At 37.3% G+C, this 144,179-nt stretch overlaps 2 protein-coding genes across 6 annotated transcripts in view; both read left to right on the top strand.

The window, feature by feature from the left end:
• Positions 1-9,119: 9,119 nt before the first annotated feature.
• Positions 9,120-72,068, top strand: CAPRIN2 (caprin family member 2). Of its 4 annotated transcripts, none has more exons than XM_043968316.1 (20): positions 9,120-9,357; positions 10,457-10,722; positions 15,807-15,869; positions 21,097-21,183; positions 23,771-24,009; positions 25,452-25,534; positions 27,075-27,239; positions 32,733-32,776; positions 47,221-47,901; positions 50,323-50,445; positions 51,619-51,700; positions 54,620-54,675; positions 55,159-55,245; positions 57,604-57,624; positions 58,677-58,787; positions 60,198-60,369; positions 62,198-62,380; positions 63,981-64,081; positions 67,040-67,106; positions 68,504-72,068. In XM_043968316.1, the coding sequence occupies exons 2-20, from the start codon at positions 10,471-10,473 to the stop codon at positions 69,070-69,072; spliced, it is 3,186 nt and encodes a 1,061-aa protein (XP_043824251.1). In that variant the 5' UTR covers positions 9,120-9,357; positions 10,457-10,470; the 3' UTR covers positions 69,073-72,068. The 4 variants fall into 4 exon arrangements, with proteins under 4 accessions (XP_043824251.1, XP_043824253.1, XP_043824250.1 ...); XM_043968315.1 differs by having other exon boundaries at positions 9,223-9,357; positions 10,503-10,722; XM_043968314.1 differs by having other exon boundaries at positions 9,226-9,357; positions 68,507-72,068.
• Positions 72,069-100,688: 28,620 nt separating this feature from the next.
• Positions 100,689-144,179, top strand: part of IPO8 (importin 8) — a 164,565-nt gene continuing 121,074 nt past the window's right edge. Inside the window, exons 1-3 of one of the 2 annotated variants that reach the window (XM_043968290.1) lie at positions 100,689-101,128; positions 129,662-129,743; positions 142,439-142,595. In XM_043968290.1, coding sequence (XP_043824225.1) covers positions 101,045-101,128; positions 129,662-129,743; positions 142,439-142,595 — 323 coding nt within the window. In that variant the 5' untranslated portion in view covers positions 100,689-101,044. Of the gene's footprint in view, positions 101,129-129,661; positions 129,744-142,419; positions 142,596-144,179 lie in introns of those variants that run through there. The other variant, XM_043968291.1, reaches the window with a different exon arrangement.

Below are 144,179 nucleotides of genomic sequence, written 5' to 3' on the forward strand. Positions count from 1 at the left end.
TACTTGTGTAGTGGAATGATTCCTTATTGGTTACACTTACTTGAATAGTGATATTGAGATAAAAGACAAGCAGTTCCCTGGCATGAATCAGCTAGATTTCACATTGAGTGTCCTGTTGATGTTCTGGTAATAGACCTTCAATTAGCAAGGCTAGCAACCTGCACCTTTGATTTAATCCATTAAATTAGTGACCATTGTCCTTCCAAATAAGTCCATTAATTTTGAGTAGTTTAGGATACAATTAAATACCAGGAACAACAAATCTCCTGAAGAGATTTCATTATTTGAATTAGCATTACAGATTTCCATTAGGCTGCAGCCAATTACCATATTTTACATAATTATAACTTTGAATAGTTCAAATTTAAATTCATGAAACTACCTCAGGAGATTCACATTAATTGGGACCCAGCTGTAGATGAAATTTGTTATGTTAGCTAACTAGGCCCTCACTGCAACAAGGCAACTTGATACTTCCCCAATTGATTGGCTGTACCACTCACGAAGCAGCTATTCCAAGCTTTTCTCTCTTCCTTAAATTGCCATTCATGGTACCCTCTTGCCCCACCCTCTTAGCTAGGGACTTTGCCTCATACTTCTCTGGAATAATTGAGGCCAGCGGCCAGTCCTCAAGTCTCCTGTGTTATGGTAATACTATAGCAATGTCTGCTAGTTGTTTAGCACTACTTTATGGGTATAGACTCCAGGCCGAGTGCTCTATCCACTGCATCACTTAGCACACAGGTTATAGAGCTGTTCCGCAGGAAAACTGCCTAAACTGAATCGGGCATAGGTGCTGTATTCTTCTCCTAGGCCAAAAATTTTTGCAGTCTCTTGCAAAAAAAAAAAAAAAATCAGCTGGATTAAGCTTAAAATCTGTAGCTCTACAGCACAAACACAAATATCTACACTTTAAAATAAGAGCAATTTAGGGGCGGCTAGGTGGCGCAGTGGATAAAGCACCGGCCCTGGATTCAGGAGGACCTGAGTTCAAATCCGCCCTCAGACACTTGACACTTACTAGCTGTGTGACCCTGGGCAAGTCACTTAACCCTCATTGCCCTGAAAAAAAAAAGAAAAAAAAAGATTTAAAATAAGAGCAATTTTCCTAGTTTCCTAGGTAAGCAACTTACAGCACCAATGAAAGCAAGGGAAACAAATGCACAATAAATTACATGGAATAGACATGGTGCTATACAAAGCATTTTGTTGTTGTTGAGTCTTTTTAGTTGTATCTGACTTCATGATTCCATTTGGGATTTTCTTGGCAGAGATATTTGAGTGGTTTGCTATTTCCTTTTCTAGCTCATTTTACAGACTAGGAACTGAGGCACACAGGGTCAAGTGACTTGTCCAAGGTCACACAGATAGTAACTATCTGAGACACTTTATCAAGTGTCAGGCCTGAAGTCAGGAAAACTCATTTTCCTAGTTCCAGTCTAGTCTCAGACATTTACTATCTGTCTGACCCTGGACAAGTCACTTCACCCTGTTTGCCTCAATTTCTTCATCTATAAAATGAGCTAGAGAAGGAAAGGAAAGGACAAGCCACTCAAGTATCTCTGCCAAGAAAACCCCAAATAGGATCACAAAGAGTCAGACATGACAGAAATGACTCAGTAACAAAATCCTTTTCTTTTTGGTGGGGGGGGGGGGGCAATGAGTGACTTGCCCAGGATCACACAGCTAGTAAGTGTCAAGTGTCTAAGGCTGGATTTAAACTCAGGTCCTCCTGAATCCAGGGCCAGTGCTTTATCCACTGTACCACCTAGTTGCCCCCAACAAAATATTTTGTAAAACACCATGTCTATTCCATGTATTTTTATTGTGCATTTGTTTCCCTTGTCTTCATTGGTACTGTAGGTTGCTTACTTAAGATGCTAGGAAAATCACCCTTGTTTTAAAGTACAGATATTTGTGTTTATGCAGGAGAGTTACAGGTTTTAAGCTTATTCCAGCTGATTTTTTTTTTTTTGGAAGGGACTACAGAAAGTTATGGCCTAAGAAAAGAATGAAATATGTATGCCCATTCAGGTTAGGTAGTTTTCCTGATAAACAGCCCTGTGTACTGTATATATGGAGGAAGACATGACTTCTGAATGGATGAGAGAATGCTGAGCTGCAACATTTTGTACCTGCATGACTGGAGGAGAGATTTCTTGAGATGTAGGAGGATTTTGAGAGAGGTAAATACAGATTTTAAAATTGCTACTGGAGGGGGCAGCTAGATGGCGCAGTGGTAAAGCACTGGCCCTGGATTCAAGAGGACCTGAGTTCAAATCCAGCCTCAGACACTTGGCACTTACTAGCTGTGTGACCCTGGGCAAGTCACTTAACCCTCATTGCCCTGCCCCCCCCCCAAAAAAAATTGCTACTGGAATGCTTTGAAGCCACAAGAATGTAAAAGAAGCCACCCTCCCAAAATGTCCTTAAACATCTAGAACTTCCAGTCCTAGAAACGGCTAAGAGCAGAAACATCCCCCTCTTTCTCCCATTGTTCTCTTCTTGGTGGAGCTGAAATCATATCTTGTTCCTAGAGTGAGAGTTCATTTATTCTTGTGTATTATTTGGTCTGTGCTCTGATTTCTATTTTAATTTTTATAAAGAAGTTTAATAATTATTTCTAATGGTCATTTCTTATAAACTCAGAACAGTAAGCTATTATCCTCCCTTTGAGAACAATCAGTTATGTGACCCTAGGCAAGTTACTTAATCTGCCTCAATTTTCTCAACTATAAAATGGAGATAATAATAATAGCATCTACTTACCAGGTTTGTTGCAAGGTTCAAATGAGATAATATAAAGTGTTTAGCCCAATGTAGACAATAAGTGCTTATTCCCTTTCCTTCCCCTTTTCCCCTTGAGAGCACTCAGGAAAGTGGTATTTATTCTGGATCCAATACCTGTAGACTATTAATACTTGAGTCGTAGTGGACATAATATTGTCAGAATCCCCATGCCAAGACCATCCCTCTCTTTTTATTCCTCTTTTTACTATTAGAAAACACCCTGTTTTCCAGAGCTAAGGCCCAAGAAGCAATCTATGCCCTGAGCTTGGCGTAACAACAATCCTTTGTGTTCACCCTCTGGATGAACTCAGCCACAGTGAAATCCCAGAAATGTTTCACACCAGCACCAGGTGTTCCCTGAGCGCCGGCAAGCACCTATGGGACCCATATTCTGATCATGAAGCCCTGCTATGAACCAAACTTGTCTCATTGTTGCTGTTACACTTCATTTTCAGGGCTACTGCTCATTGTGTAGCCACTACTATACGTGCTGAGATTTGTCCACTCTAATGTGGATCTCCTACTAGAGAAGACCTTGGCACATGTCTAGTCTCTCTCCTCCAATGGAATAAAGAAAGTTTTTTGCTTGTGACAACTGTTATTTCTTTCTTTGGCTTTATTTATTTATTTCCTGAATTAACTGTGGTTGTGATAACCTGTGTGAGCTCTTCAGTATGTTTAGAGTTAACAGCAGTTGCAAAATCTCTATGACCTGTCTGGTCAGTTTTTTTCAGGGTTGACAATATTTTGGCCTAATACCTTCTTTAGAGATAGGGCAGGGCAGGTAACAAAACTGCCAACTTTTCTCTACAAAAGCCAATTACTGAGGGCAGAAAATATATTCTTCCCAGGGAATCTGGTGAAAATGGAATAAGCCTGTTTTTTCAAATGTTCATTGAGCACAGAAAATTTGTTTTTATTCTGAATAAGCATTATTTGCAAGTAAATAACCTATCTGTACATCAAGTCCAACAAGAATTTCTGGAAGAGCTTTAAAAAAACTTTAAAAAATCAATTGAGGGGGCAGCTAGGTGGCGCAGTGGATAAAGCACTGACCCTGGTTTCAGGAGGACCTGAGTTCAAATCTGGCCTCAGACACTTGACACTGACTAGCTGTGTGACCCTGGGTAAGTCATTTAACCCTCATTGCCCTGCAAAAAAAACAAAACAACAACAAAAAAGCCAGTTACTCCTTATAAAGGCAAAAATCATAGCCTCCTTTAGAAGAAGTTGGGCCAGATCCCAGAAATGATAATCTATCTACACACAAAACAAGCTGTTTTTATAGTTAAGAGAAATCACACATATATCCTTTGCTTGTATTTATTGCTCTTTGGCCTGTCCTGAGCTTAACCAGTGAACAAATTATCTGGGCTTTGGGAAACATGTGATGGTTCAGTCTGTAGAGACTTGGTTATCAGTGATAGCTCAATAAACCCCTTTTCTCACTCTGCTTACAATTCCTGATATTATTATTAGCATGTGTTTACTTTATCTTACATGGACACATTCAAATTTTTATCCTAATATGACCCTGCTTCACTCAATAGAAGGTATTGAGTAAATTCTTCCTACTTTAGTTCAGCTCCTACATCATTGTGATCCAGAAGTTATGGCAGATACCTGTTGTGCCATTTTCTACCTCATGGAAGTCTACTGGCTAGATTGAAGTGGTTGTGAAAATGGGAGTTGACACCATGAATAGTGAGTGAAGCTTGTAGGATCCACTGAATTGTTAGTAGTTACTCCTTCCTTAATGGCTATAGGAAAATTATTTTGGGGACATATGAACAAACTCAGACTTTAATGGACTTCTCTCCAAAACGAATGTCCAGAAGGAGGCTGCATGAACGATATCAAACATAATGTCTGGCCATCAGAACCAACCAAGTTGTTTATTATTATAGACAATTTTCTTACCTGGTTGGAAAGTGAGTCTCAGTCACAGAAAGGAGTTTTATGGGTGGTTACAAAATATCCTAGTGGGGGAACAATTGAATACATTTTATCTTTTGTCCAAAATGACGTTCTGAAACCTATAATCAACCTTTTAGTAGAAAATTTGTTCTGGTTATTCTGGATACAATTTCAGACATTTTTCTGGTTCCTGAAAAATTTAATGAATCTGAAAAACTGTATATCTTAAGTTCCATGAGAATGAAATATATAAGGCTTCCTCAATTTTATTTTATTTTATATGTTTGATTTGATATATTTTCCAATAACTGATCAATTCAATGATGAAATATATATTCATCTAACCTTTGGGGGGAAAATAACAGCATCACTTTATTATAGTAGACAATTTATCTTGTAAATTTTACATGACTAATGTGAAAATTTGCCTAACATGATTGTACAGTACAACCTATATAAGATTACTTATCATCTTGGGGAGGAGGGGAGGGAGAAAAACCTGGAACCCCAAGTCCCATGAAAATGAATGTTGAAAACCATCTCCATGTACAATTGGAAAAAATGAAATACTGTTTACTAGAGAAAAAACATACATTTGCCCCCCAAGGAATATATAAGTACAAATGAACACAAAAATTCCCATGAATAATATGCTACATACACAATATAAAATTCAACTTTACAAGAAGACAGCAAATATGAGAATTTTATTTTTGGACTGTGCAGATATTGCTCAGCTTGCTACCTTTAAGGCAAAATGGAATTTCTTATTCAGAGCCCCAAAATGTAGGAAGACCCTAAATATGTAGCAGAAGCACTTCTGCACACTGGTTTCCGTCTATCTTGTACAAAAATGTTTCCACTAGATTCATAGTGTGCTTTAGGAGGAGATACTCATTTAGTCAACTGTTTGACAATCTTCAGCTTCTTCAACAGGTTTGTGAAAAGTTTTTGAAGCTCATAAGGATTCATGTTTTCCCATGGTTCTGGATTTTTCTTTCTGTTAATGATTACATCAATTACATGTAAACAAAATTTGTAATGTTCTTTTAAAATATTTTTCTGAGTTTCATATTTTCTCCTTCCCTCCCTCCCCTCTCCTCTCCCTGAGAAGGTAAATAATTCAATATAGACTATATATGTAGTTATACAAAACTTATTTCCATATTAATCATGTTGCAAAAGAAAACACAGAACACAGACCCCAAAACCCAAGAATAATAAAGGGAGTAAAAAAAGTATGCTTCAATTTGCATTTACACTATCAGTTCTTTCTGTGGAGGTGGATAGCATTTTTCATCATAAGTCCTTCAGAATACCTAAATCCTTCACAGTTGATTGTCATACAGTATTGGATTACTGTTTTCCTGATTCTGCTCATTTTACTTTGCATCAGGTCATATAAGTCTTCTCAGGTTTTTCTGAAAGCATCCTGCTCATCATTTCTTATAGCACAATAGTATTCCATCATAATCATATACTACTCTTTGTTTAGCCATTTCCCAATTGATGGACATTTCAATTTCCAATTCTTTGCCTCTAAAAAAAAGAACTTCTACAACTATTTTTGTACATAGAGGTTCTTTCCCTTTTTCTTTGATCTCTTTGGGATCAAATCTAGTACTGCTTGATCAGTGGGAATGTATGGTTTTATAGCCTTTGGGGCATAGTTCCAAATTGCTCTCCAGAATGTTTGGATCAGTTTACCACTCTACCAATTGTGCAGTAGTGCCCCTACTTTACATATCCCCTCCAATATCAGTCATTTTCCTTTTCTGTCATTTTAGCCAATCCAATAGATGTAAGGTGATAACTCAAAGTCATTTTAATTTACATTTCTCTAATAAGGTAATTTAGAGCATTTTCTTACATGACTATAGATAACTTTGATTTCTTCTGAAAACTGCCTGTTCATATCATTTGACCATTTATCAGTTGGGGAATGACTTGTATTCTTATAAATTTGGGTCAGTTCTTTCTATATTTGAGAAATGAGGCCTTTATCAGAGATACTTGCTGTAAATTTTTTCCCCAGTTTTTTGCTGTCATTTTAATCTTGGTTTCATTGGTCTTGTTTGTGCAAAACTTTTTAAATATGATGTAATATTAATTTTCCATGCCATACTGCTCTCTATATTTTGTTTTGTTATTAATTCTCCTCTTACCCATAAACCTGATATTTTCTCCCTCCCTCTCTCCCTTCCATGCTCTTCTATTTTGTTTATATTACCCTTTATGTCTAAATCATGTACCAGTTTTGACCTTATCTTTGTATACAGTGTGAGATGTTGGCCTATACCTAGTTTCTGCCAAATTGCTTTCCAGTTTTCTCTCAGCAATTTTTGTAAAATAGTGAGTTCTTGTTTCAACAACTTGGATCTTTGAGGACTCATTTTTAATTTTGATTTTTGTTTTTGTGTCCCCAATGACTGAGCTTATTGTATTGAATTTTTGGATTAAAATATTATATTTGTCTAGTGGAATATAAGATACTTGAGAATTAGGCTGCTCTCATTTTTTGTGTTTGTTATCTTCAGCATTTCACAGTGCCTTGTACATGCTAGACACTTAATGAATGTTTGTTGAATTGAATTGAATATAGTTCAAGAAAAAACTATGGGGCCTCTATTTATAGAAATCCTGCCAAATCCAGGCCAGCCTACTGAACAAAAGGAGTCATGTTCATTGTTTCTCTTTTTATGGCCCCTGTTTATTGTGCAGTCATGGAAAACAGCACAGTGTTCTTCTCTCACATTCTGCAGCATCTGTTTATCTTGCTCTGCTTGTGAGTGATGATGAAAATGAATAATCTAGGGTCTGTCCCTCCATTAAGTCACTCAGGGACTTGCTACTGAAATGAAACATTAGTGTAAATTATTAAGGCTGCAAAACAGCCTTAAACCTTAACAGAAGTAAGGTTATTAATGGCAAAACATAACATTCTCTGTATTTTTGGACAAGATTTTAAAACTGATTATTATTCCCTGATTTTATTCCTGAACTTTCTCTATGTCTTTTATCTAAAATTGTTTTACTTAGTTCTTCAGTCCAGGACTCACAATTAATCTTATTTGTAAAGCATTTAAAAGTACAGGAGTAGCTGCTAACCATGTTAAATAAAAATTGGCAAGTGGAATTATTAAATGTAGTTAACATTTTTCTTATTTCCAGATTCGATTTTTTTAAAAAATGGTACATACTGCATGAACTTTTTTACTTTTTTGTTTCACTATTTGTGAAAATATATTTTTTAAGACTCTTGCGGGCTTATCATACATTTATTTGATTACAGTAATAATCCATAAATTAATTCACCATAGCCTGAATAAGAACTCTAATGTTGTGGGTAAGTCACCCATTAAATTTTAATTGACATTTTCTTTCAGGAAGGTCACAGGCCTGAGGACCTATGAATAAGTTAATTTCCAAACTTCTTTTAAGATATATACTCATGGGGGCAGCTAGGTGGCGCAGTGGATAGAGCACCGGCCCTGGAGTCAGGACGACCTGAGTTCAAATGCGACCTCAGACACTCAACACTTACTACTAGCTGTGTGACCTTGGGCAAGTCACTTAACCCCAATTGCCTCACCAAAAAAAAGATATATACTCATGGGGATACATAATGTTTAAGTAGTTCATACATTGCAGTGTAGTGGAGGGAAAAGGGGAATAATGATCATACAGCTTCTAGTACCCCCAAAATGGAATAGAGAAACATTAGGGACCTCTGATGGGGTGCAAGGATAGTGTCCCAAAGGAAATTCCTTTCTCGAAGTGCAGATCAGCAACTGTACTGCAGTCCTAGAGAATACCTAATATGAAGTGACCTGAGTCACACGGCCAGGATGTTTCAGAAGTGGAACTGGAAGGTAGCTTCTTTAGTACACTTGATAAATGCTCGATGATGGATGCCATGGATGGATGTTAAAACTTGGAAGGGTTTGAGAGTTCTTCAGGCTATCCGGGCCCCACAAAATCCCTGCTCTGAAGGGCAGTAGTTAAAGGGCCAGTCTATATGGGTGTCCTTCTCCAGTGGAATGCAGTCACTTCTTGAACGCGTCCTCTCCAGCCGGATTGACTCCAGATTTTTTTCTTTACCCTTTCCCTCCCTTTCCAGTTCTATCCTTGAGAATAACCTATAGCCGAGCAGAAGGTCTCCTGCAGAGAGGAGAGCAGGGGTGGGATCCACAGTCTGAGAATAGCCTAATGGCCACTCTAAGCCCTTCCGCAGAGAAACTGGCCTAGACCAGGGCTTCGGAAAGGGTGCAAGACCGCCGGGGTGGGAATCTGGACGCAGGAGAAGGGCGGGGTTTCGGCGGTTGGGCCGAGGGGCGGAGCGACTGTCGGCGCTTGGCGAGGCAGCGCGGGGTGGGGGAGGAGGGGGGCGGGAACTCTATAAAAGCTTTGCCACTGAAGAGGGCGGGCCTGAGCCTTCGCTTGGGCTTGGTTTGGAAGGCTTGGCGGCCCTGCCTCCGCCGCGCCCCCGAAGCTGGGAGAAAGAGAGGGGCGAGAGGGGGAGAGGAGGTGTTAGGGCATCTCGGCACCTCCGGAGCAGCCCGAGCGGTGTCGGCGGCCACCGCAGGGGAAGCCCGGGAGCCAGAGCTTCAGCCTCTGGCGCTGCAGCTGGCTCGGATTGGGGGTGCGGAGGTGAGGGCATCCCGTGGTTGCGGCGGAGGCGGCAGCGACTGCAGCTGCGGCTGCGGCTTTCACACCTCGGTCGGGGTCTGGGGAGCCGCGACGCAGGGGCGGGCGAAGGCCTCGTGGCGGGAGGAGGTCAAGGACAGGGTTTTTTTGTTTTTCCCTTTCTCCTGGTACTGGAAAAACCCCAGGCTACTCTGCCCCGCTCTGCTAGGTGGGAACGTTTGCAGAGATGGAAGGGCGCTGGGGCGTTGCCGGCTCGTTCCCCTATCCGTGTACCCAAAGCTTTTAGCTTGGGGGATCGAGTTACCTACTGCACTTGGTTGGGGTGGGGGAGAGGCTTTTCAGGGAGTGGGAGAGTTAGTGAAGGGAAAAGAAAACTCACCTTGGCAGAACTATTAACAAGGGGAAAAAGGATGGGCAGCTGATGGCTGTTAACTAAAGATGGATGTGTCAGCCTGTGAAAGTTTGTGAGCGGATTAAAAAGGAAACCGCCTAGTCCTGGGCCGGTCTGTGGAGACGAAGGTGAAGCATCCTAGGGCTGGCTGGAAAGGTGCTGCTGCTTCCGTTAATTACGGAAAATTGAGGTGAAGGTGCAAACCGGTGGTCTAGGGTTGGTCCTGTTGATGTTTTAATCTTAGATCTAGTTTGAAAGTTGCGTGGGAAGCATTTTGGTTAGAGAATTAAAATGGTCCCTAAGTGTCTGACAAGGATGAGTCCTGAAAATCTCGGCGTGTGAAATCTTTGTCTATGTCAAATCAATGGCCCGATTTGCAGTTCTGCCTGCCCGGCTATAGGGAAAAGCTCAATTTTCTGGAATCGTCGCCAGTGTGGACATTTGTCCTTTTTACATGAATAATATCTAGTGTTGGACTGGAGCTTGGCACTGGGTACTATGGTAAGGAGTAGTGGGAGGAGACTCAGCAATGGGCATTTCACTGGCTTTGAACCTGGGGAGAGGGGACATTGGCAATAATGGAGAATTTTGAGAGAATAGGGTTAGATATTTGTTCTGTGGTATGATTTTTTTTCTTTAGTTCTAATTTGTGCTTATCCTATGTCTATTTGTGCTAATGCTTATCTCTCTTCCCTCACTCCCTTATTTTAGCTACATCTGTTTCAATGGTGCTGCTTTCTTCGTTCTCTTTATGTAGCCACTTACCTTCAGGCCATTCAGAGGAGAGCAAAGTGGGGAATATGAAATCAGCCAAGCAGCAAGTGAATCACAGCCAATGTGGGGAGAACCAGCCTCCCCTGAGCCCCCTGCGGTCTGCTCTGAATTCAGTGGTAACTTCTTCCCAGGCCTATGAGACCTACATTGATAATGGACTCATATGTCTCAAACACAAGATTAGAAATATTGAAAAAAAGAAGGTAACTTTTTTTGAGTTTTTTATGTGGGATGTTTCAAAACAAAACAAAAATCATGTTTGACTTGGGTACCTCCCCTTCTAAGAATAGAATCAAGATCTAGTGTGCATGCAAAACAAAATTTAGATTTATTATCAGTTTAGCTGAAGAGCTTCTTTTTCACTATTACTTTGCATGCTGTTGTCTAAATGCTTTGAGATTTATTAAAGCATTCATTGCTCAGAGAGAGAGAATACTAATAACTTGAAAACCCCATCTCTTGTTTGCTTGTGTTCTTTCTGCAGTAGTTAATGCAGTATAGCTGCAGCAATGGTGGGAAGCTTGAGTAATCATACTCTGGAATACTGTTCTAGCAGTATATAGTTTATAGTTTAAAGATGACATAGTCAGGAAGTGAATCTTTTTAGAAATGCTTATCAAAAGTGAAAGGATTAATATTGGCCTAGTACAAAGGTTGATGCAAAAATTCCAAATTCTTGCCATAACTTAATTTCTTTGAGTCATGGGACTACTATTAAAATTATTTCATGTATTACATTTTATTTAATTATTTTAATGTAATATATAGTTTTCTTTATGAAATAATTATTGGTGATTCCCTTTTGGTATTCTAAATGGCAGTACCCACTGGGTGGGTTAATGGCCCTGAATTTCAAATAATGAAATATAAATATGAAACCAAGTCCTACTGAAAACTTTTGGAGTTGTTTTTATGGGAGGTATATGTGTGTTATTCAAATGGCAAGTCTGTGGTTGGGTTAATGTGGAGCTAGTTTCTGAGGTCATAGGTTTAAGTACTTCGAAGGACCAGTTACTTGTTGCTTCCCTGTTCACACTGGGCCTGATCTGACTAGTAGTCTATACAATGTATATACAATGAATGGATCAGCACAAATTCATCAACTTTAGTGGATACACAAAGCTTAAGCCATATTGATGATAGGTCAGTTGTATGGTCTATGCAAATGAGCTACCATGTCTGCTGTGTATTAGAAACTGAAGAGTTTGAGCATAAACTACATAGTTTTAACTGGATTTAACTAGATTTGTATGTAAACCAAGACAGGACTACCATCAAGTGCTTTGAGACAGTGGTTATCATTATGATAGCATGTGCTTATCATTGTACCAATGTATACAGTAACACTAAAGATTTGTCATTTCTCACATTATAGTAGGTTTAGCGTGAGTTATGTTCATCTATTACTTGTCTTAAATTTAGTATGAAAGTTATTACTCTTGGACTTGGCACATCAAAAAAAGGTACAATTGAAGCAAACAACAAAATGAAACAAAGAATAGGGCTAATATAAGCATAGGACTAGATGCCCTCCATGCTGAACAGTGGGCTGTTCCAAATTTTGCTTCTAAGTGCCTGACTAAATTACTCTCAACAGACAATTTTCCCCTTTTGAGGTAATATATAGTATGATGTGAGTGCCCCCATTTCCCCTATTTCTCTGAAACACTTTTCTCACTGTCATCTGCTTTTCCCCCCCCTTCCTTTTGATATTAAAGGATGAGGTGAACCTCCCTGCCAAGGTTAACCCCTATACCTGTATTTCTGACGACCTTTTTTCATTATGACCTTGTTCCATCAATCAGCCATTTTCTCTAATGGCTCTTCAATCTCTCCATTCCCTTCAGTTCACAAACATGTACTCAGACTTGCCCTGCATTTGTCCTTTCCCACTGCTTTGGCCTTCATTATCACAAAAGATAACTGGAAAAGTCAATTTTCCCTTTCACCAAAAAAATTTGTAGAAAAAATAGGTTATACTCATTACATCCACTTTACCTTTAATCCATTTTCAATTTGACACATCCCCATCATTTTACTGAAACGATTCTCTTTAGGGTTAATCCCTTGTGACCTTCTTGTGTAACCTTTTATCATCTTCTTTGACCTCAACAAAGTATAAGGCAGTGTGGGATACCACTTCTTTCTTAATAACCATTCCTTCTAAATACCTTCATCCATGGTTATATTTATACTTCTATAACCATTCCTTCTTTCTCTTCTGTGCTGGTTCCGTTTCCTTTTCCTGTCCCTTATGTGGATATCCTCTTAAACTTTTGCCTTAGGGCCTGTTTTCTAGTGTGCCATTAATTGCTGTAGCTTCAGTTACCATCTCTAGGTTCTTAAATCCCCCAAATTTTTATCTCCAGCCCTGATTTCTCCCCAGGATTATAGTTCCCTATTTCTAAAAATCTACTAGATTTCTATATCTGGATGTTCTGCTGGCATTGCAAATTATGTTTACAAAACTGAAGAACTTATTTGTACTCTCTGCCCTTACACCAACTTCTTCTTCTTTTGTTTTTTTTGGTGGGCAATGGGGGTTAAGTGACTTGGCCAGGGTCACACAGCTAATAAGTGTCAAGTGTCTGAGGCCAGATTTGAACTCACGTACTCCTGAATCTAGGGCCGGTGCTTTATCCACTGTGCCACCTAGGTGCCCCCAACTTCTTTTTCTTATGGAAGACTCTGTCTTTCCAGTCACCCAAAAAAGGAGATATCCTCTTTGACTGTTTTTTCTCTGTCACTTTTCTCATTCAGTCATTTGCTAGTTCTTGTTGAATTGATTCTGCCTTCCATGATATAGCATCTATTTCTTTCTTTCCATTTTGATTGCAACAATCCTACTTTAGGACCTCACTACTTTTTGCTTGAACTATTCTAATAACCTCTTATCTGGTCTCCCATTGCTCTTTCTCCCTAATTCAGCCTTTGCTTAGCTGCCAAAGTAATCTTCTTAATGCAGTGTTTTGAGCACATCACTCCTTCTAATTAAAAAAAAAATTAGTGACTCCCCATTACCTTGCAGATATAGTATAAACTCTTTCTGGTGCTTGAAGCCCTCTGACATCCCAATACTATTCCCTTGAAGTGGGAAGGCATAATGGATTGACTACTGGATTAAGAGTTAGGAATCCTCAAATTTGAATCTTACCTCAGAACTTAATTAGCTGTGTGATCCTGGACAAGTAGCTTGGCTTCTCTCCTTTTCTGCAAAATGGAGATAATAATTCCACTCACTTACAAGGGTTATTGTGGGAAACAAATTAGATCATATACATAAAGCCCTTTGCAAGCCTTAAAGCATGATAAGCTATTATTTGGTTCAGACCAAGCTGACTTCTCCTCTACCCTATTCTAGATGACTTCTTTGTGCTGTTCTCTTTGCCTGGTATGACCTCTCCTCTTCTCTGCCCTTGTTCTCTCACCCCCAACTCTGACCTTTTTAAGATACCTTTTTTCTGTCAAATGTCAACTTAGGTGCCCTACTTCTGTGAAACTTCCCTGATCCATTTCTGTGCTGACTCTTTACCTAATTGAAAGGGATCTTCATCTTCTGATTACTCATAGCATTTTGGACCTCTTTTTTGTACCACTTCAACTTCGTATTGTTGTATGTTCTGACCATTATAATTCTTCTCCCTAGCCTTTGCCTCCCTCCAGACTTGGCACATAAAACCAAAGTGTCCTCTATAATCATTTTTTTCAGCATATGTTTAATTTTTTCCTTCTTTCAAAGATCTGATTTTAGGAATCTAGTCCTTTAATATGTACTAATACTGAAAGTATCTTATACTACTAAATCATAGTCTTTTTTGTTTGGGGGGGTTTTGTTTTTTTTTTCAGGCAATGGGGGTTAAGTGACTTGCCCAGGGTCACACAGCTAGTAAGTGTCAAGCGTCTGAGGCCGGATTTGAACTCAGGTACTCCTGAATCCAGGGCCGGTGCTTTAATCACTGTGCCATCTAGCTGCCCCTTAAATCATAGTCTTAATTTAAGAGTAGATTTTTTTTTCATTTTATAATAGGTATTTAATTTACCCAATTTGATTAAACAGACTTTTTGTGTTTTCTTCTCCCCTTCTCCACTTCTTGGTGTCAGTATAAATGCTTTGAAAAAGTAGCATTTCTGAAGTTCTCAGTATTAAGTTTGTTTTTTTAAATAAATTCTTCATCTAGCAAACTTCTTAGTTTGCTTACCTTAATCAAATGCTAATCTTACAGATAGGCAATTTAAATTTAACTTGAGTTTTATGGGGAGTTTTCAGGAATGTTTCCATGGCTAGATATTATTCTAAATAGAGGTTGCTCAAATCTGTGTCTATACTAAAATCTTTCCCTCCTAAGATCAATTCTGTTCCCTTCAACTGCCTTCTAGACATACCTGGGTGTCCTGTCAGCTCATCAAAAACAATGTATCTAAAACTGGACTTGATTCTGATCACTACTCAATCTTATTCATCTTTGCCTTTTCCCTTTCTTTTCTCTCTCCTCTATTCCCCATATTTATTTCCTTACCAAGTCAATTCTGCCTCTACAGTATTTCTTACCTTCATCCTTTCCATTCAACTTCCATTTCAACTGCTTTTGTTCAGGCTCCTCTTGCCTCTTGCCCAGACTATTGTGTTAATCTCTTAATCTGTCTTTTTTAATTGCCTTCTACAATATTCCTAATGCTCAGGTCTGATCATGTCACTTCCTTGCTAAAAATCTTCCTTGGATTCTTGTTGCTTCCCAGATAAAATGCAAATTCTTCAGCCTGTCACTTAAAACCTGCCATGATCTGTCTCTGACACACTTTTGTAGCCTTATTTCACGTGATTTCCCTTCACACTTTGTGTTCTAACCAAACTGAAAGACTAGCTCCTTAACCAGCCTCATCCTACTATGCATTTCCCAAGGCTCTGAACCTTTTCCATTTTTCTCCCTTTTTCCTTTCTCTGCCCCTCCCAGCTAAACCCAAACCTAATACATGTTACTGTTTATATTTGCTTGTTAATCCTTCCTTTAAGGAACATATTAGGTATTATTTCTTCAAATCTTAGAGAACACTTTTTCTTAATCTTTACTCCACGCCCTATACCCTAATTATCTGTGTATGTGTGTAAGCCATCATACTTCCTGGCCCATGTTCAATTAGATGTTGAAGCACAGGGACAGTTGTCTTTCATTTGTTTTCCCAGAATTTATCAAAATGTCTTGTCCATAGCAGGCAAGCAGAATTTATTTAGAAAAATTTAATCTTCATATTTAACTTTTTGTCAAACTAAAAGTTTTTCTATTTGTAGCTCAAACTAGAAGATTATAAGGATCGTCTGAAAAATGGGGAGCCACTCAATTCAGACCAGTTGGTAAGTAGATAGCCATTCTCTAGAGAACTTGCTGCTTCAATTTTTAAGGGGGAAAAGCCTTTTAGATTTGATAAGGCTAAAGACTTTGTAAAATGGGGGAGATAAATGAAGATAAAGTGAATAGAGTGAAGGTCTCATTGAATCTTCACGTCTCTGAAATTTCTTAAGTATACTTGCTGTTAGTTCCTATCAATAACTTACAGTCTTTTTGGGGTGCTGAATATGTGAGGTAAGTGCTTCAAGGTAATTCTTATTCTTCCTCTCCTTTCAGTTTGGGAGAATAGCCAACTTTCCCCACATGTTCTTAAAGTGTTGAATGGATTTTGTCTTTTAATTTGAAGCTCAACCACCCAATCTCAGTTGAAATAAAGTTTCTCTCTCCTTTCCTTCTTCAGCTCTTCTTATCAAAAAGGTAGGAACACAAGGAAACAAATCCAGGGCAGCCCCCAAAGAGGATTCCTTGGCAGTTTTTGCTGAGTAATTTTTTTCTTTCCTCTTCCCATCATCACCAGAGCAAGTGAGGGAAGAACAATGACTTAGCTTCGGATGACTTTCATTGTCCTTGTACTGTACAGTATTAGCTAGCACCTATTGAGATTCTTTTATGAAGACTTCTTTCCTAGGGGAGGAATTTTGGAGTATGTGTGATCCATTTGTGTACTTTTCATTTAACTTAGTCTTGATAATTTGTACCAAGGTGCACTAAGTAAAGAAAAGGCACTGCTCACTTTCTCAGGTCACTGGCAGACCTAGGTAGGCTTTTATTTGCCTTTCTTTCTGCCACAGTAATTTCTCTCTGCTTTTTTGCTTCAATGCCAGGTTCTCTCCACCTCGATTTATACTCTGCATCAGATTACGCCCCCCCACCACCTCCCTGCTCCCCACTAGAAGCTGGTGAACTAGCTTTGCAGTTTGCCTGAATTATGTACTGGGTGAATGTCTTCATTAATTGGTTTCCCTAGAAACAGGCTTATAGAAAGATTGGAGGCAGTCATCTATGAGGTGTAACTTATTGGACCTTAGAATCAGTGTTGCAAGGAACCATGGGAGATTAACGAGGCCAGCTCCTTACTTGGTATAATTCTCTCTGTAACCTTGTTTTGTTTTTTTTGTTTGTTTGTTTGTTTGTTTGTTTTTGGCAGTGGGGGTTAAGTGACTTGCCCAGGGTCACACAGCTAGTAAGTGTCAAGTGTCTGAGGCCGGATTTGAACTCAGGTACTCCTGAATCCAGGGCCAGTGCTTTAACCACTGCGCCATCTAGCTGCCCCCTGTAACCTTGTTGACACAGGTTGTTATCTAAGCCCTTCTTCAGGGGTTCTTAACCTTATTTGTGTTATGAGCCCCTTTGGCAGTCTATTTAGGTCTATGGGCCCATTCTTAGAATGTTTTTAAATGCATAAAGTATAGGATAACAAAACATTTATATTGATAGTTACAAAAATGTATTTTTTTTTTAAATTACAGACCCCAGGTTAAGAAGCCTTGCACTATTTGGATGGAGAATATACTGTTTTACATTTTTAAAAAGTTGATGTCATTTCCTTTCCCTAGTAAGAGCTCATTACTTTGAGGCAACATGTTCTATTGTTCGTAGACACTAACTATTGAGATTTTTTTTTAATACTGAACCCAAAACTACTATTCTATAACATTGTTGGACCTAGTGCTTTTTGGGGTGGGGCGTTTGGGGATCGGGAGCTCAGATTGTGGGAAGCTGTATCACATTTACTCATGTTGAGATTGAAGTCAACTTTTTAGAGCATCCTCCAAAGCCTCCTGCCTCTATAATTACAGACTTTGTAGAATTAGAGTTAAGAGTTCAACTCCTGGCTCTACTCTTTCCTGCATGATGTGGACAAATTACTTTGCTTTTTTTTTTCTGGACCTGTTTTTCTAACTGCAGAATTAGTGAGTTGCATCAACTTTAAAGCCTCTTTAAATTCTAACCCTTTGGTCTTTGAAGGTGAGAAAAGATTCCAGATAGCTTGGAGATGCATCGAGCTCTCAGCTGTAGACCATTTAGTTTGTGTGACATGAAATTTTTAATTTGGACCAGATGGCCCCTCTGCTTTGTGAAATATATTCTTGGGTGAAAAAATTACTAATAGTAGCTAACATTTTTATAGTGCCTACTTTGTGCCAAGCACTGTGCTAAATGCTTTACAAATATTTCATCTTGTTAGCTTTAACTTAGTATGAATTTATTGTGTTATTTTGATTAGACTTTGATAAGGGAAATATACTTAATGTATAGTAAAGGAAAGGGTTAGGGTAGGACTTGAGTCTTTCTGTTCCAAGCATAATACTCCTATACTCTCTTTTTTAATCTAAAGCTTCCCCCCCCCTAAATTGGCTATTCATTCTAGCCTTTATACCTCTCTCAACTTGTGTTTCTTTAATCTGCTTCTCATGTCTTTTTTCCAACTACTCTTACATTGCTTAGAAACTACAGAACCTTGAGTGGAAAAGAACCTCAGAAGCCTAATTTAATTAAATCCTAAACAATTATTCCCTCTACATTGTATATAACAGTGGCCATCTACAGTTTGTCTCAAGACCTCTGGTGAAAGAGAACCTACTACAACCCAAGGCAGCTCCTTCAACTTTGGAATAGTTTTAATCATTAGGAAACTTTTATTCCTGCTTTATGCAAAAATCTACCTCTATCATTTCTATCTATTGTTCCTTGTTTTGAACTGTGGAACAACGTGGAGCAAGGGCAAACCTGCTTAAACTTCATAGCTCTTCAAATACTTGAAGACTAATTACTGTGGCACTGACCACATCTATTGTCTTCAGGTTTCTTCAGGATTCATTTGCCATGAATCCTTTCCCTCAAGCAGCTAGGTGGTGTTATAGATGGTGTTAGACGTGTAGTCAGGAAGATCTTAGTTCAAATCCTGCCTCAAACACAGTAGCTGTGTGACCCTGGACAAGTCACTTAACCTCTGCCTCAATTTCTCATCTGTAAAATGGGAGTAATTATAGCACCTACTTCTGGATTTTTTTTTCAAAGATCAAATGAGATAACATGTAAAGAACTTTGTAAAACCTTAAAGCACTTTATAAATGTGATGACAATTGACAACTATTACTAACATTCTGCTTCTCTTTACACACATACACACACACACCCCTACCTACCTACCTACCCCTGGGTACTTCTCAAAATCACCAGTGCCCTTCCTGCACCCAGGACTGAGCTTTATATTTTGGATATGAGGATACAATAAAAGCATGACCTCATATTTTTAAAGCACTATATGTGTGTTTACCTTTGTGTGTGTGTGTGTGTGTGTGTGTGTGTGTGTGTGTGTGTGTGTACTTTCTCCAGCAAATAGTATCAGTTCATGTTCTCAAAGGAATTATAGTACTTAACTGTTATAAAAATCCTAAATCTGTCCTTAAACACAGATAGTTCTTCACAAACCAGGTATTATGGAATGAAACTCAGCAGATATAGTTTAGGTGGCCTCATAACGTTCATTTAAGTTAAAGTAAGTTAATAAATAAGTTAAAAATACAAAATAAGGCTTCATGAATCAACCTGATGTTTGTCTTTTGATATGGTCAGGTATCATCTTCCTAATCGATATCCTGTTTTTCATGTCTTGTACATAGCAGGTACTCAAATCTTACTGAATAGAGTATTGTAACTAGCAAATATAAAATTTTCTTTCCTCTGCTGATATACTTTGAATAATTTAAAATCTTTGAAGGGAGCTACTGTGATCATGCACACTGTAGAAACAACATTGAATGCAGTCAGAAAACTTGAATTTCTCCTACCATTGTCATTTGTAATGTTAAGCTATGGATCTTGGACAAATTATTTAATATGCCTGAGCCTGCCCCAAGTTTTTCAGCTGTAAAATGAGGGTAGTAATGTCTGCCCTACTTGTCTAATGGGGGTTATTTGTTGTTTGAAAAGTGTGCTTTCTGACTTACAACATTAAAGTGGCCTATTCAAGAGAACGTAATAGCTAAACTAAATCTCACTTGCATTTGGAATAACCTATCTAAGTAATGTAAATAAATAGCCTATTGCATCAGACCCCCTTCTATCCACATCTCTAAATTATTTTAGCAACCTTCTGATTGGTTTCCCTACTTCAAGTTTCTCCCCACTCCATTCCATCCTGCACATTGTTGCCAAGGTAATTTTCTAAAGCACAGATCTGACTGTATGACTCTTCCACTCAACAAGTAACCGTGGCTTCCTATTGCCTCTTAAGATGAAATATCAAGTCCTCTGTTTAGCTTTTAAGAACCTGTTGCCAGCCTATTATTCCACTCTCCTTAGACATTATTCCCTTCCCCCACTCTATGATTTCTGCCAAACTGGCCTCTCTGTTCCTCATACAACTCCATTTCCTGTCTTTGCCTTTGCACTAGCCATCCTCTGTGATTGGAATGTAGTCCCTCTTTACTTCCACTTCTGAGTCCCTTGCTTTTAAGATGCAGCTCAAGCACCATCTTATGCATGAAACATAGAATCTATTCAGATTCCCTCCCCAAGTCAGCTACTAGTGTCCTCTCTCCCTTCTATTGTGTCTTCTAACTACTTTGTATATAATCCCTTTATATTTACCCTGTATGACTTTATATGTGTGCTTCTCATCTCCCTCATTAGAATATAAATTCCCTTTCCAGTATGGATTGTTGCATCTTTGTACCTGTATCCCATCTGTCCTCATACAGTGCCTTAATTGGCACTTGTTGGTACTTAATAAATTTTCATTAATGACCCTCGTGTGTTTTCTCTTAGCAATGGTGTGAGATTTTGCTTATAAAATGGTTGGAATATTGAATATTAATTTTTCTGATTCAGATTTGGATCAAGAACAGAAAATTTTTTCCTAAATTTTTTTTAATGCTACTATATTTTGAAATGAGACAGCTATTGAACTGAAAGAGAGAATACTATGAACCAGTTTGACCACATGTTTAGTAAGAAGTGTCAAAGACTCAGATTTCAAACAAGTAAACTGACTAGTATTCCATTCAAGGTACTAGCCCAACTAAAATATCCATGAATGAGTACCTCTTCTTTGAATTTTGAATTGCTGACCAGTACACACACACACACACACACACACACACACACACACACACACACACACACACACACATACACTCATCCCCACTTTCCCTTCTCTAATTGTAGAGTACTCTTATTTTCACAGACATATGCATGTCAAATGTTTTCTTTTTAATTGTTTTACAGGAAGCAGTAGAAAAGTATGAAGAAGTATTACATAATTTGGAATTTGCCAAGGAGCTTCAAAAAACTTTTTCTGGACTCAGCCAAGATGTAAGTAGTTTTAGGAAAAACAATACAATTTGAATAGGGTAACTGAAAATCAGTGGTATATGCAATATTGCATAGCCTTTAATCCTCACCTCTACAAAAATGTTGCATTTTCTCAACTCTTCCCTAAGGGAAAGCCTGATATAGTTGAATAGTTTGGTTGAATTGAGTTTAACTATTATTCTTTCTATTTTATATTGTTGTAGTAGTTGTATGTATTTTGCTGGATCTTTTTACTTCACTCGGCATCATTTCATATGAATCTTCTCTAAATTCTTCGTGTTCATCTCTTGTGGCACAGTCATCTTCCATTTTGTTCATGGATTGCAACCATGATTTTGTCGAGCTATTTCTCAATCAGTGGGCATCTATTTAATTTTCACTTCCTACAGCAAGATCTTCATTTGTTTGCTACTAAGTTTTGGTCGTTTTGGATAATGATGGATGCTGTAGCCCACTTGTAAGATAACTATACGATAATTTTCACCTATTGTTTTACACTTTTTACATGTCAGTATCTTTGAAAGTATTTCAGTTAGGCATATTTTTATTTATGGTTTAAAAATTAGCTATGTATTAATAACCTTATAGTTTTTTGAAAACATTGATAAACCCTGTATCCACACATATGGGTGGATATATGCAAACTAGAAATTGTCATTGTTTGTTCTACCAGATATTTGGGTTTTAGACCCTAAACTAGTAACATCAGTGCTTTAATTTTATTGTCACATTCTTCTGAACATTGTTTCTTTAAACTTGCAACTTGCTGGGGTTTTTTCTACTGTGTCCTATAATGGTATTTTGGCAGAAGTCACAACATGATTATTTTAAATATAGTATATGTTGAATGGCATGGTGGATAGAGAATTGGCCTCAAAGTCAACAAGACCTGGATTCTGATTTCTGACATATACTGGCAGCTTGAGCCCAGGCAAGTCGCCTAACTTCTCAGTGCTCTAGGCAACCTTTTAAAGCTAGAGGTAGAGGTAGTCAATTTGCCTGGAAGCTTCCTAGATGAACAAAATCACCAGTACAATTTCTATCACTGTATACTGAGACAAATTGATCGTTTTATATGTTATCATGCCCATCCAGTGACCAAAAAGTTGGTGGGTTAAAATACAATGTCTGGGGGCAGCTAGGTGGCGCAGTGGATAGAGCACTGGCCCTGGAGTCAGGAGGACCTGAGTTCAAATCTGGCCTCAGACACTTAACACTTACTAGCTGTGTAACCCTGGGCAAGTCACTTAACCCCAAGTGCCTCACAAAAACAAAACAAAGCAAAACAAAAAAACCAATGTCTGGCCAATCTTAACTTTGGTCTTCTCCATTAGACATTGTTGAGTAACCAACCAAGATAGTAAAGTAAAACTATAATTTTGTGTGATTTGCTTGTTTGATATGACGGTTCCAGGGGAGCAGAATTCTAGGGAATGCTGCCTTAGGATACAAATTCATATAGGTCTTGTAAAATAAGTCATCTGATTAGTTGGAACTGACCATTTTTATAGCTTGCCTTGATCCTTTTTCTCTGTGCAACTGCCTGTTAGCCTTTTTTGGGTTATGGGACATGGGAAGCAAAATATATATTGAGAATTAATAACACATACATATACATACACATATATAGAGAGATATCTATACACACACACACGCACACGTATATACATATACAGAGAAAGAGAGAGCGAGCAAGAGAATAATTTTGCTTTCAAGTTACTCTGATAAAAGTTGGTCACCTTTCAAGGATTAATTGTATTTCATTGATTTTCCTCATGGTAGATGATAGAATAATAGTAGAGTGTTGGCTGACAGGAGACAGGGTTCAAATCCTAACACTGCCACTAACCAGGTAACCTTAGGTAATTTGACTTCTTTTTGTCTCAGTTTTTTCCTACATTTTTATATCTATCTTTCATATTTGTATCAAAAATGTAGTAGTAGAACATTTATCTGTTCTCCCTCCTAACTTCTATCCCTTAGAGTCTTTGGCTTCCTTTAAGATTTTGGCTTTGAGTTTCCCCTCCCCTAAAACATTAGTACCTTCCCATCTAAGCCTACCTTCCACTTACGCTATGTTTACCTCATATAGTCCACTTTATCTTCTTCCCAATTAGATTATAAATTCCTTAAATACAGACTGTTTTTGCTTTTTCTTTAGTTCTCCAGCACCTTGCAAAGTATCTGCTTTGTAGGAAGTACGTAATAAGTGCTTATTTGGTAGATTTAAAAGCACTTAGTTGTAAATTGGTATAATTAGAATTGGCTACATATTCTATCTTGTTAGCTTTTTTTAATTGTCATGTGAGATTTGAGAATCTTTAGCTTTTCAGGGTTAAATGTTCTAAGAGCATGATTTCAGTAGCTTATAGGATAAAGCATGTAGGAAAAGCACCAGATTTGCAGTCAAAGGACATGATTTTGAATCCTAGCTCTGTGAGTACAGGTCTTCATCTCCTGGCCTGTAAAATGAGGGAATAGACTAGGTCTCTGAAGTCCTTTTTAGCTCTAAATCTTACAAGCCTAGTTTTCTGTATGTAGAATTGCTAATGGGAGGTGGAGGTTAATAAGATTTTGTTTTTAATAGCTCCTGAAAGCCCAGAAGAAGGCTCAGAGAAGAGAGCACATGATAAAACTTGAGGCTGAAAAAAAGAAGCTCCGGACTATATTTCAAGTTCAGTATGTCTTACAGAACTTCACACAAGAACATGTACAAGAAGACTTCAAAGGTGGCTTGAATGGTGCAGTGTATTTGCCTTCAAGAGAACTAGACTACCTCATTAAGTTTTCAAAACTCACATGCCCTGAGAGAAACGAGAGTTTGAGGTACAATAGTGAAAAGGTTCTCCTAAAATAGGACACACATTTCATTTTAATTTGTTGATATTTTGGAATTGATCAGGAAAAGCTTTGAAGAACAGAAAATCCTGTGATTAAGAGCCATAGTATTTTGAAGGGTTAAATTTGGGATGAGGAACTAGTTCTTTCTTTACTATTCATGTATTCTAATATTGTAGCACTGATTCTTTTTTTATTTTTATTTTTTTAGTGAGGCAATTGGGGTTAAGTGACTTGCCCAGGGTCACACAGCTAGTTAAGTGTTAAGTGTCTGAGGCCAGACTTGAACTCTGGTACTCCTGACTCCAGGGCCGGTGGCCCTGTGCCATCTAGCTGCCCCCTGTAGCACTGATTCTTAAAAAGGTTATCCAAGAATCAGTCTAACCTTAATGTAAGACTGCTATATTTGAGGATATTAGAAAAATTTTTTGTTATCCAAGAATCAGTCTAACCTTAATGTAAGACTGCTATATTTGAGGATATTAGAAAAATTTTTTGTTAAGGTAAAAACATGGTCTTTTTATTATCCCAGAGTTTTGGCATCCTTATTTCTCTCCTCTTGAAAAAAGAGTAAGCACAATTCAGCTTGTTCCAATGTAATTGAACCTTCAAAAAGGACTAGTATTTGGTATTCTGCTATCATCCCAACAGGTAAAAATTGAATAAGTTAACTCAATAGCAAAACACAAACACCAGATTTATATAAATTGGACTCTTTGAATATCTTTTTATTTCTTTTCCCCCCTAGTACATCATTCCTTCCAATTATCCATATTTGCCATCTTGTTTTGAACAAATAATTTTTATACATTTTTTTCTTTCTAAGAAAGTTTGGTGGTGTTTTTGTTTTATTCTGTTAAAATGGGTTTGAAATTCATGTGTATGAGACCTGATTTCTAAGAAATTTAAATTTCTATAGGAAAGCTATAAACTTCAGTCAACTCTTTTCTTCTTGCAGTTAGACACATTGGCTTCCCATGCCATCACTAATAAATGTCCATTTCCCTCCCTACTGAATGTGTGCTCAGGCAATGTGTAAATGTATATTTACTTTAGACTAAACAAAACTTATCTGCCTAAATATCATGTAAAGGGCTCTTAAGTAATCCATGATGGAACTCATAATTCCCCATATTTGACAACAGTAATCTTGAATTGACAATACTACATCTATAAATGATCATTTTAAACTTCTGTTCCCTAAACCATAAGTCTCTAGCCTAAAGGTTTGTTTTTTTAAGTTAGGTTGTTTCAGATATTAACTTGAATTAGGAATCTAAGTGGCTAATCAGCTTTAGCAGTTCTAGTTTAATTTTTCCTTTTGGTTGGAAACAAAATTACTTTGACTATATATGGACAGGAATTTATAATGTGTCAATGCCAAAACATACTTCTAAAGTTGCTTTATTTTTGCTGCTTTTCATTGTCAGTATTGAAGACCAGATGGAACAGTCATCTCTCTACTTCTGGGACCTCTTGGAAGGTAGTGAGAAAGCAGTGGTAGGAACAACATGTGAGTTTCTTGTTCTTGATGAATGCCTACAAACTTTATTTTGTGAAGTTTAGATCAGAACTCCCATCACAGTACAGTATAATTTAATTAGAGCATTTGCCTTGTGTAGTAATGTTAAACAAAAATATTTAGTTATATTCAATTGGGATAATATTTTGGAGAGCTGTGAAGTGGTAAGCCAGTATAGTCTAGTGGAAAAAAATACCAGACTGGAAATTTGCTAGCCTAGTTGCAGTCCTATGACCTTGGGTTTAACTTCTGTGTATCAGTTTACTGTCCTGTGAACTGGCGATGTCTACCTTAAAGAGTAGTTGAAGTGCTTTGAAAATTAAACAATATGCTGATATCATACCTTATGAGAGATGCACATGAATTGGCATATTTCATGTTTTGACCAGAGATTACCAAGGGAAGAAAAGTCCTTTGACATTCTGAAAATGTTAAATTCAACAAACCAAATAGCTGCTCTGTGTTAGGTACCAGTGATGGAGGTGAATAGCATTTTTCATCATAAGTCCTTCAGAATTGTATTGGATTATTATATTGCTGAGAAAAGCTGTCATTCTCAATTGATTATTGTACAATATTGATTATTGTACAATATTGTACAATATTCTCCTGGTTCTGCTCACTTCACTTTGCATCAGTCTTTCCCAGTTTTTCTGAAACCATCTTGCTCATCATTTCTTACAGCACAACAGTATTCTGTCACAATCATATACCACTCTCCTCTCACATGGCTATCACTCTAGTTTAGGCACCATTCACCTTTTTTACCAGATTACTCAAGTAGCTTTCTAATTGGTCCCTCTGCTTCAATCCTTTCCCTACTTCATTCCATCTTTCACTAGTTACTACCATCTGCTTCATGAAGCCTTTCTGGGTTTCCTATTTCCTTCCTCTCTTAGTTTACCCCACTTGTGAAAGCATATACATATGTGTGTTCTTGTATTTACTTATATATTTGCATGCTGTCTCTTTCTATTTGAATATAAGTTCTTTGAGGGAGAGCCTGTTGTGTTTTTGTCTTTGTATTTCCATTACCTGGCCCATAGTTAGATGCTTATCTAATAAATGCTTCATTCATGACTTTGGGTAAGGGTTTATAGGGAAAAATTGTGTTGGCTGTGCCTCATAAGAGATTCCAATTTCATAATGGACCAAGCAGAAACTCTTAATCTAGTCCATCATTTTATAGGAGCCTGGGTTAAATGACTTGCCACATCAGTCTGCATTCTGTTTTTGTGCATAGGTATAGAAATGGACTAGTTTTTAGGTAACTACCAGTTTGTTCTAATGCATACCTCTTCTTATAGAAGAAAAAAGGGCTTCTGTAGTGTATGAGGATAAACTATGTTTTTTTCTTAATTAAAAAATTGCTGTGCCCACATCTTATGAGTGAGTGAGTGAGTGTGTGTGTGTGTGTGTGTGTGTGTGTGTGTGTGTGTGTGTGTGTGTGGTGGGGAGAGTTGTATGGTTATGTATTTTCAAAGTGTTAATGCTTGCAAGGTACCTAATTCTTAATGTTCCTCTTTCTTAGACAAACACATGAAGGATCTGTTGTCTAAACTGCTTACCTCTGGCTATTTTGAAAGTATTCCTGTTCCCCGAAACAACATTATAAAGCAAAAAGAATTGGATGAAAAAATCGGAGGAAAATCAGAGAAGAAACAGTTGTTACAGACAGAATCTGTTAAGGAATCAGGTTTGATATGAATGGTAGAATTTTTGATTCTGTGTTAGCAATTGTTTGTTTAATAGTGCTCAATGTGATTCATCTAGCTCTTCCCAAGCTACTTGTCTTAATGCTATACTGATGCTATTTAAGATGTGAAATTCTAGGTTATGCTTAATTATGTTGTTTTTGGAAAACATTCATTAAAATAAGTTTTTAAAACTATTGGTAGGATAATTCTATTTTAGACGTTTGTCCAAATTTAAGTACAGTAGAACCTGGAAAAAGTTGACTGGGAACAGATATCCTCAAAATATTACTTGCTTAAAATCCTATCTCCTGAAAAGTAGTAAAACACACCTCCCTTAATTAAAAATAAAACAAAACACAAAGCAAGTCTTTAATAAAACATAAAATAACACAAACTTTCCAATCCAATTTTAGAATAATGATGTATTTCTTTTTATAAAAAATGTTTTCTATGTTAGGTCCCAAGTTGTATTCAGATTTTTTTCAAAAATATTCTTAATTTTCAGATTACATATACATAATTACCACTATAACTGTTTAAAGCAGTCTAGCAAAATTAAACATAATTGATGTTAATCATTGTAATGTGTGTACTTTCATTCACACTTATGAGTTACAATTCATCCTACAACTTCTTTTTGACTATTCATATTTCTCATAGGAGTAGTGTGACATTCCTGAGTTCTGGAAAGCAAAGAGCATTTTAATAACACTCTAATTGCTTCAAATATGCAGCATTTCATTACTTTGTTCCTAAGAAAAATGAGTTTGGAAAACATCAAATTAGTTATATTATAATTGTCACTTTTTAAATAATTTTTCTTTCCCATACCATATAGGCAATAGGATCGACTGTCTTTTTGCTTTGTTTCCTTATTGCTTTTTATTTCTTTGGGAATAGTGTAGATCATACCTATGAAAATTATTTTGGTACTTAAAAAAAAATTCATTGTTATTTCTTTTCTTTGTCAGTCATTTCCCACTACCTGTTCCAGATTGAACCTTTCCTTGTGACAAAGGAAAACAAGCAAAAACATCTAATACAGAAATTTTGTCTGACCATGTATATAAATATTCTGCTTTAGTTATTCCTGTCCCTCTACCTACAAGGGAGCTTTTTAAAAAAAAAAAATTCTGTTTTCCAGGACCTTATTTCCCTCTGTATCATTTCATAAAGATCTTTCCATATGTTGATTATTGTCACACATATTTCATTCATATACTGTAGTGTTTTTTTTATCCATTACCCACTTCACAGGCACTTATTTGTTTCTAGTGATTGGCTACCACAAAGTGTGCTGCTATGAATATTTTGGTGTACATATATATGTTCATTTATTTCAGTTGTGTCTTACTCTTTGTGACTTCATTTGGGGTTTTCTTGGTAAAGATACTGGAGTGGTTTCCTACATCCTTCTCCACCTGATTTTACAGATGAGGAACTGAGGCAAACAAGGTTTAGTGACTTACCTAAAGTCACATCACCAACATGGCTCCATCTGTGTGCCTGCTCCCACATACATATTTAAGTAAAAGCCTAAAGTTCTCACCAGATGGCATAAAAACAAAGAAATCCAGTAAGAGATTATAGCAAATGCCTTCTTCTACCCCAGCACTGCCAAAAAGTCAGTCAGAAGATCACAGGCAATAGGAAAAGAGGCATCTCCAGCAAAGTGAGTACCAACATGACCAGAAACAGGACACATAGCCTTTAAGACACTTGTGTTCAGAGAGAGCAAGGTAAAAAGTAGTCCTGAGAGCACCTGGGTGAGAATATTAAAGTTCAGAATTAATTTTTAAAAATATATTCTCAGGGGCAGCTAGGTGGCACAATGGATAGAGCACCGGCCCTGGAATCAGGAGGACCTTAGTTCAAATGCAGCCTCAGACACTTAACACTTACTAGCTATGTGACCCTGGGCAAGTCACTTAACCCCAATTGCTTCACCAAAAAAACAAAACAAAACAAAATATATTCTTCACAAAAAAAACTGCTACAAAAAAAAATATATATATATATTCCATGTTAATTTGGGTATGCTACTAAATCTGTATTATAGTTAGTACTGACAATTATTATATTGATAAAGCCCAACTATGCTCTGTGAAATCTAATTGTTTACCTCCTTTATTTCTGTGAAGTATGGTATAGTTATATTCATATAAATTTTATATATCTTAATTTCTTAACTCCCAGATATCTGTGGTATTTTGTAATTGTTTTCTGTGGAATTTATCTTATTTCTCCCTTGTTTTTGTTAGTACTGTATAGAAGTGCTGATGATTCTTGTGGATTTATGCTGTATCCTTCTACCTTGTAACTATTAATCATCTCAGTTTCACTGATGATTCTCTGGCCCTTCCTTCCTTTTTTATTTTTAGCTCTAAATTCTCTCTTTCCTTTCACCCCCTTCCCCATTCAATACTCATTATGCATATGAAGTCATGCAAAACATATTTCCACATTATCCTTGTTTCAAAAAAGAAAAGGAGGAAGAAAATATGCTGCAGCCTGTACTCTGAGCCCATCAGTTCTCTATTTGAAGTTAGAATTTTTGTGGTTGTTCATTGTGTTGCTCAGTTACTCTTTCACAGTTGATTGTAATATTGCTATTACTGTGTAAATTATTCTGCTGATTCTGCTCACTTTGTATAAGTTCATGTAAGTCTTTCAGGTTTTTCCTGAAATGATCCCCTTCATCTTTTCTTACAGCACAAATAGTATTCCATCACATTCATGTGGCCATAAGTTGTTCAGCCATCCCTTCATTTTTTTCAATACTTTTTTCAATACTTTTCCACTACAAAAGGAACCACTATAAATATTTTTCTACATGTGTCCATTCCTTTTTCTTTTATCTTTTTGAGGTACAGACTAAGGAGTGGTATTTCTGGGTCAAAGGGTATACACAGTTCTCTTTAGAATGATTAGACTAGTTCACAGCTCCACCAATTATGCATTAGTGTACCTATTTTCTGCATATATCCCCCAGCATTTGTCATTTTCCTTTTTTGTCATCTTAGCCCATCTGTTGGGTGTGAGGTAGTACCTCAGAATTTAAAAAATTTTATTTTTTAGGGGCAGCTAGGTGGCGCAGTGGATAAAGCACCGGCCCTGGATTCAGGAGGACCTGAGTTCAAATCCAGCCTCTGACACTTGACACTTACTAGCTGTGTGACCCTGGGCAAGTCACTTAACCCTCATTGCCCTGCAAAAACAAACGAACAAACGAACAAAAAACTAAATTTTATTTTTTATTCAATAGTGATTTAGAGTATTTTTCCATATGACCATTGTTAGCTTTGGTTTCTTCCTCAGAAAACTGTTCCTTTACCCTTGTACATCTTTGATCAGTGGAGAATGGCTCTTATTCTTAAACTTGGCTCGGTTCCCTATATATTTATGTAATGAGACCTTTATCTGAGAAACTGGGGTTTTCTAAGGTAATTAGCTTATATGCAGATAGGGATAGTTTTGTTGCTTTTTTGTCAAACCTCATGTTGTTCATGTGTTCAGTCATGTCTGACTCTTTGTGACTCCATGGACCATGGCATACTGGGCCTTTCTATTTTCCACTATCTTCTGAACTCTGTTCAAACTCATGCTCACTACTTTCATGACACTATCTATCCCTCTTATCCTCTGCTGTCCCCATCTCCTTTTGTTCCCCAGGAAGCAAGTAAGATGATCTGGTACTCCCATCTCTTTGAGGACTTGCCATGTTTTATTGTTGTCCACACAGTCAAAGGCTTTAGTATAGCCAATGAAGCAGAAGTAGATTTTTTTTTTCTGGCACTCTGTTGCTTTCTCCATAATCCAGTAAATGTTGGTAGCTTAGTCTCCAACACCTTTATCTCTTCAAAATCAGCCTGTGCTTCTGATAATTCTTGGTTTATATGTTGTTGAAGCCTTGCTTGCAGAATCTTAAGCATAATTTTGCTGGCATGTGAAATGAAAGCAATTGTTCAGTAATTTGAAAATTATTTGGCATTGCTCTTCTTTAGGATTGGGATGTAAACTGATCTTTTCTAATCCAGTGGCCACTGTTGAGTTTTTCAAATCTGTTGGCATTTTGAGTATAATACTTTAATAGCATCATCTTATAGGATTTTAAATAGCTCGGCAAAGACTCTTTGGCATCTGTAATTAGAGCATAGACATATATTACTGTGATGTTGAATGGCTAAAAATCAATTATTGCAAGAATGAAGCTTTTACCTTTTAATATTTGTTCCTTCTTGCTATGACTAGTGTTCATAGAACTTTTGTCAAATAATTCTAAGTAGAGGTTAGTCCCATGCTTTATCTCACCTTATATTAAGAAAATTTCTGTTGTTTCTCTGCTATAAACAGCACTAGCTCTTGCTTTTAAATAAATGCTTTTGATTGTATCAAAATGGAGCCCTTCCATGCCCGTGCTGGTTAGGGTTTTTAACATAAATGAATGTTGTATTTTGTCAGAGGTATTTTTATGCATCTATTGAAATAATCTTACTCTATTTGTATATGATCAAATTACAAACACAATTCTTATTTGACACAGATAATAAACTTTTTATTGAAAGGGTGAATTCCCTTTTAATCCAAGGAGCTACTTGTGTTCCTTATTCCTTTTATTATTAGCATCCAAACTCAGTGCTATACTTTTCCTTGGCCCCCCAGTTGGGTTTGGGAGAGGCTACTGGTGCTTCTGTCTGGGCTTGGGTCATAGGAGTTATTAACTTGGAATTAACCTATGAGTGTGCTAAGTAAATATTTAATAACTGACTCAAAAAATTACACACAATGCACTTTTTCTTTCTTTTCTTTTTCTTTTTCTTTTCTTTTTTTTTTTTTTGCGGGGCAAAGAGGGTTAAGTGACTTGCCCAGGGTCACACAGCTAGTAAGTGTCAAGTGTCTGAGGCTGGATTTGAACTCAGGTCCTTCTGAATCTAGGGCCGGTGCTTTATCCACTGTGCCACCTAGCTGCCTCACACAATGCACTTTTAAGTTTAATCTGCATTACTAATATTTTCTTTACCAATTTATTAAGTCTGGTGTAGACAGTACGACAATAAATGGAATCCTGATTTGTAGTGTTTGTTGATTTTTAAGGTAAAAATGCTCCCATTAAAAATTTAATAATTGACTTTTGCAAACCAAATGATCTGGTTCAGGACACCGTCCAAGTACCTACTGATACTTGTGGGACCTGTGCTATCACTTCCTATAGTGGGTATTTGAAGGTACATAGGGCTTAATGAGGAGATTCAACTTTTAATTGGAGGGAATGTGCCTTAGACCTTGTCTTAATGAAAACTGTCAAGTTAGGTTCATCATAAAATTTGTACTGTAAAGAATAAAGGCTACTAGCAGACCACTTTGCAGTTTTAGATCATGTACTGTGACAAGTTAAAAATTTAGGTATACTTGGGGTACAAGAAATAGTTATTAACAATCCAGTTTAGAATCTTTGCCTGAATTTCACCTAACATGCTTTCCTCTCTTCCTAGAATCTCTTATGGAATGTACGCAGCCTGAGATACAACCACAAGAGGTAAGAGATACTGAAAATAACTTTGCTGATGTTGGGTATCTTTCTCACTATAGCATCAATGATGAGCATTTAAAAGTGGGACAGAGTTCTAACTAGACCCTCATTTATTTATTTTTTAATTCATATGTTTTCTAATTCTAGTTGCATTTGTGTAAAAGCCTTTTAGTTAATGTGATTCCAGAGAACCAGTGATGAAGCGTGCTACCCACCTGTTGACAGAGAGGTGATGGACCCAGATTCTAGAATAACACCTATATTTTCTGGACATGACCAGTATAGGAATTTGTTTGCTTAACTTTACATTTTTGTTACAAGAGGTTGTTTGTTTGTTTTTTTTAACTTGGGTGGGGAGGTGGCAGGGAAAGAATATTAATAGATTTTTGTTAGTTGGGGAAAAATAAAATTTAGAGATTCTGTCTTGTATAATCTCTTCTCACCCATGTCTGATTATGGTATTAGCTATCTTTTAGCCCTTTTGAGAGGGCAGTTAAATGGCTCAGTAGATAAAGCTCTGGGCCTGGAGTCAGATTCATCTTCTTGAGTTCAAATTCAGCTTCAAAACACTTAGTAGATATGTGAACTTGGGTAAGTCACTTAACCTTGTTTGCCTTAGTTTCCTCATATGTAAAATGAGCTGGAAAGGAAATAGCAAACCACTCTGTTATCTTTGTCAAGAAAACCCCAGATAAGGGTCACAAAAAGACAGGTGAAAACCGACCAAACAACAAAAAAACACTTTGAGGTTTGCAAAGTGTTTTATATATGTCATCTCATTTGATCTTCACAACAACCTTGTGAGCTTATAAGTGCTGTTATCCCCATTTTATAGATGAGGAATCTGGGTTTGAAAGACATTGACTTGTCCAGGGTAAATTGTGAACCTTAAGTCTTCTTGACACTAACGGGTTTTTTTTTAGCCTTTGGGCTATCCACAATTTTATTTTATTTTTAAATATAATAGAATTTTATTTCCCGAAACATATGCAAAAACAAATTTTGACATCAATTTTTTAAAAACTTTATGTTCCAACTTCTCTTCCTCCCTCTCTTCCCACCCCACCCACCCACATTGACACTAACATTTTATCCACTATGGTTTGTAGTTGTCTTTTGTTTTCTTACTATATAAAATTTGTGCAACTTTTCTTGTGTAGATCACTTATTCACTTAGGATTTATTATGACATATATGTTGTAAGATACTGGCTTAAAACTTTCAATCAGATTGCTTTCCAGCTTTCCCAATAGCGCTTATCCATTAAAGCCTTCTCCAGGGTAGTTTGTGTTCTTAGGTTTGTTGGAAAAACTACATTCTGTCTGCATTTTTGTCTTCCTTTTTTCTTTTATTTAGTCCTATTTTGTTTTGTAGTTTGTAATTTAGTAGCACTAAGCCCCTTCTTTCCTTCTTTTTTCATCATTCTATAAAAGTTTCCCTTTATAATTTTGTTATGGCACTAAATCTTGAGTAATTTGAGTATTATAATTTTTACTGTATTTTCATAGTCCAATTGTAAATAAAAATAGATGTTGTGGGCATAAGTTAATTTTGATGTAATGATATTAAAAAAACTTAAGGGGTGACAAAAAGGATTATACTGGAAGAAGAGGAAAGGGAAGGCAGAATGGGATAAATCACATCACATGAAGAGGCACAAAAGACAATAGAGGGAAAGAAGGGAGGGAGGAGTGAGCATTGTTTCAACCTTCCTCTCATCTGATTTGGCTCAAAGAGAGAATAATATACACACTCAATTGGGTATAGATTTTTATGTTACCCTATAGAGAAGTAAGAAGGAAAAGGGGAAAGAAGAGGGTGGGGTACTGGTAGAGGGGAGGGCAAAATTAGGAGGCAAAAGGGGAAAGGGTAAAAGGGAGGTGGGAGTTATAGAAGGGAGGGTAGATTGGGGGAGGTGGTGGTCAGAAACAAAACACCGGTGAGAGGGGACAGGGGGAAAGGAAAGAAAAAAGACAAGGAGAAAAATAGGATGCAAGAAAATACACAGTAATCATAACTGTAAATGTGAATGTGATGAGCTCTCCCATAAAACACAAGCAGGTAGCAGTGTGGATTAAAAACCAGCATCCTAGAATATGTTGTTTACAAGAAACATATTTGGGTTTTTAAAGAATCTTTTTTTGGGGAGTGGGGCAGGGCAATGAGGGTTAAGTGACTTGCTCAGTGTCACACAGCTAGTAAGTGTCTGAGGCCAGATTTGAACTCAGGTCTTCCTAAATCCAAGGCCAGTGCTTTATCTACTGTGCCACCTAGCTGCCCCACAAGAAACATATTTGAAGCAGAGAGATACACACAGAGTAAAGATAAAAGGCTGGAGCAGAATATATTATGCTTCAGCTGAAATTAAAAAAACAAAAAGCAGGGGGAGCAGTCCTTATCTCAGACAAAGCAAAAGAAAAAATAGATCTAATTAAAAGAGATAAGGAAGGGAGCAGCTGGGTGGTACAGTGGATAAAGCACCAGCCCTGGATTCAGGAGGACCTGAGTTCAAATCCATCCTCAGACACTTGACACTAGCTGTATGATCCTGGGCAAATTGCTTAACCCTCATCGCCGCACAAACAAACAAACAAAAAGAGATAAGGAAGGAAACTACATCTTGCTAAAAGGTACCATAGGCAATGAAGTAATATTAATACTAAACATATATGTACCAAGTGGTATATAGCATCCAGATTCTTAGAGAAGGTTAAGTGAGTGAATAGGAAGAAATAGAGAGCAAAATTATATTAGTGGGGGACCTCAACCTCCCCCTCTCAGAACTAGATAAATATAACCACAAAATAAATAAGAAAGAAGTTAAGGAGGCGAATAGAATTTTAGAAAAATTAAGTATGATAGACTTCTGGAGAAAACTGAATAGGGATAGAAAGGAATATGCCCTTTTCTCTGCAGCACATGGCTCCTACACAAAAATTGACCATGTATTAGGGCATAAAAACTTCACAGTCAAATGCAAAAAGGCAGAAATAGTAAATGCCTCCTTTTCAGATCATGATGCAATAAAAATTATGTGTAATAAAGGGCCATGGAAAGATAGACCAAAAATTAATTGGAAACCAAATAATCTCATCCTAAAGCATGAGTAGGTCAAACAACAGATCATAGAAACAAACATTAATTTCATCAGAGAATGACAATAATGAGACAACACACCAAAACATATTTTACAGGAAATTTTATATCTTTAAATGCCTCCCTGAATAAAATAGAGAAAGAGGAGATCAATGAATTGGTCATGCAACTAAAAATAGAATGTCCAACTTAGGTCTGTCTTATTTCCATAAATTGTCTTCGAGTTGCATTTATGTACATTTTGGTAGGTAACTGTCAAGTATTCTCATACATTTTATTATCTTAAATGGAACTCTTTCCCACCCATTTTTTGTTGGTTCTCTAAGTAAATATCATAACTCCAAATCAAAATCATTTTGCTTCTTTTTAACTCTATCCATATCACCTCAATTTCTCATCTTATTGCTACAGTTAGCATTTTTCCATATAACCATAAGTCAATCAACATTCCTGGATCAAATTCACTGTTCATAGTAAATAATTTTTAAAAAATAGTTCTTTAGACTCTTTGATAACAGTATTTGATACTGAATATGTAGTTTTCTTTCTCTGGTTTCTTTTCCTGGTTTAGCTATCAGAACCATACTTGTTTCAGGAGTTTGATAAGGTTCCTTCATTCTTCCCCTTCCCCCCCTTTTTAACCAGTTTATGTAGCAGTGGGAATTTTTGCCTTAAATGTTCTCTAGAATCTACTTGTATATCTGTCTAGATTGGGATTTTCCTATCTCTACTTGGGAGAGTTGATTTTTGGCAATCTGGTTTTCCTTTCTTTTGCCTAGTGGCTCCTTTTACTGACTTTTTCAAAATGAGCTTTGTTTTTATCAACCGAAGTCTTTTGTTTTCAATTATAATTATTCGTTGACTTTTTTCAAATTTCTACTTCTATGCTTCCTCTAGGTTGTTGTTTGTTGTTGTTGACTCAATTCAATAATCATTTTCTTTTGTTGGTTTTTCTTTGAGCTCTCTTTTCCTTTTTTCTCAAATGAAAATATTAAGGATGCCTTTAATTTCATCCCATAGATTTTTGTATCCTTTCTCATTATTTTCTTTAATTTTTATGATTTGTTCTTGGAACCAGTATTTAGGATTCCATTAGTACTTTTTGTTTCTCTGCCTTGTTTCATTTTTGAGATCTTTGTTCTAGCCTACAGCTATTATTCTTACATTTTAAAAATGGATTCTTTAGGGGTAGCTAGGTAGATCAGCGGATAGAGCACCGGCCCTGGATTCAGGAGGACCTGAGTTCAAATCCGGCCTCAGACATTTTACACTTACTAGCCGTGTGACCCTGGGCAAGTCACTTAATCCCCATTGCCCCGCAAAAAAAAAAAAAAAGGATGATTGTTATTTTTATTTAGTATTCATTTCTAAATTATGCTTTCCATTGAAACAAAGATGAAAAAGGTGTGTGTGTGGGGGGAAGTTGAGTAAAACCAACCAACATATGAACTGCATGAACTGCACCTGATAGCACATGCCACATTCAAAAGCTAGTTTTCCTCCTACCTCCTCAGTGAAGCATGTATCTTGTTTCAACACTTCTCTTTAAGTTTGAGATTGGTTATTATATAAAATTTCATTGTTTTCTTTCCATTTGTGTTGTAAATCCATATATATTTTCTTAGTTCTGCTTGCTATATCAGTTTTCGTGATCATCTTCCCATATTTCCCTAAATTCTTCATTTATTGTTTCTTGTGATGGAACTCAAAGGGACCTAAGGGCTGTCTAGTCCAAAACCCTCGTTTTACAGTTACTTTCTGACACAGGCAGTGAGCATCACAGGTGGGATTTGTTTATATATTACCCAGTTGCTGCATATGTGCTTTAACTGAAGCTCTTCACTACCACAAAAAATGCTGCTATGAATGTTCTGCTGCATACTGAACCATCTGTCATGACCTGTCAGCAGGATCTCTAGATCACATGGTATGGCCATTTTACTTTTTCTTCCTACATGGTCCAAATTGCTTTTCAAAATAATTAGGCCATTTCACAATTGCACCAAAAATATTTTTTTTCTTACTGTCTTCTCTCAGTTCCTCCATCATGGAAATATTTTTAATATCTTTTACATTTTGATGAGTATGAGGTGAAATCTTAGAGTTGTTTTAAATTGTATTTCTTTTATTAGATTTCTTTTATTAGTAATTTGGAGCTATCTTTCATATGGTTGTTTGCTGACCTGTTGTTGTTTTTTTTTTTATGAAGGCATTAAAAAATAAGTGATTCTTGAGGTAGCTAGGTTGCACAGTGATAGAGCAATGAGCATGGAGTTAGGAAGACCTGGATTCAAATATGGCCTCAGGCATTTACTAGCTGTGTGACCTTGGACAAGTCACTTAACCTCCCTTTTCCTCAGTTTCTTCAGTTGTAAAATGTTGTTGTTGTAGTTCCCAGAATTGTTGTTAGGATCATATGAGATAGTATTTGTAAAACACTTAATTAGCATAGTACTTGTGTAGTAGGCTCTATATGATGGTAGCTATAATTATTATCTTTTTTTAGATATAATATTTCTTTATCTTTCTGTTAGATTTAAGTACCCAATGAACATATTTCTACATGGAGTCTTTTTGCAGTGAAGTTAGTTCTTAAGTACTTAAAGAAAAAGGTATGGAATTCAGTGCATATAAATTTCATATCTCTATTCTTTGATTTCTGGTACCTTTGCATCACAGTTTTCTTGATTTTTCTTGATTGTATTGTTATTTTTTGCTTGTCCAAAGTGACTACCCATTTCTGCTTTTTAAAAAATCCAGCTAAAGTGTAGTATTTTCTACTCTAGTCTCTCATTTTATTTTAACTCTGTTGTTTAATGAGTTTCTTTTATAGAGCAAAATATTGGTTACTTTTTCTAGTTTCTTCTGCAATGGGTTCACTCTATTAGTATTTGAGGTTATAATTAAGTATTTTTCCTTTCTAAAAATTAGAAAAAAGATTTTTAGGAGCTCATCCTCCCTTTTTTCTTTGCAGAGGTGAGACATCAAACACAGTTGATAGGGTGATTGATTTTACTTAAATAATTTTTCTCTTTTTAATCTTTGTTAAAAGGAATGCCCCCCCCTGCAGCTAGGTGGCGCAGTGGATAGAGCACTGGCCCTGGAGGCAGGAGTACCTGAGTTCAAATCTGGCCTCAGACACTTAACACTTACTAGCTGTATGACCCTGGACAAGTCACTTGACCCCAATTGCCTCACCAAAAAAAAAAAAAAAAAGGAACGGTCCCCCCCCCCCAGGAGGGGAATTAAAGGAAGATGTTTGTAAATGAACATAATATGAAAGCAAAAAGTCAGTTCTAAGTACCTACCGTTTCCTCACTTTCTTACAAACATACTTCCTTCTCCTCTCTCTACCTACGTGTACATAAATTACTGAATAGTGTCACTTAAAAAGTATCTATCAGTACCAGGTCTGGAGTCAAGGAGGACTTTAGTTCATATCTGGCCCTAGATACTTACTAGCTGTGTGACCCTAGGCACTCACTTAACCCCAATTGTTTCCTCCCCCCAATGCCCCCCCCCCCCCCCCCCCCCCCCCCCCCGCCCAAAACCAAACAAAAACATCTAGCTAGCTAGGTGTGGTTTGTTTTGCTTTAAATGGCTCCCCATTCAATTTCACCCTCAGAGTCAGATTTGCTACCCCTCTCCTTGTAACTTAACCTAGTCTCAGAATGAATCACTTTATTGTAGATTTGCTGCTGTAATATATTTTTGTTTGGTTGGTTGGTTTTTTTAGTGAGGCAATTGGGGTTAAGTGACTTGCCCAGGGTCACACAGCTAAGTAAGTGTTAAGTGTCTGAGGCCAGATTTGAACTCAGGTACTCCTGACTCCAGGGCCAGTGCTCTATCCACTGCGCCACCTAACTGCCCCCTACTGTAATATATTTTTTAAAGATTACTTGATCAAATAAGTGTAGCTCATCAGCCCCTTTGCCCTTCTGTTTTTAATAGACTTTAATTGTTGTTAGCTGATTTCAAGAACTATTAAGTTTCTTGTACCTCTTTTTTAGAGTACTATTTTATGATCAGCCATGTCTACAGTTGATTTTGACTGGGTGAGACTTCGAAGGGACTTCCTAGACCTTCCAGCCAATAAATACAAGATTTCAAGCTATTTTAATTTGTTTGCTTTGGGGTTTTTTTGCATACTCTTTGCATTTCAAAGACTTTCCTGTAGTCATATTTAAAAAAAAAAGAAGCAATATTTAGACACTGCTTCTGTTACAAATCTTTAAAAAGAAAACTGCTTTTGCTTAAAAGTCTATTTTCGCTTAAAAGTCTATTTTCCCTCAAAAGGAATGCTTTTACTTTGCTCTACTAGCTTTGCTGTAGCAGCCTTTTCTTTTTTTATTGTCATATGCAAGCCTTTTAAAAATTTTTCATTGAGTGGTTTTGGAAAAGTAAGAATAGGTATGACATTGTATGTGAGTTGTCTCCTAGCTACTTACAAATTCCAAGCACCAAAGGCTCATGAAAGTCTTACATATGGGTGATTTAAACCTGGGTTTTCCCTTTCGTGGTATATATATACCATCTATACTTTGCCCTCTGTTTCCAATAACTCGGGACAATTTTCTTGTAAGATTTTCTGGAGTATAGTATTCAATATTTTGGTTAAATGTCTTTTTTTTTTTTTTTTTTGGAGAGGCCAACAATTGGCTTACTAAGCTCTGCTTTTAAGGTCACTTGTCTTGGTTTTTAAAGATTTCGTGTTAAATGTGGTCATTTGAATTTGCTATAGTACTTTTTATTTTTGATTACAGCTCTCTGCATTGGTGTACCAACTTTTTCTTAGCCCATTGCTTTATTTTCTGGAATTCTTTTTCCCTAAACCATCATTTTTTTCTTTTTGAATTTTCATTTCAAAAGCTCTGATTCTTTCTTAGTGGTTTTAATTCTTGTATCCTATTCTCCTTTGGGGGGTTTAAATATAGTTATTTCCTTCCAGTTCTCCTCTGTTAGCCTTATATTATTTCTTCAATGATTATTATTTTATTTATCAATTCAGTGTACTTGTTTCCCCTGTAGAATTTTTTTTATTTAATGATTTTTGTCTTTCTCTTGTTTCTATTGTATTTGGTGTATTTCTTGCCTGTTTGAGGTGATAAAAGGAAGCCAGCCTTAGAAGTTCTAACTTGCCTATCATCTGCATTGATTTTAAGAGATTCAAACATCGCAGGTATAATAAGAAAACTAGAGGTATAGCAGCATGTTCTTTAGAAGATGTAGTAAATTAATCCAGTACAGATATGTAGGCATTATACAGTTTTTTGTAGAGGACAGATAGTTGTCAAGATTTATTTTCATTTTCTTCCACTGTATAGGGAGCGTTAGGAAGGAATCAGATCCCTCTTCCATGGTGAGAGAAAGATTCCTTAGTTACGGTGTGAATTCTGATACTTAAACTTGTTTTGAAGAAAGATGATGTTAAGGTTTGTTTGGTATTTCTCTATTTGTTACCTTTGTGGTTGGTTGGCTTGTGAGGCCCGTAGAGATTTAAACCAAGGTTTTAAGTCATAAAAATGCAGCTTTTTAAGAATGTTAAACACACCCACCCACTTGTACCTTGGAGAGACCACTGACTGGTAAATGCTGTAATAAAGAATAGAAGAGTATTCTTGAAAGGCCAGAATCTAAGAGTGATACAAGATATTTCCTAAGATGGAACATTCTTAGATGGATAAAAATAAGAAAATTGCAGAATATCTGGACCGATTTTGATTTTTACTGAATCATTTCCATCTGTGAAAGGAAACACTAACTTTATTATAATATTTTATACATTGTCTTTTTTATATAAGTTTTGTTGCTGTTTACACTCCACTTCTTTGATGTTGTTGTGTATGACTTTATGGTTGCTTTGACTGATTTATGAATGGATTGATTACTACATCTGTTCATTTAAGTTTTCCCATATTTCTTTGAATTCTTCATATTTGTTTCTTATGACAGTGATAAAGCATTACATTCCTATAAAACATATGTTGTTGACTTCTGGGGTGGAGCCAAGATGGTGGAGGAAAGGCAGTGAGCTCCTGAACTCATGACATGATAGATCCAAAAAACATCCAAATAATGCAAGAGGACAATGCCTAGAGCAGCAAAACTCACAAAAGAATGTGCTGAAATCATCTTCTAACCAAGAATGGCTTGGAAGGTCAGAAGGAGGGAGCTGCTGTGCTGATGCAGGAGTCGAGCCCAACCCCACAGTCACCCTGACACAGATCCAGTCCCAGGAAGGCCCTGCCAGGGAGGGAGACCCCCACCAGGGAGGGAGACCCCCAGAGCCTCTGAATCAGCTGAAGCACCGGTGTCATCTGGAACTGAGCTCACAGTCTGGTGAGAGGGCTGAGCCCTGAGCAGGGGGGAGACTACAGGGGTCTATGCTGGTGCTGAGGCAGAACTTGGATTTTTCACCCCTGCTGAGAATCAGGAGGTGGGCTTGAGTGGCGGTGGCCCTGGTGGTGGAGGGGTGCAGGCTTGTCGGAGCTGACAACCACAACACTCAAAGCTGGTTGATTTAGCAAGTTGGTCTGGGGTCATCTAAGGACCAGGGAACAGGCCGGGCGAGTGAAGAACCTGATTCTCCTTAAATCATACCACCTGGGACTTCTGAAGCTTGGGATACTGCAGCCTGGAAACAGTGCCCCACTTTAAGGAGCTACAAGTCAAGTAAAAGAAAGGCAAGATGAGCAGACGGAGAAAAGTGAGGACCATAGAAAGTTCCTTCAGTAACAAGGAAGACCAAGGGGCACTCTCAGAGGAAGATGTCACCCTCAGGGCCCCTATATCTAAAGCTTCCAAGAAAAATAGGAGTTGGTCTCAGGCCATAGAGGTGCTCAAAAGGGACTTTGAAGATAAAGTTACAGAGGTAGAGGAAAAAATGGAAAGAGAAATGAGGGTGGTACAGGAAAGACATGAGAAAAAAGTCAACAGCTTGAAAAGTCAAATTGGCCAAATGGAAAAGGAGTTACAAAAGCTCTCTGATGAAAATAATTGCCTAAGAATGAGGATTGAACAAATGGAAGCCAGTGACTTTATGAGAAACTAAGACACAATAAAGCAAATCCAAGTGAATAAAAAAAATAGAGGGCAATGTGAAATATCTTCTGGGAAAAACTGTTGACCTGGAAAATAGGTCCAGGAGACATAATTTGAAAATTATTGGTCTACCTGAAAACCATGATCAAGGAAAGAGCTTAGACATCATCTTCCAAGATATTCTCAGGGAAAATTGCCCTGAAATTCTAGAAGAAGCAGCTAAAATAGAAATTGAAAGAATCCGCCGATCACCTCCAGAAAGAGATCCCAAAAGGAAAACTCCTAGGAATATTATAGCCAAATTTCAGAGCTCTCAGGTCAAGGAGAAAATATTGCAAGCTGCCAAAAAGAAAGAATTCAAGTACTGTGGAACCCCATTCAGGATAGCACAAGATCTAGCAGCTTCTCCATTAAAGGACTGGAGGGCATGGAATAATGATATTCCAGAGGGCAAAGGAAATGGGATTACAAGCAAGAATCACCTACCCAGCAAAACTCAGCATGATCTTTCAGTGGAAAAAAATGAGACTTTAATGAAAAAGAAGACTTTCAGATATTTGTGATGAAAAGACCTGAACTGAATGGCAAATTTGACTTTCAAATACAAGACCCTAGAGAACCATAAAAAATTGGAGCTTGGGGACATACCTGGGTGGGGGGGCGGGTTGTACAGTGGGCGACTGTCTTGTGTCTGAGACTATGGTTTGGCTGGGATACCCCTGGGTCCAGGAGTGATGCTTTGTCCACTGTGTCACCTAGCTAGGTGATGACATCTTTAGGGTTAAATTGAGGGGTGATGGGAATGCACTGGGGAAGGGCAGAGGTGAAATCTTCCATGAAAGAAACAGAAAAAGGCTTATGGAGTGGGGGAAGAGATGGGAGAGGAGCAGGGCAGTAAATGAATTTTACACTCATCAGAAAAGGCTCAAAAACCTTAAACTCATCAGAGCTGCCTCAAGGAGGGACTAACATACACACACCCAACTGGGTAACTGGGTGACGTAATCTATTTAATCTTGGCAGTAAATGAGCCTAACACTCATCAGAATTGGCTCAAGGAGGGAATAATGTACACACTCAATTGGGTGGAGTAATCTCTCTAACCCTGCAGGAAAATAGGAGGGTAAGAGGATAAAGAGAGAGGGGCAAAAGAAGGAAGGGCAGAATGGGGAGGGGACAGACAGAAGCAAATCCCTTTTGAAGAGTGATAAGATGAAAGAAGATGGATAATAGAATAAATATCATGGGAAAGGGAATAGGATGGAAGGGAAACAGTTAACAATAGTAATCATGAAAAAGAGAAAAGGGGGAAAAATTGTACAAAAAATATTTATAGCAGCCCTTGGTGGAGGCTAAGAATTGAGAATCAAGGGAATGTCCATCAGTTGAGGAATGATGGAAAAAGCTGTGCTATATGATTGTAGAGGAATGGTCTTGTGCTACAGGAAATGACAAACAGGATGATCCCAGAAAAACCTGGAAAGACTAATGAACATCGATGTATAGTGAAGTGAGCAGAGCTGGGAGGACATTGTGCATAGTGACAGCAATATTGTTCAATGAGCAATTGTGAATGACTTAACTACTCTCGGCAGTGCAATGATCCAAGACAATCCCAAGGAACTAATGAGGAAACTTACTATGCACCCCCATAGAAAGAACTGATAAAAAGAACACTTGTGGATTGTACATATATAACCTGGTTGCGATCTTGTAAAGGGAGGAGGAAAGGGAGGGAGGAAGAAAAATTTGGCACTCTAAATCTTATGAAAATGAATGTTGAAAACTACCCTTACATGTAACTGGAAAAAATAAATGTTTGTTCCTATAAAACATATGTTGAGGAGATCAAGGCTTAATTTTGAAGATGGCAGAGGAAAGGCAGTAAGTTCTCAGAACTCACACACAACACGATTGCTCCATAAAACCTCCAAATAATGCCAGGGAACAAAAACTGTATGTTGAGGCATTTCTTGATCATTAGTCATATACTTTGTTTCTGATCTTGTTCTATTACAGATAATATTGAGATGAATAATTTTCTACAAATAAAATCTGGTTGTTTATAACACCCTTTTGGTACAAAACCACGATAAAAATAACTTGCAAATCCTTTTCCAAAATGGTTGAACCAATTAGCAATAATACACTTGTCTTGCGTTCCTTCCAACATGGAGTTATTTTTGAACACTTTTTCTTTTTTAAAACTGCTTATTTATGGAATGCCCACCAATTGGGAAATGGCTAAACAAGTGGTATATAATTGTAATAGAATGTTATTGTGCTATAAGAAATGACAAGTAGGATGATTTCAGAAAAGCCTGGAAAGACTTATACGAACTGGTATAAAGTGAAGTGAACAGAACCACAACATTGTACACAGTAACTGCAATATTGTTTGATGAAGAACTATAAATGACTTGGATATTCTCAGCAATACAGCGATCCAAGATGATCCCAAAGGACTAATGATAAAACATACTATCTCCTTCTGGAGTAAGAACTGATATTATTTCACTTTCTTTTCCTTTTATTGGTCTTCTTGTACAAAATGAATAATTTGGAAATGTTTTACATGGTTTCACATGTATAACCTATGTCTGATTGCTTACCATCTCAGGGAGAGGAAAGGGGATAGAGTATAGGAGGGGGTGAGAGAATTTGGAGCTCAAAAAGTTAAAAATAGTTTTAATGTAATTGGGGTAGATAAAATATATTTTTTTAATTAAAAAATGCTACTTGAAAAAAATAAACCATAGGCTATGGGAGACTGACTCATATTCTTAAACTTCTGTCAATTCCTTGTATATTGTATATGTCATATTTATCAAATGCTTTGTGCATCTGATGTGGTCTAGGGAAAATATTTTCTTCTAGCTACATTTTACTTTACATTGTGTAGTCAAAATTATCTATTGTGTCTTTTGCCATGGCTAACCATTCTCTTGAATTAATAGGTTGATCCCTTATATTTAGTTTGCTGACCCATTTGGAATTTTTTGTGGAGTATGGTATTTTAAATTGTGGTCAAAACCCATTTTTCACCAAACTGCTAATTTTCTCGGTACTTCTCCCCTGACCCCAGTACTTCTTCTTGAGCAAAGAATTCTTTCTATAGTATCAGTTTATTTTTGGGGGGGGGGGTGCGGGGGAGAGGAGGTCAAAGTAGGCCATGTGAATTTTGCTTTTTAAAAAATCTGTTTAGTGATTTGGTAACATCTATAATAATTGGTAATTAGATAAGAATTAAATCTGTAGGTTAACTTAGGTAATAGTTATACTGGCATAGCCTAGTCATCACTATTGAATATTTAGTTTTAATTTAATTTTGTTTTGTTTTAGAGGAGGGTTGTATATTAAATGAAGTTTTCTTTCTGTTGGATTTTGTTGGTAATGCTGATGATTTTGGGCTATTGAAAAGTATCGTGCTTCTTTACTGATACTATTACTTGTGGTCTTCTTGATTCATTTTTCTAGGGTTTTTCAAAAGTTAAATTTAATGTATTGATCAAAGAGAAGTAATTTTGACTCCTTTCCCTACACCAGTTTTCTTAATTTCTTATCACTGTAATGAACATTTCTAATTCTTTGACAAAGAAGTATTGGTGACAATTAACAGAATTAACTTCTGATTCTGCTAGGAAAGCTTTCAGCATTATAAATCATGTTAGAATTTGATTTTAATTAAAAACTTTTGATAATATTAAAGATCCTTTTGTTCCTATGCTTTTTAAAAAACACGAATGATTGTTGTACATTCATCAAAAGCCTTTTTTTATATCTTTTGTTGGTGTTTTCATATGGTTTTTGTTCTTGTCAATAAATATTTTTAAAATGCTGAACCATTATTTAATTTTTGGTATCAGTCAAATTTGGTCATAATACTCAAATGCTTTAAAAATCTAACCAAGTAAGTTTTAAGTCACAATGTTCTTCCCTTGTAATATATTGAGTTGCCTATGTAGTCCTATCAATCAAGGAAGTCCGGTAGAGTTCATCAAAGAAGGTTAGAGATACTTCTGGTCTTTTGCTTTTTCATTAAGCAAAGACCCAGTATGTGATCCATGGTCCTCAAATAGATATAGTTTTGTCTTTGTGGACTATAGGACTCTGAACCCTTTCTTCAGTTTCTCCATCAGTGTCCTCTACTTTGGCTGTTATGTCATGTACCTCCTTTACCTGTCCAATCTCCTGCTCTGATTTTGTTTGTGGCATAGTGAAAGAGATCTTGGCAAAACAGGTACATTTATTCATCCAAATAAATAACGTTCTTAATTTTATATCTTAAGCATAAATGGACTTTTCTGGTTTAGTTTCTCAACAGACGCTACCTATCTGAAGTTGAGTATTCAAGCAAGAAACCAGAGGGACAGCAATCTTGGGAAGAAGATTATACCAGGAAGTCAAATCTTACAAAATGCTGGGAAGTGATTGCTGACTTAGAAGGCCAGAAGAAGCTGGAGTCCCTAATGTCTTGGGATTCTGTTAAGCAACAGGAGACTTCAAAACCTGTATTAACTACAGAACAGGATAATCATCAGGAGAGTCCTAAATCCACTACTGTTGCTCTTCAGGAAGAGCAGAAGAAGCAAGAAATCTCAAAATCCAATGTAGTCTGTGGGACATGGGAACAAGACATTCCTAAATCTAATGCAGTCTGTGGTGAGGAGGAACAGAAGAAACAAGAGTCACTAAAGCCCTGGGTTGCTCCTTTGCAGAAAGAGTTGGAGCCAAAGAAACAGACTTCCAAATCTTGGACTCCTTCCACACAGAATGAACAGAAGGCCATTAGATCTTGGCCAGCTTCGATTAATGAAGAACAAGATACAAAACCACCTGAGATTTCAGAGCCATGGGAAGGCAATGTTGAGAGTCAGAAACAGGCTTTGTTGCAGCAGTTACAGTCTCCTTCAAAGTCCTGGGGACCTCCAGCAGGAAGCCTTGTAGTGAATGGGCAGCTGATGACCAGGAAGTATGATTCAGAATCCAAAGATGTGAGTTGATGGGCATCATTCTCCTGTTAGCATTATAGAAAACTTGTTAATTAATTAGACTGAGATCCCTTTTTATAGCCCTTGCCAAAATAGCTGAAAAGAGATTTAATTTTGTTCTTTATTTACTAGATCCAGCTATCTTTGAGATATTCTGTTTGTCTTTAGCTACTTCAATTTGAGGTGAAATTCCCTCATTTGAAAACTGGCTGATTATATTGGTGCCAAAATCACAGGCACTGGTACTGAAATAGTAACTCTTAAATTTTAGAACTGAGAACATAGCAACACAGTCAGAGTGAAAAAAAGTAGGTAATGTACAAAAACATTATGGAATAAAGAACTTTTTATACTAGAAATAATATTCTAGGCACAGTAGTGATATCTTCTGGTATGGTTAATACTGTTGCTTTACTTTCATGCTTATGTTTATTGTGCCTTCCTAATATCAATTTGTACCTATTTGTTAAGATAAAACATTTTGGTTGCCTCTAAGACATGATCCAAATTTGAATTTTGCCCCAGTATATAGTGGGAATAGAAAAATTTCTTTCAGAAGTGAAACAGTGGGTATAAAGACAATTCATGTAGTAGATATCTGTGTTGAATGGGAAACATAGGTTGGGGGAAAAAAGGGAATCTATCTCCAAGGAAACAATTGTGAGCCAACAGTTTTGATTTGTTATTATACATTTAGCTATTGAGAATTTACACCTTCATTCAAGTTTGTTTTAGAATGGATTTTAAAAGGTTTTAGTGAATCGTGAATCTTTTGTAATCCCCATGGGTTTCTATGTCTGTAACCCTTTATTTTTATTTTTTGGTGAGGCAGTGAGGGTTAAGTGACTTGCCCAGGGTTACACAGCTAGTAAGTGTCAAGTGTTTGAGGCCAGATTTGAACTCAGGTCCTCCTGAATCCAGGGCTGGTGCTTTATCCACTGCGTCACCTAGCTGCCCCCTGTAACCCTTTATTTTTAAATCATTTGTTGCCCACTATGCAAAATTTATATCCCTTGTTAAGGAATGTAAAATTTTTTGTATTGGCCAGTGTTTTGCACCTCAAAAGAAACTTGCTTGCAGTTGAACTCAAACCAAGGTTTTTCTCTGCAGTTTTGTGATATTCAGGCATATCCATGCATAGAATAAAATGAATAAATGATCCTCAGCTTACTTCTGTCTGATGGAGAGAGTATCATGGTGGCAAAATTATTGCCACAGCTTTAATTTATTTGTCCCACACTACTTTAAAAATGTTCTTATCACTAACCTTAGTTTTTCTAAGTCTGGGGGCAACTAGGTGGCACAGGGGATTAAAGCACAGGCCCTGGCTTCAGGAGGAACTGAGTTCAAATCCAGCTTCAGGCACTTGACACTTAACAGCTGCTGTATGACCCTGGGCAAGTCCCAAGGCAGTGCCCTGCCAAAAAAACAAACCAAAAAAAGTTTTTCCAAGTCTGCCTCTGAAGAAGGTTGCTCTTCTTTTGTATTTTATGGACTAAATTTGGCAAAAGAGGAAAGTAACAATATGATTTTATGCCAATGTTTATAAAACTAGAAATTACGATAGTTCTCAAATATGTCTTCATCATAACCTTTGCACCCCCCCCCTTTTTTTTTAGTGAGGCAATTGGGGTTAAGTGACTTGCCCAGGGTCACACAGCTAGTGTCAAGAGTCTGAGGCTGGATTTGAACTCACGTTCTTCTGAATCCAGGGCCAGTGCTTTATCCACTGCGCCACCTAGCTGCCCCTCCCCCTTTTCTTTATAAAATCAATTTCCTTTCTACCACTGTTTACTCTTGAATGGAAATTAGTATAAGGATGGCTTTTTGTGTTGGGACCTATCTGCTTCCTAAAGTATTTATTGAGAGATCAAAAAGGCCCATATGTTTGGCAAGTCTATCTCACAGACAGCCTGAGATCCAGAATACTTACAGCTCTACTTAATAGTAGAACTTGAAGGTTAAGTATGGCAAGGTTTTGATGATCTAGAAGTTTCTTTATATAGCAAACTTAACTCCCTAGAACAAGAAAGGAATCAAAAAGACTCTGAGGAAGTAAAAATATATATTTATGGAATTGACTGTCAATACTAAATGGTACATGATAGTTATATTGAGTCATAGCTCATTAATAGTTAGTTGGTCCTCTATATGAGTCATCAAATATACACACATCAGCCCTTGAGTGGCATCATTATATACTGTGCAGTATAGCTATGATGGCACTAAGTCATCATGAATAGGATTAAATTATGGTGCTTGTGTTTAAAGTTATGGGGAACAATATAGTACACTTTTGAGTCCATCCAAAAGGGCTTCCTTTCCCTAGTGATTCTGCATATGAAATGCCAGATGAATGGCAAAGATTTCTGTAGTAGAAACTTTTAATTTCATTTTCTTCTACCTTATGGAATTCTTTCTCAGGTGCCTAAGCTTTTGAATCAGTCTGCAGATACGCCTTCTGCCCCTCCAAATGATTCCGTTCTAAGGAAAGAAAAGCTTCAGGATCTGATGACTCAGATTCAGGGAACTTACAACTTTATGCAGGTAAGAGTCTAAATGCTTTTTAAGAAGGCTCTTTAATATATAGAGCCACTAAAGCTTGTCAGCACTTTACTTCAAATGAACAAGTTTGGGGAACCCACTATATGTTCAGTAATGTTTAGGATTTAAAAATATAAGGTAGTGTCTGTCCTCAAATATCTTACAAGTCACTTGGGGAGATAATAATAGTAATATCTAGCATTTATATAGTGCTCTAAGATTACAGAGCACCTTACAAATATTACTTCATTTTATCCTTCCAACAACCTTGAGAAGTAAGTGCTATTTTTTCCCATATTTTATGGGGCAGACAGAGGTTAATTGACTTGTCAGATATTGGACAGTTAATAAGTATCTGAGGAAGCATTTGCACTAAGATCTTCCTGACCCTAGGTCTAGCACTCTATTCCCTGCACCACCTATTTGCTTTGCCCAAGACAAACTCTATTTTGGATCAAGCTGTGTAAAAGCCTTGAAAAGCACAATCATGTGGTATCAACTAAGTATCATAAAAGTTCAAAGGTTAAAGTAGAAAGAGAAGGCTTCATGGAATGGCTGGGTATGACTGGTATAGGGAAGAAAGAGGGAATTCAAATTTAAGGAGTGTCATTAACTCACTAACATAAACCATTATGGGTCTGAGACAAAATAAATTAGAGTTTTTCATAGTTTACTTGAATGAAGCACAAAAATAAGGGCTAAGATACCATCATATAAAGATGTAAAGGTGATGCTTTGGAAATTGGGGTTTTTCTCCCCACATTAGAATTATTCCATATAGTTGTAGAAATGGTTTTAATTATTTTGGAGCTGCTTTAGGCTAGACGTTTTTTCCCAATTTTTTAACATTTTAATTTAAAGTTTTAAGTTCCAGATTCTATCCTTGCATCCCTTCCTCTGTGAGATACTAACAGTGAGATATAGGTTATACATGTGCAATTATGTAAAACATTTCCACTTTTTAAAAAAGCTGCTTAAAAATTTTATAGAAGGTAGGAGGATCTAAGATTAATATACTACTGAAGCTTACAAGTAAAAATACTATGCATCTTAAAAGTAACCAGTTGTCTGAGCTTATGGTTTGCTGGTAAGAGAGCTTTAAAATGGATTAATGATCTTTGCCTCCTACTTCATAATCTTTAATTTTGCTTTTTTTTTTTAAATGGTAAACTTAAGGAATCGGTTTTGGATTTTGACAAGCCTTCAAGTGCAATTCCTTCACCACAACTGCCTTCAGTTATTCCAGATAGTCCTGAAGGTATGTAATCAGTCTGAAGCCTTTAGTTATAGTCACCTTTTTTCACTAAAGAGTGGTTCTGTTGAAAAATACTACCAAGTTGGAAGGAACTCCAAACTGACTAGTCACCTGTGCTTATCCAGTGTTTAAGGGCTTATGTGATTGTTGAAATTTGGTAGGAACAAACATTTAGGTAGTAGATTAAAATGACATTTCTTGGAATACACCAACCTTTTATATAATTTGGAGGTATAGCATGGCAGTATTTGAAGCTTTGCCCCATTCCTTCTCTTGGGAGTACATGCTCCCATATTCTGTGAAGTTGGCCTTCATAATAGCAGTGAGTATAATTCTTAAAATACATTTGAAACTTTTTTGTTAGAATGTAGGCTTTTTGAGAACAAGAATTGTTTTGGTTTTGCGTTTGTATCCCTAGCACCTTAAGAAATGATTGTGAATGAATTTAAACTGTTTTATATACCTAAACCTAGTACAGCTATCACACTTGTTTAGCCAAAAAAATTGGATGTATTATAATATTATATTATAATCTGTAAAATTCAACTTTGGTTTTTCAAAATGACTCAAACTCCGATTTTTATGACAGTTCAATGCAGCAAATATATACTAAATGTTATGTATAAGATACTGTACTAAGTCCATCGGGGTTACCAAGATGGGTATAATAACCAGGAGTGTGCGGGTGGTTGTTCATCTTTCATTCTCAAAGAGGACCAATGGCATAACAAGGGGTGATGTCTTGACATGTGAATGAATTGTATATAAGTAGGGCAGAGTGGTGTAGTCATCAGCCTCACTCTCTCCTCCAGAATCATCAAAGTCTAGTGGGGTGTGTTGGTAAAAGTTTAATAACTGGCTGAGGGGAGAGGGGGCTGGGGGAGAGGAATATACACACAACTCACTTAACTCAATCAATAAGCATTATTAAGCACCTACTATGTGTCAGGCACTATACTAAGTGCTAGGGATACAAAGAAAGGTAAAAGACAATCCCCATCTTTTGAGGAGCTCAAAATCCAGTTGGAAAGAGAAGCTAATGAATGTACACAAATAAGCTATGTACAGGATAAATAGGAAGTAATGTGCACAGGAAAAGCACTTAAATTAAGAGGGATTGGTAAAGGCTTCCTGTAGAAGGTGGGATTTTAGCTGGGACTTGAAGGAAACCAGGAGAGATGAGGAAGGAGAGTGTTCCAGGCATAGGGGTAAGCCATGGAAAATGCCAAGATGAGAGAAGGAGCCCCTTGTTTGTCAAACAGCTAAGAGGGGCATGGGAGAGGTAGGGTGTAAGATGACTTGAAAGGTAGGGTTTTGAGGGCTGTTATGAAGGGCTTTAAATGCCATATAGAGAATTTTGTATTTGATCTTGGAGTATGCAGGTAGCACAGTCAGAACGGTGCTTTAGAAAAGTCAATTTGGTGATTGAATGGAGTGTGTACCAGAGAGGGGAGGGACCTGTGGCAGGCTAACCAACTAGCAGGCTATTGCAGTAGTCTGGGAGTGAGGAGATGAGGGCCTGCATCAAAGGAGAGAAGGGGTTGTGTTTGAGAGATGTTAGAAAGGTGAAATAGGTTAAGACTCAAGGATATCACCAAAGTTGAATGGGCCTAGGTGACTGGGAGAATGGTGGTGCCTTCCTCAATAAAGAGAAAATTTGCAAGGGGGAAGGTTCAGTGGAAAAGATAATGGGTTCAGTTTTGGATTTGGACATCTTGATTTTAAAATCAACTGGTCTACTGAACAACTATCTACTGGACATCCAGTTGAAATGTCTGAAAGGCCGATGGCAATAGAGATTGGAAATCTGAAGTGATTAGGGCTGGATAGGTAAATTTATGAATCATCAGCATTTAAAATTTAATCTGCATTATTAACATTTTCTTCATTACTCTTGGATCTGGACTATCAATGAAACCATAAATCAAGGCCTGATTTATAGGCTCTCATAAGCTGGTCTGAGCTCGCTTATGCACTCCCCTGGGTATAACATATGTCCTGCTTTTGAAGAAGTCACAACATCATGATGATGGTGAAAGGGAAAGATAATTTACCTACAGTAGTGTAAGGGAGAGGCCCAGACAAAGTGATCTGCAAAATTGAAGCAGCACTTCCCCCTGGGAGTAGGGGAAGGAGAGGTCAGAGATGAGTCAAGGAAGGTTTTATGGAGAAGGTGGCATCTGAGTTAGGCCTTGAAGGATCCTGAATGTGATTTCCATCCCAAGAATGGGAAGAGATATGACCGCAAAGGCAGAGACTATGTAGGAAAATGAGAAGAGGGTACAGGACATAACTTTGGAGTATGTCCACATTTAAAGGTCAAGATGATGTGTTCTCAGCACAAAGCAGAAGGGATGGTCAAAAGGTGAATCATGAAAGTATAGTGTCATTGAAGCCAAAGGGAGACAGTATCAAGAAAACAGAGGAAAAGGAGGATGGGGATGAGATTTGAAGATGGTGGGAGAGGAGGGGAATCTATTTGGTTTAATGATAGAGTTTAAGAGACTTTGGTGTGAGCTATTTCAGAGTAGATCGAGTAGAAGCCAGATTATTAAGGGTATGAACAATGAATGAATGAAAAAAACATTAAGTATTTACTATGAACAAAGAACTGTGCTAAGCATTGAGTCACAAATACAAAAGTAAGACAGTTCCTGCTCTGGATTCAGGAGGACCTGAGTTCAAATGCGGTCTCAGACACTTGACACTTAACTAGCTGTGTGACCTTGGGCAAGTCACTTAACCCCAATTGCCTCACCAAAAAAAAAATACATTATCAAACCCTTAATGAACTGAACATTAGATGCTATATATCAGCTGCAACTAGTACTTTCTGCAATATCCCCTCCGACTTAAGTTTATAGAGATGGAAGAAATAAATTCTCATTTCTTTTAACATTAGCTTACTTATGTATTTTGCAGCTTCCATAGAACAAAAACCACCCAACCAAAATGACTTTCTTCAAGAGCCATTACAAGTAAGTTCTTAGTCACTTAATCTCTCCTCTTAACCTTGACTTCCTAAAGAACACAGAACTTTAAATAGCTCCTAATGAAAAACCCTTGTTCTATACACTACTTAGACATATGTCAAAGGTGTGGTGATGTAAAATTTAATTACCCCTGGAACAGATCATAAATTATTTTGGAATAAGTGATCCAAGGATAGAGTAGAATATATATTGGGAGTGAAAGGAATAAGTATGAGTTGCCTCTAAACAAATGGCTCCTGAACTCTATATAGTATTTCATGCATAGCTTGCTTAGTATTGTAGCATTTTAGAACTAGGAGGGATGTTAGAGTGCAGTTCCTGAGCTGTTTGTACTTTACAGACTTTCTTGGGTACTATAGTTTTACTGCTGATTCAGTCATATTCATGACCAAAAAACCTCCTCTTTTATGGCAAAAATGTGTCTTTTGCTAAATTATATTTCAGTTTGGCCGTTTTATGTTTATCTAGGCTGCTGCTTCTCCTGTTAAGCATAGTACAAATTCTTTAGTGATTGCTGACCAAGCTTCTTCTGGATCTGAAACGGAACTAGAGCAGGTAAAAGATATATTGACTCTGATCATGAAGTAAAACTAGCTTTATTTTTGTTACTGAGTAGAAGTAGCAATAATAGGGCCTATCTTATAAATTGTAATGACATGATTCCATAGTTATGCTTTACTGATGTGTTGAGTAACACCTGGCTTAGGTTTTTGTCAAACACTCACTCTCTTCTAAGTGCTGGCAATAAAAGAAAGGTAAACAACAGGCCTTGCTCTCATGGAGCTCATAGTCTAATGAGGGAAATGACATGTAAATAATTATGCACAAACAAAATATATACAGAATAAATTGGATATAATAATAAGAGGGAAGATGCTAGCAATAACACATATGTAGGATTTTTTATTGGGGCTGAAGAGGAGACTTAAGAGTTAGAAATTATTATTTTGAATAGAAGCATATGTCTGATGCATTGGGGGGGGCGGTGTAGGGGAAGATCTGAAAGAGTACTAAAATAGATTGGAACATGTACGGATCTATATTAGGCTTACTATCACCCCAGAGTTGTACTTGAACACTTAAGGCATAGAAAGACATGGAAGGGGTACAAGTAGACCAAAGGGGAGCCTGAGATCCTTGAGACTGATTACTTAAAATCCCTAGGACCTTAGAGCTTAAAAACATTTTCCTTAATCTCACCTAAGATTTCTAAAAGCTCAGCCAGAGTTGTGTGAACGAGTATCCTTTATCCACTTTTTACCCTTTACAATTCTTGAGAAGTGGAGTAGATTTAAGTCCTTGGCTTGGAAGAGATAAGTGTTTCTTTGAACAGAATGAAGCTATTTCAGTGGTTTTATATTCAAAAGTATTAATAGTATTCAAAAGTGGGCAGCTAGGTGGCACAGTGGATAGAGCATTGGCCTGGGATTTAGGAGTACCTGAGTTCAAATCCAGCCTCAGACACTTGACACTTACTAGCTGTGTGACCCTGGGCAAGTCACTTAACCCCAATTGCCTCACTTAAAAAAAATAAAAAAAATAGTATTCAAAAGTGTTATCCCTTTATTTTTGTGCTGAGCACTTACATTGCTAAATGTCTGAAGACCAATTGGTAAACAGTGTCTGTGTGTCAGGCACTGTGCTAAGTTGGGGATAGAAAAATAGACAAAAGACAGTTCTTATCCTCAAAGAGCTTACAATCTAATAGGGGAGACAACATGCAAACAAATATATACAAAGCAAGCTAAGTACAAGATAAATAGGAGATAATTAACAGGGGAGGCACTGAAATTAAGAGGGGTTAGTTATGGAAGGCTAAGGCTTCCTGTAGGAGGTGGGATTTTAGTTGTGACTTAAAGGAAGCCAGGTAGGTCAGTAATCAGAGTAGAGGAGGGAGAACTTTCTAGGCATGAGGGACAGTAGAGAAAATGTCCAGAGCTAAGAGATGTGGTGTCTTGTTCATGAAACAGCCAGGAGGCCATTGTCAGTGGATTGAAGGGTATGTGGTGTAAGAAGACTGGTGGGGAATAGAGGTTGGGGATGGCTGGGTCATGAAGTGCTTTGCTCGAGGCAAATAGGAAGGGACTGGAGATTATTGAGTAAGGGGGTCATGTGTTTTAGGAAAATAACTTTAGTGTCTGAATGGAGGATGGATTGGAGTGGGGAGAGACGAGGCAGGCACATCCACTAGTAGTTTGTTGCAATAATCGAGATATGTAATGTGATGAGCGTCTGCACTAGAGACGTGGGAGTGTCAGAGGAGAAAAAGAAATGTATTTGAGAAATGTTGCAAAAGTGAAATCAACAGGTCTTGGAAACAGATTGTATATGGAGGGTTAGAGATAGTGAGAAATCCAGGATGACTCCTAGATTGAGAAACTGAGGGATGGGAGGCATGGCAAAGTTACTTTTACTTTTAAGGACAGAAATAGTGACCCTGAATATGTATGTTGGCCTAGAACTATTTCTTCTTCCCCCAAAGATTTTCTTCTATGTTATTTACCTATTGTCTTTTAGGCACCTAGAGGGGTTGGGTGAAAGCTGTGATTTAAGTGCTTATTTTTTTTTTTAATGTGAAGTGGCATTTAAAAACTTTCATGCTTTCTACATTGCTCTTTGACTAATTTTAGTTTGCATATAAGAATGAAAGGCTTTTTGTCTTTACTAGGTTTAAGCTTCTAAATAGTAGCCAAAAGAATCGAAAGATTCTCAGGAATTGGCTTGTTTCCTTAATATATGTGCTATCTTTAGGATTACTCAGAAAAAAACGTATTTATTCTTGTCACTTTGAATGAAATGGAGGCTTTATTGTAATTATAGTTATCTCAGTGACTGAATTACTGGTACAATAATAATTGACATTAATAATGTGCTTAAAGCTTTGCAAAACTCTTACATAAAATCTCAATTTAGCTTTCACTGAAATGCTCCAAGGTAAGTACTACAGGTATTATTCACTTTTTTTTCTTTTTAAACAAATGAGGAAACTGCTACATAGAGAAGTTAAATATGAGAGACAGGATTTAAACCCAGATACTTTTGATTTCAAATCTAGCCCCTTGTTAGCTATGCCATGTTAGCTGCTACCTTTTTGTTGATCTTTGTCACAGTGCTATTTTGACAAAATGATGAAAGTGCTTTAGTTCCAGGTAACTACTTGTTTGCATAGTACATGTAATAACTATAGTTTCTTTTAAAACAAGTCTCTGGAAAACACATAAAATGATATTCCAGATAAACAGAATAATATTGGGTTTTGGTGCCAAATTGAAACTTGTCCTTCATTTAAAGTGCTGATCTGCCTCTTAGTATGATGTCCTACTAGGCAATGGACAGTCTATTGAATATGGATACGAAGCTTGCTACCATGTCTACTTAAGAGATATTTAAACTGACTTGTAGCTGGCTCTCTGATTTCCTTTTAACCCTTTGTTATATAATTTGTTTTTTTTTTCACTTGCATGAACTGATACATCTTTTGGCTTATTAAGAATTGATTATTAAAATAGATTTATTTAACTTTCTGGCTCTTTTGGCCAGAAAGAGCAGCTTTCCCTCCAGTTTTGTAACATAATTGTTGAATACAAACATTTGAAAATTACACTTTGGCCCAGATTTTTAGGATTTCCTAAAACTGCAGTTTTAGCCAAATTAAAAAATTTTTGAATTAGTTTTAATTGGAAAATCATAAATTTAAGAGTATGTTAGCTGCATTTTCAGCTGTTAATCTTCTAAATTGATGGAAGGCCTGCACTCAATTAAGACACTTTCACTTTGTCAGCATGCTGTTGCAAATCAAGCACTGGTGTGCATCCTCAGCATTCAAGATTTGAATTGTAAGCACAAGCTATTCTTTTGTTTAGCTATGTCCAAATATCATCCTGCCCAATCTGCTGACCTGTGACAATCTGGGGTTTAGTGTAAGCTAACTACTTGTGGTATATAATGGATCACAGGCTGAAAACTATAATATTTTTCTTCCCTAGGCAGCAATTCCTCCAAGTAAGCAGCGAACTTCACTACCTTCTGCAAATCCTCCCCTGTCACAAGCTTCCCAGGAACAGGTCTTCCAGTCACCTCCAGCAAGCAGTAGTACGGTAACCATGAATACAGCAGCCTTCCAAGCCATGCAGACAGGAAGGGTGGAATTTATTCATGGTTCGGGGTTCATGTTACAATGATGTTTATTTTATTTCCTTTATACTCAAGATATATGCTATACCTAGTTATACCTAGAGATGAAAAAGCATCTCTTTTTCTGGGGCTCTAGTATGTCAAAACATTTAGTGAAAAATCTTAATGCAAAATATATATTAAAAGAGCATATGTCAGCATTCAAACAGAGTATCTCACCAGAGCACTGTCGCCCTTCTTGCTGATTTTTAAAAAATCAATAGGGTGCAGAGACAGCAAATCTGAGAAGACTACCACCAGATTTTTTGCTGTTGTTGAGTCATTTTTAGTTGTGTCCAACTCTGTGACCCCATTTGGTATTTTCTTGGCAAAGTTATTGTAGTGGTTTGCCATTTCCTTTTCCAGCTCATTTTACAGAGGAGGAAACTGAGACAAACAGGGTTCAGTGACCTTCCTGAAATCACACAGCTAGTAAGTGTCTGAGGCTGGATTTGAACTCAGGAAGATGATCTTCCTGATTCCAGGCTTGGCACTCTACTGTGCTACCCAACTGCCCACCAGCAGATCCGGAAGAATCATTTTTGTCATGCCACTAGGGTGAGATCTGAATTCTTTTGCCTGTCTTTCAGATCTCTTCACAGTCTGGTACCAAATTAAATTTTTACCTTCTTTATGACTTAAAAAAAAATCAAAAACCTCTAGTATAATACATTTTATTACCCCCTGAGTATGCCATGTGTATTCTCTTTGAGCCTTGCCATAGCTGCCTTTCTTCTGTGCCGGTCTGACAGCTTAAGGCCCAAACCCTTCTGAGGATCCTTCCTTCACCATATCAAACCCATACATAGTAAGCTTTCTTTATCTCCTGTGAATTTCTTTACCTTAAACTTTCTGTACTACTTATCTACACATTATCTTCTTCATATTCCTTGTGTCCTCAATTAAATTGTAGGTGGAGGTTGTCTGTTTTCTAGCTCTTGCTAGAAAACTTCCTAAGTGTGGTAGACATTCAAAAGACATTCATTATTTCTATGTATATCAATCACAGGCAAGAAAGTAAATGCAGATTTCTAGGGTATAAAGTGATGGGAATGGGAATGAGTAAATCAGTAAAGGATTCCTCAATGTGGAAAATACATGTGTCATTTTCCATATATGAAATAAATTATTAGAGTAAGTGGAAATCTTATATTTTGCTTATGTTAGTCTTTTTGTATGTGTTTATTATCTGGTTATTTATCTAAAGCTATCTTCAAGTATTGAACATTGTGGAATTTTGTTAGATAGTGAAATTCTCTTGCAAGAAAAATGCCAAAACACTCAAAATATATAATTGCCTCTCTACACTCAAAATATGCAATTGCCTTTCTAAGGTATTCAATGTGAATGCACCTTTGCCTCCACGGAAAGAGCAAGACATAAAAGACTCGCCTTATTCAAGTGGATATAATCAGAGTTACACTACAGCAAGTACACAGACAGCCCCCCAGTGCCAATTGCCATCTACACATGTGGAACCAACTGCTCTCTCTCAAGAGCAGACTGGTAAGAAAGACTTGGAATGTGAATGGATAATAATAGCAATTGTTAAGGACTTGCCATATTCCAGGTACTATATACTAAGCCCTAGAAACACAAATCAAAGACAGCAAGGTTGTGTCTAACAATAGGGCCTTAAAAATACCACTACTCTTGGGGCAGGTAGGTGGCGCAGTGGATAGAGCTCTGGCCCTGGATTCAGGAGGACCTGAGTTCAAATCCGACCTCAGACACTTGACACTTACTAGCTGTGTGAACCTGGGCAAGTCACTTAACCCCCATTGCCTCAAAAAAAAAAATACCACTACTCTTTCTCATTTAGTTAGGTGCAGTGCTATATATTTTATAATTTTTTGTTTTATGTTTTATCCAGACCAGAAGACCTGGATTTTTATCAGGATGGGGGATTTCTTGTGTGGAGACTCCCTTCCACTAATAGAGATTGGCAACTTATTTGTTTGTTTGGTTTTTTTTTTTTTTGGTTTTTTGGTTTTTTTAGGCAACGGGGGTTAAGTGACTTGCCCACGGTCACACAGCTAGTAAATGTCAAGTGTGTGAGGCCGGATTTGAACTCAGGTACTCCTGAGTCCAGGGCCGGTGCTTTAACCACTGCGCCATCTAGCTGCCCCGGCAACTTATTTGTAACTTAAAATTTTAGAATTGCTTTGAGCAGTAAAAGGTTAGGGGATTTGCATGTGGTCACGTTGTATTGGTCAAGCAGGACTTAAATTCAGGTCTTCCTGACTGGGGCTGGCTCTCGTTTTACTGTTCTGCAGGCTTTCATTTATGACTTAGGTAACAATACTCTTGCTAATCTCATAGATTGCAAATTATTGCTAATGTGTATGAACTGAGGCAATTTGATTCAAGTAGGTATGAATGTGTGACCTTGGACAAGTCATTTAGCTTCCTGTATCAGTTTTCTCATTTATGAAAAGGGGATAATAGTTCTTTCCTCCCAGAGTTGTTGTGGGGATCAAATCAGATAATATTTGTAAAGTTCTTTCGAACTTTAAGGTGCTTTATGAATGCTGGCTATTGAAAACAGTCAGTGATGATCTGTTGTCATATAGCTAGCCTGCTTTCATGTTATGATTCATGTCTTTCTTGAATCAGACACTCAATTAAGATGAGAGGGAGAAAACTTATTAAAAGAACTATAAATGTATTTTATTTTGTGAGGCAATTGGGTTTAAGTGACTTGCCCAGGGTCACACAGCTAGTAAGTGTTTAGTGTCTGAGACTGGATTTGAACTCAGGTCCTCCTGACTCCAGGGCCAGTACTCTATTCACTGCGCCACCTAGCTGCTCCCTTTAAATGTATTTTCAATATATAATATTGGGGGAGGCCTTAAAAGATGGGATCGCTATTTTGAGATGTTATCTTGTCCTGCTGTATCAGAAAAGTTTAGAAAACTTTGAACTTAAATTTTTTTTTAATAAGGGCTTCTGCGTTACTAGCATTGGCCTTTCACTACCTTATACAGCTTTAAAAAAATTTAATATAAACTAGTTGTTTTAGTGAATAGAGTGCTAGACTTGAAGTCAGGAAGACTTGGGTCCATCTGATTGTGATGGTGTAATTGCATTTATATACCTTTTCTCTCTCTCTCTCTCTCTCTCTCTCTCTCTCTCTCTCTCTCTCTCTCTCTCTCTCTCTCTCTGTTTCACACAGACACACACACACACACACACACACACACACACACACAGAGTTTTCAGTTTTTGTTTTGTTTTTTCCCTTTCAGTAATTTCAATAATTTAAATTCAGCAACAATATTCACATTTCTTGATTCTTAACTCTTGGTATTGTTGTGAACCCTCTCCTATGCAGCAAACAGTCAACCTGATGGAGCAATTCAAGTAAGCAGTGGTAGCCTTGCCTTTTATCCTGCACAGACTAATGTGTTCCCCAGATCCACCCAATCATACCTTAGTAACCGAGGATCTATTAGAGGATCTACTCGTGGTGGAAGATCACTGACAAATTCTTTTCGCTCTCCTGGTGGATATAAAGGTATGATTTTAAATAAGTTTCTGTTATACTTCATTTTTTGCTTTTGTATTTTCTATATTTTTTTAAACTGCTGTCATTGCTTTTCTTTAAAAGAACTCTATCTCAGAGTTGGCTCTTCTCAGCAGTGCAGTGATCCAAAACAATTTCAAAGAACTCATGATAGAAAATGTTCTCCACATCTGGAAAAAAAGAACTGTGGATTCTGAATGCAGATTTAACCATACTGCTTCTACTTTTTGGCTGGGTTTTTTTTTTTTTTTTAGGTTTTCCCCTTGTGTTTGGATTCTTCTTTCACAATATGACTAATGCAGAAATATGTTTAATGCGATTGTACATATATAACCTATATCAGATTGCCATCTTGGAGAGGGGGGGAGGAAGGAAGGGTGGGAGAAAAATTTGGAACTAAAAATCCTATGAAAACAAATGTTGAAAACTATTTTTTACATGTAACTGGAAAATAATAAAACACTCTTATGATTAAAGGTATTTTGTTATGAGAGAGGGTTTTTTAAACAAAATAAACTTGGACTTTTACTGCCTACAGCCCATTCTGCATCTACTATTTCTTCATTAGTCCTCTGGAATCAAAAGGCTTGAGTTGATCTGAGTTCTGATATTTTATATTATTTGTTTTCCTTTGCATTATTGCAGTATGTTCTCATGATTCTGCTTCCTTCACTCTGCATTAGTTCATAAGAATTTTCCCAAAAGTTTCTCTGAATTCTTCATAATTAATTATGGTATAATTATATTCATATACTCTGATTTTTTTCATTCATTCCTAATGGTCATGTACTTGGTTTTTCTTTTGTTTTGCTCCCCATAACAGTTCTGCATAGATTTTATCAGACTTAAATTATCTTGACTTTTGCCTTTCTACCATGTACCATGTGTGATAAATTATAAATTCTTTAAATGTCCTCTAGTTTAAGAATGGTATTTATAATGTATCTAAAGCGTATGTGGCAAACCTTAATTTTTCAATTTTAATTTTTTTTGTAGAATGAAATAAGTTTATTATATTATTTGATACAAGAAAGGTTTCCCAAATTTTTCTGGGCTATATGTCTGTATGAGAATTCAGATTCTTTGCTGATTCTTGCTTCTTGAAAAAACCTCTTGTTTTGTATAATAAACCTAGTAATCCCAGTGACCAGAATATAATAGATACAGCATTATTTAGAAATTTATCAGTGATTTAGTCATGATTGGTAAACTATAGCCATTGGTCCAAATGCCAACTGATCAGGTTACTAAGAATGGTTTTTACATTTTTAAGTAAAGTTATATTGTATTTTAACCTGTAAAAGCCATTATTAGTTCACAGACCATATGAAAAGGGGCCTGGATTTGACCCTTAGACCATAGTTCAATGACCCATGGTTAATGAACCTGTTCATTCACCTATTAATGAACTTATTTTATTATATCCCAAGATAAAGTAAAACACATGTCTTGTTTTCTTTTGTCAGTTTATGAAGATAGATCCAGATTTGGAAAAATAATTAATCTATTATTTAAAAGCTAAGGTAAATCTTTTCAGCAACGGAAAGGATAATTTAAGAAGTCTAATGGTGCTAATTTTTAATTTTCTTAGGTTTTGATACTTACAGAGGATCCCCTGTCATTGCCAATGGCAGTTATGGTCAACTGCAGTTCCAAGCTAGAGAATATCCTGGGACACCATATTCCCAGAGGGTAAGGGTAGATACACTTGCTGATGGATTAAAGTGGTAACCACACTAGAATATTTTTAAAAAGCCATCTCTCAAGAATGGAGTGTTACTAAACATACTAAGGTGTGTTGGTGTGACAACTCGACACAAGGCTCTTCAGATGTGTCAAAATATAAATCCTATACAACAAAACATTATTTTTAGGTTATGCCAACGTACATCTGTCAAGGGCCTGCTATATGTAAAGTATCAAACTACATGCTGAAGAATATAAAATACTTATGTCATATTTTATTAAAACTTATTATTTTCTTACAACATATCTTGTCATTTCTTCTGCACAAATATAAACCCCATTTTACACATGAAGTTGCAACGCAAGTTAATTTTCTAAGCCCACCCCTCATAGAGCTTAATATGTAAAAATTTTAAACAGCTAAGTATAGAAGCATTGTGAAATGTTGGAGTAACATTTGTGAAGGCTTAGGTTCAAATCCTACTTTTGACTCTAATCACATGACTGGAAAATCATGTGTTTTAGGAAACTCCCATGAACCTTCTCTCATAAATCTTAGGTTATGATGTGCATTGCTGGAAGGAGGAGAAGAGGGACATTCTCTACTCTGATCACATTTCCTTCTTTATTATATATAACTAATAAGTTCATAAGAGAGATATATAGTTCTACTGAGTTCTGTGGAGTTTGGGAGTCAGGCCAAAGGAGGTAGCATTGGAATTAGGTTTTGAAGGATGAGTTAAAATTAAACAGGCATAGGGGGCAGCTAGGTGGTACAGTGGAGAAAGCACCAGCCCTGGATTCAGGAGGACCTGAGTTCAAATCCTGCCTCAGACACTTGACACTTACTAGCTGTGTGACCCTGGGCAAGTCACTTAACCCTCATTGCCCTCCCCCAAAATTAAACAGGCATTCTAGACATGGGAAATGTCTTAATCAAAGTCATTAAAACAGAGGGAAGAGGGGCAGCTAGGTGGCACAGTGGATAGAGTACCGGCCCTGGATTCAGGAGGACCTGAATTCAAATCCAGCCTCAGACACTTGACACTTACTAGCTGTGTGACCCTGGGCAAGTCACTTAACCCCAATTGCCTCACCAAAAAACCCAAAAAAACCAGAAGGAAGATATATGGGAGATTACAAGTGGTCCAATTTGATAAATAGAATATGTAGAGGTGAGAAATGGATGGTGCCCAATTGTGGAGAAAAGGAGTTTGAATTTGGTAGGGAACAACTAAGTAAGAACCATTGAAATTTTGTACAGATTAATATCAGATACATGTATAAAGGAGGTTAGTAGCATTAGGAAGTTGAGATGATTTTTATGGGGAGGAGAGAAATACAGGCCTGTTGAGAGAAGCCATGTCAACAATCCTGGTAGATGGTAGCAAGGGTTTGGTAGAATCAACGGAATCATCTCTTTCCCCACTTTCATCCTTCCTTCCACCTTCCTCATCCAAAGAATGCTGTAGCTTTCTAATATGAAAGACTAGATAGTGTTGCCACTGATAGAAATGATGAAGGCAGATAGGAGCTCATTTTAGGGAGCAACAGAAGTTTAGCTTTAGGGATATTGATGTCAGGGTGCTGGTGGGACATAAGTTCAGTTGATTTAGTTGTTTCCAACTCTTTGTGACCCCATTTGGGTTGGGGGTTTTTTGGCAGAGATACTGGAGTGGTTTGCCATTTCCTTCTCCAGCTCATTTTACAGATAAGGAAACTGAGGCTAAGAGGGTTCAGTTAAGAAAATTAAGATAACCTGTCAGCATCTTCCTTTCTCATTCATGTAAAAACCTGGAGAATACAAAATGGGTTTAGGAGTATAGCAGAGCTAATAGTAGTAATTGGTCACCTAGAAGAGTTATGTGATTTGCCCAAGGTCATACAGCTAGTAAGCTCTAGAGCTGAGATCCCAGCCCAGGTCCTCTGACTGTAAAACTAGCAATCTTCCAGCATTATTCCTATTGACCATTGATCATTTCATTATAGCATGGACCTTAGTTCTCATCTATGTGTATCATGAGTATTCTGTTTCTAATTTGTCTGGGGGCCTTACCTTGTGATTTTGAACAAACCTTGATGTGTGTGGACATCCATTTCCTAATCTATAAAATTAGAGGGTTCAACTAGATGATCTCTAAGGTCCTTGTAGCTTAGATCCCATACAAAATGTTATCTCTCATAAATGGAAAACATAATTGTGTCCTTTACTTGGGTTCTTTTAAAAGTGCTTTAGGGGGCAGGTAGGTGGCACAGTAGATAAAGCATCAGCCCTGGATTCAGGAGTACCTGAGTTCAAATCCAGCTTCAGACACTTGACACTTACTAGCTGTGTGACCCTGTACAAGTCACTTAACCCTCATTGCCCCACAAAAAACAAACAAAAACAAAAATGCTTTAAAGGGTCTTTGTGCAACATTCCACATGTTCATCACTTTGGCTTTCATTTGAAATGCCATTTCATCATGCGATCCATGTCCAAAACCTGTTAAGTTTGTGCTTTGCTTTCAAGAAATTTGAATCCTCCCCCCGCCTTCACCATAATAAACGTGGCATATAATTAAATTTTTAAGAGAATTATATTGTTTTTATTTTTGAAAGAAGAAAAATATATAGCTACAAATACCTAACTACTCATTTGAAAGAGATAATAGACTGCTTCTGAAGTACCTGCTTTAAATATATATTTATATGTATGCATTTGTGTGTATATCTATAGATATCCACATAGATGTGTGTGTTATGTGTACAGATATAAAATCCTAACCTTTTGAGACTAGTTTTTCTCAGGCTACAGAAAGGTGAAATTTATGGTTCAGGGTAACCTACAAGGGATTATTATAACCATTTCTATGAATATGGCAGAGTGACAAAAACTTGAGCCAGCTGCTAGGCTTATGAGACAAGTTCAGGTAGACAGCTGTTTTAAGAGTTGAGATCAATATGGTGACATGTTTCTTTTAGGATACTAATTTCCAGCAGTGTTATAAACGAGGAGGACTCTCTGGTAGTTCCCGTACAAGTTCAAGAGGTGAGTTGTTATGGCACTGAGAGGAATGAAAAATCTTAAGAGTTTCTGGGTAATTTATAATCAATTTATTAATTAGGCTGGTAAATAATCAATAAAATGAAGTCATTGGTTTCTCTCAGTAACTTGAGATCCCTCATGGAGGTTACTAAATGCTTAAATACTTTTGGAAAAGGGGGTGTCTCTGATGGGTGAAAATCAATTCTAATTAGTTAATAATTAATGAGAGAATGAATATTATAATGAAAGGTAAGCTTTTTCTAATGAGGGGCTGGGGAGGGCGGGGCTGGGGGGGGCAGGGATGTGACTTTGATCTTGAAAAGATTCTATTCTCTTACCCAGTCCTACTTAAGTTGAACAATGATGGGGTTATGGTAAGAATTCCACCTAGGTAAGATGAACTGGGTAGGGTGAATTTTGGGGCAAGGCTGGAAATGTTCTTGAAAGACAGCTTTTTCTGGGGGGTGGTGAGGGAATTGGGGTTAAGTGACTTGCCCAGGGTCACACAGCTAGTAAGTGTCAAGTGTCTGAGGCCAAATTTGAACTCAGGTCCAGGGCTGGTGCTCTATCCACTGCACCACCTAGCTTTCCCATGACTGAGCTTTGAATGAAGAAGCAGAAAGAGGATCTTTGGGTCGTGTATATAAAGTTGGTTATTAACACAATAAGAAAATAATCATTTTTCTTGGGCACTAAGCACTGAATAGTTATTTACCTCATATTCTAAATTTATAGGTCTTGTTTTCCAATTGTAGGATCATGAATTTAGAACTGGAAGGGAACATAATCACTATTAACTGTGTGACCATGAATAAGGAACTTTACTCTTTTTTTTTTTTTTTTAATTTTTTTTTTTAGTGAGGCAATGGGGGTTAAGTGACTTGCCCAGGGTCACACAGCTAGTAAGTGTTAAGTGTCTGAGGCCGGATTTGAACTCAGGTACTCCTGACTCCAGGGCCAGTGCTCTATCCACTGCGCCACCTAGCTGCCCCCTTTTAATTTCCCTTATTAGCAAATTGACAAGTTAGTTTCCTTCCAGCTCTTGTTGTAAGATTCCATATTAGTTTTGTCTTCCATAATGAAGGATGCTCAACTGATTAAATAACCATGGCATACCAGTATGTAGAAATGCAACAGTATAAAAATATTGCCATCTAGAATAATGTTTGCTATAAGGAAATAATCATCCTTCAAAGTCTAGCCACGTGCCATAGGTATACTTATATGTTTCATTTATAAAACTGCAGAATTCATTTCAGAATGCTTATGTAACCCTAGCCAACTGATATTAAATATAAATTTAAAGCTAACTGCCTCATTACAAAATATTCAATGTTCCTAATACTGTGTGTTTGTGTGTGTGTGTGTGTGTGTGTGTGTGTGTGTGTGTGTGTGTGTAGCAGGGTGGAGTGATTCTTCTCAGGTGAACAGTCCAGAACGAGAAAATGAAACCTTCAACAGTGTCGACTCTGGACAAGGAGACTCTCGAAGCATGACCCCAGTGGATGTGCCAGTGACAAGTCCAGCAGCCACCATATTGCCAGTACATGTATATCCTCTCCCCCAGCAGATGAGAGTTGCCTTCTCAGCAGCCAGAACCTCTAACTTGGCCCCTGGAACTTTGGACCAGCCTATTGTGTTTGATCTTCTTCTGAACAACTTGGGAGAAACTTTTGACCTTCAGCTTGGTAGATTTAATTGTCCAGTAAATGGCACTTATGTTTTCATCTTTCACATGTTAAAGTTGGCAGTGAATGTTCCACTATATGTTAATCTGATGAAGAATGAAGAAGTTTTAGTATCGGCTTATGCTAATGATGGTGCTCCAGACCACGAAACTGCTAGTAATCACGCAATTCTTCAGCTGTTCCAGGGAGACCAGATATGGTTACGTTTGCATAGGGGAGCAATTTATGGAAGCAGTTGGAAATATTCTACTTTTTCAGGATATCTCCTTTATCAGGACTGAAAACTTACTACAAATTTATACTAGATAAAGCTCTTTGTGATTGGGGATCAAAGGAGAAATTGACCATTCACTTATGATTGATTTCATAGGAAAAATATGATTTCTGGAGGAATTAGGAATTCTTTTTTTCTTTACATCCTTCCATTCCCAGCCTCCTACCCTGCAAGTGAAATCCTAAAGTTGAATTACTAACTCAGCATTGATCTAGCACCTCATAAATTGTGATGCAGCCTTGCTAGTAAAGCTGTGAATGTATGTTATTTGCCATGAATCTTTAAAACTGTATCAATGTCCAAGCTTACTACACTGATTGCCTCAAATTCAGTAAAGTTACAATGCCTTGTTGTGCCTCAATAAAACAGTAATATGCACTGTAGTTTTGCTGCTTAATTGAAAATAGACTCTTGGTAATGCTTTTGCAACTATCAGATAACCAAAGGGAGCATGTATTGAGTAAAATGTGGTGGTGTAGTTGACTTTTCTCATTTACTTAATGGGTCTTTATTGAGCATTACTTCTAACTCATATATAAAACACACGGACCCTCTAATCTAATAGGCTTAAAACAATAAATAACTAGCTGTTTGATCACAGATAAGTCACTTAACCTCTCAGAGCTTGTTTTCTTATTTTGCAGTATTTGTAATACCTACCTCACAACATTGTTGATTTTGCAAACCTTAAAGCTGTACATATTATTGTCAAATGTCACATTCTCCCAGTAGTGATTCTATAGTTGTGTGTAGTCTTCGTGTAGAAAACCTTGCTAAAGCACAGGTCTGACTATATCACCCTCTTTAATAAAGTTGTGATACCCTATTACCTCTAATTACAATTATAAAAATCTGTTTGGCTTTTAAAGTCCTTCATAACCTAGCTTCCTGCATACCTTTATGATCTTTTTATACCTTAATCCCTTCCACATGATCTGCTGTTCAGTAACATTTGTTTCATTGTTATTCCTCATACAAGCTATGTCATTTTTAGATTCTGCATTTTCACTGACTCTCGTCCATGCCTTGAAATCTCTCCTTCCTCATCTCTATATAATAGAGAATATGATCACATGCTAAACTACTAGATCCTTTTTTACTGGAAAAATATTTACAACACTATTCTATAAGCTCCAAATCAGTGCCTCTGATATTCAGGAATGGACCAAAAATGTGTAAATGCTATTTGGGCTTCTCAGTTTTCTTTTGACATTACCTTCATTTGCCAAAATACTCCTCTTTTTTAAGTACCCTCAAGGCTGATTTGTATTATAGAGTCTATCTCATTTTTGACGATTTCAAATCCGCTCTATAAAAATTGGAATAATTAAGAAGGGAGTGAGAATTGGGTAGCTTTTTCCAATCAATGGATCCATTGGCCTTGGGACATACCTCCAGGGGCTTAAATGACTATGCTTATATTATGCCTTTTTTGTCTTGAATATGCTTGGGTTTATTCTTTCAACATCTAGCCAGTTTTCTTCTGAATTTGAAAAATTCTCAATTTTAAAAAATAAAGGAGGGGGCAGTTAGGTGGCACAGTGAATAGAGTACTGGCCCTTGGGTCAGGAAGACCAGAGATCAAATCTAGCCTCAGATACTTACTAGGTGTGTGACCCTGGTTGCCTTTAAAAAAAAAAAAAAAGGAGATAATGAAGGAGAGTGTTCATTAAGTGTTAGTTATGACATACTAATGATTTCCAAACTTTGTCATTTCCTTCATGATTTTTCCAACATTTTATTTCAAATAAAATCAACAACTTATTAAAATGTATTACATTTAAATATACAAAAATGACCTAATAGATTTATTGGAAAATCATTGATAATTGCATATTTATAACAGAATCCATCAAGTATTAATGTAGTGAGTAGGCTTGCTTTTTTAACTGCAAAATTTTCATAATGTCATTAATTTTGCTACTCAGTACTTTCTCAACCACTAATTAAGATATCTTTATAAAAGCTACAACAAAAATATTCTAGATGGTTGTAAAATTTGTATCAAATTTGTTAAACCACATTACTCACCTTAAGCCAAAAAATAACATTATCAGGTTCAAACGCTTGTTTTAGTGTACTATCACGAGACAACTCAAATAAGTCTTTGTTCAGGAGTAAAATTGGATAACATCATTTCTTCATGGCAAATGTGTTTCTTATTCATATTTTAAAATAGGAACTTTAAAGGAGAATTGCTTCTGCAGACTGATCAAATAAGCATATTTTCTATCTGCAAAGTAGATTTTTTTAAATTGGGAAAGATTTTTTAAAGTTTGGGATAAAGATATCTAAATCTTTAACATTTTCAATCAATTAGATTATCTTTTTGGATTAGAGTATGAGAAAGAACCTTGAATTGATTTGTAGTACTCGCTTTTTAAAAAATACCCACAAAATATGTTTCAGGAGGAATTTTTTTTCATAAAATGAACTTGTTTCCTCTTAATCACTTAGAAAAATGTTAATTACTTTAGCTCAAACACTTTTCAGAATCCTTTGGCAAGAGAAAGCCCTTGTCTCTTGCAGTAATAAAGAAGTATCTTATGATCTGCTCCTGTATCATCACAATTTTACTAAGACATTCTCTTCATTAGAATTTTATGAAGTTGATTGATTACTCTTGTAACAACTTGAAAAAGTGCATTTGAATAAGACTTTTAGACAAGTTGTGTAAGCAGTCCTTTTGATGTCACAGAGCCTTTGGAAATTTTATCTGGAAAATCTCTTGCTTTGCAAACATTTTGCACATAGACTTTTGGAATATCACTATGATATTTCATGCTGTTTTCAGACAAAGCATTCAAACAAAGCAAATACAGTGGTTCTTCAAAGACCAGCACTTGTGAATCCCAGTGATAGAGTAGATTGTATTTTTTGGATGTGGGCTTTTATATACTTGGTATTGCTATACTTCCACTATTTAAACTAGTTGCTTGTAATAATTTCAGCTGCTCCTGTAAATCTCTTTAAACTGGTTATGTATTTCTCATGAAGAGGTTAAAAAAACTAAAGACAATTAAATTAGAATTTAACTATTGAAAATTATGGCTGATAACTGAATTATTTCAATGTTTAAAATTACAGGGTTTTTTTTTTGGAGGGGGGATTGGCTTATTGCTAAAAGGAATGATTTGAAAAAATGTTACATCATAATATTTAATTTCCAAGCCAAAATTGTTTTACTTAGTATACAGGCTTATTTTAAAATTTTTATTTAATATTTTCCCCAAATTACATGTAAAACCAACATTCAAAATTTTTTGAGTTCCAAAAATTCTATCTCTCCTTTCCTTCCCTCCCCCCTGCCTTGAGAAAGCAAGTAATTTTTCCTTATAAAAGTATTTTATTATTTTCTAGTTACATGTAGAGATAGTTTTCAACATTTGTTTTTATAACATTTCCAGTTTCAAATTTTTCTCCCTCCCTCCCCACTCCCCAAGACATCTGATATAGATTATATATATATGTATATATATATATGTATACAGTCACATTAAACGTATTTCTGCATTAGTTATGCTGTGAAAGAAAGAAGAATTAGAGCAAAAGGGAAAAACCTCAAAAAAGGAAAAAAAATAGAAATAGTATGGTTCAATCTGCATCTAGATGCCACAGTTCTTTTTTTCTGGATTTGGAGAGCATTTTCTATCATGAGTCCTTTAGAACTATCTTGGACCATTGTATTGCTGGGAAGAGTCAAGTCTTATCATAGTTGATTAACACACAGTGTTGTTGATACTGTGTACAGTGGTCTCCTGGTTCTGCTCATCTCACTCAGCATCAGTTCATGTAAGTCCTTCCAGGTTTCTCTGAAATACACCTGCTCATCATTTCTTACAGCACAATAGTATTACATTACATTCATATACCACAATTTGTTCAGCCATTCCTCAATTAATAGGCATCCCCTCAGTTTTCAATTCCTTGCCACCACAAAAAGAGCAGCTATAAATCTTTTTGTACATGGGGGCCCTTTTCCGAGAAGGCAAGTAATTTGATATAGATTGTACATGTGCAATCAGGCAAAACATATTTCCATTTATTTTTATTTATTTTTTATTTTGTGGGACAATGGGGATTAAGTGGTTTGCCCAGGGTCACACAGCTAGTATGTGTCAAGTGTCTGAAGCCAAATTTGAACTCAAGTACTCCTGAATCCAGGGCTGGTGCTTTATCCACTGCGCCACCTAGCTGTCCCCCCCATATTTCCATTTATTAAGTCACGTTGTGAAAGAAAATAAAACAACCCCCCCCTCCAAGAAATAAAGTTAAAAAAAAAAAGTATGTTCTGATCTTCATATTCCATTAGTACTTTCTCTGGAGATACAGCATTTTTCATCATAAATCCTTTAGAATTGCCTTGGATGGGGGGGAGGGCAGCTAGGTGGCGCAGTGGTAAAACACCGGCCCTGGACTCAGGAGTACCTGAGTTCAAATCTGGCCTCAGACACTTGACACTTACTAGCTCTGTGACCCTGGGCAAATCACTTAACCCCCATTGCCCCGCAAAAAAAACCCCAAAAAACCCCAAAAAACAGAATTGCCTTGGATCACTGTATTGCTGAGAATAGCTAAGTGATTTATAGTTGATCATCTTACAATATTGCTGTTACTATGTACAATGCTTTTCTGATTCTGCTCATTTCATTTTGCATCAGTTCATGTAAGTCTCTCCAGGGTTTTCTGAGAGCATTCTCATTGTTCCTTCCTTCCTTCCTTCCCTCCCTCCCTCTCTCTCTCTCTCTTTCTTGCTTCCTTTCTTCCTTTCTGGGGCAATGACTTGACCAGGGTCACACAGCTACTTCCAAGGGTCTGAGGCCAGATTTGAACTCAGGTCCTCCTGAATCCAGGGTCGGTGCTTTATCCACTGTGCCACCTAGCTGCCTCCATTCTCCTAATTTCTTATAGCATTCCATCACAATCACATACCACAACTTGTTTGGCCATTCCCCCCAATTAATGGACGTTCCCTCAATTTCCAATTTTTTGCTGTCACACAGAGTTGCTATAAATATTTTTGTACACATAGACCCTTTTCCTTTTTAAAATCTCTTTGGGATAGAGACCCAGTAGTTGTACTGCTGGGTCAAAGTATGGTGGGTTTTTTTTTGTTTTGTTTTGTTTTGTTTTGTTTTAGTGAGGCAATTGGGGTTAAGTGACTTGCCCAGGGTCACACAGCTAGTAAGTGTTAAGTGTCTGAGGCCAGATTTGAACTCAGGTACTCCTGAATCCAGGGCCAGTGCTTTATCCACTGTGCCACCTAGCTGCCCCTCAAAGTGTGGTTTTAAAGTCCTTTGGACATAGTTCCAAATGTCCTCTAGAATGGTTGAATCACTTCACAACTCAACCAACAATACATTAGTGTCCCAATTTTCCCACATCCCCTCCAATATTTGTCATTTTCCTTTTCTGCATATTTTAACCAATCTGATAGGGGTGGGATGGTACCTTAGAGTTGTTTTAATTTTCATTTCTCTAATCAATGGTGATTTAGAATATTTTTCATATAACTATAGAAAGCTTTAATTACTTGGCCTGAAAACTGCCTATTCATATCCTTTGATCATTTATCAATTGGGAAATGGCTCTTATTTTTATAAATTTGACTCGGTTGTCTATATATTTTAGGAATGAGGTCTTTATCAGAGAAACTTGCTGTAAATTTTTTCACAGGTAGGATTACTGTGTATTTCCCTCCATCCTATTTTTCTCCTTGTTTATCCTACTCTCTCCTTTTATCCTGTCCATAGTCAAAAATGTTTTGCTTCTGACTACTGCCTCCCCCAATCTACCCTTCTATCAACCCACTTCCTCATCTCTTATCCACTTCTCTTCCTACTTTCCTGTAGGGTAAGATAGATTTTTTTACCTGAGTATATATGTTTTTCCCTCTATGAGCCAATTCTGATGAGAATAAGGTTTTACATGCCACTCCCACCCCCACCCACAAACTTCCCTCGTATCCCTCTCCACTCTCAAAGCTCTTTCGTACTTCCTTTATATTAATTTATCCCATTCTTCCTCTTTTTCTTCCCTCAATTTTATTTTTAAAATATCATCCCCATTATATTCAGCTCACACTCATGCCCTCTGTCTATGTATAATTCTTCAAACTGCCTTAATAATGATAAAAGTTGGGGCAGCTAGGTGGCGCAGTGGATAGAGCACTGGCCCTGGATTCAGGAGAACCTGAGTTCAAATCCGGCCTCGGACACTTGACACTTAATGGCTGTGTGACCCTGGGCAAGTCACTTAACCCTCATTGCCCCCACCCCCACCACACACACACACAAAAAGAAAAGTTCTTAGGAGTTACAAGTATCATCTTCCCATGTAGGAATAGAAATAATTAAACTTCATTGCATCCCTTATGATTTCTCTTTCCCATTTACATTTTTATGCTTCTTTTGAAATCAACTTTTCTATTTAGTTCTGGTCTTTTCATCTGGAATGTTTGAAAGTTCTCTGTCTCACTGAATATTCCTTTTCCCTTGAATGATTATACTCAGTTTTGCTGGGTATGTGATTCTTGGTTGTAATCCTAGCTCCTTTGCCCCTTGTAATATCATATTCCAAGCCCTCTGATTCTTTCATGTAAAAGCTGCTAAATTTTGTATTATCCTGACTGTGGCTCCACAATATTTTAATTGTTTCTTTCTGGCTGCTTGCAGTATTTTCTCCTTTACCTGGTAGCGCTGGAATTTAGTTATAATATTCCTGTGAGTTTTCATTTTGGGATCTTTTTCAGGAGGTAAGCAATGGATTCTTTCAGTTTCCATTTTACCCTCTGGTCCTAGAATATCGAGGCAGTTTTTATTGATAATTTCCCAGGCTATTTTTTTGAGCATGGCTTTCAGGTTTTTCCAGTAACTTAAAAAATTTCTCTTTAGTCTGTTTTCAGGTTAGTTGTTTTTCCAATAAGATATTTCATATTTTCTTCTATTTTTTCATTCTTTTGATTTGATTTTATTGTTTCTTGATGTGTCATGGAGTCATTAGCTTCCACTTATCCAAATCTATTTTCTAAAAAATAAACATTTTTATTTAAAATTTTGAGTTCTTTGAGTCCTTCTCTCCCTCCCCTTTCCCCTCTCTGAGGTGGTAAGCAATCAGATATAGGTTATACATGTGCAATTATGCAAAACATTATCCTATTAGTCATTTTGTTTAAGAAAACTTGAATAAAAGTGAAAAATAGCATGCTTCGGTCTGTGTTCAATCAATATCAGTTCTTTATTTGGAGGTGGATAGTATGCTTCATCATTAGTCCTTTGGGATTGTCTTAGATCATTGTATTGCTGAGAATAGTTAAATCATTCACAGTTCTTCATCGAACAATCCAAATCTGATTTTTAAGGAGTTATTTTCTTCAGTGAACTTTTCTACCTCCCTTTCCATTTTGTGATGTTAAAATCTAAATGTGTTGTCTAAAAAATCTAATGCCTTAAATTAGAAGCTTTAGCACCAGTCTTTGGGCATTAAGCATTTATTAAAGCATACCAGGTATTCATGTGGAGTTCAGAAAGTTAAGAAAAGGCCTATCTAGCCTAGAGTTCCAGCCTGGTCAGGTTCTTCCTCAAGTCCTCCACCACGAGCCTGCTTCAACCATGAACTCCCTTCAAACTGAGTGTGGAAGCTTTTTATAGGTCTGGAGCAGAGGCGGTCCTTACACACTGCTTCAAGCTGATTGGTAGGCATCATCCAAATTCATTGGTTCATGGGACTTGAAGGTGGTCTCTAGTTAAGTTCAAAGTCTTTAGCTTTTGAGAACAATGCCTCCTTAAGGGCTAGCCAGGTGTGGTTAAATCTAGTTAACTTGAAGTAGACTAATCAGCAGTCAATCACTCTCATTTAATTCAATCAATTTAGATTAATCTCCAGGTGAGCCTTTGAGTATCTGCCAAATCCCATTATTTTCTCACAATTTGGCCAATTCTAGTTTTTAGTGAGTTCTTTTCTTCAGTGGATTTTTGTGTCTCTTTTACCATTTAGTCTATTTTTTTTCTTTTTCTTTTTTTTGGGGGGCGTGGGGTGGGGCAATGACAGCTAAGTGAATTGCCCAGGGTCACAGAGCTAATAAATGTCAAGTGTTTGAGGCTGGATTTGAACTCAGGTCCTCCTGAATTCAGGGCTGGTACTTTATCCACTGTGCCACCTACTGCCCCCTTCTATTCTTTTTTAAAGGTATTTTCTTCAATATTAAACTGTTGAGTCTTTTTTATGATTTTCTTGCATCACTCATTTTTTCATCCAATTTTTACTCTACCTCTCTTGTTTGATTTTTAAAATCTTTTTTGAGCTTTTCCAGGAATTGGGGCGGAGGTGGAGAGGGCACTGAAATCAATTCATACTTTTCTTTGAGGCTTTGACTTTGTTGTCTTCTTCAGAGTTTGTTTTTTGATCTTTCCTGTCACTATAGTAACTCTCTAAGGTTAGGTTCTTTTTTGTTGCTTGCATATTTTTACAGCTTCTTTCTTGACTTTGAACTTTATGTTAAAGTGGGGCTCTGCTTCCTGGCATGTAGAGGGTGCTGTCCCAAGCTTCAGGCCTTTCTTGCTGATGCTCTCAGAGCTAGTTCTGGGGGTGTATAAGTTTTCAGTTCTTCCAGTGTGGTATGATCTAAAGTGAGGTGTGGTCATTGCTCTGCTGGCCTGTGTTAACAACCACAAATACTCTTTTGTAACCAGGGTTTTTGCTCCCCTATTGCAGCAAGCTCTAGTGTGTGCCTTCTTACCCTGGAATTATGACCCACCCAGGACTGCAATCCAGATCTGAGTCTGGGCAACACAACAGAGTCCTGTACCCAGTGCCAGCAAAGGGACCCCATAATCTCCTTCTGACCAATTATCTGACCCCCTTTACCATCTGTGGTCTAAGAGCTCTGGAAGCCACCATTGCTAATACTGATCCAGTTGTCCTCGCCTAATGCTGGTTTGCTGGGGCAAGGCTTGCATTGGCCCAGCATGCACTGAACTGCACTTCACTCTCAACTCTGGTATGACAGACCTTTCCTGCTGACCTAAATTTTCTTGGGCTGGAAAATTTTCACCCCATCCTTTTGTGGCTTCTGCCACTCCAGAATTCATTTTGAGGCATCATTTAAAGTTGTTTGGAAGGGAATTTGGGAGAGCTCAGGTTAGTCCCTGCCTTTTCTCTGCCTTCTTGGCTCTGCCCCTCTATATACAATTCTTATTCAAATGGAGAAATAGCATGACCATATAATTCATGTCATAAGCCCATGCTGATTGGTAGATTGTGTCCTTGTAGATTTGAAACAGGCCCACTCATTTAACTATGGGTAACCATACCATAGTCACTGTTTTGTTGGACCAAATTTGCCATGTTTTTCTTGTTTGTCTTGTCTTCTATTTGAACTTTGTTTTCATTGGGGGAAAATGTAGATATTTACCAATCATTTCTTAATTGTTATATCAGATAGTCTTTTCTCAAGCCCTATTTTTGAACTCTGCAGCATTTGACATCACCCTGTCCTAGATATTCTTTCTTCTCTAGGTTTTCATGACTCTCTTCTTTCTTAGTTGTCCTACCTTCATGACTATTCCTCAGTCTCCTTTGCTAGATCTTCATCCATGTCATATGTACTAACCATGGGTATACTCAAGGCTATGCCCTGGGTTTTCTTCTTCCACTCTCCTATTTAATTTGAGTGATCCAATCAGTTCTAACAGTTTCAATGATCTCTATGCAGATAATTCCCAAATCTACATATCCAGCCTTAATCTCTATCCTGAGTTCCATTCACACATCTTGGATGTCTGATAGTGAGTTTGAGATAACTATGTCCCGTAACAGACCTCATCTTTTTTCTTTAAAAAACGCTCTCTGGGGCAGCTAGGTGGTGCAGTGGATAGAGCACTGGCCCTGGAGTCAGGAGTACCTGAGTTCAAATCTGGCCTCAGACACTTAACACTTACTAGCTGTGTGACCCTGGGCAAGTCACTTAACCCCAATTGCCTCACCAAAAAAAAAACAAAAACCCAAAAAAACGCTCTCCTCCTCCCAACTGTCCTTCTACCTACCATTGAGGACAAGTTCTCCAAGGTGTCATCCTAAACTCACTCTCACCCTCTCCAATCACCACATTTTGTCAATTTTACCTTCTTATACATGTCCTTTTCTTCACTCAGCCATTACTCTAGTTCAGGCCCTCATCACCTCTCATTTGCACTATTGTAGGAGACTTCTGGTTGGTGTCCCTGTCTCAGGTCTTTCCCCACTCCAATTCATCCTCCACTCAGGTGCCAGTTTGATTTTCTCGAAGTACAAGTCTGACCACATCAACCCCTCCTCAGTAAACTTCAGTGAGCCCTAATACCTTCAGGATCAAATATAAAGTCCTTTTTTGATATTTAAAGTATTTCACAACCTTGCCTCTTCCTAGCTGTAGTCTTCTTAGACTACTCACCTCTGTATGCTTTGCAATCAAGCAACACTTGTCTTGTAGTTGTTCTTTGGACACAACACTGCCTTTTTACTGGCTGTCCTCCCATGCACAAGTGCTTTCCCTTCCTCACCTGGCTTCCCCTAAAACTCCACTTAAATGATAACTTCTGTAGGAGGCTTTTCTGGGTCCACATACCCACCACCCAGCTGCTAATGCCTTCCCCTCTGAGATTACCTCCAATCTACTTGGCATATATCTTTTATGCTTTCCCCATTAAAAATGTGAACTCCCTAAGGGCAGGGACTTTGACTTTTCTTTTCTTTTTTTTTTGTGGGGCATTGTGGGTTAAGTGACTTGCCCAGGGTCACACAGCTAGTAAGTGTTAAGTGTCTGAGGCCGGATTTGAGCTCAGGTCCTTCTGACTCCAGGGCCAGTTGCTCTATCCACTACGCCACCTAGCTGCCCCTGAGATTTAAAATTTTTTTTTTTATATTAAAAAAATTTTTTTTGGAGATTTTTTTTTTATGGCTTATTTGAATTGTGCTCAAAAATATCTAATAATTTTGACTATTCTTAAGGAAGCATGGCCTCTTGTTTAAAAAAGTCTTCCAGTCTAGAGGGAATAATTAAAATCAACTTTAAGATATCTTTGCTGGGAATGAAATAGCAGAGGGATAATGTTTTTGTTTTGTGGGGCAATGAGGGTTTAAGTAACTTGCCCAAGGTCACACAGCTAGTAAGTGTCAAGTGTCTGAGGCTAGATTTGAACTCAAGTTCTCCTGAATCCAGGGCTGGTGCTTTATCCACTGTGCCACCTAGCTGCCCCTTAGCAGAGGGATAATAAAAGGATAGGCACCAAAATTGTTGGCCCTCATGGTGGCAGTGCATGAATTGGTAAAACCCACCTTTACCACATTGCTATTTAAGGCTGTATGTCTTTGAAGAGTCCTGAAGAAATTAAACTATTTTCAATTTACAGTGCTGGGTTTTTAAAGACAGTTCAGAAGATGGCAAAACAAAAATGATTGGAGCTTCCTAAGGGGGAAAACAGAGTGGGAAGGCGAAGTTTGCAGAGAGCCATGTGCTTTGATTTCCTTTGTGGCCCTTAGATATTTGTTACTAAACTTGGTATTTTAAATCTTCCTATCACAATATATCCCTTTAAAAACTTGAGGTGTTTGGGACACTTTGTGATGTAAAATAGGGGCTTTATGACTAAGCTTCATGGAATGAATTACAAGGTCACTTTTCTCTGAAAGAAGCAGATTTTCCCAGATAAGAAAATATTCCATAAAGGCAGTGATCTCCTGAAATTACTAGCCATCTGGTCTTTGTAGTTACACCCACTCCTTGAATTGGCATTGTGGGAGTGGATTCAATTAGTTATATGAGGTTCTTCTAAATCTCGAAATCTAACTTCATGCAATACAAGTCCCTATGTAAAAATTCTTGTGCTTGTAATTTTTAATTGTGATGTAACATTCTGATGACATTGAATTGTTAAGTGCTTGCAGGTTGTCTATGATTTTATCTCCCTGGGCTACCTGACTTGTACATGAAGCTTCAGTGAATAAACAACACTGTGTTCACCTGCCCTTTGAATTGGTCTAATATTGGGATGATATGCATTTTTTCCTTTTCCTGTACTTATACTGGGCAGCTGGGCAGTACAGTGGATAGAGCACAGAGCCTAGACTCAGGAAGACCTGAGCTCAAATATGGACTCTTATTAGCTGTGGCCCTGAGCAAGTCATTGTTTTGTCTCAGTTTTTTCATCTATAAAATGGTGATAACAATAGCACCTACCTTCCAGGGTTGTCGTAAGGATCAAATAGGATTATAATTGTAAAGTGCTTTGAAAAGTATCTGGCACATAGTAAGTACTACATAAATGTTAACTACTAGTATTATTAACCATTATATATTTTTTATTTTTTAAAATAATAAACTCCTCTATTTACAGTCTTGAGTTCCAGTCTTCATCCCTCCTTCCCTCCCTCCCCAAGGCAGCAAGCAATCAAGCATGGGCCATACATGTATACCATAACCATAATAATTTGTTGCCCCTGTGTCATTCTTCCTTCAAACTCCAACATCATTGCTTATACTCTTTCTTGGCATTGTTCTCTGGTTTTTTTTAAATAAAATATTCAATGAACACTCATTAATTACAGATATGTCTTCCTCTTTTTGACATCACGAATCACAGGCTCTTCTATCCTCTACTATCTCTTGAAGTCTGTCCTAGTTCATGGCCATCATTTCCATGTAACTATCCATCTCATCCTCTGCCATTCCCTTTTCTTTTTGTCTTCAATATTTCCCAACATCAAGGTCTTTTCCAATGAATACTATCATGAGTTCCATCTTCTCATTCATACATGTTTAATCTTTCCCACTGCATCGATACTGATTTCAACCCTTATTCTTAACAATCTGTCCTTCTGTTGTCACCTGGCTTAGTTTCTAGGATACCCTTTTACACAGTTTAGATGTAATAAGGTAAAGTTCACTGAGTTATTACATATGAGCATTTCTAATACCTTGTATTTCTCTTCTGAATCTTAATTTTTTAATTTAATTTTATTATTGCTATTCGATTTTGCTGGGACCTATGGCTTCATCAATGGTGGGAACTCCTCATGCAGAAACTCTCCCTACCAATGCAAATCCACAAGGCTTAACACACTGTTGCTTAGAATACGTAGAGGTTGGGACAGCTAGGTGGCACGGTGGATAGAGAACTGGCCCTGAAGTCAGGAGGACCTGAGTTCAAATCCTGCCTCAGACACTTGACACTACCCTGCAAAAAAAAAAAGAAAAAGAAAAAGAAAATAGAATACATAAAGGTTAAATGACTTGTTCATGATCACCCAGTCAGTACATAGGTCCTACAACATAAGCTTAAAGCAAATTATAAATGAAGCATATACTGAAATTATAATGTAGCTGGAATGGTAGGTAGTTAATTTCTTTCAAAGGGTTTTTTTTACAGCATGCTTAGATGATATATTTTTTTTAGACGTTTTTTTTTTTTTTTAGTGAGGCAATTGGGGTTAAGTGACTTGCCCAGGGTCACACAGCTAGTGTTAAGTGTCTGAGGCCGGATTTGAACTCAGGTACTCCTGACTCCAGGGCCGGTGCTTTATCCACTGCGCCACCTAGCTGCCCCTTTGATGATATTTTAAAATCTAGTTTTCCTGAACCAATGAAACCTTTAATCTGATGTATTCCTGCTATACCACAGCAGATAGGAACTTCTCTGAATTTAGGTATGTTCTCAGAAGATGAATACATGTACTATTGCTGGGCCATACCTGAAGACATTCCAGCCTGGTATAATTTGCCAAAGCACAAGAATTGAAGATTACCTTGATGACAACATAAGGTATCTTTATAATAACATGATCATTTTAATAAGAGCAAAGTTTTTATATCTAAAAGAAAGAATAGTTTGAGTAATAGTCAAGAGGTGGAAGTATTGGCTCCATTAGTGAAGAGTGTGTCATCCTTTGCCTCACTGTGGCCTGGAGTTGATTCTGGATTCTCAGAAGGAGCCCCAGCAGAGGACAGCTACCATGTAGCAGGTCTTACCAAGCTATAAAGGCTGCTTTCATACTAGCATACTCCACCACTCCTCCCCATCTGTAGTTGTTCAGTCATTACAGTCGTGTCTAACTCTTTGTGAATCCATCTGGGGTTTTCTTTGCAAAAATACTGCAGTGGTTTGCCATTTCCTTCTCTAGCTCATTTTACAGATGAGGAAACTGAGGCAAACAGGGTGAAGTGACTTGCCCAGGTTCTGAGGCCAGATTTTAATGCAGGTCCTCCTGACTCCAGGCCTGGCACTTTATACATACATACATACACTATTCTACATAGCTGCCACTCCCTTCCGGGTTTCCCCCCCCCCCCCAGGTTACAATTGAGTTTACAGTGTTTCAATTTGTCTTCCTGCCTCAAGTCTTTTCCTTTTCCAATCCATCTTCCACACAGGTCCAGCGATCTCATTTACTTGCTGAAGAATCATCCTCTGCCTTTGTTCCTATTCATGTGCAGCTGAACAGAGCTTAAGAAAGTCACAAGATCATGATGACTGGGGCCACTACAAATTTATATTACATAATCTCACCTGGGTCCTCATTGCATCAAGGCAACCCTTTTATACCTTCCTAATCAATTCACTATCCTACTCACTACAGTGACTCTTCCAAACATTTTCATTCCTCTTCAAGCCTCCTGTGGTATCCTCTCCTCAATCCCTCTCAACTGACCACCTTGCTTCAAGTTTCACTGAAAACATGAGGCCATTTACCAAGAGCTCCCTCTTCTGTCCTCATCTCACATCACTCAGATGTCATACCCATTGTATCTTCCTTCAGCCCTGTCTAATGAAAAGTGGTTCTTTCCATTTCCAAGTCAAAACTCTTTACATGCTGAGAATCCCATTCTCTCCTGTCTTTTCCATCAGATTGGCCCCCACTATCTTCCTCTCTTTCTCTCCTATCTTATATTTCTATCTACTCTTTTCCTGCTGCCAACGTCTCTCCATCCTTAAAAATTCTTATTTGATCTTACAATCTCTGCTAGCTATTGTCCTATATCTCTCTTCCATTTTCTGCCAAATTATGAAATTAATAACCAACTTCTTAGGAATATGAGCAATGACACTTCTCTCAGGAAGTCCCTGTTTCATTATCCTTTGGGTAGATCTTAGTTTTCTTCTTTGCTACTACTGGTAAAAGTGGAGTCCGTCCATAAATATCCAGTCCCTGACCTTCCCCTACACCTCTCATTCCAATTGTCTTTGTGGGTCTTAATCCACAACATAACTGAGTTTTAGAAATACTAAAGGATTGGGGAAGAGAGGAGAAAATATTTTCCCAAGACATTTCTTGTGAATTTTCATCTTTAGTCCTGACTTCAGGACTACTCTTATAGTCTCTGGGGAAGTATTTAAATTCCATAATTCAGGTGATTTCTGATTATTAATACACTTTTCCTTCCAGTAGAATATAAGCTCCTTGAGTGCAGATGTGTAATAAATAAATGTATGTTAAGAAAAAGATTCCAGTGATAGAATGATCAGGCACTTTTGAGAGGTTCTGCCTCTCTATGAAACTCTTTGTTTTGTTGCTGTTTAGTCGTTTCAGTCATGTTTGACCCTTTGTGACTCCATTTGGAGTTTTCTTGGCAAAGATACTAGAGTGGTTTGCCATTTCCTTCTCCAGCTCATTTTACAGATGAGGAACTGAGGCAAACGTGGTTAAGTGACTTGATAACTAGTGTCTGAGGCTGATTTTGAACGCAGGAAGACAAGTCTTCCTGATTCCCAGCCCAGTGCTCTATCCTCTGTGTCACCTAGCTGCCCTGCACTTAAACTCTAGGGAGTGCTAAAAGGCAATATTACATATGGAAGTCTAAGCCAATCAGGAACTAGCAAATGCAAATACAGTCCAACAGCTCTCTCTAGACTGCTTTTTGACTTCAACCCCACCCACCTTTCCCTTTTCCCTGTTTTTGACCACTCCTTTGTTAGCCTTAGGGTCCTGCCTTTCTAAGTCTATTTCAGGTACTTAAATCAGTCTTTTGATACTCAGTGACTCACCTTTCACTTATGAGACAAGCCACTGAATTTTCCTGCATGAAATCAACAATTCTTAATCATCCCTCAGCCTCCAAATTGTTACATTATTTTTCATCTTGGGAGTTTTATCCTCTCCAGATTTAAAACAGGGGGCAGCTAGGTGGCGCAGAGGATAGAGCACTGGCCCTGGATTCAGGAGGACCTGAGTTCAAAATCTGGCCTCAGACACTTGACACATACTAGCTGTGTGACCTTGGGCAAGTCACTTAACCCCCATTGCCTGCCCCCCCAAAAAAAGATTTAAAACAGCTATATACCAATGAATTGAGGAACCATAAAGTTCTACAGCCATAAGTTCTCAAAATGGCTCTCCATCTCAGCCTGTCATTGAAGCTGTTTTTTATACATATATTACTAATTTTAAATAAAAGTTATTTCTCTTTCCCTTTAAACAAGCAAACAGTTCTCATATAAATGAGACATCAGCCTACAACTTTTATAGAGTAATTTGTTTATATATTTATGCCATAGTTCATTTTCTTTTTTCTTTTTTTTGGTGAGGCAATTGGGGTTAAGTGACTTGCCTAGGGTCACACAACTAGTAAGTGTCAAGTGCCTGAGGCCAGATTTGAACCCAGGTCCTCCTGACTCCAGGGCCGGTGCTTTATCCACTGCACCACCTAACTTCCCCTATAGTTCATTTTCTATCTCAAACTGCACAAGTTTCACCTGAAAACTATTTCTTTACATTCATATTTCAAGTAATAAAAGAGAAAGAGACCTTACCCAAAGAATGGATTCCATGAAAATGAGCATAGACCAAAGCGAAATCAGTGAACCTATGAGACATCAAGAAATACTGAACGAAATCTAAAGACTGAAAAAAAAAAGAAGAAAGCATGAGATACGTGATATAAAAAACAATTGACCTAGAAGACAGGTCAAGGAGGGATAATTTAAGAATCATTGAACTCTAGGGGGCAGCTAGGTGGCTCAGTGGATAAAGCACTGTCCCTGTATTCAGGAAGACCTGAGTTCAAATCCAGCCTCAGACACTTGACACTTACTAGCTGTGTGATCCTGGGCAAGTCACTTAACCCCCATTGCCCTGCCCCCCCCCCAAAGAATTATTGAAGTCTCTTAAAACTATGATTTAAAAAAGACTGAATACTATATTTCAATAAATCATAAACAAAAACTGCCCAGATCTATTGGAAATAGAAGGCAAAATGAAAATAAAAAAGAATCCATGGAATACTTCTGAAAGGAATACCAAAAGAAAAATTAGTAGGAATATTATAACCCAAATCCAGAGCTCCCATATCAAAGAAAAAATTCAGGTATCTTGAAAGAAGCAGTTCAAGTACTATGGAATCATGGATCGTGTAAGACCTGGAAACTTCTACTATAAATGAAAATTCTTGTAATATATGTGAGAAATTGGGTAGTTGTCTCCTCTCAATGAGGATATAACAGTCAATCATACTCCTCCTGACCTGTTTTTAGGACAAAGGTCTCAGATCTCCTCCTCTCCCTCTGGCTAACAAAATCACATGGTTCAAGGAGCCCTGGTCTCAATAAGGTCTGATCTGGAGTTGTGTCCATATAAGCAAGAATAAGGTCCACTCCTGAGTTATGCCCATATAAGGAAGAGGGATGGGAATACTGAATTCCAATTAGCTAGTTTTTGTGTGTAGATTGTAACCCTTGAGTAATCAGACCAATGATGAAAAAAGGGAGGGTCCATTCACATTAGGGACTAGGGTTTAAAACAGGGCCTGTAAGCCCCCTTTCTTTGCATCCATTAGCTGCACACTAGGGTGCCTCCTCACAAGAAGGAAATAAAAGAGCCTTTGTCACATCACTGCTGAGTTCCTGAGAATGATTGAGAAGAGGATTGTTTTCCCTCACAATATAATATTCCAAAAGGCATATAGGTTTATACCAAGAATAACTTATCATGCAAAACTTAATATAATCCTACATGGGGGAAATGGATCTTTAATGGAATAGAGAATTTTTGCATATTTTTGATAAAAAGACCTGAACTGAATAGGAACTTTAAAATGCAAATGCAAGAGTTGAGAGAAACCTTAAAAAGTAAATTAATATGGGCTTTGTAATTATATAGTAATAACATTCTAAAGGCATAAGAAACAAGTATCCCTTTAGAACTTTAATATCTTTCAATGGTTTTGAGGGAATTAAATTAGAAAAGCAGATTACCTGGGAGTGGATTGGTTCTGTAAGGAGGATTTTAAGAGGGTAAAAAGAAGAGAGGGTAAAAGGAGGATATTCTCCTGTTGTAAGAAGGAAAAAAGGAATGGAATTTGTTATTTCTTATTACTATAGTGCTTGAGAAGAAGAGTATCTAAGCATGGAGGAAAGGTTTGAAGGATAAGGCATTAGATGAACCTTACACTTATCTGAAAAGAGGAAAGGAAGATTGAACATATGCATAGCTTTTGATATAGAAATATATCGAACTCAATAGGGAAACAAATGGGGATAAGAGAGGAGAGTACAGTACTGGGGAGGGAATACTCACAAGCAAAATAAATGTTCTGATCCTAAAGGGGAGAATAAGAAGGGGAAAAGAAAAGGATCAATATCTAAGAGGGTTCCTATCAAGTGGGGATTACCGAATAATTTGTGTAATATGAATGGAATGGAATATTATTGTGCTATTCAGAGAATATGAGATGATTTGAGAGAAGCCTGTGTAGTGAGAACTGAAGCAAGTTGAAGTGCACAGAATTAGGTTCAAAATTTTTATAAGGACAACAGCATTGTGAAGAAAAAAACACTTTGAAAGACTTGAGAACTCTGATCAATGCCATGATCAACCATGTCCCTTCATGAACATGAATATGAAAGTGCACTCAAGGTGCAGAAAGAGGCATACTATATGAATGCTTAGCTTCACTATGGATATAAACTACAAGGTATTTCTTTTTTAAATTCTCTTGTTTTGTTCATTAGAAAGTGTATTTGAATGAAAGAGGAGTGGCAAAGGTGAGGCCAGATAAACATGAGGCCATTAAAACACTCCCCTCACCCCCTCCTGCAATGAGGGTTAAGTGACTTGCCCAGGGTCACACAGCTAAGTGAGTGTCAAGTGTCTGAGGCCAAATTTGAACTCGGGTTCTCTTGAATCCAGGGCAGGTGCTTTATCCAGCGTGCCATCTTGCTGCCCCCCATTAAAACACTTTTAAAAATGCATAGAAGAAAACACAGGTAAGCAAAGACAAAAGGTTTAATATCAGAATTTGATCATCCATATGAATTTGCAAAAATAGTAAATCTGGACAATTTTATTTAGTCTAACAATGTTGCCATATAAAATATAAAAAAATTTTTTTTAATGTTCAATTATCTCTAAAATCATTTTATATCTCTTGTTCTGGAGGCAGAGCCAAGATGGCAGAGGAAGTTGCCTGAGCTCTCCCAATTTTCCTCAGAAACTATATTAAATTAAACTAAACTTAACTAATTAAACTAAATGGATCCTAGAGATGCAGAACCTACAAAAAGACAGAGTGAACCAATCTTCTTCTGGCTTAAGATAACCTAGAAGGTCTAAAGCAAAGGTCTGTCTCACTTGAATAAAAGGGGAGCACGGCTCAGTGCAGAAGGTGTCTGGGCAAGCCAGCAAAAGGCTCTTAGTCTCAGCACAGATCAGCAGCTAAGGACTCTCCATCCTAGCTCAGCAAGCTAGTAGGACAGCAGGCCAGTTGTGAGGTTCCCCAGCCCCAATGCAGAAGGCAGTTTTACCAGCTGGGGTATCTGCTACTCAATATGTCCAACTAGCTGGACCACTCCAGTGCAGTGAGCAAACTATAAGCTGCTCACTTTCTGCAGAACAGAAAGCTGGTTACTGGGCCCCTGGCCCCCAGCAACAGAAGCTTGGGACAATGCACATTGTACTCCAGGAGCAGTAGTCAACTTTAAAAGGCATGAAAGAAGCTAAAATATGAATGAGACAGAAAAAAACTCTCACCATAGAAAATTACTATGCGTACAAGGAGGATCAAAATATAAAATCAGAGGAAAACAACTATGTCAAAATGCCTACATGTGAAGCCTTAAAAGGGAAGAGGAATTGGTCTCAAGACCAAAGAGCCAGGGCAGCTAGACCTGAGTTAAAATCTGGCCTCAGACACTTGACACTTACTAGCTGTGTGACCCTGGGCAAGTCACTTAACCCTCATTGCCCCACAAAAAAAAAAAAGACCAAAAAGCCCTCTTGGAAGAGCTCAAAAAGGATTTTATAAACCAAATAAGAGAGGGATAGAAGAAAAATTGGAAAAAGAAATGAGAGTTATGCAAGAGAAAGTCAATAGCTTGGAAAAAGAGAATCATGCCTTAAAAAATACAACTGGGGGGCAGCTAGATGGCACAGTGGATAGAGCACTGGCCTTGGAGTCAGGAGTACCTGAGTTCAAATCCGGCCTCAGACACTTAACACTTACTAGCTGTGTGACCCTGGGCAAGTCACTTAACCCCAATTGCCTCACTAAAAAAAAAATATATGCAACTGGACAAATGGAAAAGGAGGTGCAAAAGCTGACTGGTAAAAATAATTCCTTAAGAATCAGAATTGGACATATGGAAACTAATGACTCAGACAACAGGAAGAAGTAAAGCAGAATCAAAAGAATATAAAAGCAGAAGAAAATATAAAATACCTCCTCAGGAAAAACAACAGACCTGGAAAATAGATCCAGGAGGGACAATTTAAGAATAATTGGACTACCTGAGGGCCATGATCAAAAAAAGAGCCTGGACAGCATATTTCATAACATTACCAATGTTAAAGGGCTAAAATTCTAGCTAGTCTGTCTAAAATATCTAACGAGTGGTTGCCAATAAATTATAAGCTTTAGCAAGAGTTAGACTTTTAAGCATTTATTAGGGAGAATAAGAATTTGGTAAAGAGAGAAGGAAAAGGCCTATATTCATCTATCTATTAAAGAGAGAGCACATTTTTAGTTCCGCTCTCTGCCAGAGTACACAGGAAAGAGGGCGAGACAGAGTGCCAGGCTCCCCCTTCTTCCTCCCATCAGCAAACATCACTTCCTGACACCAAAGAAAAGACGCATGGTTTTGCCCTCAGAGACATTCACCTCATAGCGGAGCTTTTCTACAGTAAGTCTCCAGCAAGTGGCATCATTCCAATTGTTATACCAAAGAGAACTGTCCCAATGTCTTAGAAGCAGAGGAAAAAATAGTCATTGAAAGAATCCACTGATCACCTCCTGAAAGAGACTCCAAAAGAAAAACCTCAAGGAATATCATAGCTAAATTCCAGAATTATCATGTAAAGGAGAAAATACTGTAAGCAACCAGCAAGAAACAATTTGAATATCAAAGAGCAACAGTCAGGTTTACACAGGACTTGGCGGCTTCAACATTAAAGGATCAGAGGGCTTGGAACATAATATTCCAGAGGGCAAAGTAACCTGAATTACAACCAAGAATGTACTACCCAGCAAAATTAAACATAATCTTTTAGGAGAAAAGAAAGACATTTAACAAAACAGGAGACTTTAAAACTTTCCTAATGAAAAGCCCAGAACTGAACAGAAAATTCAGTCTACAAATACAAGATTCAAGAGAAGCATAAAAGGTAAAGCAGGGGAGGAAAACATGTTATTCAATAAGGCTTTAATGTTTACATCCCTACACGGGAAGAAGATACTTGTAACTCTTGAGAACTGTATCTTTATTAAGACAGATAGGAGAAATACACATAAGACAGATAGTGTAGATATAAGTTGATTTTGATGTGATGATATTAAAGAAAAACTAAAGGGGTGACAAAAAAGGATTGTATTGGGAGAAGAGGAAAGGGAAGGCAGAATGGGATAAATCACATCACATGAAGAGGCACAAAAGACATTACAATAGAGGAAAAGAAAGGAGAGGTGAGCATTTCAACCTAACTCTCATTTGATTTGGCTCAAAGAGGGAATGACATATACACTCAGTTGGATATAGAATTTTATCTTACTCTATAGGGAAGTAAGAGGGGAAAGGGGAAAGAAAATGGTGGGGTTCTGATAGAAAGGCGGGTAAAACTAGGAGGCAAAAGGGAAAAGGGCAAAAAAGGGAGGTGGGGCTGATAGAAGGGAAGGTAGATTGAGGGAGGTAGTGGTCAGAAGCAAAACACTGGTGAGAAGGGACAGGGGGAAAGGAAAGAGAAAAGAAAAGGGGGAAAATAGGATACACAGTTATCCTAACTGTAAATGTAAATGTGATGAACTCTCCCATAAAACACAAGCAGATAGCAGAGTGGATTAAAAACAAGAACCCTACAATATGTTGTTTGAAGCAGAGAGATATACACATAGTAAAGGTAAAACGCTGGAGCCATATATTATGCTTCAGCTGAATTTTTTTAAAAAGCAGGGGTAGCAATCCTTATCTCAGACAAAGCAAAAGAAAAAATAGACCTAATTAAAGGAGATGAGGAAGGAAACTACGTCACCACAGGCAATGAAGTAATATCAATACTAAACATATATGCACTAAATGGTACAGTATCCAAATTCTTAGAGAAGTTAAGTGAGATATAGGAAGAAATAGAGAACAAAACTATATTAGTGGGGGACCTCAACCTCCCCTCTCAGAACTGACCACAAAATAAATAAAAAAGAAGTTGAGGTGAATAGAATTTTAGAAAAATTAAATATGATTGACCTCCAGAGAAAACTGAATAGGTATAGAAGGGAATGTACCTTTTTCTCTGCAGTATATGGCCCCTACACAAAAATTGACCATGTGTTAGGGCATAAAAACCTTACAGTTGGGGCAGCTAGGTGGTACAGTGGATAAAGCACTGGCCCTGGATTCAGGACAACCTGAGTTCAAATCTGGATTTAGACACTTGACACTTACTAGCTGTGTGACCCTGGGCAAGTCACTTAACCCTCATTGCCCCACCAAAAAAACAAAAACAAAACCTCACAGTCAAATGCAGAAAGGCAGAAATAGTAAATGCATCCTTTTCAGATCATGATACAATAAAAATTATGTACAATAAAGGGCCATAGAAAGATAGACCAAAAATTCATTGGAAACCAAATAATCTCATCTTAAAGCATGAGTAGGTCAAACAACAGATCATAGAAACAAAAAATAATTTCATCAAAAAGAATGACAATAGGGGCAGCTAGGTGGCGCAGTGGATAGAGCACCGGCCCTGGATTCAGGAGTACCTGAGTTCAAATCCAACCTCAGACACTTGACACTTACTAGCTGTGTGACCCTGGGCAAGTCACTTAATCCCCCATTGCGCCGCCAAAAAAAAAAAAAAAAAAAGAATGACAATAATGAGACAACACACCAAAACTTATCTTACAGGAAATTTTACATCTCTAAATGCCTACCTGAATAAAATAGAGAAAGAGGAGATCAATGCAACTAAAGGGCATACAACTGAAGGAGCTAGAAAAAGAACAAATTAAAAATTCCCAATTAAATACCAAATTAGAAATTCTGAAAATTAAAGGAGAAATTAAATAAATTGAAAGAAAACTATAGAATTAATAAATAAAACTAAGGGCTGGTTTTATGGAAAAAAACACAATAAAATAAATAAACCTTTGGTTAATTTTATTTTAAAAAATAAAATAAAATTACCAGTATCAAAAATGAAAATGCTAAATTTACCACCAATGAAGAGGAAATTAAGCAACCAGAAAGAAACAATTTAAATATCAAAATGCTATTTTGCCTAACTATATGCCAATAAATTTGGCAACCTAAATGAAATGGATGATTATTTACAAAAATATAAATTGCCCAGATTAACAGAAGAGGAAATAAAGTCCTTAAATAAGCCCATTTTAGAAAACGAAATTGAACAAGTCATCAATGAACTCCCTAAGAAAAAATCTCCAGGGCAGAATGTGTTTACAAGTGAATTTTACCAAGCATATAAAGATTAATTCCACTACTATAGAAACTATTTGGAAAAATAGGTGAAGAGAGAATCCTACCAAATTCCTTTTATGAGACAAATATGTTACTAACACCTAAACCTGGAAGAGCAAAAACAGAGAAAGAAAGTAATAGACCAATCTCCCTACTGAATGTTGATGTAAAATTCTAAATAGAATATTAGGAAAGAGATTACAGCAATTACAGCAATCCTCACCAGGATAATACACTATGACCCCACTTTTTTTTTTTCCCAGGGCAATGAGTGTTGAGTGACTTGCCCAGGGCCACACAGCTAGTAAGTGTCAAGTGTCTTGAGTCTGGTTTTGAACTCAGGTCATCCTGAATCCAGGGACAGTGCTTTATCCACTGCACTACCTAGCTGCCCCCTAGGATAATACACTATGACCAGGTGTGATTTATACCAGGAATGCAGGGCTAGTTCAATCTTAGAAAAACTATCGACATAATTGACCACATCAATAACAAAACTAACCAAAATCATATCTCAATAGATGCAGAGAAAGCCTTTGACAAAATACAGCACCCATTCCTATTAAAAACATTGGACAGAGGGCAGCAAGGTGGTACAGTGGATAAAGCACTGGCTCTGGATTCAGGAGGACCTGAGTTCAAATCTGGCCTCAGATATTTGACACTTAACTAGCTGTGTGACCTTGGGCAAGTCACTTAACCCTCATTGCCCCGCAAAAACAAAAAACAAACAAAAAACCCATTAGACAGCATAGGAAGAAATGGAACTTTCCTTAAAATGATAAACAGTCTCTATCTAAAACCATCAGCAATCATTATATGTAATGGTGATAAGTTAGAAGCATACCCAATAAGATCAGGGGTGAAACAAGAATATCCATTATCACCACTATTACTCAATTTTGTACTAGAAATGTTAGCCTTAGCAACAAGAACAGAAAAATAAATTAAAGGAATTAGAATAGGCAAAGAAGAAACAAAACTATATGATGGTATACTTAGAGAATCCTAAAGAATCAACTAAAAAATTGCTTGAAACAATTAACAACTTTAGCTAAGTTGCAGGATATAAAATAAACCCACATAAGTCATCAGCATTTCTATATATGACCAACAAAGTACAGCAGCAAGAGATAGAGAAATTCCATTTAAAATAACTGTACCTAATATAAAATATTTGGGAGTCTACCTGGCAAGGCAAACCCAGGAACTATATAAACACAATTACAAAACACTTTTCACACATATAAAATCAGATCTAAACAAATGGAATAATATAAATTGCTCATGGGTAGGCTGTGATATTATAATAAAAATGACAATTCTACATAAATTAACTTACTTATTTGGTGCTATAGCAATCAAACTACCAAAAATTATTTCATAGAGCTAGAAAATATAATAATAAAATGCACCTGGAAGAACAGAAGGTCAAGAATATCAAGGGAATTAATGAAAAAAATGCAAAGGAAAGTGGATTAGCTGTACAAGATCTAAAACTATATTATAAAGCAGCATCCATCATAACTATTTGATACTGGCTAAGAAATGCAGTGGTGGATCAGTGGAATAGGTTAGGCACACAAAACATTGTAGTAAATGAATATAGCGATCTGTTTGATAAACCCAAGGACTCTAGCCCCAGGAATAAGAATTCACTATTTGACAAAGACTGCTGGGAAAACTGGAAAATAGTATGACAGAAACTAGGTATAGACTAACATCTTATACCATGTACCAAAGTAAAGTCAAAATGGGTACATGAGCTAGACATATAGGGTGATACCACAGGCAAATTAGAAAAGGAAGGAATAGTTTACTTGTCAGATCTATGGAGATCTATAGAGAACATTATGAAATGCAAAATAGATCATTTTTATTACATTAAATTAAAAAGGTTTTGCACAAACAAAACCAATGAAAACAAGATTAGAAGGAAAGCAGAAAGCTGGAAAACAATTTTTACAGCCAGTTTTTCTGATAAAGGCCTCCTCTAAAATATATAGAAAACTGATTCAAATATATAAAAATACAAGTCATTCCCCAATTGAGAAATGGTCAAAGGATATGAACAGGCAGTTTTCAGAGGAAGGAATTAAAGCTTTCTATAGCCATAAGAAAAAAAGTTCTCAATCACTACTGATTAGAGAAATGCAAATTAAAACTACTCTGAGGTACCACCTCACACCTATCAGATTGGCTAATATGACAATAAAGGAAAATAAATTTTGGAGAAGATGTAGGAAAATTGTAACACTAATGCACTGTTGGTGGAGTTGTGAACTGATCCAACCATTTTGAAAAGCAATTTGGAACCATGCCCCAAAGGCTATAAAACTGTGCTTTGACCCAACAATATGACTACTAGGTCTATATCCCAAAAAGATCATCAAAAAGGAAAAAGGACCCACATGTACAAAAATATTTATAGCTCCTCTTTTTGTCAAAGAATTGGAAATTGAGGGGATGCCCATCAATTGGCGAATAGCTAAATAAGTTGTGAGATATGAATGTAATGGAATACTATTGTGGTATAAGAAATGGTGAGCAGGCAGATTTCAGAAAAACCTGGAAAGACTTATATGAATTGATGCTGAGTGAAGTGAGCAGAACCAAGAGAACATTGTACACAGTAACAGCAACATTGTGTGATGTTCAGCCATGATAGACTTAGGTCTTCTCAGCAATACAATGATGCAAGATAATTCCAAAGGACTCATAATGGAAAATGCTCTCTACATCCAGAAAAAGAATTACAGAGTCTGAATGAAGATTGAACCATATTATTTTCACTTTTGTTGTTTCTTCTTTCTTGTGTTTTTTTTTCTTTTGTTCTGATTCTTCTCTTACAACATGACTAATGTGGAAAGTTTAATAATGTATAACCTATATCAGATTGCTTGCTCTCTTAGGGAGGGGATAAGGTAAGGGAGGGTGGGAGAAAAATTTGGAACTCAAAATCTTATAAAAGTTAATGTTGGGGGGCAGCTAGGTGGCGCAGTGGATGGAGCACCGGCCCTGGATTCAGGAGGACCTGATTTCAAATCTGGCCTCAGACACTTGACACTAGCTGTGTGACCCTGGGCAAGTCACTTAACCCCAATTGCCTCACCAAAAAAAAAAAGTTAATGTTGAAAACTATCTTTACATGTAATTGGAAAAAATAAAGGTCTAGAAAAAATAAAATAATTTTATGAGTGGCAGAAATCACTCATTACATCAAATTTATAAAACTATAAGTCATTCTCCAGTTGATAAATGGTCAAAGGATCTGAACAGGAAGTTTTCATACAAAGAAATCAAAGCTATCTATAGTCTTATGAAAACATACTCTAGATTACTATTGATCAGAGAAATGCAAATTAAAACAACTCGAAGGTACCACCTCGCACCTATCAGAATCTATCAGCTATCATAAAAAAAGGAAAATATTGGATGTTAGAGGGGATGTGGGGAAGCTGGGATGCTAATCCAATATTTGTGGAGTTGTGAACTGATCCAATCATTCTGGAGAGCAATTTGGAACTATGCCCAAGGGGCTATAAAACTGTGCATACCCTTTGATCCAACAATACTACTGCTAAGTTTATATCCCAAAGACATCCCCCAAAAGAGAAAAAGACCTACTTGTTCAAAAATATTTATAGTACCTTTTTGTGGTGGCTAAGAATTGGAAATCAAAGGATTGCCCATCAATTGGGGAATGGCTAAATAAGCTGTGGTATATGATTGTAATGGAATATTATTGTGTTATAAGAAATGACAAGCAGGATGATTTCAGAAAATCCTGAAAAGACTTATATGAAATGATGTATAGTGAAGTGAGCAGAACCAGGAGAATGCAGTGCATAGTAACAGCAATATTGTTTGATGAAGAACTGTGAATGACTTAACTCAGCAGTACAATAATTCAAACCAATCCCAAAGGATTAATGATAAAGCATATTATCTATGTCCAAAAAAGAACAGATATTGAATAGATCGAAGTATTTTATTTTCTACTTCATTTTTTCAAGTTTTCTTATACATAATGACTAATATTGTAATGTTTTACATAATTGCACATATGTAACCTATATCTGATTGCTTACTACCTCAGGAAGTGGGGGAAGAAGAGATAGAATTTGGAACTCCAAACTTTAAATAAAAATGTTTATTATTAAAAATGTATGGGTTTTTCTTAATACATTTTTGGGCATAAGGCATTAAAGAATAAATATACTAAAATTTCTACATAAGAATTTTTTAAAAACAAAATTTCCTTAAGTTAACAACACAGTATCAGCAATAATGAAATGCAGAGATGTAGCAGCTAGATGGTACAGTGGATCAAGTACTGGCCTCAGACACGTACTAGCTATGTGATACTGGGGTAAGTCAGTCAGTTACTACCTGCCTCAGTTTCCTCAATTGTAAAATGGGGACAATAATAGCACCTGCTTCCCTGTGTTGCATTTTCCAAGGGTTTTTATCCTTTTTTAATAGAGGCAGGTCATTATATATTAATCAAAGCTAATTGGTTCACATCACTCAAAACTATTGATTGGCATGATTGGAAGTGGGCTATATTAAAATGAACAGGGATGACATTAGGTCATTCAACTCTTGGTAGGGAAAGGAATGTTAAGCTACACCCCTCCCCCAAATAGTTTTTCTTCTAAGTGTGGTTTAATTCCGTCAATCCTTCAGCAATCTAGACAAAGGATCTGTCTCTATTCCTTTTGTTCCCTTGGGTTTGTCCCAGATGAGATTTAATAACAAACTCTCAAGGACACTGGACTTTCTACAGTGGGGGGAGAAAGGGGACCTGGGTCTCCCAAGATATCAATTATTAATCATTATTTTCTCACAGGTCATAAGATGAGTGCAGGATGAGAATGGCCTTAGAAGTGCTGATCAAAGAACTTCAGAAAACGGCCTAACAACTAACACTTAACAATTAACAACTAACAACTAACAATTCAATAAATGCTATCTCCTAGCTTCCTTCAAGTCTTACGTAAAAATTCATTTGTTACAGGAAATGTTTTTTGGTCCTTTTTAATGTACCACTGACTACCCTGGCCCCTACTTCTTGAAGCCCGGGCAGGCTATATCTAACCATTTCCCCAGAGTTCTCAAGTACCTTTAAGGAGGTATGGTCTGATGAGATTAAAATGTAATTGGGAAATATTTAACAAAATAAAATACAATAGAACATAGATAATGTTAATAAATAGTAGTTTTCTTTTTCTTTTTTTTGGTGGGGAAATGAGGGTTAACTGACTTGCCCAGGGTCATACAGCTAGTAAGTGTCATGTCTGAGGCTGGATTTGAACTCAGGTTGTCCTGAATCCAGGGCCAGTGTTTTATCCACTGCACCACCTAGCTGTTCCCAGTAGGTAGTTTTCTAAGTCAGTAAGTGGGCAGTGTGCAGGCATCCTTATGTAAGGTTTAGTGGTCCAATTTCTATTTGGCACCACTATAGAACATACAGTTCCAGGCCCATGTTCTACTCCACCCTTGGGCTAAAGTCCTTGGTACCCTGGCTTCTCTAGGCTTCCCCTTTGGTCTGGCTCTCTTGATGCAACATTCCTTCTGCAATCCTGGCTCCAAGGTAGCCATGGCTGAAACTTCTGGGTCCGATGTGAATCACCACTAGCACCTAAAACTGAAAAAGACAAACAAAACAGAATGGAAACAAACACTCCCACGCCCATTTCTTGGAGTGGGGTAAAAGAGGGAGAAAGGGAAAGAACTTTTTCCCCTTTCCCTGGTTTAGTCATGGCACCCACACTTTGGATGAAGTGTGATCTTCACTGACATGGGTGTGGAATAAATCAAAAGGAATTTCTCCTGTGAAAAGCAAAACCAAAGATGACCAGATATAACAGGATAGATATATTGAAGAATCAAAGAACTATTAAAGTTTAGATTGGCCAACTAGATATAAGGACAGACACACCTAAGAAGTAAGGGGAGATAAAATTCGATGGCAGGAAAATCAATTAAGTGAGACAGAGATAACCCTAAAGGTCAGGACTATCATTTCAAAAAAATTCCCCTTGACTCTCAGAAATATTGTTGTGGGGGCTGGGTTTAATTGATCAAATTGATCATGAGGCATCCCATAGAATTACAAGACTCAGTGACTCAGTTTCCCAAGTTTTATTGCAATACTGTGAGTGACCACAGGGAGACCACCAGGGAGGTAAGTGTCTCGAATAGGGGGAAGAAAGATGGTTATATTTATAGCAAGAAAGAAATTAATTATCTCCTCATTATCATAATCTCCACCTTGGGGAGGTACAAGGGAGGGTTTATTCTAATTTGGAGTTCCTTGGGGCTTAAGCCCCCCTCACCCCCGTAAGGTGGGTACCTTTTCCTTGGAGGTGTGTTTTTGGTGTTTACACATCATAAGGTGAATTTAAGGACAAATCTGGCCTTTTCTGTGCATGCTCCTAAAGACATGTTTAAACTTGTTAATCTCAGAGGGTCTCTGTGTTGATGGTATCTCTTTACTTAAGATCTGGTTTCTAGATGTCCTGTCATCTAGGAATATTAATGGCTATTAATGGTTAATGATCCCTGGTTACATCTGTTGATGGTGAGGGTTGACAGGGACAAACCCTCTTGGTTACAGTAAGAATACAAACCTAAGTTTCTCTGTTAAGCTTTTTTAGGTACTATTTATAGGTTATCTGTTAACTCCTCCATCAATATAACAAGCATCCAAGTTTTCCCCATCCCACTCCAAAAGGGAACTTTCCAGTTTTCAAACAGAAAAGGACAGAAAAGAACCAAATAATTCATCAAGCATGTTCGTTTATCTACAGCTCTCATCCAGTCAGGATTGCACTCAAATATGATTAACCAAATCTATACCATCATATAGATAACTCTCTATTTCGTTAAATGGTCTAGGAATTCCACTTTTTTCTTAATTACTTTACTGGGACTCAGCTCTTTGTACCTTGATTTTGGAGTCAGATCTGGTTTCAACAAAGGGAATAAAGTTTTGGAACTGGTTCCTATACTTTTCATTTTTATCTGAGAGGATGCAGGGTTTTTCACAAGTTCCATCCAGGTTGCATTGTGGAGAGAGGAGCTAGCTCCGATTGGCTCAGGAAAGCTTATTGTTAAATTTTCCCAGTGAGTTTTGACACTTCTAGATGGACAAACCCAAATCGCGGTTTGATCCATTATTTTGTTTATATCTTAACTTAAATTGCAGGAGGAAATGTTAATAATGTAAATTAAACTTCAGAGTGTTTCCTGAGTGCATTCACTACCTCCAGATCCTCCTCTCAGCTGATTATTAAACATTTACTAGAACACCTTTGGGGGGGGGGGTCTTCAGATAAGAGGCGAACTGAGTCACGGATCCCTCTAGCGGCCAACTATAGTCAGGAAAAACAATTCGTTGCCACAGTTAAAACCCAGAAAGGAACCCGATGCTGTTTTTCCTTTACTTTTTTTCTAATTCCTAATGGGTCAGACACGGCAATTGGGGCAGCTGCCTCTCTTCCATCAAAGGAACTCAAGACGGGGCCCGCTAGGGATTTAGCCTGCAGGCAACGAATGAAGAAGCTGTGGTTGGATGGGTGATAGGGGACCTCTTCCCCCCGAGCTCGAGCGCCCTGTCTAGAGGAAAGCTCTTTTCCGTACAATTAGATGGCTGCCTCCTGTCTGTGTGGTACTAGCCACTGGGAGGAGGAGGAAGAGAGAAGTAGAGAGCGGCTGCCGTAAAGGAAGGCTTCTCTTCCTTTTCTCTCTCTCCCACCCCCTCCCCCGCCTCTCACGGCTGTCGCAAACCGGTGAATGGAGAGGGAGTTGGGGGAGTGGGGGGAGGGAGGAAAGAAGGGGATTAGCAAGTCAGGGCGGCGCTGCAAGGAGTTTGTGGCGGTGTTGGCGGTCGGAGCTTGGAGTCAGAAGCTGGGCCTCAGGTAGATCGGACAAAGGGGAGAGGAGGCAGGAGGTTATTAAATCGAAGTTGCCGGTACCTCCACTGCCCAGGCCTACGGAGAAGGAGGCGGTGGAGCCCTCGCTTCCTGAGCGAGGGAGAAGATGGATCCCAACCGGATCATCCAGGCTCTGAAAGGCACCATAGATCCCAAGCTGCGGATCGCGGCCGAGAACGAGCTCAACCAGGTGAGGACGGGGGCCCCCAGGCTCTCAGGGCCCTCCTGAAGCGCAGCCCCCTCCGCGCTTGGTAGGACCTCCTGGTACCGTGTCTCCCTCCCACCCTCGGCTAGGGCGTCGGGACTCCCCCCTCCCAGTGTTTGGAGGGGGGGTGGTGGTGCTGATGCACCTGTCCGGGCGTCCTGGGCTCTGTCTTTCCTCTCTTCCCCTTGCTCCTCCCGCCTCTTGGTTTGTCTTTCCCAGTCTGTAGGTCAAGCCAAAAGCAGCTTTTTCCAAACCCCAAGTGCTTGGCAGCTGCAGCTTCTGCCCATCCCACTTCTCCAACCCGAGGGGGTGGGTGGAGAAATACATTTAAAACACAAATCTGAGTCTAGCTTCTTTTCTCCAGGACCTGCCCTTTCTAGGTTTTGTTATGGAAACCTTGCCCACTTACTCTATATTTCTTTGGGATCATTTTTCTCTACTTAGCTGAGTTTTGCTTGAGCCCTCAGAAATGTTCTGCGACAGAAAGATGTGGGTTTTTTTTTTTTTAACGGTATAGCCTATTAAGGGGATATTGGTATTGATCAAGCAACCTGATTTGTTTGATGGATTTTCCTTTAGTCTTTTAATATATTCCTCCCATAGACTTCTTTCAATAGTTTGTATTCTATACTCCAGAAGGGTATGTCTTCTTTTGTTTATTGCTTATCCTAAATGGCCTTGGCCATTTCTCAAAGAAGGATTTAAGTTAAGGAGTTATTTTCCCTCAAAATTTTTGATTACCAAACTCCAGTTGTGTTTTTCTCACCACTTTCTAGATACCTCTTAAAGATTACAATACCAAACCTTCTTTGTCTCCTTTGCTTGATCGTTATTTATGCTAACCTCTGGTTGTCCCCCCAGTCCTCTGTATTGGGTCTTCTTTTTCCTTCCTATATTCCCATGGATTCAATGATCTCTTTGTCAATGAATCCCAACTCTATTTTTCCTGCCCTAACTTCCCTGACCTCCACTTCTGATCAACTACCTTATGGAACTGTATGTCTTGTAAACATAATAAACTCAACACATCCAGAACAGAACTAATTTTCTTTTCCCCTAAAACCTCTTACTTTTAAAAACTTCCTGGTTTCTGTTCAGGGCATCTTCATCCTTCTAGTCACCAAGGCTCATAACCTCATTGTCATCCTTAAATCTTCATTCTTTTTCACCTTCTTCCCCCTCAAACCAATCTGTGGCCAAGCTCTGTTATTTCTACCTTCTAACATTTTTTATATACCACATTCCACATCTTCTCTCCTCTGATATTACCACCATCCTGATACAGGTCCTCATCACTTTGCTCCTGGAATCTTGCAATAGCCTGTTGGTTTGCCTCTCTACCCTAAGTCTCCCCATTCCAGTCCATTTTCCAATCAGCTATCAAATTGATCTCCTAAAGTTCTGACCATGCCATTCCTGTGTTCAGTAAACACTAGTTGCTCCCTTCAATGTCCAGGACCAAACATAAAATCTTCTGTTTGGCTTTTAAAGCTCTTCATAACGTGGCCCTCCTACCTTTCTAGTCTTTTTACACCTTAGATCCTAACTTACTACTATTTACTTCCTACATCTTACTACTTCCATACACCTACTTCTGTGAATCAGTGACACTGGTCTCATTTCACAAGATGCTCTACCCCTTGACTTAAGGCATTTTTACTGGCTGTTGGCCCTCATGCCTGTGTTTCTTTCCCTCTTCATCTTTGCATCCTGGCTTCCCTCAAATCCCAATTAAAATTTCACCTTTTGCAAGAAAACTTTCCACATCCTTCTTTTTTTATTTTGTTTGTTGTGGGGCAATGGGGGTTAAGTGACTTGCCCAGGGTCACACAGCTAGTAAGTGTCAAGTGTCTGAGGCCGGATTTGAACTCAGATACTCCTCTGAATCCAGAGCCGGTGCTTTATCCACTGCACCACCTAGCCACCCCCATTTCCACATCCTTCTTAATGCCTCCCTTAAGGTTATCTCCAATTTATTCTATATATTGTTTGTTGTAGTTTAATCTTCATTCTTTTTTTTTTTTTTGGCGGGGCAATGAGGGTTAAGTGACTTGCCTAGGGTCACACAGTTAGTAAGTGTCAAGTATATGAGGTCAGATTTGAACTCTGGTCCTTCTGAATCCAAGGCTGGTGCTTTATCCACTGCACCAACTAGTTACCCCCTTGATCTTCATTCTTGAAGTGGACCAATAACATCATGAGGGTGATTTCTTGACTTTGCATGTGAATTGGATTTAAGTGAGGCAGAGGTTCTCAGAATCCTATCCTCACTTTATCCTCCAGTCATCTAAATCTAAGACAAGTGGCAAGACAAAAGTCAAATTGCCTGAGATGCAATGGATTCCCTTGGCCTTTCTGAATTAAGGTTTTTCCCAGGCTTAAGTTTGTCTGAGGCAACCCATTCAATGACTAAGGGCAAGGTAAGAATTGAGACAAAAAGGTAGCCTAATTTACCATCATAAAAATATCTATCAGAGGAGATAGCTAGGTGGTGCAGTGGATAAAGCACTGGCCCTGGAATCAGGAGGACCTGAGTTCAAATTCAGCCTCAGACACTTGACACTTACTTACTAGCTGTGTGACCCTGGGCAAGTCACTTAACCCTCATTGCCCTGCAAAAAAACCCCAAAACCAAAAACCAAAATGTCTATCAGAGAGGGGAAGGCCCATAAAGTTTCTGGCCAGAACAAAAAACAATTGCTGTTTACACTTATTCTAAGCCATCAAAACCTAAACAATGAGCCTTTGAGGCTTGGGCTGGGGGCTCAGGCTCAGACCTCTTAGTGAGTTGGGGGAATGTCTACCCCAAGCATGTAAAGACTTCCTTTGGCGAGAATTTGTGGTGGCTAAAGTAGGTGCTGTGGAGTGCTTAGAACTTGGTCAGACATCAGAGAGGCCAAGGTTATTCACTGCATTCTGACTTTTGTCACTGGATTTCAGTGATACTGGAAGAGTGAGGCTTTGCACTTTGTGCAACCTTGCCTCACTTAAATCCAACTCACAAGACCTCATTGGGGATGTCATTGATCCTCTTCTAAAGGAAGGACCAACAACAATTATTGGCCATTCGGGGCCAGATTTATGTTTTAAGAAATCATAAATGAAAACTGCACAAGACAAAAAGTAAATTGCAGCTTTTAGAAAAAAAACCTAGCCCCCAAGCCACAAAATATGTCAAAAAATATAAACAACCAAAAATTATATTCCTATGGACAGAACACCCGGCTGTAAGAATATGGTACCCTAGGTGGAGAGAGGGACCACGTGTGTCAGGGAGCTGTAATTGTGTCTGGGTGCAAGGGATGCAGAAGAGATATCTCTGGCTTCATCTTTCCCTACCCTTCTCCAAGAGAGACTTTCATTCTGCTCTGGTGCTTTTTTTCAGAGCTGCTTCTAGGGATCTGCTAACTTTCAGCTCTTGGAAGATGGCATGATCCAAGCTTCCTTCTGGCCTGTGCCATAAGTAGTTGTTGCAGTGGATTGAGCTGGGAATTTGATTTAGGTAGAGAGTTAGAATCCGATTTTAGACACTTGCTGAGCAAGTCACTTAAGCTTTCTGTGCCTCATCTGTAAAAATGGGGAAAATTATAGCACCTATATTACAGTAGAGTTGTTGTGAGGATGTTAAATGGGTTATAAAAGCACTGCATATTAGGTAGTAGTGGTGTAGTGGTAATGGTACTGGTAGTAGTAGTAGGTGGCATTTTATAAATGCTTATTGGCTGTCTTTTATGTGACAGAATACTTCATTCCTTAACAGATATTGTGAATTGTGGGACTATATCTCCAGAGTATAAACTTAAGTACTTGGAAGGATCTGTGCTCTCTTACTCCAGATTGCAGCTTATCCATGTCTTTCATCCTGTGCTAAAATTGCTCCTATCCTCCTATAAAAAAGTGTTGAGTTTTAGATTCAGAGGACCTTGGTTTGAATTCTTGCTTTTTTGGGGGGGAGGGATGGGGCAATGAGGGTTAAGTGACTTGCCCAGGGTCACACAGATAGTAAGTGTCAAAGGGTCTGAGGCAGGATTTGAACTCAGGTACTCCTGAATCCAGGGCTGGTGCTCTATCCACTGTGCCACCTAGCTGCCCAGCTCACATTCTTAATAGGGATATAGATCATGTATAGGTGGTTTTAGCTGCAAGTCATATGAGTTCTGGGCCTAAGTACATAGTAATGTGTCTTCTTTGATATAATTTCCATTTAAAAAACCATATCAGTTTTTTATTTTGATCCACTTAACAGTGCTGAGGACTTTGGTTATGAGAACTTTTTTTTTTTTTTGGCAGGGCAGTGAGGGTTAAGTGACTTGCCCAGGGTCACACAGCTAGTAAGTGTCAAGTGTCTGAGGCTGGATTTGAACTCAGGTCCTCCTGACTCCAGGGCTGGTACTTTATTCACTGTGCCACCTAGCTGCCCGAGAACTTTTTTTTTTAAAGCCAGAGTAGCTGTGGTCCTGCAGAACATTCAGAAATAGTCACCAGGTTGAATCTGCACAAGGGTTGTTTTCCTGGACAGTGGCTGCAAGGGCCAGTCTGGAAGCAAAGCCAAGGGTCTTAGGGTAGCAGAATACTGTTCTTCCCGGGCCTCTTGGGTTTAGTAGTGCTTGTTAGTGGTGGAAGGGATGGCAGGGCCCTTCCCTGCAAGGGTTGCTGTCCTTATTGAAGGGGCTGTGAGAGCCAAGTTGAAAACAGGACTGGTAGCCTAGGGGCATAGCTATTTCTGGGGTTCTTGGACTCAGATTCCTGGGCTAATTCCATTTGGGTCTGAGATGGGATGGTACTTCAGCTGAGTCTTAAAAGGAAACCAAAGATTCTTAGGAGTTGGAAGATGAGAGAACATTTCAGGCATGGGACTAGCCAATGCAAAGTCACAGAGACTGTGTCTTTTCTGATGTTTATAAAAATTTGAATGCTGTTTGAAACTTTTCCTATTCTCACCACATATATAGAGTTTTTTTCCCAAATCATTTCCCTTTTGAATATTTGGGACTGTTCTTTGAACAAACCCTTTGCCACCCTAATTCAATTTATATGATTTCTCCCATCTGTGAATTCTCTAATGTTTAGAAATTCTTGATTGATATTTGAATTCTTTTCCACATTCATCACATTAATAGGATTTCTCCCCATTGCGCATCTTCTGATGACCAGTGATGCTATGAGCTTTCTAATCAAACACTTAATCACACTGATGACATTTATAGGGTTTCTTGATAACCTTTGGAGAATGAAGTGTTATGTATGAGAAAAAGGTGCTAGGCCAGTAGGCTTGGATTTTAGATTACATAGAAGAGCGTAAGAATGTAAGGAGATTGGCTATGTAGGAAGAGAGCAGGACTTCATATTTGATCTTGGAGGTAATGATAATGACCTGGATTTTGAGTAGGAGGATGACATAGACCCACCTTTAAAACTTCATTTTGTTATCTGTGTGAAGGAGAGTCCAGGTTAAGGGTGATGAGGACCTGAACTAGGGTGGTAGTTGTGAAAGTGGAAAGAAGGGGACTTAAAAAAAAAAGATGTTGAGAGATGTTGAGAAAGAAATGCCAAGATTTGGCAACTGTTTGGATATATGGGATGATCAAGGTGACTGAAAGGATTTTGGTGCCTTGAAGTGTAGACGAGGGATGGGTTTGGAATGAAAAGATAATGAGTTCAGTTTTGGACATGTTGAGTTTGAGATATCTACAGGACATCCAGTTAGATAGGTATACCAGGCAGTTGGTCCTGCAGAACTGAGGAAAGAGAGTAGGACTGGATAAATAGAAGAGATTATAATTAACTCCATGAAAGACAATGTGATTTTATGTAAAACATTACCATATTAGTAGTTTTGTACAAGAAAACTCAAAAGAAAAAAATGAAAGAAATATTTAAGTGAAAAGTAGCATGTTTCTGTCTGTGTTCAGTCAATATCAGTACTTTCTTTGGAGGTGGATAGTATGCTTCATCATTAGGGCTTTGGGATTGTCTTGGATCACTGTATTGCTGAGAAGAGTTAAGTCATTCACAGTTCTTCATCTAACAATAGTGCTGTCACTGTGACCATTCCTGGTTCTATTCACTCTAATCTTTTAGAGGAGAGATTCTTAATCTGGGGTCTGTGAACTTGATTTTTTGAACGTTTTGATGACTGTTTCAATATAACTAATTTCCTTTGTAATCCTAGGTATTTTATTTTTCTGAGAAGGGGCCTGCATACTTCACTAACTGAAAAAAGGAGCCCGTGAAACAAATAAAAAATGAAGAACTTGTGGTATAGAAGTGGATGCTTAGGACAGAATTTTGTGGAGGACACCCAGAGTTAGTGGCTATGACATGATTGAAGAGCCAGGAAGAGACTAAGGAGAATTCAGATAGGTAGGAAGAAATAAGCTAAGAGGGAGCAAGTCCTGAAGACCCAGAGAAGAGAGTATCCAAGGAGCGGAGAAGGTGGTCATTAGTGTAATGCTGGAGAGAGATCAAGAAGCATGAGGATTGAGAAAGGGCCATTAGTTCGGACGAGAGCAGATTTCGAAGGGTTTATAAGAGAGGAAGAGGAGAGGAAGTGTATGCACCAAGTGCAGATGTCTTTTTTTCAAGTAGTTTAGTTGAAAAGAGTAGGATGGATGAGATGATTACATTTAAGAATGATAGAATTCAGCAAGGTTTTTTAAAATTTCAGGATGAGGAATATTAGGGCATGTTTGCAGGAAGGAGGGAAGAAACCAGCAGATGGAGAGAGAGTGAAGATTAGAGAGAGTGTTTATATAGTCAGGACAGTGAGTGGAGGTGGAAGGGGATGGGCTCAAGGTTACATAGAGAGGTGTTGACCTTGGTATGTAGAAGGACAGATTCATCATCAGAGCCTGGAATGAAGGAGCAGTCAGTGAAGATATCAAAAGGCTGTGAGAAGAGGATGAGGGGAGAAGATCTTATTCAATGGCCTCCATTGTTTTGTTGAAGTATGAGCAGAGCCTGAGGAGAGAAGAGATTTGGAACAGCTACTGTGGTTAGTGTAATAAATCAAGTAGGGAAGAATAGCAGGATTGCCTTGCTACAGTGAGGGCCTGGTTGAGATTAGCTAGATTAAATTTGTAGTGGATTTAGTCATCATGACTTCGTGATTTCCTTTAGCATGCTCAACAGCATGTAATTGAGTGGGAATAATCCAGGGTTAGTTTGGCCAGGCATGATCAATAATAGAATCAGAAGATAAAGGCTTCAAGAGTGAAGGATAATGTAGAATTGAACTAGTTTACCATCCTGTCAAAATTGGGAAGGGAGAAGAATACAGTCCAAGTGGCGTTAGAACTATCCCTGTGGCCTGGAATAGTTCTAAAGGATTGACGGATTAGAGGTCAGTTATGACCTCCTACTCAAGTAGCATTTATTTATTTATTCATTCCTGAAATGTGTTTTTTCAGGGTTTCCTCCCACTGTTTTTTTTTTTTTTTTTGCTAATAAGTGTTAAGTGTCTGAGGCTGGATTTGAACTCAGGTACTCCTGACTCCAGGGCCGGTGCACTATCCACTGTGCCACCTAGCTGCCCCAATCCCCACTATTTTTTTTGTTTTTTGTTTTTTTTGTTTTTTTTGCAGGGCAATGAGGGTTAAGTGACTTGCCCAGGGTCACACAGCTAGTAAGTGTCAAGTGTCTGAGGCCGGATTTGAACTCAGGTACTCCTGAATCCAGGGCCGGTGCTTTACCACTGCGCTATCTAGCTGCCCCCATTACTCTTTTTTTTTTTTTTTTTTAGTGAGGCAGTTGGGGTTAAGTGACTTGCCCAGGGTCACACAACTAATAAGTGTTAAGTGTCTGAGGTCAGATTTGAACTCAGGTACTCCTGACTCCAGAGCCAGTGCTCTATCCACTGCGCCATCTAGCTGCCCCCTCCCACTATGTTTTAATAAAAATATCCTTAAAAGGAAAAACACCAAGGACAAAATGTTTTAGCGCTATGAACCAGGAAATCAAATGATGTGTGTTCCAATCTTTATTTAATCCCAGATGATCAGAGAGACTGATGAATAAAGGTGAGGGTGTCAGTAATATGAAGAAATGAGAAGACAAAACAAAAATGGTTAAGTCTGGCATAGTGAAAATACAACCTTCAGAAATTTAAGGAGGAAAAAAAAAACCATAAAGAAAAATCGTTAAAGCAGCATAGATAGCCAAAGAGATACCCTAAGGAAAATTTGTGAAAAGGAGAAGCCTTTTGGCTTTTGTTCTTTGTTCTGTCCAGATTTCATGCAGAAGACTTAGTTGTAAAGGGAGAATTCACTTTCTTTGAAAAAAAATAGTATTTTATTTATTCCAATTCCACATAAAGACAATTTTCAGCATTCATTTTTTGAGAGATTGAGTTCCAAATTTTTCTCCCTCCCTTCCTCCTCTCCTTCTCCCCAAGAAGGCAAGCAATTTGATAGGTGTTATACACATGCGATAATATAAAACATATTTCCACATTAGTCATATTGTGAAAGGAGAAACAGAACAAAAGGAATGAAACCACGAACCCCCCCTCCCAGAAAAAATGTGAAAATAGTATGCTTCCATCTGCATTCAGACTATCTCTGGATGTGGATAGCATTTTCCTTTGTGAGTCTTTTGGAATTGTCTTGGATCATTGTATTGCTGAGAAGAGCTAAGTCAGTCAGAGCTGATCTTCACACAGTGTTACTGTTTCTGTGTATAATGTTCTCCTGGTTCTTCTCACTTTACTCAGCATCAGTTCACAAGATCTTTCCAGGTTTTTCTGAAATCTGCCTGCTCATCAAAATAGTATTCCATTTTCAGCCATTCCCCAATTGATGAACATCCTCTCACTTTTTTTTTTCTTTAGCATCTGCTTTATTTTAGAGTTCCAAATTTTTCTCCCTCCCTCCCTCCCTCCCTTTCCTGCCCCCTCCACAAGATCCCAACCAGGTTATATATGTACAATCCACAAGTGCTCTTTTTATCAGTTCTTTCTTTGGGGGTGGATAGTAAATTTCCTCTTTAGTCCCTTGGGATTGTCTTGCATCATTGCATTGCTGAGAGTAGTTAAGTCATTCACAATTGCTCATTGATCAATTCTGCTGTCACTATGCACAATGTCCTCCCAGCTCTGCTCACTTCACTATACTATAAGAGTCTTTCCAGGTAGAAAATTTCTGGGATGATCCTGTTTGTCATTTCCTATAGCACAATACCATTCCACTACAATCATATGCTACACCTTCTTCAGTCATTTTTCAATTGATGGACATTTCTTTGATTCCCAGTTCTTAGCAACCACAAAAAGTTGCTATAAAATTTTTTTGTGCAATTTTCTCTTTTTCAAAATTACTATTGTTAACTATTTCCCTTCCATCCTATTCCCTTTCCTATGATATTTATTCTGTTATCCATCTTCTTTCATCCTATTACTCTTCAAAAGGGATTTGCTTCTGTTTTTCCCCTCCCCCAATCTGCTCTTCCTTCTTTTGCCCCTCTCTCTTTATCCCCTCCCTCTCCTATTTTCCTACAGGGTTTGAGAGATTACTCTACCCAATTGAGTGTGTATGTTATTCCCTCCTTGAGCCAATTCTGATGAGATTGAGGTCTTTGAGCCAATTCTGATGAGTGTTAGGCTCATTTACTGCCCAGATTAAATAGATTACTCAGTTTTGTGTGTGTGTGTGTGTGTGTGTGTGTGTATGTATGTTCCTTGAGGCAACTCTGATGAGTTTAAGGTCTTTGAGCCTTTTCTGATGAGTGTAAAATTCATTTACTGCCCTGCTCCTCTCCCATCTCTTCCTCCACTCCATAAACCTTTTCCTGTTTCTTTCATGTAGGATTTCACCTCTGCCCTTCCCCCTCCCCCAGTGCATTCCCATAACCCCTCAATTTAACCCTAAAGATGTCACCACGGGGCAGCTAGGTGATACAGTGGACAAAGAATCCCCCCGTGGACCCAGGGGGATCCCAGCCAAAACCCGGCCTCAGATACAAGACAGTCACCCACTGCATGACCCGAGGTACGTTCCTCAACTCCAATTTTTTATGGTTCTTTAGGGTCTTGTATTTGAAAGTCAAATTTGTCATTCAGTTCAGGTCTTTTCATCATGAAAACCTGAAAGTCCTTTTTTTCATTAAAGTCCCATTTTTTCCTCTGAAAGATTATGATCAGTTTTTCTGGGTAGGTTATTCTTGGTTGTAATCCCAATTCCTTTGCCCTCTGGAATATCATATTCCATGCCCTCTGGTCCTGTAATGTAGAAGCTGCTAGATCTTGTGCTATCCTGACTGAAGGCTCCATAATACTTGAAATCTTGACCTGAGAGCTCTGGAATTTGGCTGTAATATTCCTAGGAATTTTCCTTTTGGGATCTCTTTCTGGACTGATTGGTGGATTCTTTCAATTTCTATTTTAGCTTCTGATTCTAGAATTTCAGAGCAGTTTTCCCTGAGAATATCTTGGAAGATGTGGGTTGTTTTTTTTTTTTGTTTGTTTGTTTGTTTTGCAGGGCAATGAGGGTTAAGTGACTTGCCCAAGGTCACACAGCTAGTAAGTGTCAAGTGTCTGAGACTAGATTTGAACTCAGGTCTTTTTGAATCCAGGGCCAGTGTTTTATCTACTGTGCCACCAAGCTGTCCCCTGAATATCTTGGATGATGTCTAAGCTCTTTCCTTGATCATGGTTTTCAGGTAGACCAGTAATTTTCAAATGATCTCTCCTGGACCTATTTTCAAGGTCAGCAGTTTTCCCCAGAAGATATTTCACATTGCCCTCTATTTTTTTATTCATTTGGATTTGCTTTATTGTGTCTTGGTTTCTCATAAAGTCATTGGCTTCCATTTGTTCAATCCTAATTCTTAGGCAATTATTTTCACCAGAGAGCTTTTCCATTTGGCTATTCAAGCTGTTGGCTTTTTTCTCACGTCTTTCCTGCATCACCCTCATTTCTCTTTCCATTTTTTCCTCTACCCCTCTAACTTTATCTTCAAAGTCCTTTTTTTAGTGCCTCTATGGCCTGAGACCAATTCGTATTTTTCTTGGAAGCTTTAGATATAGGAGTCCTGACGTTGACATCTTCCTCTGATGGTGCACCTCGATCTTCCTTGTCACTAAAGAAACTTTCTATGGTCCTCACCTTTCTCTGTCTGCTCATCTTGCCTTTCTTTTACTTGACTTTTAGCTGTTTAAAGTGGGGCACTGTTTTCAGGCTACAGTATCTCAAGCTTCAGAAGTCCCAGGTGGTATGATTTAAGGAGGATCAGGTTCTTCACTCACCTGGCCTGTTCCCTGGTCTGTAGATGACCCCAGACCAACTTGCCAATCAACCAGCTTTGTGTGTTGTGGTTGTCAGCTCTGAGGAGCCTGTGCCCCTCCCCCATTGGGCTACTGCTACTCAAGCCTACCTCCTGGTTCTCAGCAGGGGTGAAAAACCCAAGTTCTGCCTCAGCAGCAGCATAGAGCCCTGTGGTCCTCTCCCCTCCCAGGGCTCAGCACTCTCACCAGACTGTGAGCTTAGTTCCAGACAACACTGGTGTTTCAGCTGATTCAGAGGCTCTGGGGGTCTTTTTTCTCTGGTGAGGCCTTCCTGGGACTGGATCTGTGTCAGGGTGACTGTGGGGTTGGGCTCCACTCCTGTATCAGCACCACAGCTCCCTCCTTCTGACCTTCCAAAGCTCTTCTTGGTTAGAAGATGATTTCAGCACATTCTTCTGTGGGTTTTACGGCTCCAGGCATTGTCCTATGGCATTATTTGGATGTTTTTTGGAGTGATCCTGTCATGAGTTTGAGAGCTCACTGTCTTTCCTCCCCCATCTTGGCTCTGCCCCATATCTTCTCAATTTCTAATTCTTCGCCATCACAAAAAGAGTTGCTATAAATATTTTTGTACATGTGGATCCTTTTTCCTTTTTTATGATCTCTTTCAGATACAGACTTAGTAGTGGTATTGTTGGATCAAAGGGTATGCACAGTTTGATTGCCCTTTGGGCATATCAGCTAGCATTTAATAAGCACCTACTGGGACTATGTGCTACAACATTGATTATTTCCATCTTTTGTAGTCTTTGCTAATTTGTTTGGTGTGAAATGAAACCTCAGTTATTTTAATTTGCATTTCATCTTTCATATGTTGTTAATAGTTTAGAATTCTTTTGAGAACAATTTATCATATCCTTTGATTACTTTGTTATGAGGAATAACTTGTGCTTTTGTATATTTACTTTGATTCTCTTTATATTTGAAATAATAGAAGTATTTGGTACAAAATTTTTTCCTTATTGTTAGTTTCTCCTATCTGCATTTATTTTGTGTTTGGAAAAGTTTTTAAATTTCATGTAGTTGAAACTTTTATCTTTTGTGAATGCCTCTGTCTCTTGTTTTCTTAAGAATTCTTTCCTCAGCCATAACTTTAAAAGGTACCTATTTCTGTTCTCTATTTTTTTGATGTGATATTGTGTCATTCCATGCTTATTGTGTGATATATGGTATAAGGTTGGTCTGTGTGGTTTTATAAGATATTGTTCTAAATTTAATTCTTTCCTGCTGCTTTCAAGTTTTCTCAGAAGTTATCAATTAGGGATTGAATTTTTTTTCTATTACATTTTTTTTATAACAGTTGACTAACCTAAGCTAAGGTCAGAATTCATAATAAATAAGAACAAAGAATAAAATTGAGAAAATTATATTGCCTTCTCTTCAGAAGATTTAATTCTGAATTATTTCAAAAGCTATTGGAAATTTTAAAAAGTGAGAAGTTTGGTAACTGAAGTGACCTTGACACCAACTATGATAATTTAATTAGGATCTTAAACCAGTGTGAACTGCTACAATTAGGTGACAACAAAAGCATAGAAAGTACCTTAGAACACTTGTGACTTGACTTGCCAAGCACAGAGAAATGGATGTCAAAGGTCAGAATATAAACTTCGCTATGTAATCTTTCTTGCAAAAAAGGATGGTGGCTGATTATGAGCAGTATTAACTTTTTTTTATATCCTCTATATCTTTCATTTAATTTAAAAAATTATAAAAGTATTTTATTATTTTCCAGTTACATGTAGAGATAGTTTTCAGCATTTGTTTTTATAAGATTTCTAGTTTCAAATTTTTCTCCCTCCCTTCCCCCTTCCCCAAGACAGCAAGTAATCTGATATAGGTTATATATGTACAATAACATTAAACATATTTCTGCATTAGTCTTGCTGAGAAAGAAGAATCAGAGCAAAAAAGGAAAAACCTCAAAAAAGAAAAATAACAGCACCAGAAACAAAAGAACTAGTATGGTTCAATCTGCATCCATATTCCACAGTTCTTTTTTTTTTCTGGATTTGGAGAGCATTTTCCATCATGAGTCCTCTGGAACTATCTTGGACCATTGTATTGCTGAGAAGAATCAAGTCTATCACAGTTGATCAACGCATAATGTTGATGATACTGTGTACAATGTTCTCCTGGTTCTGCTCATCTCACTCATCATCAGTTCATGCAAGTCCTTCCGGGTTTCTCAGAAATCCACCTGCTCATTGTTTCTTACAGCAAAATAGAATTCCATTATGTTCATATACTACAACTTGTTCAGCCAGTTGATGGGCAGTCCCTCAATTTCCAATTCCATGCCACCACAAAAAGAGCAGCTATAAATATTTTTGTACATGTGGGTCCTTTTCCCTTTTATATGATCTCTTTGGGAAAAAGAGCCAATAGTGGTATTGCTGGGTCAAAGGGTATGCACAGCTTTATAACCCTTTGGGCATAATTCCAAATGTGAGCAGTATTATCTTATAAATCAGAGGGAAGCAGTGGAAATTCAAACTGGTTGAAGGAAAACTTGGCAAGATATCTGATTAAGCAAAGTCATTAGCACTACACAAAGAAGAAAAAGGGAAAAGCAAAAAGTATTACAGCAAACCTTTTTCTTCATCAAGTATAGCAGAATCCCCACACTTGGACCCTAATATCATAGTCCCTGAAGTGTTTGGCCATGGGCAGGCATTCATGAGTTTCTGTAGACAATTCCCAAATCAATGAGATCACAGATCAATTTGATAGCTTAGCATTTTATTTTATTTTTGGTGAGGCAATTGGGGTTAAGTGATTTGCCCAGGGTCACACAGCTAGTAAGTGTTAAGTGTCTGAGGCCGGATTTAGCATTTTATTATTATTAATTTAGATTCATCAAGAAGCATGAAAACTTTGTTGTTAGTTTTTTGCAGGGCAATGAGGGTTAAGTGACTTGCCCAGGGTCATACAGCTAGCAAGTGTCAAGTGTCTGAGGCTGGCTTTGAACTTAGGTCCTCCTGAATTCAGGGCTGATGATTTATTGACTGCGCCACCTAGCGGTCCCCAGCATGAAAACTTTAATAAAAATCAGAAAAGAGGATTATTTCTGTCACATATACTTTGAAAAGTACATATTATATTTAATATAACGAAATTGCCCTGTCTTCCTTTTTGAATTTTTTTGTTCTTTTCTTTATTGATATTCTTTCTCCATTTGCATCTTCATAACTCACCAACACTCCCTTCACCCCACTCTTCTAATCAAAAGGAGTAGTCAAGCAAAAGAAAGCAACATATAGACTTTGTGAATATGTCTCATTCTGAACCTTTAACCCATTACTTTTTTTTTTTTTTGTGGGGCAATGGGGGTTAAGTGTCTTGCCCAGGGGCCACACAGCTAGTCAGTGTCAAGTGTCCGAGGCCAGATTTGAACTCAGGTACTCCTGAATCCAGGGCCGGTGCCCTATCCACTGCGCCATCTAGCTGCCCCAATCCATTACTTCTTTGAAAAGATGTGGGAAACATTTTATCTTCTAAAGTTATGATTGTTCTGAGCATTCATCAGAGCTCTTAAGTCTTTGAGAGTTGTTTTCCTTTACATTTTTGTGGTTAGGGGCAGCAAAGTGGATAAATCATCAGCCCTAGATTCAGGAGGACCTGAGTTCAAATCCGGCCTCAGACACTTGACACTTACTAGCTGTGTGACCCTGGGCAAGTCACTTAACCCTCATTGCCCCCCCCTCCCATATCAAATAGAGCTAGAGCTAGGGCTTTGCACCAGGCATATGTGTCTCCCCCATCACACACATGGGGTAGAACAGAGTGTAAGAGATATGCTTCTTTTCTCTCTCTCTCTCTCTCTCTTTTTTTTTTTTTTGCAGGGCAATGGGGGTTAAGTGACTTGCCCAGGGTCACACAGCTAGTAAGTGTCTGAGGCTGGGTTTTAACTCAGGTCCTCCAGAATCCAAGGCTGGTGCCTTATCTACTGTGCCACCTAGCTTCCCCAGATATGCTTCTTCTCAAAGCTAGCTTCAGACACTTGACACTTACTAGCTGTGTGACCCTGGGCAAGTCACTTACCCCAATTGCCTCACCAAAAAAAAAAATTTACATTTTTGTGGTTATTATGTATATTATTGGGGCAGCTAGGTGGTGCAGTGGATAGAGTACTGGCCCTGGATTCGGGAGGACCTGAGTTCAAATCTGACCTCAGACACTTGACACTTACTAGCTGTGTGACCCTGGGCAAGTCACTTAACCCCAAATGCCTCACACACAAAAATAATAAAAATAAATTATGTATATTATTTTGTTACTTCTGCTCACTTCACTTTGTCAGTACATTACAAGTCATTCCAGGTTTCTCTAAATCCGTCCTTTTAGGTCATTTAATACAGTCCAATAATTCCATTCATATAATTCCATTATATCAATATTTCACAGTTTTTTCAGCTATTGCTCTTGATGGCTATACGGTTTCCAGTTCTTTGCTGCAATAGAAAGTGCTGCTTCAGGTATTTTTGTACATATGGGTCATTTTTCTTTCTTTGGCCTCTTTGGGTCAAATAATACCTAGTAGAGACATCATTGGGTAAAAATGTATAAACAATTTAGCTTGCCAGAATTGTTGGAACTATACAGAATTCTACCATTAGTATGTTTATTTTCCCACACTCCTTCCAACAGTTGCCATTTTCTTGTCATCTCTGTCAGTTTGATGGACATGAGATGGAACTTTGGAGTTGCTTTACTTTGCATTTCAATTTGCTATTTGGAGCATTTTCCATTGATTTTTTTTTTTTTGTGAGGCAATTGGGGTTAAGTGACTTGCTCAGGGTCACACAGCTAGTAAGTGTTAAGTGTCTGAGGCCAAATTTGAACTCAGGGACTCCTGACTCCAGGGCCGGTGCTCTATCACTGTGCCACCTAGCTGCCCCTTCCACTGAATTTTTGATGGGAGTTCTTTTCCAAGTAATTTATCTTGTCTGGTTCATAGGGTTATTGAGTTCATTTGTTTCTGATTCTTCTTTATCATTGTTCTCGGGCAGCTAGGTGGTGCAGGGGATAGAGTTGCCAAGACTGCAGTCAGGATGAGTAAGGTTCAAGGTTGATTCTCTGCCCCCCAAACTCCCTCCATTTCCCCCTCTACTCTAAAAGCTTTCATGCCTCTTTTCTGTGAAATAATATACCCCATTCTATCTCTTCCTTCCCCCCCTTTCCCAGTACAATCCATTTTTAACCTCTTTATTTTATTTTTTAGATATCATCCCATTATATTCAGCTCACACCCATGCCCTCTGTCTATGTATACTTTTTCAAACTACCCTAATAATGATAAAGTTCTTAGGAGTTTACAAGTATTATCTTCACATGTAGGAATGTTTAACCTTATTGAATCCCTTATGATTTCTCTTTTTTATATTTTGTAATCTCTCTATTTCTTTTTTGGTCATGAATTCTTTCTTTCTGACAGGCAAATATTCCTTACTATTCTGATGTCTAAATCATATACCCATTTTGACCTTATCTTGGTATACAGTTTAAGATGTTGGTCTAAGGGGCATCTAGGTGGTGTAGTGGATAGAGCACCAGCCCTGGAATCAGGAGGACCTGAGTTCAAATCTGGCCTCAGACACTTAATACTTATTAGCTGTGTGACCTCAAGCAAGTCACTTAACCCCAATTGCCTCACTTTAAAAAAAAAAAAAGAAAAGACGTTGGTTTATATCTAATTTCTGCCATATTTTCCAGTTTTTCCAGCAGTTTTTTCTTGGCTCTGCTTATGTAGCTCCCCATCACTTGATTTAGATATTTCCATACTTCTCTGTATTCATCACATTGTTTTTTATAGCACAATAATATTCCATTACATTTAGGTGCCACAATGTTTTTTTTTTACATTTAATTTAATTTAATTTTTAGTTTCAAAGGATCTCCTTTCTCCTTCCCCTCCTATTGATAAAGCGAGAAAATCCAAATTACATTTCAAATATGTATAGTCATGAAAAAACATTCCCACATTAGGTTTGTCCTTTCTCCCTCCAGAAAAAGCAAAGCAAAGAAAATATGATTTAATCTGTACTCGAGTTCTTCAGTTCTCTATCTGAAAGTACTGTCTTTTTCTCTTTTAATTTTTAACTCCTTTAATTTTTTCTTTAAGGCTTTCAATTAATCAGTAATCACTAAACATTTACTAAGTACCTACTATGTGCCAGGCACTGTGCTAACAAATACATATTTAGTATTGATATTTATTCATTCCTATGGTACTTTTTACTTTTTAAATTTTTTTTTGCGGGATAATGAGGGTTAAGTGACTTGCCCAGGGTGATGCAGCTAGTAAATGTCAAGTGTCTTGAGTCCAGTTTTGAACTCAGGTCTTCCTGAATCCAGGGATGGTACTCTATCTACTGCGCCACCTAGCTGCCCCCCCCATGATACTTTTTAGCAAAATGTAATTTCTTTGCTTATCTTTTAAAATTAGCTATATTTTTGTTTTTGCTTTGAGATTATGATGGTTACCTTTTTTAAAAAATTTCAGCTGAAGTGAAATAGATTCTATCTAGCCCATTTATTTAAGTGTGTTTCTTGTAGACAGCATATTGTTGGATTCTGCTTTCTAATCCAGTCGGCTAGCCTCTTCTTTTTTATGGGTGGCTTCATCCCATTTACATTCACAGTTATGATTCCTAACTCTGCATTTCTTTTTTTTTTCTTTCTTTCTTTTTTTTTTGTGGGGCAATGGGGGTTAAGTGACTTGCCCAAGGTCACACAGCTAGTCAGTGTCAAGTGTCTGAGGCCGGATTTGAACTCAGGTACTCCTGAATCCAGGGCCGGTGCCCTGTCCACTGCGCCACCTAGCTGCCCCCCTCTGCATTTCTTTTAATGCTATTATACATATTCTTCTCTCTTTTCCTTATCACTTCTTTGAGTGTTTTGCTTCTGATTAATGCCTCCCTTAATCTATCCTTCCTCTTATTATTCCTCCCTTTTCACTTAATCCCTTTCTCTTCTTACCCTATAGGGTAAGATGTACTTTTTTTGTACTCACTTTTCCCCCACCTCCTTTAACCAGTTCATATGAAAGTGATATTCAAGTGTTGTCTGCTGCCTTCCACTGCCCTCTCCTTATAAACTCTTTTTTGTACACTCTATTTATGTGATAAATTTCCCCATTCTTCCTCTGTCTTTTTCTCTCCATCCCCCACACTTACATTCTTATTACTCATCCATGCCATTTAAAAAAATACAAGCATAACAGAATTATACCTAGAGCCTATATAATTAGACTCCTTCTATGACCCTGGTGATGATAAAGTTCAGAGGGGCTGCATATTTCTTATCCTTATATAAGAATGTAAGCAGTTTAACCTTGTTTAGTCTGTTATGATTTCTTACTCGTGTTTACCATCTTGTGCTTCTCTTCCCTCATGTTTATATGTCAGATTTTATACCCTGCTCTGGTCTCGTCATCAGGAATGCTTAGAAGTCTTTTATTTCATTAAAGGTCCATTTTTCCTCATGTGAGATTATACTCAGTTTTGCTGGATTGGTTATTTTTGGTTGTAAGCCTAAAGTCTTTTCTTTCTGGAATATCATATTTCAAGTGCTCTCTTTTTCATAGTGGGGTGGCTCCTCAGAATGTGAATTCTTTCCTTCTGCTGCAGTATTTGTCTTTGACCTTAGAACTCTGGCTTTTGAGTATAATATTACTAGGAATTTTCATTTTGAGGTTTCTTTCTGGAGGGTGGATTCTTTCAGTTTCTACTTTGCCCTTTGGTTCTAAAACATCTGGATGATTTCTTTTATGATTTTTTGAAATATGATTTCTAAGTTCTTTCCTTTCGTCATGATTTTCAGGTAGTCCAGCAGTTCTTAAATTATCTCTCTTTCATCTGTTTTCTAGATTAGTTTTTCTTCCTATGTGATTTTTTTTTTGCATTCTCTTTTACTTTTTTCAATCTTTGGATTTTGTTTTATTATTTTGTAGGGTGTCATGGAATCATTAGCTTCCATTTGGCTAATTCTAATTTTCAAGGAATTCCTTACCTTCAGTGAGGTTTTTTTTTTTTAATTCCCCCCCAAACTGCTTATTTTCTTTTCATATCTTTCTTCCCTAGTTTTTCTCTTTTCTCATTCTTTCCTCTACTTACTCTCATTTTGTTTTTAAAATCCTTTTTTAGGTTCTTTAAGAAAGGCACGGTGGGACTGTCTAGCATAAGGTTTTGTCTTGTTACATCCTTTTGCTGCTTTCACAGTTTTCCATGCTCTCAAAGTGGGGTGATTTAGGGGTAAGGTCTATTCACTGTGCTCTTGCTCTGAGTTCCACAAGTTCCTGACCCAGATTTGAGTCTATTGTCTTATTTCTGGTTGTGAGTTTCAATAGATTGCTACTTGACCTAGCTACTATTTGACTCCTGGGAAGCTCTGCGGGTTCAGAGTGACTGAACTACCTGCTCCTCTTTGGTCTAGGATCAGAGCCATCCACACAACTATAGTTTGCTTTTGGAACTTGTTCCATACTCAGTTTACAGAGAGGGCCAACACTCACAACTGCTCCTCTCTGCCTTGTATTTGTTATCCGGAACTGGATAGTGAGTGACAGCTTCCAGATGGTGCCTGTTTCTGTACCCAGTTCTTGCTCAAGGATCCCATGGGATCTCTTCCTAGGTGTTTCCTGACCTGGTGCCCTGCCTTGGCCATATATCTGTACTCAGTGTCTACAGACCTTTCTGCCCATTTCTTTTAGCCACTATGGACTGGGGAAATGATTCCATGATTTCTTCTTGGCTTTCCCAATTAAAATTCAAATTGTAGTATTCTTTAGATCTTTGTGGGAGAGGTGGGAGGGGTGAGATAGATAAGATCTAATACTCCCAATCAGACTGTTTTGTTGATTCCACCCCTACAATTTGTTAGTGATTCTCTATTTGATGAACAATTACTTTGTTTCCAGTTGTTTGCCATGACAAAAAGTATTGCTATAAATATTTTGGTACATATTATTTCTTCTTCTTTTTTTTTACAGTTATTCTTTTAAAAAATTTTATTTTATTTTCAATTCATGGAACAAAACAAGCATTTTCATAACAGTATAATGAAAAAGATGATTGCATATGAAACTGCAAATCTACCATGTACAATTTGTTATTTCCTCCAAATGTACAACAAAGTTATCATGTAAACTTTTTTTTCCCTCTTCTCCCCTAAGATAGTAATTATAACTTTGAATGTGATTTTTATTTCTTCTTTTCAGTAGCTTCCTTAAGGTATAAGTCCAGTAATAGAATCTCTAAGAGATCAAGTGGTTTAGATATTTTAGCCATTTTATTTGCATTACTCTAAATTGCTTTCCTGAATGATAGATGGTACCAATTCACAGCTCCACCAGCAATGCATCAATGTGACTTACTTCTTGTAACCCCTCCAACATTTATTATTGCCATATTTTATCATCTTTACCAATTTTCAGGGTATGACCTGGTTAGATTTATATCTAGAATTCAAGGAAGATTCAACATTAGAAAAAACTATTAGAAAACTTAATCCCATCAGTAATAAGTTATTCTTCTATGTTAAAATGTGAAAGAATAGAAATAAAATGACTATTATAATTAATATTAATCTAAGTACTAATTGATAATCTAAGATTACAATCTAAAATAAAGATTGGGCTTTGTATTTATAATAGAAGCATTATAGAGGTGTTGTCAGTAAGATCCCCAGGGGCATTTTACTGAGCATTTGTTGTTTTCATTGTTAATTCATATAGCCCTAGAAATGCTACCTGTATCAATAAGACAAGAAAAAAAATTGAGAGAGTAAATGTAGGTAGAGAAGAAAAAAATCGTCTCTATTTGCATACCTTGAGGTTTGCTTAGAAAACTCCAGAGAATCAATGAAAAACATTGAGATAGTAGCTTCGGTATATATGATAAATTTTCAAAAATATATTACTGAGGAGCAGCTAAGGTGGCGCAGTGGATACAGCACCAGCCCTGGATTCAGGAGGATCTGAGTTCAAATTCGGCCTCAGACACTTTACACTTACTAGCTGTGTGACCCTAGGCATGTCACTTAATCCCAGTTGCCTCACCAAAAAAACAAAAACAAAAAACCAAAAAATATATTACTGAAAAACCAAGAGGAAGGACAAGGAAAATAAGTTTTATTTAAGATAAAAAAAAGTATTGAATATCTGGAAATTGACCTTTCAAGACACTTTCTGTACTTGTACAAATACATCTACAAAATAATATGGAAACAAATAACTGGAGAGAAGTTCTTTAGTTATAGCTAGACTGCTCCAACATAGTAAAAATGACTTTCCTATCCTAATTTGTTTTGTAGATTTATTCTTATACCAATCAGATTACCAAAGGGATAGTTAATGAACAGTTTAATGAACAGCCTTAACAGTTACAGTTTTTTAGAGCAATAAAACATCAAAGATATTGTGTCGTTTAAAATATTGGGGGACCTTGCCTGTTTCTGTTCTAAATTATTGGAGAACTTGGCTGGGGTTTTTCTAATATATTGCTGCTTATAAATTAATGGTTATTGCACCAGTTTTGGCAGTAAGCATTTATTATTAATTAAGTTCACATATTACTAAAATATTGACCACATGTCTGACCAACTTTCCCACTAGTTACAGGCCTAAGTAATTATGTACCCAGCATGGAATAAGAGTCCCAGAAAGAGGAGCCAGGAAGCGTGAGCCCAGGGTAAGAGAGTGACCCTCTGAGTTCTCAGGGATTTTTATCCTCTTTCAGGTAAAGGCGGATCACCACACATTGATCTAAGCCAATTGATTAGCATCATTCAACTCCATTGATTGACATGACTTTAGCTAATTAGAAAGGTCAATCTGCATTCCTTTTGTTAAACTACAGACTCTTCCCAGACTGGGGAGGGAGAGAGCAGCTTCTGGGTTTCTCCTAGAAATTCATTATTAATAATTATTTTCTCACAATATGAAATGATATGATGGAAGAAAAAGTAGGAAGGAATTGGGCACAGTAACAACAAATCACAAGCCATATCACAAAGCAATAATTATCAATAAACAATCTGCAGGATATAAACATATAGAAAAGTATATATTGGAATTGATTGGTAAGAATAAGTGATGAATGCTCAGAGAATTCTAGCGTTCAATAAAATCTAGGAGCACAAACTATTAGGAACAGTATTTTTTATTCAGTAAGAACTGCTGGGAAATCTGGAAAGCACTTTGACCAAAAAAAAATCAGTTTAGATTATGTTATATTTTATAATCACAATAAATTCCAAGAAGAAAAAATAGCTCAAAATTAAAATTTTTTTTCTTTTTAATAGCTCAATATTTAAAGTCAAACTACAAAATATTGTAATGGTTTGATATACTTTGGTACCATAAATTTCAAGTAGATTAAATAGTTAAAGATGAAGTTTCCCAGTTATGTTAAAGAAAAAAATTTGTAATTAGATTTGGGATAGGTGAGATTTTAAAAGGCAAAAGTAAATAGAGACTCCTATCTTATGTTTTTACAGAAATCAGATAAGTGCAACCAGAATGAAAAGTAAACATGTGAATTCACAAAATATATCTCCTATATCTGAAGGAAATTGACAGATCTAAAAAGGAAGAGCCATTTCTCAATTGTCAACTTGTCAATTTACAGGAAAGAAGAAATAGAACAAAATTAGTAATCTGATAAACACATTTATATACCCTTGAGGTACTTATCTCACTTATCAAATTGGCAAAGGTAGAAAAAGACAGAAAACCTAATTGTTAAATGAACTATGAGAAGGGAGGAGTCAAAATTCATTGTCTATGGAACAGTAAATTGGTTCAACTGTAGATAAGTTACTAAATTATTCATGGCCTTTGTCTTAGTGATCATACTTGTAAAAAAATTAATTATTATTCACTAGCTAATCTAATCTGGAAAAAATGATATAATTTTGGATTTATGAAAAATGAGAAGTTTAGAAAAATTATAATTGGGCCATAAATCCCTTCGTGGTCGCCATTAAAATGTGAAATATTTTTGATGACTAGGCTAATTTGAGGGGCTAATCTGCTTGGGGTACTTAATCTGGGACTGTTGACTAACTGGCTATCTGACTTCGTTTAATTTAATATGGGCCGTTTATAAAGTTCCACCACACTGCTGCCAAAACTGATAAACTAAAGATTAAGAAGGCTCTTAACTAAATAATCAAAGCAGAGTTTATTTATGAGATACTATTGAAAATTAAGAATACAGGGAAATAAAATGTACCACCTGATTGCTTTCCTGTGGTCTCTTTCCATTGTGTCTCTTTCCCACCTGCTGCTCTTAGAACTTTTTGAATACAATAAGGGCCTTAGCTGCCTCTCACCTCAGGGCACTCAGATACTTTATTCTAACTCCTCTTAATCTTCACTTTCTTCTGCCACCTTTGCTCCTGGTCCTGCATTGCTGTTCATCTTGTCCCCCGTCTCTCCTTTCTAATCTCGTCAGCCACCGCTTGACCTCTTCTCAGCCTCTCTCCCTCCTCCTTGTCCGCACCCCCCTTGCTATCTAACTCCCAGGTCTATATATACCTTTTCTTCTCTCCACTCAAATCTCAGGGCTTCCTGCGCCCACACACCAAGCTAATCCACTAGCCAGGGCTGCAGCTGGTGGGGGGCGGGGTGTGCCTCAGCTTCACATGCTCCGCATGGCCCACGCCAGAGCCCAGCATCTCTCAGATACCTCTGCTCAGGTCGGAGGGAGCTGGGGGCTTTTTTTACCCCCAGCTGTCTGACCTGGTGTCTTGTACAGCCCCCGGAGCTTTTTGACTCAGCTGAAGCTGAGGGGGAGGGGGAAGAGACCCTGAAGGCCTAAGGCTTTCTAATCTCAGCCTAAAGGTAGGGTCCCCAAGGCAAAATAAATTTCCACATACTGTTAGAACCATATGACCCAAGGAGGTTATTGACAGAGGGAAATGATCATACAACAAAGTTCATAGCAGCATTATTTGTGATAACAAAAAGCTAAAAACAAGTATGTGCCTAGTGATTGGGAGAAATAATTGAACAAATTATTGTATATGAATATAATGGCATTTAAAAAACTTAAAATTTTTTATATAATTGGTTTTATATCAATTAAATTTCCAAATATAATCAATCCCCACTTCTGATAAATATCCATTATGCCTGAATAATAAAGAAAAAAGAACTGTTCAGCAAAACTAACATTAAAAAAATCTGACATGTAGTTGTACCACTCATAGTTACCCACCTCAGAAAAGAGGTCTGAACTGGGGGCCCTGCGTTCTTTCACTGACCTGCTCTTCCTGGGTCTTTGAGATTCAGAGAACTGGATCTTCAAGACTCTCTGTAGGATAGACTCCTGGGAGACCTCCTGTGGATATATGGGCTGTTCTTGTCTGAGCAATGCTGTGCCACTTGCGGAGCTCATAGGTCCCTACCTTGGAACTTTCTGTCCACCTTTGTTCTTTCTGAGGTGGGGATCTCCACTCATTTAAAAAAAAATATTTTCTCCCTTATTACATATGAAAACTAATTTTAACATTCATTTAGGGGGGTAGCTAGGTGGTACAGTGGATAAAGCACTAGCCCTGGATTCAGGAGGATCTGAGTTCAAATCCAGCCTCAGACACTTGACACCTTACTATCTGTGTGACCCTGGGCAAGTCACTTAACCATCATTGCCCCACCAAAAAAACAAAAAACAAAAAGCAAAACAAAACAAAAACAACATTCATTTAAAAAAATTTCTGAGTTCCAAATTCTCTTTCTCCTCTTCCTTTGAGAAAGCAAGCAGTTTGATATGGGTTATACATGTGAAGTCATGCAAAAACATTTCCATGTTAGTCATATTGAGAAAGAAAACATTGACAAAAAACAAAATCTAAGAAAAATAAAGAAAAATGTTTTGCTCTGTATTCAGATTCCATCAGTTCTTTCTCTGGAGATAGAATTTTTCATCATAAATACTTCAGAATTATTTTGGCTCATTGTATTGCTGAGAATAGCTAAGCCATTCACAGTTGATCATCATACAATATTGCTGTTACTGTATATAATGTTCTCTTGGTTCTTTTCATTTCACTTTGCATCAGTTCATCTAAGTCTTTCTAGCTTTTTCTAAGAGCATCTTACTCATCATATCTTATATAGCACATTAGTATTGCATGGCAATCATGTATAAAAGCCTGTTCAGCTATTCTCCAGTTGATGGGCATCTCCTCAATTTCCAATTTTTGCTACCACAAAAAGAACTGCTATAAATATTTTGGCACATATAGGTCCTTTTCCTTTTTCTTTGTTCTCTTTGGGATATAGACATAGTAGTAGTATTGCTAGGTCAGAGGCACAGTGGATAGAGTACTGATCCCAGAGTCCAGAAGACTTGAGTTCAAATCCAGCCTCAGACACTGCCTCAGTTTCCTCTACTGTAAAATGGGGAGAATAATGGTACCTGCATCACAGTGTTGTTGTTTGTAAAGTGTTTAGCATGGTGCCTGGCACACAGTAAAAATGCTAGCTAATGTTATTAATTATTATTAATTAATTAACTTATTAATGTTATTAATGGTGGAGGCAACAGATAAACAATTATGTACAAACAAGCTTTATATGGGATAAATTGGAAATGGTCAATAGAGGGACTATACTAGAATGAAGGGCAATTGGAAAGGGCTTTCTGTAGAGGGTGGGCTTTTAGCTGATTGGGAGAAATAATTGAACAAATTATTGTATATGAATATAATGGCATTTAAAAAACTTAAAATTTTTTATATAATTGGTTTTATATCAATTAAATTTCCAAATATAATCAATCCCCCAGGGTAGCCAGAGATAAAGATGGAGGGCATTTTGGATATGAAATCTATGAGTTTCACTGGATTTCAGGGTAAGTAGGAGCATGTGGGGGCAGCTAGGTGGCGCAGTGAATAAAGCACTAGCCCTGGATTCAGGAGGACTTGAGTTCAAATCCAGCCTCAGACACTTGACACTTAGTAGCTGTGTGACCCTGGGCAAATCACTTAACCCTCATTGTCCCACGCCCCCCCCCCCCCCCCCAAAAAAAAAAGTAGGAGGATGTGAGTAGTAATAAGATTGGAAAGGTAAGGGAAGAGGTTGGGGTTGGTGTTCAGGTTCTGAAGGGTTTTCAACACCAGCAGATTTATATTTGATCCTGGAAGGTGATAGACAGCCAGTGGAGTTTATCGAGTAGGGGAAATGGCATGGGCAGACCTGTGCTTTGGGAACATCCCTTTGACAGTTGAGTCAGAGATTGGACTCAATGAAGAGAGACTTTTGGCAAGGATACCAAGCTACAGGCTACTGCTTTTGACCAGGTGTTAAGATGATGAGTGCTTTTACCAGGGTGGTGGCAGTGTCAGAGTAGAGAAGTAGGGTATTAGGGAGATGTTAGAAAGATAAAATTGATAGGCCTTGGTCATAAATTGCATGTGAAGAGTGAAAGAGTTTGAGAAGTTGAGGTTGTCTTATTTATTCACAACCTCTTTTCCCATTTTGAGAATCAGGGAAAAATTCTATGAGTGGTTGAGGTTCATGTCTATTAATCCTAAACACTTTATCAGCAGGCTTTTGAGTCATTAAGTACAGGTTTTTCCTGGTAATGGCATTCCACCTGCCACCTCAGTAGAGGTTTTCACAGGAAATCAAATATCTGGCATTTTGGTCATTGGTGTCCTAGGAAATAAGTGAGTGAGTGAATGGTGAGTGAAAGGAAAGGTCACAATGGAGCAATGATAGTGATTCATAGGGAAGAGGAATGTTGATGCTGCAGTCAGCAAACTTAATGATTAAATGTAATGTGCTTGGGGCAGCTAGGTCCCACAGTGGATAGAGCACCGGCCCTGGATTCAAGAGGACATGAGTTCAAATCCGGCCTCAGACACTTGACACATACTAGCTGTGTGACCCTGGGCAAGTCACTTAACCCCCATTGCCCCACCAAAAAAAAATGTAATGTGCTTTTCTATAATAGATAGACATATGATTTTATTTATTTGTTTATATATCTATAATCTATATTTTTTCAGTAATCTATGGTGATATCACTAATACATAAGATTGTCCTAACATATAGAACTTTTATCTTAAGGCATTAACTTATGTAACTAACTTAAACTTGATCTTGTTTTGCTTAATTCGCTAATTCAATTACTGATACCCATCAAATCATAGTAAATTTAGTAAATGCTGATTGATTTGAGTAGGAAATATCAAAATGAATGTCACAGTATAGACCTTTCTGTTTTGTTTTTGCAAAAGTGTCTAGCTTTTATAATCTTTGACTTATTTTTTTTTTATAGTGCCTTATTCGATAGCTCTTGAGACTCAATCTCTGAGTTCCTTTAAAATTATTGCCTTCATTATGGATTTCTTCATAGGTCAGTTTCATTTGCCTTAAAGATCTTAATTGTAATTTCCACTTCATAAAGTATGTGTGGTACAGTGTCAAATAATGTCAAAATAGAACTGTCCCAATATAGTTGACAACAAGAATGGATCACGGTGACCTTTCATTTTGTACATTTTTGTCGTGTCCAGACCTCCTTAGCACTATTCTCTGGATAATGTGTTTTAGTCGAATCTGAGTTAAACACTTTATGGGATCATTTTCTCCTCCAGTGTTTGCTTTTATAATTCTTTTGTGAAGCTGTTCTGTCATTATGTTTTTGTAAGTGAGCTTTTTACTCTAAATCATTGCTGCCCTAGGCTGCTACCATTTCTTTTCCTAGCAAGGTGGTAAAAGAGTTTGTTGCTTAGAGCAACTTTTATTTTTATACTCTCAGTTTTTCATTGTGAATATTTGCATTTGTTAAACTCTGGCTTGTAAAGTTCTCACAGTAGCTTATGCTCCTCATGAGCAGTCCAAGATGAGATGATTGAATGAAGTGCTTTGAGTGCCTGATGAAAGCAGTTCTTTATTTGTGTCTACAGAGAACCTGAACCACCTTTCTATTTAATCACAACTTCTTTATGTCTTCCGATTTCACTTAGGATACCAGTATTGCATTTGGTTCAATTTTATCAGCTATTGTGTATCAACTTTTTCATTATGGGACAGAGATCACACATTGAAAGCATCAATAATTAAACATGTATGTGATGATCTACTAATTCCCTCTGCCCATATTTAAAAAAATTTTTCTTATACTCTAATTATATTAGAAAAATTGGAAAATAGGGCAATAACTGTTAGCTATTTCATTGTATTGCTTCATGTTTTTATGTGATCTTTCTTTTGTAATTTCAGTCCTACAAGATTATCAACTTTGCTCCCAGTCTACTTCAGATTATAGTCTCAGACCAAGTTGAATTCCCAGTACGGCAAGCAGGTGAGTTTTATGTTTTATGTGGTTTTTTTTTCTATTTACAAATCACTAAAATGTATTTATACAGGTGAAAATGAGCTAAAAATGGCATTTTAACTTCTAACTATATTTTTTCTAGGGAAATAAGAAACAATTCTGAAATATCCCTGTTAGCTTAACAGCTCACTTTTCTTTTCAGAGGAATATATGGAAAGGTACCAGCCAGTACTCAAAATTTGAGGCAGGAAGAGGATATTGTTAGTGTCAGAAATATGTCACTAATGATTACATCTCCCCCTAACAGTCCTGTCTCCCCTTTTGCATTTTCTGTGGCTTTATACCTCTGCTATACTCTCTTCTCCAGCCGTTCTCTCATTTATTCTTCTTTCCAGTCACATTGTATGTTTTCTCATGGCAATTTAAGTTGGATCCGTGGAATAGAATGAGATGATTTTATATATGCCTATAAGGTATCATATATATTTATATATGTGTGTGCAATAATTCCACATTACATTGTATGTATATGTATACGCACACACACATATACATATGTGTTTATACACATCTGGCTTTGCTTTATGGAATTGATTAAAGTCTTGTCCTTAAATAAAAATCTGTAATGTAACAAATGTGTCATAATTAGGTGATGAAAGACTAACACTCCTCTGACTTTATGAGACTTGCCTCTAAGATTGCTGAGACCTTATAACTGATGACGAAATGCAATTTAGTGCCTGTAAGAGCACTTGGTTTATTTCCATACATCTCAAAAGCCAAGAATGGAGGTATATAAACTATCGATAACATGATAGAATAGTTTGTTTTAAGTTGGCTTTTGAAACATATATTATGTTCAGTGATATCCATTTTAAGCATTGCACAAATAAAAGGGGTTCTTAAAATAGTTTATTTTAAATTTTAAAGCTTTAATAAAATTAGGTTGTAGGCATGACAAATAGCAATTAAACATTTTTAAAAATTTACTATTCATTTTTTCCTGCTATAGGATGACATTTTTGTAGTTATTTTTTTGTAGCTTAATTACAACTTTCTCACCAGAAAGAGATTTTTTTCCCTTGTCACAGGATCTGAAATAAGTATAATTCTGATTTATATAGTACTTGCATATTTTTAAAAAAGCATTTTCCTCACAATTGTGAGGTAGGTAATATAAGCACTATTATTCTTATTTTCCAGATGAGCAAATTGGGGCCCAGAGAAGTTGATTATCATATATGGGGTAATGGAACTAGTAGGTATTGGAGGGGTAACTCATGCTTGGATCTTAAGACTGATCCCAGTGCTCTTTCCATTATATCATGTACCTTTGTAACTGTTGTAAACTTTTATATGTTTGCTTTTAATTGCCACATGCAAATAAGTTTTAAATATGATGGCAACAAAGTTATAAAAAGTGCACAAAAGTACATTTGTGTACTTTGGTAAACACATTATTTGTGCTTTTAACATAGTATGTGGTATTTCAAAAAGGATAGCTTGAGAATTATGGGGAATTAGTTTGTAAAGAAGCAAACCTGTGAAAATACTAAGCAGAAATGCATGTTGTTGTTCAGTTGTGTCTCTTTGTGACCCACGGACCCTACCACGCTAATACTTTTCATGGCTTTTTTTTTTTTTTTTTGGCAAAGATACTGAAGTGGTTTGCTATTTTCTTTTTTAGTGGATTAAGGCAAACAGAAGTTAAGTGACTTGCCCAGGGTCACACAGCTAGGCTGAGCCTGAATTTGAACTCGATTCTTCCTGACTCTAGACCCAGTGCTTTACTCACTGAGCCATCTAGCTGCCTCCAAGGCAAACAGGTTAAGTGACTTGCCTAGAGTCACACAGCTAGTTCTGATTTGAGTTCAGGTCTTCCTGATTCCAAGCCCAGTGCTCTATCTGCTGAACCACCTGGTTGCCTTCCTCTTTTATGGGTATACTTTTCTGCAAAATATATCACACTTAAGTTTTCACCTACTGAATAGCTAACCAACAAATTACTTTCATCTTCATCCATTTCTCTTCCATCATTCACTTAGTGAATGGGTAGGGAATACAATTTAATATTGGATTAAATGAGATTAAAGTAATTTAATTTTAATATTTGAAAGGCATGTAAGCTTTATAAATAGTATTAATTACAATCTTACCATACATTTTTTGACCCAAATGGGGGGTAATTTTTAGGATTGTTTACCCTTCAACTTCTTCTTAGAGTATGGGTGACCAGGATTTAACTATTTCTATTAATATGAAGAGAATAGGATGACAGACTGAAATAGCAGATAAATGGTTTTTGAATCTCATTTAAGTCAGTTTACTGTTCTTTCCATCACAACAAAGGAAGCTTTCATGAGAATATGTGTAAGGTTGAGGTTGGATGTATTAGGTGGAAGGACACTTGTATATAGAATTATAATTTCTGTTAGGGTAGGTTTAAATGAAATTGAGTAATTTGTATTATCAGTCATTTATATTATCAATCTGTTAACTTGGGACCAGAGTTGGGGGTTTTATTTCTTCCTTTTTTCTGCCTTCCTTTTGCTTACTTGACTGCCTGTTAATACTGAGACTAAAAGCCAGTCTACAGCAGAGGTGATAAACTCGTGGCTTTTAAGTGACCTGCAAAGTTCCTAAGTGCAGCTTGCCCAAACCAGATTAACAAAATAAATAAAAATAAAGTAAAAGCTAAATAATTATAAATGGTTTTCTAAGTCAGCATGCTGCCAGCAGAGATTCGTTTCTGTTTGAGTTGAACACAACTGGTCTGCAGTAACAATTTATTTATCTGGCTGTTTTCCTTCTCAGGAATACAATGGAAAACTGGAAGTAAGAATAATAGGACCCTTAGACGTTAAAATCCATGGTATATATTTCATGATGTTTACTTATAGAACAGCCTTTTAGGTCCTTGCGAGTTCACTTTTATTTAGATTACAATTATAACCAGTTTAGTTAAGTGATTTCTGAAAACTCTGAAGAAATAGAGTGAAGAAGAGAAAGAAGGAGAAAGATGAGGAGTAGTAATCAGGTTGTCAGCATACTTATTAATGACAGCAAAGAACATAATAGAAAATTGTACCTGTCAAGCACAGAATAACTGAAAGCATAGAAATAAGGTTTTACTGAGCATCTAGGACTATCCTATATACCTAAACAATCCACTACATTAGGGTACAGTAATTGACATTCATTATAATTACACTAAGTTGTCAAGAAAAACAAGGAAATATGTTAAATTATCTTTAATATATTCTACTTAAGAAGTCAAAGATATATGCAGTGCATTTAATAAAGATTTCAATCCCAAACTTTGAGAATTCCAACCCCAATGCCTCATCATGGCATGGAGACCCTGAGTTCTTGAAGGCTATGTAAGTGGATGTAACATAAATTCTGGCAAGTTCTATAATGTCGAAGAGGCTTTGAGTTTAGTCCTGCCAACAGTCTGAGTACAGTTTCTGACAGCTTGGTCAGTTAAGTATAAAGAGAATCATTACTAGTATACTGGCCAGTTGACAGTGAATTTTTTGGCCACAGCACCCCATGTAATGAAGAAAAACACAAAGTGGCCCTTATGTAGCACTGTCCACTGTTGCAGTGACAGTGACAGAATTGCAGAAAAGGGAGGAAGATAATGTTAAACTTAGTTTTTGGACTATTTATAGATTTTAAAATGACTTTTAGTTCTCTAAATGTTAGATCTTGTCCAATGACTAAATGAATAATCATAGTGCTCAAACAGCTGAATTATATTGGTCTTGATATTCTTGCTGTAATTGAAACAAAAAGAGAGAAGGAAGTTGCAGTTAAATACAGTGATGACTAACAGCAAAGCTAATACCATCCTTAGGGGAGATAAAGAAGTTGGAGCAGTTGATTTTATTATAAGAAACATTATTTCAAAGGATATCTTGTCATTTTGTATTGTGGAAACCTACTTCCAGGACCCCTTCTCCTCTTATTGATTGCTTTTTCTTTGGGATCACCATTTTAGGAAAGACCCTAGTACATGGCTGTACCTCATTCGCCTCCTCATTCCCTCCAGAATCTTTCTTCTTTTCATTGCTCCCACCTGGATAGGGCAGGGCCCTCTCTCACCCAGCTTTCCAGCACCTCTATGTGTGTTGTTTTCCCCAGTGATCATGTTGTCTTCTGATCATAAGCTCCTTGAGATAGGTATTATCTTGCTTGCTTGTTTTTTTTTTTTTTTAAATCTCCAAAACACTATCTGATACATTAGAAGGATTTAATAAATCCTCTTTTCTTCCCCCGTCCCTCCCCTTTCTCTTTCTGTGCCTTTCACTCTCCCTTTCTCTCCTATCTAATCTGGTTTTCTCTGGTTCTCTCTCTTTGATGCTTGATAACTTATTGTAAGGTCGATGAGAAATATGTTAAGGAAAAGACGTATAAACTACACAGAAGTCTCACATTTTCTACTTCCATATAAATATTTTCTTCAAGAAAGAGGATTGATAAGCACCTGACATAAAATAGAACAAATGATATTTTATATTTTGACAAACAGGAAAAGAGTTATTATTGATAGAGGAGTTCCTGAATCAGCACACTCTGTACAGTGAAACTACCTATTGTTAGGGCAAAGAGCTGAATTAGTAAAAATAAAAACAGTAATAATACTAAAAAAAATGTGGCGTATAGTTGAAACCATTTAAATAAGTAAATAGTAGTAAGAAATGATGAAACTGAAAAATTCATAGAAATCTAGGATGACTTGTATGAACTGATGTAGAGTGACACCAGCAGAATCAGGAGAACAATTTAATTAAATATTTTTAGATTCACCTTTTCTCCTTTACATTTCCTTTCCCTTAATTAAGAAAGCCAAACAAAAACATAAACAAAACCCATTCCAAATGTATAATCAAGCAAAACAAATCCCCACATTCCCTTATCTAAAAAAAAAATTATTTCCTCATATGCATTCTGAAACATCTATCTGAAGGTGGGTAGTCTGTTTCATTCTAAGTTGTCTAGAATAGTGGATAGTCATTGCTATGACCTAAGTCTTTCAAGATTGATTACAATATTGTTGTTCAGTCATTTTAGTTGTGTCAGATTCTTTGTCAGTCTATTTGGGGTGGTTTGCCATTTCCTTCTCCAGCTCATTTTTACAGATCAGGACATTGAGGCAAACAGGGTTAAGTGACTTTTCCAGTATCACAGAGCTAGTAAGTGTCTGAAGCCAGTTTGAACTCAGAAATATGAATATGACTTCAGGCCCAGTGTTCCAACCTCTGAACCACTTAGTTGCCCCAAATAATGACTACATAACTATAAAGAAAAACAACAGTTAGCAGGTACTACCTGGGTAAAGATTCAGCAAAGAAGACTGAGAAGAAAAATTCAGGTAGGAAGAGAGAGCGGTATTGTGAAAACCCAGAGAGAAGAACATATTGGAGATAAGGGTTATTTGACATTGTAAAAAACTGCAGAGATTGAGAAAAGACTTGGCAGTTTGAAAGGTCATTGATTGGTAACTTTGGAAAGAGCAGTTCTAGTTAAATGATGAGGTCAGAAGCCAGATTTGAGAGAGTTAGGAAGAGAGTGAGAAGAAAGGAAGTGAAGTCACCAATTTTAGACAGCCTTCTCACAGAGTTTAGTCACCAAAGGGAGGAGAGAGAGGATGGATTAAGTGAGTGTTTTTTGAAAATGGGGGAGACATGTAGATAACAGGAAAACAGCTAGTAGGCAGGGAGATAGAAGATAAGTGAGAGAGTAGTGGTGATAGAGGGTACATTCATTAGAGTGAGACTACTTGTGCTTGTAGAGGCATTTGCCTTAGGAAGGAGAAGGGCCACCTCTTTGTGAGACTGCAGTGAATTTGAGAATAATTGAGAACAGGGTTGAAGAGGAAGCTGTTGTCAGTGGCCTCGGAGTTTTCAGCAAATAGGATTGGGGGGAGGGGAACTATTGAAGATTCAAAGAGGGATGTAAAGGTTTGTAAAAGGTTGCTGTGGTCAGTGAGATAGTTTAGGGAGGGTGTAAAGAGTTTGCTAAGGAGAGGGCCCATGTTAGATTTCAGTAATCAGTAGTGGGAAATGGACATAAGAAATTACATCAACAATAATTTTATACTATTTAATTGCTAGAAATCTATTGCCACAACAAGAAGACCAAAAGAGCCTAGAAATTGCTTAAGTTGTTAAATAAACTACTTATTTCCCAGGTGGAGAGAGATGGCCACCAAAGGCAGTTTGTATGTAGAATATTAAGGATGATGGGTGATTGTGATTATCATCATCTCAGAGCAAAGGGAAGCAGTGGAGGGTAAAGCCAGTTTAATGAAAATTTGACAAGAGACCCAGGTACTTAAATTTATCCCAAGAGCATTTAAAGTTGAAAATGAAAAGATGAAAAATAGAAGACAGAAAAGATACGTAAATATAGCAGAATAAACTTTTTTTTTTTTGGTGGGGTAGTGAGGACTAAGTGACTTGCCCAAGGTCACACAGCTAGTAAGTGTCAAGTGTCTGAGGTCGAATTTGAACTCAGGCACTTTATCCACTGCGCCACCTAGCCACCCCCCAGAATAAACCTTTTACAATGGACAGTGAAACCACCGTACGTCGACCCTAAACGTCATGTACCATATGTACTTATCAGAAACACAAATGAGAACAAAAATGGAAAAAGCAATCAGATTGCATCATGTCTGTAAAAGAAATACAGTTATAAAGGTACTGAGGTATTTGCAGGGTATCTAAAGGAGGTTAAAGATACCAAATTTATGGGAAAAAATCTCTGACCTTATACCTAGGGAAAAAAAAAGATTGAGAAAACATCAATAATTACTGATATATACTTACTTTCATATCAACGTACAGTCTCCATTCAGTTTTTCACTTATATATGCATTGGGGACATCCTATATGAGTGAATCAATCAAGAACTTTTTCAAGCAGTATTCAACAGTGGACTATACCTTTAACATTTCACAGATGAGGGGGCAGCTAGGTGGCGCAGTGGATAGAGCACTGGCCCTGGATTCAGGAGGACCTGAGTTCAAATCTGGCCTCAGACCCTTGACACTAGCTGTGTGACCCTGGGCAAGTCACTTAACCCCAATTGCCTCACCCCCCCCCAAAAAAAAAGTCATCAATAAAACTTATTTTTAAAAAAACCATTTCACAGATGATTGAAAAATGTAAATAATATAAGATTTCCATTGTGTTTCTTGTTCATTGTTGAAAAGGATGGTGTTTTGCTCTACTGAATTAAATGCTTTTTTTCATAATCAAACTTTTTTCGAAGACTTTTTCAACAAGTTGTCTCCTATCCATATGTAATCAAGAATAATTCATTATTTCTTGAAAGATATAACAACAAAAATAACCTTACCAAACAATCACCCAGTGTTCATAAACATTAGGTGAGGTAGAAAACAGCAAGCATATGATTGTTAAAGGTATTTATTGTGATAGGAAAATCAATGCAGAGTCTAAATTGATGAATGGTTTCTCTGTGGATGGTGAGGTCTTTTGGGTGTTCCTGTTTGTAGATGACATTGTGCTGTTTTTATCAAGCTCTGGAATATTGGAGAGAAGAGAACTACAATGACCTGAATTTTTGATTTGACTAATCACACAGAAATGACCAAACAGATGAAGAATGTCTGTTGCCTAAATTAAGACATGAATTGGATAAACTATAGAACTTGTCCGTTAGTGTGCATGTTTGGGACAGACAGGCAAATTGGTCCTGGAATTAAGCTGAGAATTAGGCTGATTGCCTACAGTAAATTGCAAAGCTCCTTTAATCATCCCAAACTTTGTATGAAAGAATGTTTTTTTTAATTTAAAAAATTTTTAAAAATTTAATAGTATTTTATTTCCCCCAATTATATATATATATATATACACACACATACATACACACATGTATATATATATATAGAGAGAGAGAGACAGACAGACAGCTTTACAAATCTTTATAAGATTTTGAGTCCCACATTTTTCTTCCTCCCTCCCCTCTTCCTAAAATGGAGAGTAATTTGATACAGATTGCATATATGCAATCTTGTAAGAGATATTTCCATATTAGTCACAGTTGTGAAATAAGAAATAGACCAAAAGGAAAAAAAAACATAAAAAAAATAAAGTGAAAATAATATGCTTCAATTTGCATTCTGAGTCCATCAATTCTTTATCTGGATGTGGATCGTATTTTCCATCATGAGTCCATTGTAGCTGTCTTGGATCATTCTGTTGCTTGAGAATAGCTAAGTTATTCATACTTGATCATCATACAATATTGCCATTACTGTGTATAATATTTTCCTGGTTCTGCTCATTTTACTTTGCATCAGTTCATGTAAGTCTTTCTAGTTTTTTCTGAAACCAGCCTCTTCATCATTTCTTATTGCACAATAGTATTCCATTGCAGTCATATACCATAGCCTGTTTTCCCATTCCCCAGTTGATGGGCATCCCCTCAATTTCAAATATTTTGCCACCACGAAAAAGGCTGCTCTAAATATTTTTGTACATGTGGATCCTTTCCCCTTTTATATGATCTCTTTGGGATACAGATCTGGTAGTGGTATCGCTGGGTCAAAGCGTATGCACAATTTTATAGCCCTTTGGGCGTAGTTCCAAATTGCTCTCCAGAATGGTTGGATCAGTTCAAAACTCTACCAGCGGTGCATTAGTATTCCAATTTTCCCACATCCTTTCCAACATTTATCATTTCCCTTTTTTGTCATATTAGCCAATGTGACAGGTATGAGACTTGTTTTTATTTGCATTTCTTTAATCAGTAGTGATTTAGAGCTCTTTATATGACTATAATTAGCTTTGATTTCTTCATCGCAAAACTCCCTATTCATATCCTTTGACTATTTGTCAATTGGGGAATGACTTGTCTTATAAATTTGACTTAGTTCTCTATTTATTTGAGAAATGAGGCTTTTTTCAGAGATGCTGTAAAGATTGTTTCCCAGTTTTCTGCTTTCCTTATAATCTTGGTTACTCTTTTTATTTTAATATAATCAAAATTTTCAATTTTATATCATATCATATAATCTTATAATGTCCTCTACCTCTTGTTTGGTCATGAATTCTTCCCTTAGATATCCATAGATCTGACAGATAGACTATTTCTTGCTCTTCTAATTTATTTATAGTATCAATCTGTATGTCTCAATCATATACTCATTTTGACCTTATCCTTGGTTTACAGTGTGAGATGTTGGTCTACACCTGGCTTGTGCCCTGTTTTTTAATTTTTCCAGCAGTTTCTGTCAAATAATGAGTTCTTATCCCAGAGGCTCAGGTTTTGGGATTTATCAAACACTAGGTTACTATGGTCATTTACTACTGTGTCATGTGTAAAGGCTTATCTTTTTTTTTTTTTTAGTGAGGCAATGGGGGTTAAGCGACTTGCCCAGGGTCACACAGCTAGTAAGTGTCAAGTGTCTGAGGCCAGATTTGAACTCAGGTACTCCTGAATCCAGGGCCAACGCTTTAACCACTGCACCATCTAGCTGCCCCAAGGCTTATCTTTTTAATATCAGCATTCTACTGGCATTGCTGTGTGTCAGTGAGACGTGGAATAATATAATAGTCACTTTAGATATTTTGCTTAACTAATATCTATATGGTATCTTTCCTTATCCTTCTTCCACCCCAGCTATGAATTCTCCTCTCTTAAAAATTTACTATTTACTTATTTATGTATATGTTTGCATTCTAATAGAATGTAAGCACCTTAAAGGGCAAGGACAGTTTAATTTTTGTCTTTGTATCCTCAGTGCCTGGCACGTAGTGTCGCGGAAAAAATTTTAAGTCCGACGGAAGAATGAAAATAACAAAGTTTCCAGGCTGAAGCAAATGGGTTTATTGAGAGAGGGCCAGTCCCTCAACAAAACCGGTCATCCAGGCTTTGGGCCTGAAAGACCCAGAAGTACAAACTACATAGGTTTATATACCCTGGGGGGGGGCATTATCTAAAATTAGGACATAGTCTTGAGTAATAACAAGGGATCAGCACTATGATATCAATAGGGTGGATCATTGTTAGGCCAGTATAAAGTGGCATGAACAGTAGGCCAGTGTAAAGCGGCGTGAACAGTATTACTGACCACCTACAGACCCTGTGACATTTCCTAGGGTGGATATCACAAGATCTACTACACTATGTCATAGGAAAATTGAAAAACATGGAAAAAGGACTTGACCTACTAACCTTATGCAATCTATATGAATCACAATTATTTTTTGTTAATATATTGAATATTATTTTAATTAAAGCACTTAAAACTATAGTAAATCTCTTATAACTAAAGGACGGGGAAAATCTCACTCACAATAGTAAATCCTTGTTAGTTAAGTGATTAAAATTTAAGATGAATATCACATACAGAGTAGTGAAAAAATACATGATGGGTTGAACAAGATGCAGCATACAACCAGAGAATGGCATTAGAAAGATGACAGCCTGGTCATATGGTAAGGTCATAGGATGACAGGTCACCAGCTAGTGTTCCTCTAGTATTTTCAGGATATCAAAAGAAAGCCAGGAAGGCCTCCAGTATATTGGAAGTGACCTTCATGGTGAACTTATGTGGAGACAAGGTTAAGAGTTGCACATAGTGGCATGGATGGGTTGCTATCTACATTGAGGGAACTCTGAAATTGATAAGATTTCTTTATTTGAGATATAAAAATTCACTGATGTGGAACAGTTCTCACCCCATTCCTGAATGATTCCTGACAAGTGGATATTATTTTTTTTTGTAACTCACTAGTGTGTCTGGTAAAAGTTTAAAGAAATATGGACATTTGGATGGAATGAAAATTTTTAAATGATTGGTGGATTTTCAATTATTTATGGTGGCAATTTATATTATTCTTATTTAGAATCAGCAATAGCTACAATAAACAAATTCCTCTCTTAGTATTAAATTGAGTTCATTTTTAAATAGGACCTGCAATTTTATAGGTGTAGAGAACTTTTGTTTAAGGAAACCCCTCACAGTGCAGACTAGCTCTTTGAGAAAGTGTTAGCACTTTAATTTTTAGAAAATTGCCTGAACCACTGGAAGTGTTAGTCACTTGCCCCAAAGTTGTGTGACCATTATGTGTAAGAGATGAGATTTGAAAAGTTATTTATTGGAAATTTACTTAATCATTTACTAGTCACTATGCCTTTTGTTTTTGTTTTTGTTAGTTTGTTTTTTCTTTTTAGTGAGGCAATTGGGGTTAAATGACTTGCCCAGGGTCACACAGCTAGTAAGTGTTAAGTGTCTGAGGCCAGATTTGAACTCAGGTACTTCTGACTCCAGGGCTGGTGCTCTATCCACTGCACCACCTAGCTGCCCCCACTATGCCTTTTGTATTTGCTGATTGTATTATACTATAGAACAGTGATTCTCAAGTTTTTTTCCTGAAGTGTCATACTATGTATGGGAGACTCATATATTTGCACTAGTGTGCAACAATACCCTTTGAGAACCAGTACCGTAAACCATATAAAAGTATTTGTTCATGGGTTTTGCTTTTTGACTCTCAGTTATTACAAGGGCAAGATGATTAATTATAAAAAATAAGACTGTAGTGGAATTTTTGGTTTTTGCCTGGATTCACTTTAGAAGGCCAGTTGATTCCTTGCATCATACAAATAGGCTGACATATTGTTTGCCATGTTAGCCTGTATGATATCTTATATAATACAACTTTGAATGACATAGAACCATGCTGGGGTAAAAGGAGATACTTTATCCACTTCCCATATGGTCATTTTAATAAAATGGTTTTTTTATTTGTGTTTCTGTCAAAACAAATTGAATTCATAGGTGGACCAGACTTTCTCAGTGGTAAGGTCAACAGGAATGGAAGAGTCATATAAACCTATGCTAAGTCTATATAAATCAATAGAATATTATAGGAGGTTAATATTAGTAAGAAAATTTCATGGCTAAACTGTGGGTTAGGAAATGGTGATGGTTTTACTACTCGTGTCATCAGTGTATTCCCATAAAGTATAGAAATTATCCCATAAACAGAATTATGTATTTAAAATGTCTTTTAATATTTACTTATTAAACTCTTTAAAGACTAAGATGGTTTCACAGTCTACCTAAAGAATACTAGACTTCAGTTGTTACAATATTATTAAGCCTTTTACTTAAAAGATGCTTTAAAATTTCTTTTTATTAAACACTGAATGGCTATAGAAGATTTAAAAGGTATAAAAAAGCCTTTAATTTTTGCAAGGCATTTCTATTAAAATGTTTCTTTTTCTGTTATTTTCTTGAAATATTTGAAAGTTAATACTTACTAGAGATTTGTTAAGTGGGAATTAGAATAATAAAAATTTACTTGTATTTATTTTAAAGATTTATTTAAATAATATAAAGAAAAATGACCACACCTATCTAGGAAAATGAAAATTCAGTTCTGTCTAAGGCAAACATTTTTAATATATTAATAGGGATTTTTTTTTTTGGTCATTGAAAATCTTAGTCATGATTGAAAAAAATGCTTTTAAACTAAAATGTACCTTAATTGTTAAAAGAAAAGTCTTCAGTTTTTATATATTTTCCCATCTGTTGGTTGGTTGCTTAGAACAATATTCCCTGCCATCTTCATTGTGCTTCATGTTTAGCACATAATGGCATGTTTAGCACACTTTGTAAAGCTGAATTAAATCCATCCTTTCCGTGGTGCTATGTTAGGATTTTTTCTGTAACCCAGCTGCCATTTACCTGAAGAACATGGTGACGCAGTACTGGCCAGATCGAGAACCCCCACCTGGAGAAGCAATATTTCCATTCAACATTCATGAAAATGATCGCCAGCAGATTCGAGATAACATTGTGGAAGGAATAATTCGGTCTCCAGATTTAGTGAGGTACATTATACTATTTATTTATATATCAATAAGAGGCATAAAATATTTGGTTTTTATAGGGGAAAGAGCCAGTTATAAAGATTATGATTTTTGGTTTTCAAAAGGAACAATGCAATGAATATGAACTCATTCTTTCTTTATTAATTGCTTTCTTATATCAGGTAATCCTCTATCTTTGTGTTTATTGTATCTTATTTATCTTTTTTTCTCATTAAGAGAGTTAAGACGAAAGGCCTTCTTGATTAAATGAAATTGTGGGAACTCCAAATATGTATAATTTATTTTGCTTTAGTTGATCTCATTTACCTTTGTACCATTCTATTTTTACCTTACTTTTTTCTTTTATCTTCTCCATTACAGGGAAATTTATTCCTAAGGCACTCTACCTGTCATCTAACCCATATATATGTGTGTGTGTTTGTGTGTGTGTGTGTGTGTGTATTTTTATATATGTGTGTATATATTATATATATCCTTCATTTGTTATGAGTTCAATTTCCATTCCTTTGGATGGATAATTCAGTAATATGTAAGACTAGGTTTCTCTTGGAGAAGTAAGAATACCAAGGGAATTAGGGATAGTTAAACAGCCAGTGAATATTTTTTCACTGCCAGTTATATGCCAGGTACTGTGCCAAGTGCTGGGGACACAAATGATAAAAAACAAAGAAATACCTGTTTGTAATCTAATATGGGAAGACATGCAAAATAAAGCTGAAAAATGAGAGGGGGGAGAAGGACCAGGCCTGGGGACATGGTGAAAAATTCCAAAAGGAGTACAACTGGGTGGGAAATGATATATTTGAGGGCGTGTCTGTCCTGCCTTCTCTCCTTAAATGGAGTTTATGACTCTACCCTCCAGATTGCAGAGGGTACTAATGAGTCTGATTGGACCTTATAAGATGTTGAGATTTCCAATTTTTTGCTGGGAGTAGAATGGAGAAGACAAAGAAATCAGAGATAGTATCATACAAAAACTGTTGTAAACTCTCTAGAACTAAGACTTTACCTTAATCCTGAGTGTTACTTCTAGGTACAAAACATTGCCTTCTGTTGTAAATGAAGTATAATTAGAGAAAAGGAACAAAGGAAGAAATAAGAATAGGATAATAGAAAGGAGGATAGGAAGGAGAGAAAAACTTTATAAATTAGGTAGTGGTAGACTGCTGCCTTAAGTGCCATGAATTCTTTACCTTTATTGTAGTATAGAGTCCATGGTCTCATACATCTCATACACCCAACCTTCAACATGGTGGGAAGAAGAGGAAAGTGATATGACTTTAGTGTGTGTGTGTGTGTGTGTGTGTGTGTGTGTGTGTGTGTGTGTATACACACACACACACACACACATATATATGTATACTGGCAGCATGGAGAAAGTAATAGCCGTAATAAAAAAATCTGAACATAAATCAATAAATGTAACTGATTTGATGAGAGATAGGATGGGAATAAGTGAGTAGATACTATAATGTTGTTTGGGGGGAGGGTTGCCTTTGCCACTTAAGTAGGAGTTTAGTTCTTTTATATCATTGATCTGTTACCCCCTCAAACTTTTCTGTTTTTGTTGTTGTTGGGTTGTTT

Source organism: Dromiciops gliroides, chromosome 5 (genome assembly GCF_019393635.1).
Source record: "Dromiciops gliroides isolate mDroGli1 chromosome 5, mDroGli1.pri, whole genome shotgun sequence".
Taxonomy (NCBI): domain Eukaryota; kingdom Metazoa; phylum Chordata; class Mammalia; order Microbiotheria; family Microbiotheriidae; genus Dromiciops; species Dromiciops gliroides.

What these genes read in the sequence shown, in the direction of transcription:
- CAPRIN2 (XM_043968316.1), top strand. Translation starts at nt 10,471, where the DNA reads ATGGTGCTGCTTTCTTCGTTCTCTTTATGTAGCCACTTACCTTCAGGC. An exon ending in TCTCTCTCAAGAGCAGACTG is followed by an intron (nt 60,370 to 62,197) that starts GTAAGAAAGACT and finishes TCTCCTATGCAG; the next exon opens with CAAACAGTCAACCTGATGGA. An exon ending in CTCTCCTGGTGGATATAAAG is followed by an intron (nt 62,381 to 63,980) that starts GTATGATTTTAA and finishes TAATTTTCTTAG; the next exon opens with GTTTTGATACTTACAGAGGA.